Source organism: Lacerta agilis, chromosome 2, assembly GCF_009819535.1.
Source record: "Lacerta agilis isolate rLacAgi1 chromosome 2, rLacAgi1.pri, whole genome shotgun sequence".
Classification (NCBI taxonomy): domain Eukaryota; kingdom Metazoa; phylum Chordata; class Lepidosauria; order Squamata; family Lacertidae; genus Lacerta; species Lacerta agilis.
Window position 1 is genome coordinate 61981235 of NC_046313.1, and position 144179 is coordinate 62125413.

The 144179-nt window shown below is 42.0% G+C and overlaps 2 protein-coding genes across 4 annotated transcripts; one reads left to right on the top strand and one right to left on the bottom strand.

The window, feature by feature from the left end:
• Nucleotides 1-338: 338 nt before the first annotated feature.
• On the bottom strand, nucleotides 339-27860 carry GEMIN5 (gem nuclear organelle associated protein 5). 3 transcript variants are annotated; one of them, XM_033140354.1, is made up of 28 exons: nucleotides 27525-27860; nucleotides 25907-26061; nucleotides 25556-25737; nucleotides 23829-23980; nucleotides 23566-23676; nucleotides 22788-22920; nucleotides 22369-22531; nucleotides 21423-21635; nucleotides 20988-21073; nucleotides 20284-20366; nucleotides 19161-19297; nucleotides 14838-14911; nucleotides 14361-14542; nucleotides 13236-13375; nucleotides 12404-12575; nucleotides 11866-12093; nucleotides 11130-11237; nucleotides 10612-10740; nucleotides 10080-10175; nucleotides 9525-9662; nucleotides 9103-9250; nucleotides 8191-8310; nucleotides 6539-6749; nucleotides 5134-5391; nucleotides 3911-4073; nucleotides 2316-2829; nucleotides 1355-1451; nucleotides 339-654 (listed from the first exon to the last, which is right to left on the bottom strand). In XM_033140354.1, exons 1-28 carry the CDS (start codon nucleotides 27823-27825, stop codon nucleotides 448-450), a joined length of 4701 nt encoding a protein of 1566 aa, XP_032996245.1. In that variant the 5' UTR covers nucleotides 27826-27860; the 3' UTR covers nucleotides 339-447. The 3 variants fall into 3 exon arrangements, with proteins under 3 accessions (XP_032996245.1, XP_032996244.1, XP_032996246.1); XM_033140353.1 differs by having other exon boundaries at nucleotides 340-654; nucleotides 23566-23679; XM_033140355.1 differs by having other exon boundaries at nucleotides 342-654; nucleotides 23566-23679; nucleotides 25907-26083; nucleotides 27525-27604.
• Nucleotides 27861-27878: 18 nt separating this feature from the next.
• Nucleotides 27879-39092, top strand: MRPL22 (mitochondrial ribosomal protein L22). The gene is made up of 7 exons (XM_033140357.1): nucleotides 27879-27960; nucleotides 28098-28143; nucleotides 32236-32371; nucleotides 34815-34880; nucleotides 35852-35929; nucleotides 36602-36671; nucleotides 38816-39092. The coding sequence occupies exons 1-7, from the start codon at nucleotides 27936-27938 to the stop codon at nucleotides 39025-39027; spliced, it is 633 nt and encodes a 210-aa protein (XP_032996248.1). The 5' UTR covers nucleotides 27879-27935; the 3' UTR covers nucleotides 39028-39092.
• The last annotated feature ends 105087 nt before the right edge of the window (nucleotides 39093-144179 follow it).

Consider the following 144179-nt stretch of genomic DNA (forward strand, 5'->3'; position numbering starts at 1 on the left):
AAGGATATCACTACCATTATATGGTATCTTGCCTTACCTTACACTCAAGGTTAATTGATAAGCATACTAAAATTAACACCATCCATGCATGTTTCCTCCCCCCCCCTTTATTCCCCATCCCACTTTTGGTGTAAGATATCTTCACAAGGTTGCAATGATGAGTGGTCAGCTGTGCTTTGTATCATCCATACTAGCATTTTTTTTAAAGTGCCCTTGCAGGTCCCTTTGTACAGTGGGCAGAATCCATCCTACAAAATTTGCTTATAAAAGCAGTGATGAAAGAATAAAATTCATTTTTAGAACATATACTATTCTTTATTGGTCAATTGTTGTGCACAGAAAGTTCATAGAAACTGTACATTAGAGAATCCTTCCACAGAGCACTAGAAAAAAATGGATACTTCTGGTAGGTTGGGTTTTCTTTCTGCACATTATTTCAGAAAGCTCTCACGGACCGGCATGACTATGTAGAAGCATCTTGTTCATCCATTCTAGAATGAGACATATTTCATCCTTACAGATGTGAGTTCCTTTGTATTTTCTAAGTAGTTCTAATGACTTCTCCTGTAATTCTGGAACTACCTCCACATGGTGTTGGACACTCATGTGAAGCACAACAAGACAGCACTCAAGTACATCGGGGAAAGGAGAAACCTGTAAAAAAAGGGGGGAAATGTATTTTTACATACTGGAAACTCCTATGTACAACTCCAAGCTGAGGTGATACATCTTACCACATTTCCCAGCTGCATTATATGATCAATATTGTGCCAGATTTAGTGCTATTTGAAAGCACAATATTTTAAAGCTATCCTGTGCTGCTGCAATAAGCAGCTTTTCAGCTGCATGGGTATCTTCAGTGATGACAGTGCATATTTCAGGTGAACATAACTTGCTTGCTAATAGGTTATCACACCTGTATATTCTAGGGTCACATCTTTTAATTCATTCACTTGTCCAACTTGAAACGAGTCAGCTGTTTTGCCAACCAGTCATTGACATCTTCATTGAAAGGGTAGCTTGAAACGAGTGCTATGCAGATTTTTAAACCACATTGATATTGTAAAATACAGGATTTTGCCCTCCAGCTGTTGCTGGACTACAACTCCTCCCTGGCGAAACTGAATCTTAACACCTGTAGGGCCACAGGTTAGTCACCTACTGCTGCAACAAAACAAGCATCTTCAAACATCTTCAAGGAGACCCAAATCTCTTTATTTCCTTCTGTCAAGTTATAATAATAATGATGATGTATTATTTATAACTTGCCCATCTGGCTGGGTTTCTTACAAGCTTGTACTGTTAAGTAAAGCAGGGAAACAAGGATTTTGTTCCATGTTAAAGTCAGACTTACCTTTATACTATCTGGGAACTCTTCCAGTTTCTGATTTGCTTCTGTTAGTTGTTGTGTCAAATCTAGCAGAGAAACTGGTTCATTCACTTGTTCCTTACTGTAAAGAAGTTTTAAGACGCATCAGCAACCTTTTTCAGCCATGGGCCGGTCCACCATCCCTCAGACCATGTGGTGGGCCGGACTATTTTTTTTTTTTTGGGGGGGGGGGAAATGAATTAATTCCTATGCCCCACAAATAATCCAGAGATGCATTTTAAATAAAAGCACACATTCTACTCATGTAAAAACACCAGACAGGCCCCACAAATAACCCAGAGATGCATTTTAAATAAAAGGACACATTCTACTCCCGGACCATCTGTGGGCCGGATTGAGAAGGCGATTGGGCCGCATCCAGCCCATGGGCCTTAGGTTGCCTACCCCCGTTTTAAGAGATCACGTTTTCAAAAACACAAAAAAGTTTAATATTCCCAACCTGCCACTCACTTTAACTTGGAAATTAAAATGTGATTGTAAGGCTTGATAACTTGGTGTCATTAAGCATTATGAAACTGACTTCTGTGTAATAAATGCCACTATAGAAGCAATGCTGCAACTTGTCTGAAGCAAAAAAAATCAGATCAATTTTTTGTGAAGTGTGTCAAAGGTTTCTCTCAGGATTAGTGTATCAAATATTCACAGCCAAGGTCTCCCTGAAAAGCTCACTGAGTGGAGAGACTATTAACACCTATTCCATGTGCCATATACAACTAAATCTCCTCAAACATGGAACAACTTCTGCAAGTACAACAGAACTTCTCTCATCTGCTCCAGCCTGCTGTGACAGGTAATCCCAACCACACAGTCAGAAGGTCTGGGGGTTTGCTATCGCACAACAAGAATTTATGAATTGGGGCCTAGTTCAATGGGATTCTACAGCCAGCTTTGAGCACTACCGTTATCACTAAAATGCACCACTTACTTCTGACTCTGGCTTGCTGTGGATTCAGCTTCTAAATCCGGGCTGTTGGCACTTTGGTGGAGGTTGTTTTTCTGATGTTGGTTGATCATGTCTGCCAGAGTCTGCTGAATTCTGGAGATCTCTCTCTTTGTACTCTGGATTGCAGCATATTCTTCTGAAAGGAGCACTCTGCAGCCCCTCAGTTTTGCTTGTCTTTCCACTAATAGATTTGAGCTGGCTACTGAATCAGTTTCTGACTGTGTGCAGTTGTTATGCCCTCTTGAAAGCGGATCTTCAACTTCAGTTTCTTCAGGCAAAGAGACTCTTTCGATGTTACTCTGTCCAAGAGTGGACAGCTCAAAAGTACAACCCTCAGAAGGCAGCCCTGGTTGTTCCACGACAAGAAAATCCACAGGCTCCGGGTTCCACCAGAGATCGTAGAGTTGCCCATAAGCTACAAATGCCTCCAGGCTTTTGCAGGCTGCCATACTTTGCGAGTCTGTGCTGTCCAGGTTGTCTCTTAGATGAGCGCAACCTGTCAAAACAAAATATAAGCACAGTTGGAAAGGAACATTGGTTCACTTCTAGGCTGGCAGTGAGGAAGGCACCCATGTGATGGGCTGCATGCCCTGATTCACTCAGGAAGGGCTACATAACTGATGATTTAATGTAGCACTTCCTCCTCCTAGATACCCTCCAGTTTTTCATCCGTGACAAAGCTCCAACTTAGTAGTATCCAAAAGAAGTAGAACACAGACGACAACCATTTCACTAAGCAGAGGCCAGTTCCCTTTTGACTGGTGGAACTGAAGCACAAGAAGTGTCATTGGAAGTGGCCTTGTAGATGCCTCACTATGCCAGCCTAATCAGGATCAGATATAGAATGGAATGTTGGTTTATTTTTTAAAACAATGCCTTGGTTTACACAACAGAACTTCTCTAGAACACTGCGCTGATTATCCATAATCTGCATATAGAACAAGGAGGACGTAAGCAGTCCTCTCCCTTTCAACAGTTCAGTACAGCTGCTTTGTTAATATATTAATTATATTTGATTTGCTGCTAAGCTTACGGATTGTGGTGTACCAGGGCAAAAAGTAATGGGTTGTATCCAACTAAATCATTATGTGAGCATGATGAAAATTTCCTTCCCTCTCCTCCATATGCCCTCACAGGGGAAGTTCCGATGCTCCAACAGAAGGTGTTCTGTGTATGCAATGATTGAATTGGATACAAGCTCATGGTCCTAGCTTCTGACGCAACACAACTATCCCTTTCCTGGTTTGCTTATCAATGTGCTGGGGAGCATCAAAGCTGGAGGAACATGGTTGCATGCACAGTATGGTTTCTTAAGCCAAGAACCTTAGCTTCCCATTACATGCAAATGCAGCCTCTGCTCAATATTGCTTAAGTGACAAATTGAACTATGCCCTTTTAATGAATAAAATGAAGCCAGAGGTGCCAATGATGGGATCCAAGAAAGCAAAATTCTTATAGGAAAGTTACCAGAACACCATCCTTGGATAGGAACTTTGTAAGTTGGGAGGCTCAAACCCTTGATCTGTTCCAATGGATTTATATAAAAATTGACCTAAATGTGGGATGGGTATTTATACCTGTAGGAAGGAGGAGGTTGCAGATTTCTTGCATTAGTCTGAAGTTTCCAGCATCGTAGCTACGGGTCACAGCTGCAAGAGTGGCTTTCACTGTCTCCTCCCAAGAAGCAGTCTGATGGCTCAGAATTGCCAGTGTGAGATCGTGGGAAATATGGAACAAAACCTAGAGAGAAAGAAAGAAAGAAAGAGAAAGAGAAAGAGAAAGAGAAAGAGAGGAGGGACCGTGAAAACACAAAAGGTTTCTGAAGATCTGACATGGGGAACCTCTGGTCTATGGGCCAAATCAGGCCCACCAGAGATCTTAATCTGGTTCCCCAAGTTGGTTCCTCCCCCTGAGTGACACCCATCTGCCCCAGACCCAGTGTCATGTGATGCCAGGTGTGGAATGGGCTCCAAAAGAACAAGGAGCCTTAAAATATGACCACAGTTGTTGCTTAGCAAAGTGAAGTTTGCATCTGGTGGCAACCTGGGAACTCCATAGTGTGGACTTTGACACTTTGGTTGACTGTGGGTTCGTCAATGTGGATCAAAAAAGGGTAGCCACCCCTGCTGTAGAAGGTGGCTTGATGCTTTTAGCTGTGGTGATCACTGGGGCTGTTTTTAAAAGCACCGTTTTTACCAAAACAAATACGGCTTTGAAGCAGGAAATGAAGCTCTATCTGTCTAGCTGTCTCTCCACCCCATGAACTTCTATCACGCAAGCCTGTCCACAGGAGACAGTATGTGAAGGCTTGCATTATTAACTTAAGGGATTGGCAACGAAAGAACCAGCCTGATATTCAGCAAGATCCATGCCTGCCTACTCAGAAGCAAGTCCCACTTAATTCAACAGGATGTTGAATGTCCAGTGGGACACCTAGTCCTTGGGAGATGAGAGTCTCTTCACTTGGCTCACTCCTTCAAGACGCCCCTGCCTAGCAAACAACGCCAAATGGTGGAAAACACACAAGTCAAGAAAACTGATGCAAGCTCTCTCTCAAAGCACGCAATGCATACACCATGAAGCATAAAATCGGCCTACTAGCACTTTCCCTAAATACACCAGGAACAAAATGGATTGATTGAAATGGTGATTTACAGCAATAACTTCTTGACCCATTTTGCAAAGCATGGCTAAGAACTATGATTAATCCTGCACTGTACTCATGCCAGTGAGATCACCTTTTCTCACCCTTTTCTCCAATTCAGAGAGACTATACTGGCAGAGCCCACACACAAATTACCTGCCTGGGATGACTATGGCTAGTAGCGGGAGGATACTCAATAGTTCTCAGCTGTTCAAGCAGGTTCTTGGACTGCTCAGCAGTGTCGACACCAAATATGCTCTGCCACACATCGGCCACCATTTCTATGAAAGAGCAGTCTTGTTTCACTGTCCAGCTGTGGTAGCAAGGTATGGATGGGCTTCGGTTTTCCACCAGATTCTTTTTGGTAAGGTACTTTTGGAGCAATTCGTTGACACAGAACACCAGCCTTTGTCCCTATAGATTAAAATCATAGTCAGGGGGCACAAGAGACCCAGGGAGCGATTCATTTAAACAGAAAAGGAAAAGCAATCCAGAACGTTTCTCGTAAAACTTGATGCAATGTATTCACTGGGTTTATATGACTGAAAGGTAGATGTCACATCACAAACACAAATGTCTCTTGGGGGAGTTAGGAATGTTTTATCGGAAACTTGAATAATGAAGGTATTTCCTGCTCCGTCTATTAGCAGAAATTTCCTGAAATTCTGATTTTACAACGGTAAGAAAAAAAAAAAAGGTCTGAAATAATCTAAAATCAAATTTCCCATTTTCTAATATATTTACTAAACAAGCATACATACTAATTGGTTGTGACAAATAAAACAAAAATTGCAATTAAATATAGTTTTGATACTATTCAGGAATAAAATCTAAACCTTATATCAATGTAGCCCACGTGCCCTTTGTGCTAAAAGGACGCAATTGTGCATTAAAAGCATATACCTATGCACATGTACTCAAAAATAAGACCACTGTATTGAATGAAGAGTACTCCTTAGTAAGTATGTATTAGGATTGTAGCCTAAGGATTTATGTTTGGCTCTAGTTGTATATATACACATACAACAACCAAGCAAGAGAACTGCATGAAGAATAAGTGTCTAAACTAAAAAAAACATTTCAGAAGCAAGTGCTAATAGTTGTGAAAACAGTGTTTCTACTTGAAACATGGAGTAGATGTCCATGTTGAATGGTTGACTGTACTGTATAACTTGTTATCATATTTGAGATACTTCATCTCATAAGTTGTTTTATTGATAACTTCTGCATGAAGAAGCAGGCTTTAACTCGATTTGTAGTTATGGATTCTGTTTTCAAGCAATTCTGATGGCAGACTTTAATAAGTTCTTTGAATTACAAAGGGATACTATTTAAACCATTTTTTTAAAATGACACAATATACATTAAAAAGAGCACTTTTAAAATTCAGATTTTTTTAAAAAAAGAAATCACCCATTTTCACATTTACCCTGAGTATGATCACTTGGGCTTGCAAAGCTAACCAGTATCTCCCTCTGAACAAATATGCACAGGACTGAACAGGTGATACAACTCCAGAGTCATCCATGGTACAACAGTAAAATGAGTAACACACACTGACCAACAAACTCTCATGCTGCTGGAGGACATCTTGTGCCCCAACCCAGTTCTTGGAAGACAGAAGTTCTTGGGCGCATTTGAAGGAGAACATCGTTGACAGATCTTTCTCTCCGGCTATCAGAGCCAGCTCAGCAGCAGCTTTAAGCGAGGTGATATCGGCCTTTTTAGCCAGTACTTTGGCTGCATCATAGGGAGAGGCAGCTCCCAGGTAACTGAAAGGGAACCACCCAACAAAAGAAACTCTTATTTCACCAGCAGACACTTTGTTTCAAGACGTCTTAACCACCCAAGTCAAACGTTAAGTCTAATCTAGTGCAAAGGCGCTGTGGTTCAACTGCTGACTGGAGTAGAGTATCAATGCCATGTTAAAAGCTAAAAGAATTGGACTTGCTGCCAAGCTAAGTTCAACATGCTGGTTCTGGTGTGCAAAGTGCTACAGCAGCTTTAGGATGCGTAAATGAATGTTTCTCCGTCTAGACACCCAACCAATCTCTGCATGCTGCAGTGAACTGGACCCAGTGTGGCAGCACCCACCATTTGCAGCACCCAGCAGGTGCCCCCTCTTATTATCTTTACAGCACTTGATAAAGACCTTCCTTTTCCAGCAAGGCTTATAAATGGAGATTCTTATCCCAGTCTACATCTGTACCAAATCTGAAATTGTTTTTATTTTTAAAACATATGGTAAGCAATTCACAAATGAAAATAATAATAATTCATTTTCACTTTCTTGAAGTACCTGGTTTTATATCAAGGCAGGTTCAGGGGGTATTGAGATCACTAAATTCTGATGGTCGAAATCAGATTTAAGATACATATGCAAATCAAGCTGGTTGAACAAACAAATGATGCCCAGCCTCACCACTGAGACATCCTGCTAAGACCCAGGTTTGTTTATGGCATGAAAGGGGCAAATCTTTATCTCCCTTGACCTTGATGGGCCAACTATTGACAGGTGAGCCAGGACTACACACCTACCAAAAGTTGGCCCACCCAGGGTGGAAGGAGATACTCCTCAAGCCCATCACTGATACATGGGGAATTCATTCCTGTTTTATGCAGCATTTCCTGGTGGGAACTGGCTGGCACGACCCAACTGAGCAGGACTGAAATCCCTGCACAAAAGAAGCAATCAGAATATAGGTATGTGTTTCAGTGCTCTTTTCTGAAACTTTGGGGCAATCCACACATTCCTAGAGGGAATGGAGCAGGATTCAACTCCCCATACATCAGATCCACCCTGTTCTCTGCAGCTGGCATTTCTAACTTGCATATGAGGTCAGGTGCAGGTGGCTGTGGTTTTGGAAAAATGACCTTGTGGACCCAGTACGTCTGGTGACCTGGAGGTTCCTCACCCCTGCCTAAGCAGCAGCTGAAGGGAAGTGATTCAATATTCACCATGGCCATCACTGCACATCACATTGAGGATAGCAAAGATCAGGTTGAAGTGAACAGCACTGAGCTGGCTGTCACATCCCCAAATCTGTGGATCATAGTTCTACAGTACTCTGCACCAATTAACTGATCGTGCCCTCCATCATCTCATGTTGGAAGGAAGGCTCTCCAAAACAACCAAATTATTTAGGAGATCCTGGCTCTTAGGTTCAAAACAGCTCTCATTTAAAGAAAGAAAAGTGTTGCTTCCACCAATACCATTTGGCTGCCATGGAATAATGGCCATCCTTCTCCAGCACAGCTGCCCAGCTGGTGTACAAATCCTTCAGAACGGGATCTTCAGGACGCAACCTAGCCTTGGCAACTGCAGTGGCTTCCCTGGAGGAAATGAGAAAACCATTTAGATACACCACACTAATGCACAGGAAAAACGAACATGCTTCCGTTTACTACTTTACTTCAAAAGGAAGTTGGTCCTAACAATGATCATGAATCGATTCTACTTCATTAAGATGCCAAGGCATTCACTAAACCAGCAACAGTCTAACCTGAATGACTTGTAGCACTGTTGCATTATCTGTTAACTTTAGAGGCTCACATATACATACACAGCAGTAGAGAAATAGCCCCACGATCGCACAAAAGTTGGCAAGTCTTTCATGGATGTGTGAATTACTGTCACTGGAAGGATTGTATCTGCATAGTACCAGGCAGATATGACCTTTCTATGACGATTCACCTGCAATGGTTCATGTACAAGCGAGTAATCACTTGATGATCTTTTGGGGCTTGAACACACACGTGTGAATTGGGCCAGGTTCTTTACCGGGTGGGATAGAATACAGCGTCTGCTGTTATTGAAAATGAGAAAACTAACTACATCAGCTCCTTACGCAGCTCTAATACAACTGTTTATTACATCCTTGCGCTAGAATTGATATCCATCTTTGTCCACTGCCACTTAAAAGGCTGCTAGCTGTGGATTTATCTGGCAATACATTTTCCTTCATTACATATCCAGAAATGCAACTGAAGGGAAGGACCTGAGTGTTAACTATTTCCAGGACTTTTAATAACTAGGATTTAATGTATTTTAGTTTTTAAGCAGCCGGGGTGGGGTGGGGAGGGGTTCTACGTTGTAAACCATCAAAACAACAGGAGTATAGTAACCTGAAAAGGTTGTGTGATTTCAGCAGTTCCACAGCCTCATACACTTTATGGATGGAGAGGAGATGGGTCGCGGCTTTGACGTACTGCTCTTGAAAAGAGAGCTGCTTTGCAAAGGCTTCTACAGTCCATGCCCAGGTCTGATAGCCAGCTGAAACAGCGACAGCAAAATTATAATACAACAATGAATGAAGTGAACACATACAAGAAAGGACTTCCTACAAGAAGAACGGAAAAACATTCTTGTTTTGTAGTGTAAAGAAAACGCAGGATTCTTAGTTGTGGGGGAGGAAACCACTTTAGAATTTTTCTGTTCTCCGGAGTCCATCCACTAAGCCCCCAGAGTTTTGCTGTGTCTGGATTAAGCTTGCTTGGTTAGCAAAGTAGCAGGTTTTTCTTTCAGGATGGGGGATGTCAAAACATACCCATTGGCGAAATGGCCACCAGCTGGTCTGTCAGCTCTCCCCTTTCTGCAGCGGACAGAAGAGCACTTTTCAGATCTCCTTTCCACAGCATGAGCTGCTGAAATAATTCCGGGTGTCCATTCTCCAAGTGGCTTTTTCCTGTGGGAAACAAAACGTGTTCCCTGGTTAGCGTCACAGAAGGAGAACGGAACAATGCGTACAGCAAAACAACGACAAAATATTCAAGTCACCACTGGAACACAATGTCTATATCGGCTTTCTACTATGAGCTCCTGAGTTTAATGGTGAAATTTTGAGACCATGCTGCCACCTCAGCCCCTTAAACACCCACCCTACCCCCCACCCTCCTTAGTTTCTGTAGTTGGAATATTAGGTAATTTGTCATACAAGCCTACAAGAGAATGTAGAGGAGCCACTTATTTCGAGGTTAGAGCTTGATGGATTCACTAGGTACTAAACAGCCACACAAAATAGATACCCCACCATGCTTTTCATTCCTCCCCTCCCCCCTCCAAAAGAAGGTGGGAAAACCTGAGTTAGGATTCAAGGCCTAACCTTCTGCTTCCATCATTCTGTACAGGGCAGGTCTGTCTGTGAATAGCCCCAAATGGATAGGATCCTTTGAACAAGAGGATAAATCTTCATTCTGAACTGTAAGAAAGAAAACAAGATATGATCACCTTCTGTTTCACATATACGTTTACGTTCCTCATGACAGGGTAAAAATATTTTGAGCAGTTTTACAGTTCTTGTACTTATAAAGCACCATTAATATACAAAGAACTCAGAGAAGTTTGTGGCCTGAAACCATAATTACTTTAAGAACCTGCCCCCCCAAGAATAGATGACCACTCAGATTGAGGCTCTCCCATACACAATTTTTCTTATGTCCAGCTTGATGTCCTTTTGTTTGCAAGTCGATTTTCTGCTTAATCTCTGGAATGGCAATTTATTTTTCACATGCACTCACACATTAAAGACACCCTGGCCTACTTTGCATATTGTCAACCTGTGTTGTTTAACAGTACACGCATTTCAGCTGAGCACAGTCAAGCGTAGCCATCGTTACTGAATTTGCTGCCCATACCTTTGGAGTGCAAGAATGCTGCTAGTCTCAGACAGTCCTGGTGCAGGTCTTCTTTTGACCTATGGTCCATAGATGTGCTGAGAGGTAGGATGGAGCGAGGCTTTTTCCTCTTCACAGAAGAATCTGATCCTGAAAAGAAAGTTGCCATAATATCGTTCTAGGCTACAAGTGGGAATCTCTAGCTACAGGCTTCAAGAAATTCATTTCCAAAACACATTGGACAGGATATGGGCACAGCATGCTGACATATTCACTGAATGGGAATAACTAACCTCACAATTGCCTACCATAAAGTATCATTATTTGAGAGCTAAAGTAGCCTTCCCCAACCTGGTGCTTGTCAGGTATTTTGGACTCCTATAAGCCCCAAGCAGCATGGTTGACGGTCAGATGTACTAAACCACACTTAGTAATACAAGCAAATGTATTTCCTTTTTAAAGTAGAGAAGTCTTAACATGCCCCCATCCTATGTAGCCTCCCTAGATTTCTCCTACACGTACACAGGATGCATATCTACCTGGTTTAAACTGATCCTTCCTCACAAGCGGGGTCTTGTGGATCACAGGTGGTTTTGGAATATCGGTCAGACAGGCAAGCGGTGAACACACTGGAGAATCCTTATGAACTACAGTGAATAAAAAAAACTACATTTGCATAACGTCTAGCGTAAAACGGCCAACTTTATACATGCAAACTCAAATAAATAAATAAAAGCTGGACAAAATATAACTGATGTTCACATGCTTATTTCCTATGAAATATTTCATGGCCTCTGGCTTTCAATGCTGGTTGAAAAACAGGTAAAGTGTAAGAGAGCTGACAAGTGTAGGCCAACTTCCATGACTCAACCGTAGACTGTCTGGCTTCAGTATTTGGGGAGGAAAGAGTACATTACCATAGCGTTAAGTCATCTGGGTTCCTTCCCCCAATGCTGCACCACACACAGTTTAGTTTGCCTCAAAGATAACACAGTCTGATTTCAGAGCTACAGAAACTAAGAGCCCAGAGATTCTACTTGTGTCAAGGGTTCATCCTACTTTTGTTTTCAGCATTCGAATTTCTAATAAAATGAATAAAGATGACAGCCATTCTCATAACCACTTAAAAGTTAATCTCCGCTCTTTCAACTGGTATGAAAATGATTATATCCACAGTTCCATTTTCAGACCAGAGAGGGACCTTCTGTTCTTTAATCAAGATCTGGGGAATCTTTGGACAGGTGGTATAAGAAAACGTACAAACGAAGTAGATACCTTCCATGGAAATCCTCTCAATTGTATCCTGCTCCTGTTGCTCCTTTTCTCCCTCTTGGTCCGACAGGCCATTCTCCTCTAAGAAAGACTCTTTCGCGTTCTCACCACCATTCACCCAGTCACTTACATCCGGTATTGAAGGCACCTTTCCCAACGGCTTCTTCTTCTTCTTGGCTTTTGGTTTGAGCTGAGTGTTTCTCTTTTTCTCCAAATCAATGTTCTTCTTACCTACGAAGTAACAGAAATGTTCTGAAAATAAAAGCTGTGTGCGTTCAAAATGCACTTAGGAGAACAGCCACACCCCCTCACTCAAGGAGGGCACACCAGATGAATTGCATTCTTTGGAGCTCTGTCTATGCTGCCAGGTGAGCTCTCATCTTCATCACACTTCATGAGGCCTCAATTCCTGCTGACTTAGGAACACCCGCTAGGGCTACATTTGAGAAACACTCAACTAAATGCAGAAGCAAATGCACCTACTCCCTTCACCCCCCCCTTCCTAGTCCCTCTGGTGTCAACACATCAGCAATCTACTGACCTTGGGGAGGACGGCTGTGCTCTTGCTTTGTAGCTACCCATTTATGAACACAGAAGTCATCTGCTCCAGTATAAACGGAGTCCGCTTCCACAGGTGACCACTGCACACAAAGCAGACGGCCCCGGTGTCCCCTATAGTTGTGCAAAGGCTCTTCCTTCAGAACATTCCAAACCTGTAAACGTAACCTCTCATTAAGAAAAGCAGTCAAAACTTTTCCTGTTTTCAGTAAGAAGGCTAATGCATCTGGGTCACCTCAAAGGAGGAGTGTCTGAGTCTCCAGACCCCTCCACTTTGGAGTACAGCAAGCAGCATTTCAACAGTCTGTGCAAAGATTGCCTACTATCTGTATAGGCATCTTCACCCATATCCCATTTTTCTTAATTTGGCATTTTTTGCTCGTGACATATTTGTACAAGGTCAGTTTCCTGTGTGTGTACACACACCCACACACCTCAAAGTACAATTCCTGTATTCTACACACACACACCCAAAGTACACTTAGGAAGAAACTTACGTTGTTTTTTCTTATTATATTTTGCAAGAAAGCCAAGATACAAGAATGCACCCATCTATAAAATTGCTGATTTTACCAACAAAATATCTGAAAGCAGGACCCTTTCATGGCAGCTGCCTCCATTTATTTACACACATGCCTCCTTAACACCTGCGTACTCTGTACAACATGTAGCAAAAGAAGCCACTATTCAAAATACTAATCTCCCTGATTAAAAAGATGAGCAAAAAAGGCATTGCTAAATCCTTTAGCTATTTAATTAGTGGTGGCAGAGGGAAGAAAAACTGTATGAAAATCACAACCCTTTCACAATCATACCTGGGCAGTGCCATCATAGCAAGCAGATACGAGCCGTCCGTCATGATGTGGGCTCCAAGACAAGCTAGTGATCTTAGCTGTGTGTCCCACCAAAGTACGAAAGGGTTCAGTTATTGTCACAGGTCTCTCTGGAGAGTTTTCTAAAGACAAGATACATGGTGTTGGAAGCAGCCGGACAAATGTTCCTAAACGCATTTCAGATAATAAAAATTTCTTCAAAAGATGCCAATGTTATTTGGTCAGAGACCCTCGGCAGTGCAGGCACAAGAGAACAGTAGCCCATGTCCACACTCTTGAAATCTTCTGTCACAATGGCTAATGCCATACACACCAATGTGCTGTTAAGTAATGTGTTCCCAAGGACAGTTTTCTTGCACAGTTGTCTCAAGACAGCAACAATATTAATGCTTGAATTTCTGAAGTTTGACTTCAGTTGATTTAACATGACAATATTGGGGGGGGGGGAAATGCAACCATCACAACGTAAGGGAAACAAAGCATACTGTCAAAGCTAATGGTGACTCAATAACAATATACTCCTTGCATCCTATCAGCTTAGCAAATTTGAATCTACCAAGATTCATGTTTTCATCTGAGCAGGTATTACCAGACCAGGATCACGATTTTGGTTGGGCATAGTATAATTTCTGTCAAATCTAGGATTTCTGACTGCGCAATCAGCTCCTGAACATGCTAGTTCTGTGTTACTGTCATCATTTCAGTTCTCCGTTACCCCATTAGTTCCAGTGGCCCCCAAAACCAAAGACAACATGCTAACATTAAGGCTAATTTTATCATATAGTTTACGGTTTTTTCAGCAATCTCCCATGAATGCCAAACTTCACTGAGAAGTTAGTTTCACAGGAACACAGGTGTACCACACAAAAAACGAGGTTTCCAGACTTAGCTGCTGTTATTTCTTGACACTTCCATAAAAGAAGATCTGTGCAGTGACACACATACACACGGAGCATTGCTCAAACAAATGGAGAAGGAAGAATCCTTTCGTGTTTGAAGCCACAAAGGAGCCAACATGTCCAGGAAGTGGAGAATCAGCAGCACCGCCAGTTTGCTGTCTGAACAGAGTGACTGACGGCAGGTTCTAAAAGCATGAGCAAGAGTTACCTATGACACTCTTGATATTGTGTACATAAATGACAGCATTGTTTGAGCCAGAAGCTATCATGTAACTCAGTTCTGGCTGTGCCCCATGATCGTGATGCCAGCGAATAGCATTGATGAGCTTGTGGTGCTGCTGGATGGTGCACAAGAGTTTCAAGTCAGGAGCCCGAAGTATTTCAATAGAACTGCAATATTAAAAATAAAGGAGGGGGAGAAAGGAAGAGATGATCAATTAACAAGTTGAATAATGTGGCAAAGAAGAACATTTGCCCCCTGCCTTCCCAAAACAATATACGCAACTCCTTAGGCTAGCCAAAAAAAATAAACAGCTTAGTACATCCAAATAAGCCACTTCCATTTTTGTCACGTTTAAAATTAAGTTAGATTTGGAAGGTTGTTAAGTACACCCTGTGCTGACCTTAAACCCACAATGCCTACTGCATATATAAAGTTATCATGAACTTAAACGTCAGTACATACCCATCTTCATTACCAATAGCCAAGATGCTGCCATCTGGTTTCCAGCTGATCTCTGTGTGTGCTGGTAGTTTGTGCTAAAATAAAATAGACAAAGAAGTAGAGAGCCACCTCAATAGTCCTGACACCCTTTTTATATAACCAGCAAGAAATTAAATACATGAGAACTGATTATTATTATTTGAATTCATATATACCACCCTATACGCAGAAGTCTCAGGGTGGTTCAAAGAATAAAAGCAATGTATAAAACCACAAAATACACAATCAAAATGAAAACAACAACCCAATAACCCCCCCCCCAAAACAAAAACCACACCCCACATTTTGAAAGGGCATAGGATGTCAATCAAATCAACCAAAGGTCTGGTTAAAAAGGAACATTTTTGCCTGGCATCTAAAGGTGGATAATGAAGGCGCCAGGTGAACTTCCCTGGGGACAGCATTCCACAGACAGCGAGCCACAGGGACGTTGGCATTTTCACCCCTCCCACTGCAAGAATCTGGTGATCTTATGTTATGAGAAAGGAGGGGGCGGAAACTGCTCTTCTGTTCTTCCGTCCCTGACACAGAGAGGGTTTCGCTCTTATCTATGTAGAGATAAGATGGCTGCATGAGAGCTGTTTCGCTCATGTATGTCTGTGGTGTTTGTAGTAACCATTAGAAATAAATTAGGAATGCTTCAAAACCTCCACAGCTTGTTTCCGCGTTTATACTTTGCTAAATCTGGTGCTCACAATGAGCAGTTGTGAGTCCACTGCACCAGGACTTGTTCTCTGGGAGTGTTCCTGTGATCGGAAGGTCGGTAAAGGTGCTCCAATCACCTAGCCCATGCAAGCACCTAAGGCGTGGGCTGAACCAGGCGTACTGAGAGCGGAGGCCCGTTCTCATGTTGCCACCCTCCTGACCTCTCAAGGAGGAGCCAGACAAAGAAGTGGCCTCAGAAGATGATCTCAGGGACCAGGTAGGTTCATATGGAAAGAGGCAGTCCTTGAGGTACTGTGGTCCTGAGCCATTTAAGGCTTTATAGGTCAAGGTAGCACTTTGAATTGGGCCCGGAAACTAACCAGTGCAGCCGGACCAAGATCAGTGTAATATGCTCAAACCATCTGGCTCTGGTGAGCAACCTGGCGCTGAACTGAGGTTTCCAAACTGTCTTCAGAGGCAGCCCTACGTATAATGCATTGCAGTAATCTAACCTTGAAGTTACCAGAGCATAGACAACAGTAGTTAGGCTATCCCTGTCCAGATAGGGGCGTAGCTGGGTCACCAGCCAAAGATGATGGAAGGCACTCTGGGCCACTGAGGCCAGCTGAGCCTCGAGCGACAGCAAAGAATCCAGGAGGACCCCCAAGCTATGAACCTGCTCCTTCAGAGGAAGTGTAACCCCATCAAGAGCAGGCGATCTCCCACCTATCTGGTCTAGAGAACCACCACAGTGCCTCAGCTTTATCTGGATTGAGTGTCAGTTTGTTGGCTCTCATCCAGTCCATTACGGAGGCAAGACACTAGTCCAGCACTTCCACTGCCTCACCTGCAGACGTAAAGGAGAAATAGTGTCATCAGCATACTGCTAACGATGTACTCTAAACCTCCAAATAAATCCACCCAGTGGTTTCATGTAGATGTTAAACAATGCAGGGGATAGGATTGAGCCCTGTGGAACCCCACATTGGAGGTTCCATGGGGTTGAAACGCATTCCCCAAGCAACACCCTCTGGGAATGACCATCCAAGTAGGACTGGAACCACCACAAAGCAGTGCCACTCACTCCTAGTTCGGACAGTCACTCCAGAAGGATACCATAGTCAATGGTATTGAAAACTGCTAAGAGGTTGAAGAGAACAGGGACATGTTTCCCTCGTCTCTCTCTCGACAGAGGTTATCATACAGAGCGACTAAAGCAGTTTCTGTGCCGAAACCAGGCCTAAACCCCGATTGAAATGGATCCAGAAAACCAGTTGCTTCCAAAATTGCCTGGGTTAAGAGAGGGGGCACAGAGGAGATGGGGAATCCATGAAATTCCTGCACAAATTTTCACAAGTGAACAATTTCAGTCAGCCAACATGACCTGGCACAAGATACACCAGCGCGGAAAAGCCATTTGTGACCATATAACTACCACCTCCCTACAATCTCCTGAAACCATTTGATTATGTTTTTCCATTTGTAGTTGGATTTAACTGATCTGGACTGTTCTTCCCATAAGGGAACCACAAACAACCCCTCTGAGCAGTTATGGAGTTCTAAGCCATACATCTTGCCGCAAGCGTGTGAAACCTATAAAGAATGCTATGACAAAAGCAAACAGGAAAATTCAGGAGACACGCCATTGTCTGACAAGCCAAAAGGGGGGAAACTCAAAACCTCTCTGTTCTACCCCGTCCTGTGGCCTCTCATTCCTTGCCTTATTTCCTTAATTCAGCAGAATGGCGTTAAGGACATTTGCTCACGCTGAGAAGGAAGCACACGCTATACCTCTGAAACTAAATTATGCATGTTTATAGACGATGAAAAGCTTCAGGCCAGCACCAGCCAACACATGGCTGGCCCAGAAGCCAAAGTCATGTCAATTGTTCATTCAGGCTTTCCTGTGCAAATAAGTTACAGAAGAGCAAGAACAATGGATGGCAGCCTCACCACAAGAGACGATGCAATGCCCCGACATGCAGAAAGGGAGCCCCAACAAGGGACAGATGTGCTGAGGTTTGGGGAGGTCTTTAAAACATCTTCTCAAGTTCATAATTGAAGGTTTGGAATTTCAAGCGTGCTAAATCAACAACAGATTTGCTATTGTGGGATGGATGGAAATCAGAGTAGCAGCCTGCAGCTTAAGAACTGGAAGTGTGAAATTCAGCCCCTTCGCCAGCAGCCTCTTACTTTGCTCTTGCAGTAATCCTCTCAGGGTTACTAAGTCATAGCACTGTAGTGACAGCTGATGGCATTCTCCTGTCATTCACTCATCTGTCTATTTGTATGCAGCTTTCTCCCACAAGATTGTGCCCCCCAAATGGTCCACAATGTATCAAATAAATGGCAGAAACATTATTTTTTAAAAAACCCCTATATATAGTGAAAAACAACACATCAAGGTTTTTGTTTATCAGTCACACATCTTATTTGTATGCTGCTTTTCCACACACAAAAAAACCATGCTCAAAGCGACTTACAACCAAACAATCAATCCATGCAATGCTATATAAAATACAATTAAATTAATAATAAATTTAATAGCTGAAAGCTAGAAAGGAAAGAGAATAACAACACAAAAAGAGCCTGCTGGATCAGTCCAATAGCCCATCTAGTCCAGCATTATCTTCTCACAGTGGCCAAACAGATGCCTATGGGAAGCCCGCAAATAGGAACTGAGCTTAACAGAGCTCTCCTCTCCAGCTGTTTCCCAGCTACTGGTATTCAGAGACATACTGCCTCAGAGACATACATAGACACCATGGGCAGCAGCCATCAATAGCCATAAATTTGTTTAACCCTCTTTTAAAGCCATCCAAGTTCATGGTCATCACTAGCTCTTGTGGGAATAAATTCCATAGTTTAAAATTTAGAATAAAGCCTAACCCAGGAAAAAAAAGTAGTACAGAAGACCAAAAAGAGATCTAGTTCCAGAAAGTGTTCCCACAATTAACCTACAGAGCTTTCACTTCACTTGTGGCCACCTTCCTCCTGGCACCTCTTCTTTTGATTTCATTCTTCATTGCTCATCAAGGAAGGAAAAGATGGTTCTCTTTCCTCAGAGCCCCATACACACTCATGGCGATGACACTGTGTGCACGCTCTCTCCTCCATCAAACTCCCATTCCACATCTTGACTCTTAGGCCTAGCAATCCTTTGATCCTTTTACTCCATTTCCTTCCCATTGCCTTCCTCCTAGAAGTAAACAACTCCCATTACCCCTATGCTATTTCCCTGCTGTTCTACTTTAATCATGGTTTTGCTCTTCTTCACTTCTATGCTTCAAACTCCAATCCTTTCCTTAGGTCTTTGCTTTTCAGATCACTTTGTTCCACCTCCTGACCTTGAGCATGTTAGGTCTTCGGAGGCCCTGTCATTCCCTTGGCCTTCAGTCTCTTTGCCTCTGGACTCCCTCAGCTTCCCAACCCCCTGGAGGCTCTTCCTGGCCCACAGTTTTAATTCCAGCTGAACTGACAACTCGTGTTTTCCTTCAGAAACTGTACTACAACCTGTTCGGTTCCCTGAGCAGCAGAACACCTAACTCTGCCCATCAGTATCAAAGGCTGCACTGCCACGAGCACAACACAGAACAGATGGAGGTGAATTTCACCTACGACCTGTAAATTCTTACTCACTTTGACTGAATTTGTTTCTCTGATTAGTTTGTTGATGTCATGGGCTTCATCACTCAGTTTCCAAGGATTGTGCTGAAAGACAATCCCCTCTCCTGCACAACTATACAAAGTTGCTGAAGGTCTGTCACCATCCCCTCCTGCAAGAGAGAAACAAATAAAGCGGTTAGTCTTTTAAAAAGCAGACACCTTGAATACAACTGGCAGGAAGAAGGGTGCTAACTGGCTTAGCAAAACGTATCAGACAGAATTCAACTAACTAAATCCTGCTAGCAAAACCCCATGCAATGATTTACATTACAGTGGTACCTTGGGTTATAGATGCTTCAGGTTACAGACTCCACTAACCCAGAAATAGTACCTCAGGTTAAGAACTTTGCTTCAGGATCAGAACAGAAATCGCGTGGCGGCAGCGGGAAGCCCCATTAGCTAAAGTGGTACCTCAGGTTAAGAACAGTTTCAGGTTAAGAACGGACTTCTAGAACAAATTAAGTTCTTAACCTGAGGTACCACTGTAATGCAACAGGGCTCCTCTCCCCATGACAACAAAATCACTGAAGAATTAAGCCAGATGCACTGCTGCCTCACCTGATACTTAACGGTCAATGGCGATTTCTTTGACTCAAGATTCACACTGCGTGGCAACATTTTTAAAGAGGGCACAATGAATACAAATTTCTTAAACTCCAATTTTCTTTTGTTTTTCTTTGTACACAGTAATGCTGGAGAATGCAGAGACAGGCATAAAACATAGAACAAGGGACCCAAGGGTCATTTAGTCCAACCCCCTGCCATGCAGGAATCCCAGCTAAAGCATCCATGACAGATGACCATCCAACCTCTGCTTAAAAACCTCCAAGGAAGGAGAGTCCACCACCTCTCGTGGGAGTCTGTTCCACTGTCTAACAGTTTTTCCTGTCAAAAAGTCCCCCCGCCCCCGAATGTTTAGTCATAATCTCCTTTCTTGTAAACTGAATCCATTGCCTCAAGTCCTACCCTCCAGTGCAGGAGAAAACAAGTACTGTACTATGCTTTCTTAACACTGGAGACTATAGGCACCCCACTGTCAGCTAGTTAGCTTCTTAAAGGCTATTTCAGCGATTCTAGATGGATTTCCCAGACTCACCAAAGGACAACGGAAGAACGGGAGGTCCCCAGGCTAACGTGTACACTGTTTTCTTGTGGTAGGTGCTGGAGATCTGTGGGGGCCTAAAGGAGAATTTGGGTGTCATATTTAACAGAAAGCTCACTGAGCATGCATTATCTGGTGTAAAATGCAAAGCGTAATTGAAAAAGATTGCAAACCGAAATAAAAGTATGAAAATGGCCAAGCAAGTTAGGAAGCAAAAGTTAGAATGGCAGAACTTTTCAAGATCTTTTTGCATTCTTCCACTGCAAATTTTAGAAAAGACGGTTGGTGCTCTATTTTGCATATGCGATTTTTTATGCCGAGTCTCAATTCAGAGAATAGTAAATCACTGTAAGCTTCCCAACGTCAGTTTTGCTCAGATTGCAACCTTATGAACAAATTTAAATGAAGTAAATAAACGGCTTACATTTTATATTCAAAACAAATTCAAAGCTTTATTTGGAAAACTATGTTTACTGGAATATCTGTAAATATTTTCAGCATAACATTTCAGGAGTATACAGTTCCTTTTATTGCATTAGAATTTGAATTCCGTAGACTTCTATCATATCCACTTTCTATAATCTCCTTAAAAAATACTCCCCCCCCCCCCGCATTTATAACATTTCCTCAATTTTTTTTTTAGTTTGGTTATAATCTGCCGACTCACACAGACCAACAAAAACCAAGTCATTTCTTACTTGTTGGAATAGGTGTCATAGATGCCGACTTTCCCATCATCTGTTCCAAAAGCTAAACAGCCTTCTTTCTTTGGGTGCCAGGCCAACTGCAAACAAAAAGAGCCACAAGGCTTTCAACATTTTGTGGATGCCTGGGATTCATTTATACCCATACAAGTTGCTGCTTTCCACATTCATCAGGTTATCAAAAGGTGAAAATTTTAATTGGAAAGTAAACCATTTTAAATCAGATTTGCCATTTTAGAAAATGTACTTATTTTTACTATTGCAAATCTGCCAGGTATTGGACTCTGCTACTCTAGGTGCTTCCATACTTTCCTGGTACAGCAAGCATTAGTCATACCTCATTTAGGTTGCTACCAATATCAATCTGGGAATCAGAAGGACTTTTTTTTTAAAAAAAAAACCCATAGAAGTATCAAAGCACACACTTACAGCTGTGACCTTGGATTTAATACCCTGCCAAAAGGTTTTCACATCATAGTGATTGTTTATAGACGTGGTGTTCCACACCCGAAGCATGCCGTCCCCAACTCCTACAGCAAGGCAGCCTGTATCCACGGGGGAAAAGGCCAAACAGTACACAAAACCCCCAAGAGAAGGCAACGTCCAGCAGCAATTTAAAGTTGCCAGGTCCCAACACTTCACCTAAAGAGAGAGATGGGGGGGACAAGTTAAAGGTTTTGGGGGGAATTAAAACATTTCTACAGAAGCATGCTGTTGTCCAAAAGGGGAGCAGTGCTGATGAGCAGGTATCTGTTCCAAAGATGACTAGATGGCCCTATGTGGAATTTTAAGAACCTGCAGTCCAAAATCATTTCCCTGTCTCCACAAAATGCAAAATACAAAATAAAAAAGGCCAGGCTGGGTCTGATCATTTTCTGGCTGAAAACTTAAAAAAGATTACAGGACTTACGGTCACTTTTCGCTTCTATAAAATTGACATTATCAAGGAAACTAATTATCAGATGAAAAACAATCTCCAAAACCACAGGTAACACAAAAGACAGACATTCATTTGATAGCTGAGCTGTTAACAACTGAAGGCTGAAGAAGGCAAAGACCAGAGCAAATCATGGGAGGTCCAGAGACAATGATAACGACAACAATAAAGATGTAAAGTGAGTCAAGGTGAATTATGGGAACAGTTAACCTTCAAATGCCCTTGACAGACACCATATTAATTCATTCAGCACCCTCCCCTTCCGGAGTTATTTGCAATATGTGGATAATTATTTTGGAGAGATGTGTGTGTGCTTTTGCATAATGCTAGAAAAGGTGCTTGCTAGGAACAGATTCATGGCTACTGACAGCAACCTAGCAGGGGAACCCTGCAAAACAATAAAACTCTGGAGTATTTTAAAAGACTTGCGGTTCTTACATCCCTGTCCATTGAAATGGAGAGAAGTAGCTGCCTATCCTCTACTTGCAAGGAACACAAATTGAACGCTATTCTGGAGTGGTTTTGTCCTTCAGATGAAGCTCCCAGAAGTTCCCATTTTCGCTTCCCAGGTTGAGTCAAATCCCACTGCAGCAGCTCACCTCTGTGAAGAAAAGAACAGCAAGACATGCAAAAAACACTAGACATGGTAATGGTAATATACACGAAATCCTTCCATTAAGAATGGGAAAGACTGCATCACACCAAGTTTCATACATCACATTCTATATATGGCTCAGGCTGCCGAGAAAGGAGGAAGTATCCAGAAACGGGGAGGCTACAGAATGCCAAGGAATTATTCCCAAATCCCATGCTTGCATTGAGTTTTCCATTACTGTTGCCTTGCATTCAGAACTCACCCAAAGCAGCTGGATAAGATGTGTGTGGGCTGACTTGGGGGCCAGTGTAGCGTTAACCAGAGGCGTTCTTTCACAGCTGGTTCAACACCTCCACCTCTTCTTTTCAAAAAAGGCAATTTCAGAGTCATCACCACTGCAGAAACAGAAGGAATGGTTACAGCATGCTTACCCACAAGTGCTGGAGACTGCCAGGCTCCACTGATATCAGGACAAGGGAGAGGAACAGCTCGAAACAACTGTCTTCCAAAATGAAAAGTTGACTCTTCACATGTATTTGAAGTGCACTTATGAATAACCAGGATCTTTATAAAATATTCTTGCCTCGGTCCTTACAATCCAATCTAACTCCTAGCCCTTGATTATCTTGAGTACAGTCACCAAAACTTAGGATTGGCTAGGCCAGACTTCATAGGTTTCAATTTCTTGCACACTTAGAAGGAAGAGAATCCATAGAATGCTTATTTCTGACTGAACATGCAAAGGATTGCACTGTCGGTTTAAGAGTCTCCTTCACTTCAACCAAGGCACTGCTCTGTCTTCATGTTTCACTCAGTCTCGGATGACAACAGTGCCAGAAATTACATGACATCAGAAGAGGTTTTGTCATACTTGCTTAGGGAAGCAAAACCTTGCATTTCAGGGGTGCTAAATGCAGTTACAACATGTCAGTACTATGCTGTGAATAGTCAAAATGGTGATGCACGAAGCAAGCAAACTGAGAAACACACACAAGGCATGTGTTGCCAAAGAAAAACAAATCAAATTTTTATACACTTACCTCTGCTTCTAGTGCAGCTCCACACACGGATAGTCTGATCTTTGCTTCCTGATGCCAAGTAATAGCCTTTTGTTACAGCTGCCTCTTCCGTCACACCTCCAACAGCAGTGTCTTCTTCCAAGAGTACCATGAAATCAAGTTAAACAGTACTACTTTATTTTTGAATGAAAGATCTTCTACATAGTCTTCAGGCACCCTTAGAGCACCCAATACATACAGGGTGATGACCACAAGAACAAACACTATCCCTTTGCCCCATGTACCTTGGAAGTCATCTTGTCGACTGCATATACCTTCCTCCCCAAGCACAGGGCACCAAGCCAGAGAGTGTATTTCATCATCATGACCTCTCAGTCGATGAACAACCTCTCCCTTTCTGCTGATGTCGATCACAACCACTATTCCATCTTTATAGCTTAAAAGAAAGGGCATACGTTAGGGAACGGATGCCTGGATTCTCAAGCTATCAATAATGCTTTACTGAGTTAGGTAAGTACAAGATGCAGCCCATAAATATTTTGTGCAGTCTACTGTCCCTCCTCCACACACACATTCTGCCTCTCCCATTATACTTGGAAAGAAAGAGCAACATATGTCTAGAACAGGGATGGGGAACTGGATACAGCCAGTGGAATGAATACTTGATTTCCCCACTGTTCATGGACAAAATACCTGCCAACCACCCAACATAATGATGCCAGGCAACTGACAGCTGTCGACATTCAGAGGAGATCACTGTAACCAGCAAGTGCCTTCATAGGGGCTTGATGTACCCAAAGACCAGCTGATCAGCCATTACTCTTTGAAGTCCACTCAGAGGATACAGACACTCTGTTGGTGGTGACCTGTTTAGCCTGGCAAAGGGGCATCACCACCCAATCCAAACCTCCTCCCATGGACTGGTGAAAAGACTTTGGAACCATTGGTTCCCAATAAAGGATGTAAATATAAAAATTTCTAGAACATGAAGAACAGCTCATGAAGAGTTCATGAAGAACTACAAACACAAACTGCTGCCCAATTCATGAATGTTTACTTGCAAGTTAAGTCCCAGTGTGACTAACTGGATTTGCTACCAAGTGAAGTGTGAATGGGGTTGCTACCTTAAGTTTCCCTGGTCTGTCAGACTGCTAAATTAACCATTAATTTAACAAACTTTGTATACTGCTTGACTGTAGTAAAAACTCCAAGTGGTTTACAAGAAAATTACTTTGAGTTATTTAGAGCAATGCTTAACTATCCTGGCCCAGAAGAGTATGTTTGCTTTAAGATGAAGGAGTGAATAAAAATTTCTAGAAGTGTTATGTGACACAAAATCTGAACAAACCCTGGCATAATACAGATGACCAACTTGCAAAGTGGTATAGTTTTCTGCCATGTTTTTGCTTTTCATCTATATTGAGGAAAATGAGGTAAAAACTATATCACCCTGTAGTTACCACTTAGTAAACTGGCAGGATGTATTAACTCTGTAAAGTTTCATTGTAGTTTACAGATTCCAAAAGCAGATGCAAAATATATAAGGATATCTAGAATGTTACATGTGAAAATTATTTTCTCTCAAACATACCGTTTTTTCTTTCTCTACCAATGGCCCCCCCACATGTGTTATAGGCATCTTCTAAAAGCAATGAAGTGGTCATAGCAAAAAAAAAAAAAAAAAAAAGGCAACCACAGACTATTCATGAATTAGGGAATGCTGAGAACAGAGTTGAGTCCTTCTGTTCAGGCACTGATGATCAAACTAGTTTCATCTACGTTCCCCTGCTGAAAACCGAGTGAAACTCAGGTCAGTGAGAATTTAATTTATTCCGTATTCCTCTTTCTGCAGGACCAAGTACAGTTCTAAATAATCTAACAGCACAATTCTGTATGTCTACTAAGAAGTAAGTGCCAATGAGTTCAATCAGGCTTGCTCCCGGATAAAATAATGAGATTTCTGAATATAGAACTGCACAGTAAATCATGTATGCAGCCTTAGTATACTTACCCAATGGCTACCAAATTCTCATGGTGCAGAGAACAGGTGAGACAGAATATAGTTCTGGGTTCTGGGAAGAACTGCTGGCTGTCATTTCGATTATGCCAGTAGCAAATTACTATTCCCTTCTCGTCACCAGACACAACCAAGTCTTTCACTTTCGGCGACCAGTGCACTGCAGAAATTGTATTCTTGGGGAGGGGGGAGAGAATTGAGAAAGAAGATTAACATGGATGCTTTTTGGAAAGCTTTATTTTAAACACTGCTCTGTAGAGTAGACGTCAGCAGCAGTCTCCCTGGAAAATGCTGCCTGGTTCTCCATTTGCCAAATGACAGTGGCACCACAGTCAACTGCTTTACCTGATGCAGCATATGTTCAGTCATGACAGCCAATGTCTGCGTATCCCAGATTTTCACAGTTCCATCATCAGAGCTGCTGGCACAGAAGATGTTCTGACCAGGATAGGAACAAAACGAGAAACCTGAAACTCTTTCGGTGTGGCCAACTAGCTCCCCTGTGATGAGAAAACATTATGGCTGTTAAATAAAGCAAATTTTGGTTTCAAGCATTTGGGGGGGGGGACGACACAAAGCTTATTATTAACACAGGCCTATTGTCTACTCTACACACTTTTAGCATAACTTCCAAATTTAGCATAACTTCCAAATGTTTAAAGCTTCTGCACTCTCTCTTCTTTCTTAATTTCTATTTAAAAATTATTTGTGAAAAGTTACAACCTATGCAACCTATTGCACAATTATGCAATTGATCTAGTACAGTGATTCTTAACCTTTTTGTTATGGACTCCTATAGGGTTCATGGACCACAATTAAAAAACCCTTGCTCTAGTAGCTATTCAATGAGGCTTCTCATACAGTGCACCTTACCCTTTCCCACATTGGTTTGACTAATTCTATATACAGCTGAAGTCTCATGTTGGCTAAACATGAAGGGGGAAGACTGGTATCTGGAGTTGCCGCGGCTCAATCAGCTCAAGTGTCCACATAATCGAACAGCCAGCCTTGCAGGAAGCTCACAAATAATAGCGCCATCTAAGCATGTTTAAGCCACAGGTGTAACTATCACTGTGGAACTGCGGAACTCGCTCCCACAGGAGGCAGTAATGGCCACTAAGTGAGATGGCTTTAAAAGAGGATTAGACAGCTTCACAGATGGTAAGTTTATCAATGGCTACTAGCCATGATGGAGGCTGAATATGTTACTGAATACCAGTTGCAGGAAGCCACAGGAGGGGCAAGTGCTCTTGTGCTCAGGTCCTGCTTGGGGCATTAGCATCTGGTTGGCCAGCAAGACTAGATGTGCCATTGGCCTGATGCAGCAGAGCTCTTATGTTCACTGAACTCAGTGGCGACTTACTCCTTAGGAAGCTGCCTTTATACAGAGCCAGAGCATTTCTTCATCTACGCCCAGAATGGTCTCCACTCACTGGTGGAAGCTCTCTTTACAGCAGAGGTCCCCAGCCTTTTTTTTTGGGCCATGCCCCACCTAAGCATCTCTAAAATCCTGATGACCACCCCCACCCCCTGGTGACATATCATTCTTATTATTCAAAAAGTGAACTCCTATTCATGTGGAGGAAGCCTAAAAGGCCATTCACTGTTAATAACTTATTCTCGAATTGCCCCCCCTTAAAAAATCAAATTGCCCCCCCCCCGTTGGGAACCACGGCTTTAGAGCTTCAGGCAGGATCTTCCCACATGCATCTCTCCCCCCCAGGGGGGGGGGCTGAACCAGAGACCTTCCACACACGCAAAGGAAGGCGCATGCCCTCCTAAGTGTGCTTAGGGCTGCTGCACGCTTGAAATAAGAGACACCTGCTGGTGGGGGATCCCAAGTATCTGGTATACTGCCTCTGGACAAGGAGGCTCTACTTCAGCCGCTCCCCCAGAATTTAAAGCCCGAAGTTTGAAGGGAGCCCCACGCAGGATGCAGGCAGCGGAGGCGCCGGCTCCGTACCGTGGAAGGAGGGCGCGGAGGGGCGGATCTCCAGGAGGCACACGCTGTTGCGAGCCGCGAAGCCGAAGAGGCGCCCGTCCTCGGAGGTGTCGCTGCAGCGGCTGCAGTACCAGTTGGGCGAGGCCGTCAGCACCCGCTCGGTTGCCCCGGGGCGCCACGCCGACGCCGCCATCCTGTCTCCTTCTTCCGAGGCGGCTTCCCTCTCACGTTTTCTTTTTCGCTGCTCACAGCGGCCGTCGCCCCGCGCCGCCGCAAAGCGCCGCCCAGCTGGAGCTCCTTCCCCGCGTGTGCCGCAAAGCATTTCGCGCCGAGCTACGGCGGCTGTTTGAGGACATTCCGGAGGATTGGGGGGGAGGGGGAAGCGCCTTTCTCTGCTGTCGTAAAATCGGCAGACGGGTTGTGGCTGGGAAGATGGCGGCGCCCGCAATGCTCGGGGGTGAGTTTGGCGGTGGGGAGGGAGGGAGAGAAAAACGACGATGAAATGTGCCCAGGGGGCTGAGCATTTCTCCACCACCCCACAAAGCAAAACCATCTAGAGCTTCCCGCCCTTAATGGTTCATTTCTTGTTTTCAGGGGCCGCTCGATTGTGGAGCTTCTGCAACTCCGTCGGGTCCGGGAGGTGAGTCTGCCCTGCGAAAGGGTCTGGGGGCCGGTCGATGTTGTGGCTGCGGAGGAGACCGCAGTATCTCTCTCTCTTTCTCTCAGGGTGATGAAGAGGCCTCTGGCTCACGAAAACAGCTAATACAAAGCTGTCCAGTTTGTTTGTTTTTAAAGGCACTTTTTGTGCATCTGTTGTTGTAGAATTATGGCGCCCAATGCAGCGCCTTGGTCGTAGTCAGTATCCAGGAGTTCGAGCGCATGACCAGCAGCAGGAACCACTGAGACTTAACAAACAAATCTTCCAAAGGTTTCTGTACTCCCATGCTTAAGAGAGGTTGGTAGATTTAACAGCCCTGCATAGGGATTGTGGCTGTTGCCGTCAGCTGGAGAAGAAAGGGCTAGGCTGTTTGTGCCTCCGAGGCCCAAACCAGCCTCTAGAATCATGGAGTCAGAATCGTAGAGATGGAAGGAACCCTGAGGGTCAACTAGTTCAACCCCCAGCAATGCAGGTGTATCAACTAAATCATCCATGACAGGTGCCATCCAGCCTCTGTGTGTCTGCTTTCTTAAATCAGTGCGGGAACAGAAAACATCTTCCATAAACAGCTACTAGGCTGCCTGGCTGAGGAATTTGCAACCTTGAAGTGACAGTATATAAATGCAATCAATCAATCAATCAATCAATCGAGAGTATCCACCTGATGGTGAAATGAAACACCCTCAGATTGTGCTTGAGTACAGATAATATTTAAGTGAATGAAAGCATGTGTAGAATGTCTTCATACTCAGGTTATCATGCCTTGGATGTCGTGCCTTGGTAACCTCTAGAATGGACTGCTTTGCCAAATTACCAGAAAGGACCATGCACTATAAGTCAATTGCTCTGCTTCCTGATCAGTTTCTGGGCTTGGTTTAAATCCCTTCACAGTTTTGGATCAGAATATCTAAAGAATTGTGTCTCCCCACGTGTGGTTAAGATATGTATTAGAGCTGTTTCTTCAGGTTGACATGCAGCAGGTGGTTACTCTGGAAAGCCCCCATCATTGAACACAGGAGCCTTTGATGGGGTACAAAAATGTTTATGAAACTTCACTCCTTGTCCCTCAGCTGCAGAGTTACCGGTACTAGGAAAGAAAAGTAGAAGCCAGCATTTCATTAGTTGACCAGGAGGGAGCACACTTCTACCGCACAGAGAAGCCATTCTCATTCAGTAGGGTATTACAGAGGAACAATAGGGCTCTGATCTTTGTTAATGAAGAATGTCACAGGGGAAAGATTTTGGAAGAATAAAAACAGTGCAGTTTTTATTTTATTTTATTTCAGTGGGATTACACTTCTCTGCATGGTTAATGAATCACTCATTTATATAAGATGGCTTTAATGTGTGTAACCCAAAGCCAGTATTTTGCATCCTAATGGCAAATACAGTCGTACCTCGTGTTGCGTTTGCTGCAGGTTGCGAACGGCGCAGGTTACGAACGTGGCGAACCTGGAAGTCTTTACATTTAGGTTTCGCCGTGCGTGCGCAGAAGCGTTCTGCACAGGTTGTGCATGCGCAGAAGTGCGATATCGCCGCTCGGGTTGCAGACTTTTCGGGGTGCAAATGGCACCCCAGAACGGATCATGTTCGCAACCCGAGATACCACTGTATAAGCAATAGTTTCCATTTGTTTCCTTTGGAGAAGTTAATTCCAGAGCTGAAGTTCTTCTGGAATAATTATGCTACTGGTCCGACCAACAGGATAATCTAACCAACTTGGGCTGTGCTGGGAGGCAGCTTGTGTCTGCTTTTAATTTTACAGGCTGTCTCTTGGTATTTGAATACCGGTGTGAAGACACAAAATACAAATGTGCATGTGCATATTTTTACAGATGGAAAAACTGAACATTTCAGGAAACTTGATATATGTTTGAAATATATATATATTTCTTTTTATGGACATTAACATGATTTGATAGTACCAGCTGAGACCCAAGGTGTATAAATGCTTCTTTAATTATGAAAATGAGTTTAAAGATATGTATCTGTAAATACAAATAGCAGTAGGTATTTCCTGTGTTCTCTCTATAGGGGCACTAGAGGGTGCCATCACCTAACAGTTTCTTGCACATGGGAAATTTGTTCCTGCTGAAATGTGGCTAGATATGGAGACAGTGGACAGAAACTAAAGAAAAAAATAAATATTCCAGTGCCCAAGTTGTGTTTCTCAGACAGAAATACTCCTATGCTGTATGGCACCTTGCTTCTGAAATTGAGGAGGCTGTGAAAAGTATTTTGTAATATTACAGAAGCTTCTGTGCTTCAGAAACAAGTGGATTTGTTTTGCTTGTTTTAAATACCATTGATACTGCAGAAGCCTTAGTTATTACTATGGGTCACAGCTGTGTGAATGGATCACATGAAACTACTGGCTGCGTCTCACAGCCTGCGAATTGCATCTAACACTGCATGTGGGAAGTTCTGCTCACACAACAGGACTTCCTTTTCTGCTGCTCTCCCCGGGCACCCTTAAAATTGGCTTTGGGGGGTCTTCCAACCCTCTGGAGCAGATTTTGAGGGTGTGTGTGCAGGGGAAGGAGGGAAATGTTCAGTTGTGCAAGTGGAATTCTACCACACTAGTGGAGCAGCAGTGTTGGATATGGCCCCATGTGAGCATTTTATTCAGCCTAGGGACCTTTCTGCAAGTGGCAAGAACTGATTTAGCCCTGCAAAGAACAACTGGGCCTGAATTCTTGCATACTCATTTTTGGGCATCAGTAAGTTCTTGCAGTGTTCCAGAGGCAAATTTCAAGGGCCTTACTCTTAAGAAGATGCCATGCACACTTTGTATCACTAACAAATTCTAGGTCTGTGTCATTATCTGAATAAAATTATAAATAACTTGTACATATTCTACATGGCACCTGTACGTGCCAAATAAGGTAAACATAAAAGGCCACAATTGTGATTCACAAGACTGTAAGCGTAGAATTCTCAGTGGCAGCTCGGAAGGGGAAACTCCATATGCATTGGAAATTTGCCTTCTCATAATACCTTTCATGCTATGAATGCCTGACAGCTTTAGTGTCCCTTCCACAACTAACCAGTATGTAATCTTTTTCAAGGAAGTCAGCAAAGCTTAATTATAAAAACTGCTAATCACTGAAATTTTTTCTTTTCTCCCCAGAAAGACCTAGCTTTCTTATTTTGCTGTCTCCAATCCCAGTCCAGAAGTTAAATCACTTAAAACAAAATAAAAAATAAAAAAAATCCTTCCAGTAGCACCTTAAAGGTAAAGGGACCCCTGACCATCAGGTCCAGTCGTGTCCAACTCTGGGGTTGTGGCGCTCATCTCGCTCTAAAGGCTGAGGGAGCCGGCGTTTGTCTGCAGACAGCTTCCGGGTCATGTGGCCAGCATGACAAAGCCGCTTCTGGCGAACCAGAGCAGCGCACGGAAACGCCTTTTACCTTCCCGCCGGAGTGGTCCCTATTTATCTACTTGCACTTTGACGTGCTTTTGAACTGCTAGGTGGGCAGGAGCTGGGACCGAGCAACGGGAGCTCACCCCGTGGCAGGGATTCGAACCGCCGACCTTCTGACCAGCAAGCCCTAGACTCCTGGTTTAACCCACAGCGCCACCTGGGTCCCTTAACTTAAATCACTTAGTTGGAATAATAAGAGAAGTACTGGGAGACATATGCCCAAATTAAATCATTTAGTTTGTGGTTTCTGTTAGTTACTTCAAGCTCAGCTTTTCCCATATAGTGTATCTAACTGAATCAATACCACTTTATTTGGGGAAATCCAGCCAGATGGGCGGGGTACAAATAATAAATATTATTATTAGTAGTAGTAGTAATTGATATTGAATATATTATTAGGAGCATATGTCCATAATGTATAAATAGCATTATAGATGCTGCCTACTGGGCTGCCCCCTTTCCTTGCATTAGGCCTACTGCCCCTCAAACCAGCAGGGCAATTGAGCCATCTTGGAGTATGTTGCTCATTGATTAGGAGAGACAATGAAAGAACACATCCTGATAAGTTGGGATGAAAAGCATCTAGCAATCAACTTCTTAAGTGATTATTATAATCTTCTTGGTGGAATGACAAATTCTTGTCTCACAGGTTACTAGCACCTTGCAGTGCCCCTCTTCTGTCAAATATCCATACAAGTGCATCTCTTGGGGAGCTTGGAAGATGGGAAAAGAAGAATAGGATGGTCTATCCTCCACAGCAACCAGGAGAACCTCGAAGACCTGCAGTAAGACTTACATCTATTTATTACAGAATTGTAGCGCAATGAACGGGTGCATTTTGTCCTATTTTTGCAAGGTTGTAATTTTCGAGAACAAGGCTAGCACCGCATTTGTATCAAACACACAGGCTTAAATGTTGGAAGCAATGACCCCCATTTAAAAGAAACCAATTTGTTAATTTTTTTGGAAAAGGAATAAAAATTAATTCACAAAAACAGGAAGCAGTGGGTCCCAGACTTGCCACATCCCAGCAGCTCTTTGGCACAATTAATGACTGAATAAGGGGGATTTTGTTCAGGATCCTTACTCAGTTTTTATCCGCAAGCCTCTTTGAGTTCTGTCAGGGAAAAAGACAGGATATTATTACTATTATTATTATTATTATTATTATTATTATTATTATTATTATTATTATTAATTCCAGCCCTCCGATTTTGGTTTTGTCCTCTGTGGTAGCCAGTCAGCATTTTATTGCTATTTAAGCATGTCAGTTGTCACTGGCTGGTTTTTTAAAAAGAATTTTTAAAAAGAATTATTTTTTTAATGTAAGATCAAAAGTACAAACAATGTAACTTTGCTTAGTAACTGGTTATGTTTTTCTTGTTTGTTTGTACTTTAGAATTTATATTAATAAAAAGCTCAGTGGCCATTATGTGTGTGTGTGTTTTTGTTTTACTAAAGATATACTGTACTTCTGCAGACCTTGTGGTTTTCCTAAACTTGTTGAAATCTCCCTCTTGTATGTAGATTGTACCATTTTGGCTACATAAGGATCCAGGCTCAGGAAATTGAGTTTGCTGTTAGTATCTAGGATATGTGTGCTTGGCACATCATATTAAATTTTTTAAGTATCATTTATTCCCCCCCCCCCCGGTAAACAAAATAGATGCTAGATCTTGAATAGACATCATAGGGTAAGGAATATGTATCCCTAATTCTGTAGAAATTGAGTCTTGTTCTGTCTGATGTGTACAACTAATGGGTTTATTCTGGCCTGAATTTCACTGTGATCATATCCTTATTTCTACTGCTTTGGGCTGTACTTAGAAAACTGTAGCCGTATTGGTACCCTTGTCAGCTTCCATTGTGTGCGGAACTAGATAAACTAAAAATTAAAAGGCTGGTCACTGCAGGAAAGAGATGCTATTTTTAAAAAAGCTTGAAATCACTAGCTGGTAGTATGATATATGGGGCACTTGGGAGACTTGTATGAAAACTCTTTCAAGTTTTCCCATCAGGTATAGTAATCTTGGTCTGCATTTTTTACAGCTTTTCTTTACCTTTAAATAATGAATTTACTGTCAGATGGTTTGGCTTGCTGCTGAGCACAGCTAAAATGAAAAATGGTTTCACTGCAGACAAATACAGTATTTATTTTTAAGTTTCTCATTTTTGTCTTCTGTCCGCATTTATCGGCTCTGCGAGCAATATGATTTGAAGTACACACACTATATTTTTGAGCAACAAAGCGCACATGAAATTTCACTTCTCAAATGAGTAATGTATCTGGGTGAATTTTGTTTCTCTTTTACAAAGCCTTTTAAAAATATATATAAATAAATGCATTGCCATTCTGTAGCTGGTACTGGCCCTTATGTGTGTTAGCAAAATAATAGTTGTGAAGGGGTTTTTATAAGTAGCTTTTTAATCAGTTGTATATTGAGAACTTAACCTGCACTGACCTATTTTGTTAGGGCTGCCATGCAACAATAAATTGTTGAGCTTTTTTGGTGGGGGCGGGGTGGAAATTATTGAGCTTCTTGAGCATGGGTTGCCATACATCTGGATTTTCCTGGACATTTCAGCGATTACTGCCAGGACACTGTTTCCGACAGCCGAATCCCAGCAGTGTCCGGGAAATTCCAGACATATGCCAACCCTTTATTATGTGCATTAATTTCATGAAATTTATCTCACCTATAAATTGGTCCTTATCCAAAATGGTCGTAAACTAGGCTGTTCGCAAATCAAGGTACCACTGTACTAATGTGTGCCCACCTGAGAAGGGACTATAGCAAGCTCAGAAAATAGTTTTTCCTGAGAACATGGAGAGATGCTGCCAAGTAGGGTAGGTGGGACAGCAGTATGATGCACCATTTCTGATATCCTTTTAATCTGCACCAAGTCATTGCATAGCACTGTTTAAAGGTAGGAACAAGTTAGCCAGAGTACAGTTGGTGACCATAAAGCTGCCCACATGAAATGCTAATTTATCTATTATACCATTATCTATTATGTAGTAAAAGACAAATAACACAATATAGTTGGAATTACAGTTTTCGCTGCTTCCATTCTTGCCTGTTGCCATGTAAAGTCAGACATAAATAATTTTTGGGACGTGGAGGAGGAAATGTTTTTATATTTTCAAAGTAGTAGAGGAACTGTGGGTGGTGGGGAGAAAACAAAAGACATTGTTGTCCGCAGAACATAAACATCTCTTTTATATAGGAAATATACCACTGTCGAAGACACATTAAATACAGTAAGGACAAGATGTGGTACCTGGCAAAACTGGTAAGAGGATTGATTTTTGTAGGCTTAATCTTGTTAGGATTATGAGATTCTTTTTTCTTGGTGACTGCTGTATTTTAGTGCCCACTTTACATGTTGCATTTGCTTTTTTTTAAAAAAAAAACCTCATGCCTTGTAAAAGCCCTGGATAAAATGTTACATGAGTTTACTTAAAGAAGCAGAGGATCCTTTGCGCTACAGTGCAAGAAGATCCTGCTTTGCCATTGTGTCCCAGTTGGGGGTGGGCGGGGAATATACCAAGAGGAGATTTAGATAATATAAACTTTTGGTGAGATACAGGGAGTGTAGCAAATACTGAAGAATTGCTTACATTTCCTCTGGAAAAGCAAAAAGCATTCCAAGATCATTTGTAGAGGTCGTCAGGTCCCCTGTATCTGTTGACTATGGCTTTCCCATGGTACAGTTTCCATGTGGAAACCTTTTGAAACTCTCTCCATGCCCTAAACTGTTATTTATGTGTGGAAAGCATTCTTAGTGACAGCTTATGCCAGGTGAAGGCATGCCAAATTAGGGGGGCTGGTCATACAGCAGTTGCATAGCTTGCTGTGTCAAGCAGCTGCACATGAAAGTAGTTTTAAATAGCCTTTTGCTTTCTGCAAAACCCCAGCCAGCATGGCCAACAGTCAGGGATAATAGGAGTTGCAGTCCTTCAGCACCACGATAGATTTGAAAGCCTTGTTCATAGGAAGCTTTCTATTTATTTTGCAGTGCATTTGAGATGAGGAATTTTTCTTCTCTGTATCAATTTGGTAGTCCTTAATGCTCTTTGTTAGAGTTTTTGTTTGTTTTAGTTTTTTGTACCGAAGCACTTATATAAAACTGTGTAAAGCAACTCAGTGTTGCATAGTTCTTCTACACTGAAACTGATGCTTATAATGTGGTTTGTTTCACTATATATGAATTATATACTGTATTGAGAATTTCTCCCATCTCTGTGTTGCTTTTCATTTCAGATACGAGGCATGTCCATAGATCAGGCACTAGCACAGTTGGAATTCAATGACAAAAAGGGAGCTAAAGTGATAAAAGAGGTATGTTACAAGTTTCTTCAGAATTTAATTTACCATTCTCTATTAAATCTATATATTTCTAACTGGTTTTTTCTTTTATAAGCCTTGCATTGTATGCTGTATTTTTGAACATGTTGGTGAACTGCTTAGAGAACTGTATTAAATACCACACACACACACACACACACACACACACACAGAGGGATGTGTGTGGCTGAGAGCTTGCATAGTTTTATCTTGCAGAAGTCTCTCATCCTCACTCAGTGTTGTGCTAGTTGATGTGGGTATATCTAATTTTCCTGCCAGGATTTTTATGCCTGAAACGGCATTTCCACTTTAGTGCTGGCAAAAGTGTAATTATATTGTTTGGCACCTGTGGCAGGGAAGCCTCTGACTCTGGATGCAGTGGCACAGAAAGTAGAGAGATTTTGGGAACTAGACTGTTTGCAGTCCTACTTCTGTGTGGGAAAAGAAAGTTTTCAGTTTGGCTGGGGTTAAAATCTGCCGAAGGACATGTTGCCATGAGGTAGGGAAGCTAAGAAGCAAAGTACCCCAAGGCAAGGAAGTTGAAGAAATGCATTGTTTCCTTTTTTAATTTAAAGGTGAGTAGGTATTACTGTGCATATGAAAACTCCAGGATTAAAAATTTACATACAGTAATCTTAATTTGTAATTTTCCCTTCTTTCCAATAGGTCCTTCTAGAAGCCCAAGAAATGGCGGTGAGGAAGCATAATGTAGAATTTAGATCCAACTTACACATTGGTAAATAGTTTTTTTTTAATTCTAGAAGAAATCTTCTAAAGTGCCATCCCTTTCTCTGCCCTACAACCACCTTTGCCCCTAGAAAAGCCTCTTTGGAAGGTTGGCAGGCCATTTTGAACAATTAGGGATGGGTTACATAATGTTTGGAGGGTGATGATGGCTCAGAGTCCTAAAAGTGAACTTGATAAGGTAAGGAAAGCCCCCCTCCCCGGGCACTTCCTGTATCCATCTAACTTTGCTCAACAGGGCCCAACCAGAGCTTTGTGTATCCAATGTGTTTCATAGTTTGGCATCTCTGAGTAGCCTTGGCATGAGAAAATTTCTCTACTGGAAGGTCACATAAAATTTTTTCGAATTAAATGTTGGGTTTTTAAAAATGTAATCCCTCCTAAGGATGATTGATTGATTCCCACTCCAATCAAATATTTTGGTTCAAATATTATTGTTTATTGGAAAAACTTCCATTTATACAGCAAGTAAAATACACATGGCATACCCCCCCACCCTCAGTTTTGCTTACTTAACAGAACCTAACTGATCCCAGGTGATTAAGGGCATCAGAAAACTGATCCCAAGTGATTAAGGGCATTCACAAAGAAAAATCCCACAAAAATTCGATGAAAGCTTCAAAATGGAGGGTTTTGTATGTCTCTCGCAGTTTTTTGGTTTATTAAGTACTGAAGTGTTATGAGAACTATTACATAAAATCAGTGGGATATGTCTAAGATGAGGATGTCAGATTCATTGTGTGGATTTTGAGTATCTGTGTGCTTAGGGGAAATATTTAATCAACACAACATATAAAGCTTACTGATTACTTGTATACGTAAGACTTCACAAGTGATACTGAATACATACAACTTCAATGGGAGTTCTTGGCCTACTGGATTCCTTGGAGCAAATATGTTTCATTTCTCAAATTCTGGCAAGGAGTAGACTTGCCTGATGACATCTTCCAATAGATTAAAGATAGGCTTCTAAATTTCCTAGCACTGTTGGGGATAGCAACAATTTTACAACTAGCTGTAGAAATTGCAGCATACTTTACTGATAGCTGCATAAAAAGTAGGGTAGACCTTTGAAAAGTAATTCAACCTGCATGTGGATTAAGTATAACTTCAGTCCTTGCAGCTGTGGTTGTTTGACATTACTTGCCCTAGCGTTTGTATACATGAAAAGTGCATTATTCCATATAGGTCTTAAACACAATAATCCATTTTTCATCATCAGCCCATTTCTGTTGGTTTGTAATTCATTTTGCTGTGGCAGGTTAGCCAGCAGTTCACACTTCACTTCCCAGCAACTGGTCATCTGTCAACCTTTAATTGAGGTAAAAAGGTTCTAAATTAAGTGCATTTAGATCTGGCATTTAGGTATAGCCCTCTGAGTTCTCCATATCAAATGGACCCTTTTAACTTACCTTTATGATGCTGCTGTCATAGGAAGCTCATTTCTCTTTTAAACATATGATGACAAAAAGCAGTATAGAAATGGCTTCTAGCAAAGGGGGAAATAAAGTGTCACTTCGTCATGATTCATAACGCCTCGAGTGGACGTTCTAGGGGAAAGTGACTGACCAGCTTAGTGAATTATGCTTTCCTAGGGGAAGGCTTAAAAAGGGTGGGGTGGGTTTTGGCCGCACAAAAACCTTTGATAGATGAAACTCACAGTTATAGAAGAAATACTTAGTGAACTACTTAGTGAAAAATGAGTAACAGTAGTAGTTTTCATTAATTTGTTTAATATTTTTCCTGCTGGTTTACACAGGTCCTGTTTTTTTCAGCCATTTTTTAAAAAAATATATATTTTCTTGTGTACTAATTTCTTCTATGCCATGTTGTTACCACACTTCTTTAATAAAGTTAGTGGTCTGCCTAAATAGGGGTGGGAGGGTGGAATGGGACATTCTGAAGGTAAAGGATTTGCATATAGCTTTATTGTAGGCCCAGATAAATAAACAGGACCGGTACATTTTTCTGTGGTTTGGTTTGTAATTTTTGACGTGGCACATTAAAAAGAGAAATCCAGTTCTGTCAAAGCATTGAGTGAGCCCAACGTTCTGCTGAGTTTTTTTTTTAAAAAAAAGAATTTATGTTATGGTCTGCGTTCTCCCTTTCTTTTAACATCTACTTTATGTCTTCTAGCTGAATCCTTCTCTGGAAAAGGGCACTACCTGAAAAGGATCCGCTACCATGGCAAAGGCTTTTTTGGCATTATGGACAAAGTCAAGTGCCACTACTTTGTGAAATTAGTAGAAGGCCCACCTCCACCTCCAGAGAAGCCAAAGACTGCTTTTGATCATGCAAAGGAGTACGTGCAGCAGCTTCGTAGCCGAACCATTACTAACACATTGTAATATTCCCCACTGCGTTGCTCCCTTTTTTGTGATAACCATGTAAATAAAGTACATTTTAAAAATCAGTTTCAAATTAGGCTCAGGTGTCTCCTATAGACACAAAAACGTGTGCGGTGACTAGGAAAGAATACCAAGAGCTAGGCAAGTACAGTGCCTCAGATCTAGATGGTACTTGAGAAAAGTGGTAGGGAGTGGTCCCAAATGAGGAAGCTACAATCTGATTTTTCAGTTTGGTTCTTTCCCAGTAGTACTTTCACTGGGAGTATTGCCTTTCTTGATCTTTTAGTCTGCAAGTATGCTTTAGCACATGCTGAGAACGCAAAAAAAGATTTAATGGGATATCCAATCTAAAGGGGGCTTGCATTGACAGAAGTGCTTTTAGCTACTGGAATGATAGTAAATGGATTCTGTCCTAGTTCAATTAATGGTGTTTTGGGTTTGTAGCTATTTTAGATTTCCGCCCTGTAGTTGAAACACTGTTAAAGCATTATAGATCTACTTCATTAAAGTGTCCCAGCCTGAACATGGGGCATATGCTGACGGCTAGTTACAAATTTGTGAGGGGTGAATGTCTCACAGTATATTCTGAAGGAACATGATTCAGCTGCCACGCTGTAGTCAAGGAGCTTTGGTTATTGTTAGCACCTGGATGAGAGACTTGCCTAGGAACTGTATGTACACATGATTTGAATTCCATCAAGAAATGCAGGGAATTAAAAAAAAAAAAACACCAACGGTTGGTGTTCAACTAGCAGGCAAAGCTCTGTGAGTGCAACTGCCTTTTCTTCATTCTTTTCTTTTGCATAATAATTCATTAAAGAATATGGAATGGGCAGTCAGTTTTGTTCACTGACAAGAATTGGCAGGGAATATGCATTTGGTTTGATGATCGCTTTTGATATCTTCTCATGCATCGCAGAAGGGGGGTGGGGATGTTTCCGAGCAGCTGCACAGTAAACAAGTAATGAGAAATTTCAGTTTAGTACAAGTGTAACTGCAGATGGTGCTACTGTTTGTTTTCTGGGGGTAGTCAGAAACCTCTTGGCACTCAGTTGCACTAGGAGTCCCTGATATGTGCAGAAGCCAGTTAATCTCTAATGAAATGCTTAGCAGTAATAGAGCATGTGCACCCAGATTACAAAAGGAAATTGACACTGATTATAAACTTCTTTATTTTTGATGGGAAGCAACTTGCTCTGTATGCATTTTGTGCTCCTAGCTGCGTATTACAGAGCAGCCTTCTCTTCCAACTGCAAAGTAGGACCTGCATTTCATTTCAGGTCAGGGGTGAGGAGGCTTAGGGACCAAATGCAACCCACTAAGCCTGCCTATTGGGGCCCTGTGACTCTTCCTAGGCTACACTCCCTCAGCCACACCTGTCTCTCTAGATCCCACTTCCTACCAGCCCTACTTTTGAGTGTTTGCCTGGCTGGAATCTGTCCTGGAACTCTGACAATGCCTCTTGCTTATCTGGATGAAGGATAGAGCAGGGTGGGTGTAAAACTAACCTAATACACAAAGGTTGCTCTTCCTACTTTTGCCTCTGGCTTCACCCACCACTGCCATGGACTCCACCCATGCTGACGGGAATGTGGGTTTCCATCTGAAAAAGTTTCCCCACTCCTGTTTTAGATGGTGAGGTAATCTAATCTACTTTTAGCTTTTTGTTTAATTGTAACCAGCTGGCTTAAAGAAAACAAATATCTGTATGAACTGAAATTTGTGTGACCTATTTATTATTGAGTGACCTTTATTAGTCTAGAGCAAGTTTGAAATCCTCAAAAGTTGGCTCGGCTAACTTGATTTTTGAGGATTTAAAACTTCCTCAAACAGAGACAGTTCTAGGGGAGTCGCACCAGGTACAGAGCTTTTGGGGCACCGGAGCAGGTGCCACCGCTATTATTCCAATGGTGCAGAGGGGGGAGGCCACCGGATTTTGGCATTGCACCAGGTGCCCCTGAAATTTGAGGTGCCAAGGTCCACCAAAGGCAACATGTGGAAGGGGCTTCAGGGAGAGCAAGCAAAGATAGTTTCACTGTGTTCTCACAGAACCTTCTGGGCCTTTAGCTAGAATTGTTCCCTCCATAGAAAACCTTTATATCCAGTGCTAGAACCACACTCTTCTCCCCACCTCCTTGCTTCCAGCAACCATAAGCTCTAGATACTGGTTTCCAACAAAGTTGTAGATTGCTCCATGTTGCCTTCATTTTTTGTAAACAACCCAGCTTCTCAAAGTCTGAGGAGAAAGAAGTTTTTTCCATTTGCTAATTGTTGGTAGGCTGATTTCAGCTGATGCTTCCAAGGAACATGACAAGACAATGCAATAATTTTAAAATGGCTAAACACAAGCAATAAAACACAAATGGTGGAAGTAAAATTTATCCATGGAAAGGTAGGGACCTCTCTACACAGTGCCAGAAAGCAAAATCATTGCCAGCCAAGTGTTTCTCTGGAGAATAATCTACAATTGAGGTACCATCACTGAAAAGGTCCTGTCTCTGAAATAGGGCTTCTGATGTAGATCTTGACAAACTGGTGGGCTTATATGGGCTAGGTGATTATATGGATGTGTAGGGCTTTAAAAGTTAATACCAACATCTTGAATTGAATGTGGAAACAAATTTAGAATTTGTCAAGATTTTTTAATACTGGCAAGCTCTGTTCAAAATAGCCAGTGCCGGTTAGCAACCTGGCTGTTGTATTTTGAACCAACCTAAGTTTCTAAATAGCTTTTAAGGTCCACTCCTCTCTGCTCCAATACACTGAAGCAACCTAGTTCAGATGTTTACTAGATCATGCATACTTGATTCTAGGGAGAGCATACTTGATTCTAGGGAGAGTTCGTTGCTCAAGAGCAGATTGAAGACAATCTCTAAAGCCCATCATCAACGGTACCTTCATCTTGACAGGGCTGAGCTTACTAGCTCTCATCCAGTAAGTTACAGACTGCCGGGACCTGAACTACATTCCACTGACTCACCTGGTTCAACTGAGACCTGTTATCCTTGCAGAAAAATAGGTCAAAACAAACTCCGCCTCTTCAAAATATCCCCAGCAGCAGAAGGCAGTAAGCACACATAAGGCATCATGTTGCTTGCTTGCGTTGTTACTGGGAAAAGAAATACTTTTCAAAAACCTTCAAGACTACAGTGAGAGGAGAATTGTGCTGTCTGGTGCTGATTTTGCACTCTGCCAATACAACCAGCCACTAGGACTCTGCATTCTCTTACCTGTTTTCCTGCAAAAGGATCCTATACATGGGTGCGGGAGGGAGGCAAGCCTGCTGCCTTCTAGATGTTGAACTCCCAGTTCCCATCATCTGTAACCCTTGGCCATGCTGGCTGGGGCTGATGGGAGTTGGAGGCCAACAACCTCTGGAGGGCCGCAGATTAACCACTGCTGCTTTGGGAACAAGGGGACCTGCCCTTTTTCATACAAAAAGGATTGTGCCGGATTGAGGAGTTTGGTGTTTGAGGATTTGTGCCCTCTGATGCATATCCTTAAGAATCCAAAATCTCCCATCACCTCCACCGAAATATTACTTTGGTGTCAAAGAACCTTCCAAGCAGTAAAGTGAAGATGGGAATAATTGGCGGCCAAAATGCATCCTTAGAGCCCAAATCCTTTCTCTCCCCCCCCCCAAAGCAATTTCTCCTTTCCTGCCCAAGGCTAATCGTGGTGGAAAGTACCACCCATGGATTTTCACAAATCCCTTCCTTCCTGCATTCTTATTCTAATAATCACCCACAAACTAGGCTAGGTTTTATTTAAAGCAATTTTGCCAGAAAGCAAAGGCAATTTGTTCTTATTTTCTGTGCACGTGTGGCAAAAACTCCCTAATGAGTACAGCTCCGGCAAGGAATTGCTTGTCAGTCAATATCCTTAATTTTCTTTGATCATCCAGTTTTTCAAAGTCATTTTCAGAAGGTTCCGCTATTTTTATTTGATATTGACATACATTGAGCTTATCTTCTGTAGTGGTCAATATCTTTTATAATGTTCTTGCCACATGCATAGGTTCTATCTGGATGAAGCATGTATATTTCACTTTTTCATCGTCAGGGCTGCTGATTCCATCTGAGAGATGCTTAAGCATGCAATATCTTTCCTCCGAATGTGATTAGTTTATATTTAACAAGCACATCTCTGCCCAAAATTGTATTTTTACTTACATTTTAAAAAAATGTAAAAATGTGAAGTGCCAACCTTCCTCGTGTCATTTTGCATTGCCATACCTCAGAGAGATTTCAGCATGATGAGACTTCAGAGGAAGAGGATCACATTCCATCAAATTACCCAGCCCATTTAGCCTAAGGCGTTTATTAGCATCCTCTAGTCAAGGGAAGAAAGTTGTCTAAAGTGCTTCTTATGCAACTAAAAAGCACAGTTTTAGTCACTGGTCGGGCAGATAAGCTTTGATTAACCAGTAGTTTATTGCTCGTAGTTCAATTCAACATTGAAAAGCTGTTGATATCACACAATGTGATTATTTTCTAAATTATATGAGCTTGCCACATGAGTGTTTTTTTGGGGGGGGAGGGCAGGCTTTATGTTCGGGGGAGGGGGACAGAACCGAGTTATCTGTGACACAATTGTTCAGTTAGTTATTTTCATTTATTGATGGGGGGGGAGTAGCTGCCCCCTCCTCCCCATGGCTACACCCATGCCTTTCCAGAATATGTGTTTGCCTGCATATACATGGTGTGAAAAGGGTATTCGTAATGGTAATACGAAAAGCAACCTGCGAATGAGGATGATGTTCAGATAAATGGAATCCCACTTGGGTGGTAAAGTTTTCCAAAACCTTGCATGTGGTAGGATGAGAACCTCATAGCTTTTGAAGGCATCTCTTATTAGATATGTTTATTTTGCTTATCATTTCAGATTTTCCTATTTCTAAATAAAAGCATGTATAATGAGAGAGAGAGAGAGAGGCTTATACAAGTAAAATAAGGCAACAAAATTTAAAAACAAAAAAAGAGTGAATAAAAACTAGCAGGAATAAAACTATCACAGTTTTAACTATCAAAAGCCTCAGAAAAAAGATCTTTTCTGAAAAGATAGCAAAGTTGCTAGTAAGTGAGCCTTCCTGGGTAGAGTACAGTGGTGCCTCGCAAGACGAAATTAATTCGTTCCGCGAGTCGTTTCGTATTGCGAAAATTTCGTCTTGCGAAGCGTGGATTCCCATAGGAATGCATTGCGTGGGGGGGGGAATCGCAAAACGTTTTCGACTTGCGAAGCACGACCATAGAAAAATTCGTCTTGCGAGTCACCTAAAAAACCGCAAAACCCTTTCACCTAGCGAGTTTTTCATTGCACGAGGCATTCGTCTTGCGAGGTACCACTTTATTATGTATTCTATCACAAGAAAGTCCTTTCTATGACTGCCACCCTAACTTACTTCCAACAGCAGAAGCCTCAGTTTATTATCTCAGCGTATGAGCAGGCTGGTGTGGAGGCAGGGGTTCCTTCAGATACCCTGTTCCCAAGCCATGTGGGCACAAACTCCTCTAAATTGTTATAGAATCATGGAATCATAGAATTGTAGAGTTGGAAGGGACCCTGAGGACCATCTAGTTCAACGAAAGAATATGCAGCTGAACTATGGAGCATGGTTTTAACTATGGAAAGGCAGCATACAAAATGAAAAGACGAGGATGATAAATTGTTCACAAAAATGCACCAGTGGCTAAAGTTTAAGAACCTGTGAAATGTATTCCAGTCTCAAAGCCAATGCAAATAGATAGATCATGGATGGGATAAAAAGCTTAAAATAACCAAGAGGTATAAAAACAAGTTTGCCTTCTTGCCCTGAGTTGAAATGTTGAAAAATGCAAAGCTTGGGTTCTCAGTGATGCAAACATAAACACGATCACAAGGTTTTAAGATGGCACTCCAAGTGCATCTGTGAGATGTATTCCCACCTATTGGTCTTGGTCCAAAGCCTTGCAGTTGCATTTAGGGAAATCATGATCAACTTACTTGAGTCTTGTATACATGAGCGGTCTACCCTCCTGATGAATACGCTCCTATCATGTTCAAACCTGAACTACAGAACATATGGCTCTTAACCTACAATGGCAAAGTATAGCTTGTTCAGCAGGAGTGTCAGTGGGGAAGACTTTAAACTCACAAGGAAACAAGCTATCTTGACTCTTGTTCTAGATATTTTATTCCCTGAAGAATTTATTCCCTGAATGTATTTTATTCCCTGAAGTATCTGAAGAAGTGTGCATGCACACGGAAGCTCATACCAAGAACAAACTCAGTTGGTCTCTAAGGTGCTACTGGAAAGAATTTTCTATTTTGTTTCGACTATGGCAGACCAACACGGCTACCCACCTGTAACTGGAATTATTCCCTTGTGATATACTTTAGCTGATAACACAGAGATAGGTTTTTTGGTGTTCTAATTTCTCAGTCATTAACATGCCTGTATTTGAGTTGAGTATCTGTGTCCTGATTATGGAAGAAACTCCTCTGCTAAGAATGCTAGCAGACCTTTAGCAGAGGGTGATCATTAATAGTGTGACCTCCAATAAAGGAGTTATTTTAAGAAGGATCCTACTGGGGTCAGTGTTTTGGGTCTCTACTGCCTACTAATTGTATTAATCAGATGCAGAGAACAACGTAGATTCAGCATTATGTATATCTGCTGATCATACAAAAATTGAAGAGCAAGCATGCATGAAGGCAGACTAGGCTTTGAGAAGAGACAGATTAAAGCTGTAAACTGTGCTTGGTATAATGAAGTTTAATGGAAGGAAAAATGAAACTTCAATGTAACTTTCATTCGAGTCTGTTTCCAACTCTGACATTCTTAAGTGCTCCAGTAAAAAACCAGGGTCCTTTACAATGCAATGTTATGCAAGTCTGTTTAGAAGTCCCATTGATTTCAAAAGGATAATCCCAAGTAAACTGATACAGAATTGTAGTGTGCACAAGTATATGGAAGTTCCATTGAACTAAATAGTACTTACTTCTGCATAGCTATTACAAGATTACACTGTTAACCACTTAACCAACCAAAACGTAAATCCATCGATTTCAATGGGTCTACTCAGTGTACGACTTAGTTGGATCTCATCTCAATTTTAAATTCTTAACTGGTAATCATTGTTACTTATCACCTTAATATACATTTTATCCTCAAAACAGCCCAGTGAGGTAGCTTGAGCTTTTGGGTCAGTGGACACATTTGAAATTTTGAAAAAGTGCTGTGGGTGACAGTCGTAACCTGGTTACCACAGGGGCATAGCATATTACAAAATGGCTGCTGTGAGGCATGACAGAAAACAAATTGGCTGCCACAATGAGGTGGTGTTAGCAGACTTTACAGCTTGGGTAAATTGGATTGAAAAGATCACTTAGAGTTTCTGGGGTTCAAAGGCTTTACTCATGCAGAAGCTGTTTATAGGATGGGTAGAGACGACAGAGAGGAGCAGCAGACATCTTGTCTGGAGAGAATAACAAAATGGCTCAACATTTAGGGATGAAAAGCTACAAACGGGGTGACTAGATCACTAGACCAACAGTGCCCTCTTGTGGGTTAAAGTAACATATGCATAGACTACAAACTCAGGAGAAGGAAATGTATTTACTTTTCTCCAACAGGTGGCACATCTAAAATAGCAGAAAAAGAGGAAAATAAAATGGAGTGAGCATGTAGCCCATCAAGTAGGAAAAGGGCACTTGCATAAGCCACCACCATGCTCATACCCAAAGTGCTCTTTGCACCTTTCCTCTGTTCAGACTAGATGGGAAGGTAGGCATTGGGTCATGGCATCCAGTGAAATGTGGTCATGTTTATGGGGTGTATGAGTCTATGCAAACAGGAACCGAGAAGGAAGAACAAACAGTCTCTCTTGTACTGTGGATTTTTGAGGGCATATTAAGAACATAAGAATATAACAAGAGCCTGCTGGATCAGGCCAATGGCCCATCTAGTCCAGCTTCCTGTTCTCACACTGGCCTTCCATTGGTGACCTTCTGTGACCTTCCATGGGTGCCATAGAAGGTACTGATGGGCCACAACATATTGACATTTTAGTTTGCTTTCCTGGTGGTTCCATTGCTTCTCATCATTGCAACTCAAATGAGCTAAATATGAGTGGCATGCTGGGATTGACTCCTGTTCAAGTTTAGTGAGCCTGTCTAATTAAGGGCCAACGTGCAGAGTAGCTGAAAACTGGGCTTGGCTACAGAGAGAGCCTAATGCACATTATAGTACAACACATGGCCAGATTTATTTTCTGTTGCTAATGATACTGATTGTATTTCCCACACACTTCGTCATGGGCTGAAAATCAATTTGGCCCCACAAAAGAGCAATCAGATAACTACTTGGCTGTACAGCAAGCTCTAATGCACAGTGAATTCTCTCAGCAGCCAGGGCTGGGGTTTTTTTTTTTTTTTTGTTAAATGCACTGGCCTTAAGAGTTGTCTTTGGCTTCCTTGAATACAGCTCGTATCTGTGACTGACAGTAGTAAGATCCAAGGATATAAAGCATTAGTGTCTGGAAAGCAAAAGTTCAGCCATAGAGAGAGAAAGAGGTCATATCTCCACAACTACTCTAGTGGGTGGTTACCAGATGTTCAACCGTTTTAGCACTGATTATTGTAGATCAAGTGTAAATTCTTTTTTCCTAGGTATTAATACACAGCTGTTCACGTACATAGAATGTAATAATCACTGGCTTGTTGAGCACAACTTTGTGAAGGGCCAAATTGTGGTAGATCACATGCTCTGCATGCAGAAGGTCACTTGTTCCATCTGGCACCTCCAGGTAGGGTTGGGAAAGAACTTGATCCAAAACTCTGGAGAGGCACTGCCAGTCTGTGTGGATTCTACCAAGCTACAACCATCAATGGTCTGACATGATAGAAAGCAGCTCCCTGTGTTCCTAGCAATGGGAGCTAGTATGTCTACAGAAAAGAGGCCTTACGCAAATCGTGTGGTAGTGTGTTTATTGACACATGTACGCAAAGCCAGTTATTTAGGCTGTAATATTTTGGTCCCAAACCATTTAGGGCTTTAAACATCAAAATAAACACCTTGAATTGGTCCTGGAAAGCAATTGGCAACCAGCGTAGCTGGTTTGTTTATTTATTTATAAATACTACATATGCTTATTATAATTACTATAATACTTCTACTCTTCCAGTCCCTCACGGGCCCACAACATTTGCTTCTCTCCTCATATTAGAGAACTAAGGTTAATACAATTCAAATATCCATAATGAACAATAGAAATCAAGCATGGCAACTGTCACCACACACTCTCTGAGCCTCAGAAATATATCCTCCTGTAATGTTGGCTCGCTCAAGAACAAAATCCTGATGGCTGAGGCACATTAATCCAGCTGCACTTCAACCACATGTAATTTAAAATAATTACTAATGAAACAGAAATAAAAGTGAGCCTATAATAACAACAATAATCAGTGCAGCTTTTGGTCATTACCCAAGTCACTGCTTGGAGACTTTCCTGGGGAAAATAACTTAAAAGAAAGGGAACAACAACAACAACAAAAATGTAAATCTTTGGAGCTGGTGCCAGAGACTGATTTGTTGAACATTAACACTCAAATAAGAACCGGAATATCTCAAGGGCATGAGCTGCATCAACAGGACTGATTTTATATTCTGTGGACAACATCAACAATCTCTTCTTGTTTCAAGAATTCAAGCCCAGATACAAAGGGCAGGCTGCCATTGACTGGAGCAGGCACAGGACAGCTGTGCATTCTCTTCAATGGTCTGCCATTCACCTCAGAGGACTCTCACTGAGGAAAATAATCTCTGTCTAAGCACCTCTTTGCTGATTTACCCCAGACCTGATGTGTCAGTCAGTGGGACTGGAAATGATGCCGCCAGCTTGAGTTTCTGTTTGTTGCCACATTTGTACATCACACAAAAAGTCTGTGTTGGTTTATATTAATATTTCTAGCATGATTTTCAACCTGAGGGCCTGCCAAGTGGCATACAAAGTAAACAATTTAAAATCAACTTGAAACAAAACAGAATCCATGGCGGGTGGGCGGTGGGGGGCAGCGAGGAAGTAAAATTGAAGCAAACAAAACAAGATAGAATGTTAAAGAAGAAGAAGATAAAGAACGAGAGGACAAATAATTCCAAATCAAAAGCACCATGAATTAAAACGGTCTTTACAGACCATTGAAAGGCATGTAGTGTGGGAGAAATATGAATTTCTAAAGGGAGAGAGTTCCATAACTTGTACTGTAGCTGGCTTGGGAATGAATGCCATGTATGATGTGCCAGAAGCGGCTTAGTCATGCTGGCCACATGACCCGAAAAAACTGTCTGTGGACCAACGCTGGCTCCCTTGGCCTGTAAAGCGAGATGAGCGCCACAACCCCAGAGTCATCTGCGACTGGACTTAACTGTCAGGGGTCCTTTACGTTTACCTTTATGATAAGCAAGGGTCTATCTCAAATGGTCACCAGCCCAAGTAGGGCATACAATTCATGTAGTCTTCACCCCAAGGGATATGAGGGGTGGCCTGAAGGTTGGGGTGTGCGTGTAGTGCATCCTGTTGTCGTGCTCTGACCACCATCTGTTGAAGTTTGGATTGGCGGTGGCAATTCCCCTCTGCAAGAGCAGTAGACCTGTTCAGATGGGTTGCCCCCAGAGACTGGTGGATTGCTGAATGCTCTGGGAGATTTTCCAGAAAGCTGATGCTCCTGCTGAAGCCCTGGTCTCGTCTCACTATGGAATGGCAAGAAGAAATGGGCAGTGAGCACCTGCACCTTCAGTGGCAGCCAGTAGCAGATTGGGGGGGGGGTAGAGACCACAAGGTAGAGGAATGAGGTGGTACAGAGGTCAGTGCAAGCAGGAATGTTGCATTGTCGGGACTTCCGGTTTGGTGCCGGTTAATGGCGGCCGGGAGCTGAAGAGCTCCGTCCTCCGAGGGGTTATAGGGACTACTGTGTCTGCGCCACAGGTCCCTTAAAGCCACGGGAAGAGCGTCCCGTGGACCTTGGTCTTGTGGGTCCCAGACGTGCCGTCCTCGCCTCCGATTGACCCTCGTAAGGGGGAAAATCGGAGAGAGGCTCCGACACGGGACTGAAGAGACAGCTGCCCCCGGAGGACAAAGCAGCGATTCCGCCAGACTTGAGCGCCAAGCATTTCCTGTCAATTCAAAGAAGAAAGAAAAAACCCCCGGCTGCTGTAAGTACGGGACTAATTGGATTAGCAATTTAACAATTGGCAACCGGGAGGGATGTTAAAAGGAAGCCCGTCCCTCTCCTTTGTTGTGCAGAGAAGGCAACTCAGTTACAAGCGGCTGCAGCTGCACTGTTAGATACAACGTTGCTTTGAAGTACTTTGACAGATGAGATGGATTAAATCCCTGTGAGGGGTTGAAGATTTTGGAAATATCTCTTTTGTGGTTTTTTTTTGGACTGTTCTTGGCACCCTGCCTCAGGGGAAAATGGCGCTGGGAAACTAGCACTTAAAGATGGAAAATTACTGACACTTGACACCCTTTGTCCTCTTCAACCATGTTTGCTTTCGTTTTTAAACTGATCTTAGACCCAGACATTACCCAGGAACAAAGGACAACCCTTTTACAATTTGAACTGATGAATCAAAAAATGGACTGGATAAGGCGTAATCTCTAAGAAATCTTTTATGGATCAAGAAAAACCAGTCAGATTTGGGAGAACTTTGACAAATTGGAATTAAACTTTGCCAGGGAGCTGGAGGAAGTACTGGAGAAATGTAACAAAGAGATTGAGCAATTCCAAGGACATGAAAAACCCTGCTGGAGTGAGACACAGGGTTGTTGCTTCGGCTGAAAGAACAACATCCTGGAGTGGGAGTCCAGAGATGAAGGCGAGAAGAATTTTGAAGATACAAGTGGAAGATAATCCAAAATATGGAATGGAGATGCTGGAAGATGAGAGTTGGTGTTTCCAGAGGCTCCCATGGGGGAGGTTTATAAACTGTGAGCTGACATCGAACAAGGACGATAGAGGGAGATGCAAAGAGGAATGGTGGGTGAGCCTGGGAGAGGGTAGGAAAATGGTGAGAAGGGGGATAGGGTGAAAAAGATAGAAATTTAACTAGGACGGCTCTAAGGTACCCTGAAGACAGTGTGTTAAGATTATAGGATTCTGAGCTAGTAAAGAGATATGTGATTGACTATTAGCAGCAGTCTAAATAAGAAGAAGTATAAGATGGTTTTAAGAACTGTTATGTGATATTATAAGATGTTAAGTATTTATGATTTAGATTCAAAGATATTTGAAGGACTATTAAGGTAAAGAGATTTATTGGAATATTCCAATAAAAGTGGATTTGGATAATGAATTTTAAAGCTAAAATTGGATGTTACCAAAGTATATTAGTATTGAAGACAAAGGAGGGAAAGCGGGGGAAGTCATTTTTTTTTTTTGTAAGAAGATTCGGAACAAGAATTCCTTTTATATGTTAAAGTAAAGGGATGTAGGTGTTTTGTTATAAATGTATGGATGTTTAGATTTGTTGAAAAAAAAGATGTATGTTGTATTTGTGTATTGTATTGTTTTTGTGTTTTGTTTATATGGAAAACTAATAAAATCTTATAAAAAAAAAGGAATGTTGCATTGTCTCTACTTGTGTGTTCACACCACACCAACCTCATTCCCACCTTGCCCCTCCTAGCAAGCAGTAGTTATTCACCTGCTGGGAGGTCAGGTAAGCACCTCCACCCCCACCCCCCATCTGCTACTTTCCTTCATGGGAACCTTCATCCAGAGCCAGCCATTTACCCAATTTCTAGACTCAGGAACCACCTGTCTCTAGAAAGTCCACTCCTTCTCTTCCCTTGATCTTTATGGTAACCAGTTTAAAGCATTTTTATTTCGGGTTGTGTTTCAGCTGCTTATCTGTTAAATATCTGATGGCATTTTACATCTGTTTATTTTGTGCTTTCATTTTAGCTATTTCAGTGATTTGGATACAATCCTGTACATGGTTGCCTGAGACTGAACAGAGTGGTACTTACGTTTCAGTAAAAACTGCGCATCTTGTACCACATATCTTGTTTCATTCTATATATTCTATATATTTTTGAATATCTTGTTTCATTCTATATATTTTTGAATATTTTGAATATTTTTCATATCTTATCAATTTTGAATATTATTATTTTTAGAAAGCCAACTCATAAGTGGCTATGTGTGTAAATATACATGTGCACATATATTTCAACGACGCTGCTAAAAATGAGATAAAAAGCATTGAAAGTATTTCTGTACCTGCGTGATTAGTCCCCGAGTGTAACATTTTCTCATTAATTATTTGCTTCAGAAGTTGGCAAATGCAATCCCTTCTTTCAGTAAACTGCCTGCATAAATAAAGATCGAATTAAGTGAAAAATAGAATGGACTGCATGATCTACGACACTGGCTGTTAGAGGACTGCTCTTCATAATTTACTCGTTAAGGTGTCCGCACACCTTGTGCCTCTCTCTGCTTTTTCTTCTTCTCTACAGTAATTCCCAATAGGGCATTAAGATGAATGCTGTAGTTAGTAAATTCCCCCCTGTGCATTTTACAAGCTCAAGGTTATGGGTTAGGACAAGGGCTGTCACGCCATAAATCAAGCATAATAGAACAGCTTGAGAACATGAGCCATAGTGCTTCATGCTGTGCTAGATTTCTCAAAATGGAAGAGGCATTAACAAGCCCAACTCCAATGCTCAGATTTTTCTAATTGTAATGTATTGTCAAATGCAGCATTTGCAGCTGAACATCGTGTGAGGTCTAGAACCTTTCATCTTGGTTTGCCAATGGACAACTGGGGGTAGAAAATCAGTGCTGTTTTTATATCAGCACACCGCGATTCTCTGAACAGAAATGAGTACCTTTTGTCTTATGCCTATAATATTCCCTCCTTGCCCCTAGGTCCTAGGGGCAGAGTACTTATTCAAACATCCTTGCTACCTTGCCTTGTAACAGGTAAATCATCAACATACATCTAAAGCACCTGGCTTTCTAACTTTCCATCCTTATGGAAACCTTTTCCCATCAATTTGTATTCAAAGAAGGAACTCCTGAACATCTGACATGGAAGTCCTGTATGTTAGAGAGGATTTGGGAGCCAAATCATGAGGAGGCTTTTGGGCCTAGCAGCTGTGCATTGCATAGGAAGATGTTTAAGGCTGCTTGTTTACGATCACCAATATAAGACCTCTGACAAGCTCCAGAGGTTCCTAGGAACACAGTTTGAAAACTACTGCGATGGGAGACATCAATGACTTCTGTGATTTGCACATGCTAATTTCCACCATGTAGTTCCAGAGACAATAGTGAAAGGAGAAGGGCCTGGAGTATATACATCATGCCCAATCACATTTCTGTCATGTCCCTTTCCTCTCTGAGAAAGAAAACTGCCAACAGACCAAAATCTGGTGATCCCATTTGTTGTTGTTGTTGTTGTTCAGTCGTTCAGTCGTGTCCGACTCTTCGTGACCCCATGGACCAGAGCACGCCAGGCATGCCTATCCTTCAATGCCTCCCGCAGTTTGGCCAAACTCATGTTAGTAGCTTCGAGAACACTGTCCAACCATCTCATCCTCATCCATCTCATCCCCTTTACTTGTGCCTAAAGGATGACATGGCTTTTAACCTGGGTTTTCTCTGGCTATTGCAACCTTCTGCCTCCCTCCAATCTGCACCTTGAATGGATTTGTAGCCTCTCATCCATAGTTTTAAACTTGGCTGGTCATGTGGATCTAAATTATGGTCTAAGCACGGAGAGAGAAAAAAGAAAAGGAAAAGAAGAAATAAAGAAAAGGGAGCTTGACTTCACCAGTCTGGTTTACTTTTCAATGAATTACACTGAAAATTGGAAATTGCTGCCTGTTTCCAGCAGCAACGAGATGAGCTATTTTTTCTCTGTACCGTTTTTTGGAGCATATCAGTGTCACATCAGGTCCCATATTTCTTTATTCTGTGGGGGTAGTTGGATTTGAACAGATTACTTTGCTTGTCTCTCCCCATCTGTTCTTCTGCCAGATATTTGTGTCTTAGGGGCCTTCTGCATGTAGACTGGGGATATTTCCCCTCTCTTTTCAGTGTGGAGAGATTTATATTTTAATGAGTATTTGTTTTATCTATCACATGCTAGACTTATTCATTTGATAGCTGTAATCTCCCTGCAACTTAGCCAGCTTTTGCATCTTGTCTTGATGGAGAGCACAGGGATTTTCATCCTTCTTTCAGTGGAGGGTTTTGATCAGATTGTTAGCAGAGATCAGTGTGATGTGGCTCTGAGTGCCCTGCCAGCAGTGGTGGGTCACTGTGCAAATGCTTTCAAATTAGTTGCATAGCATTTGTAGGATCATCACTTCATCATTCTTTGAGGAGGTGTCTTAATAGATTGTGATGCTATCTGTTGCTTCTCTTTGCTATGGTTGGGGCTGTGAAGAACTAGCCCAATGCCAGGTAGGGGTTAAATTTTCTGACAGTTAGAACCCTCAGGGGCGGGCTTAGCCTGGGTATAAAACACCCCTCCCAGTGGTCAGTGAGGGAGAAGTGTGGGCAGGTGGAGTTGGAGTTGGAGGTTGAAGGGTGGAGAGTTAGTTGAGCAGTGTGAGTCCGGAGATAGAGCTGGGAGCTTAAGAGTCTGAGGTGGAAGTTAGCAGAGAGGATAAAGAGATTGTGAAACGTGTTGTTATTGCTATTTAGTTATCTGTTAGAGGTAATAGGCCGGTAACATTTAGAGGTATTAGGCCGGTATAGGACAACTGTTATAAGCTTATTGAACAACCTTTTATTTATCAGCAACCACAAGCTTTTGTACTCAATAAACAACTTTTTAGTTCACAATATCCTCGTCTGTGGTGAATGAAGTAAGCAGGATCCAGCTAGAAGTCTGGAGGGCTGCAGCTGGGGTCCGTGTGTCGTTGGTGCAGCACCCATAGACCGTAAAACGTCCGGGGGTGGGCTGTACAGGGCGAAGGGCCCGCGACATTAAAGTGGTGGCAGCGTCGGGACGAAAGATAGACATAAAGTGGTGGTCACATCAGTATCCAAGATAGATCTAAAGTGTTGGCAAGCAGTGCCAAGGTACAAGAAAGATTTAAGGGTGACGCATTGTGTGAAGTGTGAGGCTTAAAGAGGATTTAAGCAAACTTCTGTGAGACTCTACAATCTAGTCAGGAAGGGGGATCGCATACACCTGGAAAGGGAGAAGGGGAATTCAGAGAGGAATTACCTGGCCCTAGGGTGTGGTGTGATAGCGCCTAAGACTGTGAGATTGTGAGAGAATTACAAAGATACTTTGCGTTTAAAACTATTTCAGGCAGAAAGGTTTATAGTGAGAGGTCGGAAAAGTACGCTGGACAAAGTGCACTGAGGGTAACTTTAGGCGTGACTTTGGACCTAAACTGTGGAAACTAAGCTTGAGGAAATAGTTTAACTGAAACACCCTTGATTTAAGTACAAATATAATACCACCAAATAAATAGAAAATGCCACCTAGAAAGACCTAAAAACAGCTCTTAGGGACTCACAAGTAGAAAGCTCTGAAGAAGAAAATGGGGTTTCCCAGATTGAGGAAACCAGTACTGAAACAGTTAACAAAAATCCTGCTGAGGGGACGAGTTTTAAAGCCTCAGAGGAATTTGAGAAATGGAAACTTGAGAAGGAATATAATTTGAAAATCGAACTAGCGAAGTTACAAGCTGAGGCAAAAGAGAAAGAAATGACCTTAAATATTGAAAGAGAAAGAGAAAGAGAGGCAATAGCACTGAAAGAGAAAGAAATGACCTTAAAGTTACAAGCTGAGGCAAAAGAGAGAGAACTGAAAGAGAAAGAAATGACCTTAGCTATTGAGAGAGAAAGAGAAAGGGAGGAAAGAGAATATTTATTAGAAATGAAAAGACTTGAATTATCAGCTGTAGATAATAGAAACAACAACAATAGTTCCACACAAAATCCTAGCAGGGTGGATTTAAAAAGATTCCCTGACTTCAGAGATAAAGACGACCCTGAAGCATTTATCATTTCTTTTGAGAGGGCTTGCGAAGATTTTGAAGTAAAAGATGAGGAGAAAATGCAAATACTGAGAGCTCGTATTAGTGGAACATTAACAGAGATTTATTCTCAAATGCCATCTGATCAATCTAAAGATTTTGAAGCATTTAAACAGTTGGGTTTATGTCAGATTCGGAATTACTGCAGAGCAACTGAGACAAAAGTTTAGAACCATAAAAAAATTGCATGAGGAAACCTTTGCTCAATTAGGAGCTAAAACTACAAATTATTTAAACAAGTGGCTAGAACAGGAGGGTGCCGATTCTGTGGCGAAAATAAAAGAGGTGATTGCATTAGAACAATTTTATGACACGATTAATAGTCATCTGAAGTATTTAATTAAAGAAAGACGCCTAAAACCATCCTGGAAGCTGCTAATCTGGCAGATGAAATAAATGAAATCCGAGAACACGCTTATGATGCCCCAAAATATAAGGACAAACATTGGGAAACAAATAAGTTTAAGAAAACGCAACAGCCCACAAATTTTACCACAGAACTGCCAAGAAATTTTTCCCGCCAATGCAAATGCTCCCCATAACACGCCTATAACAACGGGGGTGACTGAGGGAAAAATAAATAAATATGGTGAGGGTAAAAGGCCAGACTTAACCTGCTGGCAATGTGGACGAAAAGGCCATAGACAAGTGGACTGTAGAATTGAACTCAGAACTAGGAGTGCAAATACTATCCTCAGAAGCAAACATATTGTGTCCAAACTGTGGAGACAGAGTCAACTGCCAACATGGTTGCCAAGGCAACCGAGGCCCAGTCTAGAGCAGAGCCTGACGAGTTACCAGAAGCCCAAGTTGTGAGGTGCTATATAATTCAACAAGATGACATGTTATTACACAAAACAGGAGAAGAAATTTGGGTGAATGGTAAACAATATAAAGGCTTAAAGACACAGGGTCTCAAATTAGTATTATACATCCTGATTTACTAAAGCCAGAAGACTTTATTAAAGGCAAAACTATCAGTTTAAAAGGAATATCAAAACAGCCGGAAACCTTGCCAGTAGCACTAGTTAATCTGACATACAAAACAATGGTCTGGAGAATGGCAAGTAGCAGTTTCACCAGAAATCCCAGCTCCAATGTTAATTGGGTGGGATCTACTTGACCATGTACAGAGTGCATTTGTGATTACTAGGGCACAAAAACTGCGACAGTTACCTCAGGAGGAAAGGCCTGATACAATTGTTGAACTGACACAAGATACAAGTATAGTACCAGTTACAAATAGTCAAGCAGCTAGTTTTGCAGCCAAGCAGAAACTAGATACAGATTTACAGAAATATTTTCAAGCCACAGCCTTGAATACAGTATTAACCCCGGAAAGCCCTGAGTGTTTATAGTCGATAATGGGTTGTTATACAGAGAGATTCTTTTAAAACCTAATAGAGGGGGTAATGAATCCACAGGCAACTAATAGTACCTACTGAATTTAGAAACAAAATAATCCAACATGCACATGGCAGTATATTTGGAGGTCACTTGGGAATCACCAGAACCAAACAAAGGGTGTCCCAAAATTTCTTTGGCCTGGGATGGGCAAGCAAATAAAGTTATTTTGTCGAACATGCCATACTTGCCAATTACAAGGACATGGGCAAGATAAAACGAAAGCACAATTATGCCCTTGCCCATAATTCCCAACCCTTCCAACGTTTAGCAATAGATATACTTGGACGACTGCCAAAAGCCAGCCGCAGGGGACATCATTATTTGTTGACTATTGTGGATTTTGCGACTAGGTATCCGGACGCGATACGTTACGAAACATAGAGACTGAAACAGTGGCTTCAGCTCTAATAAGTTATATGTGTCGGCTAGGGTTTGCAGAACAAATCGTGACAGACCTTGGAGGCCTCATTTACCTCTAAGCTTATGCAGCGTTTGTGGGAGAGGTGTGGGATAAAAACACATCACCAGTAGTCCTTATCACCCTCAGACGGAATGGCCTTGTAGAACGATTTCATGGAAGCCTGATAAGAATGCTGAGGGCATATGTAACGGACACATCCTCACGATTGGGATGACAATTATACAAGCCTTATTATATGCTTATAGATCCATACCCCAGGAAAGCACGGGTTTTAGTCCCTTTGAATTATTGTTTGGAAGAAAAATCAAGGGTTCCCCTAGAGTTATTAAGATTTAATTGGAAGGACGGCGGTTGGGGATTCTGAAAACGTAATTGACTACCTATTAAATTGCAAAACACTCTCAAACGATCACTGGAACTGGCAGGAGAACATTGCAAGGTTGCTCACACAAACAGAAAGTTTGGTATGACAAAAAAGCATGTGTGAGATCTTTGAGCCAGGACAGATATTTTATTAATCAGACCAGTAAACGGTGATACGTTACAACTGACATGGGAAGGTCCTTGTAAAATCATTTCAAAAATGAATGATATAAACGATATAATTCAGCATGGTGAAGGGAGGCGGGTCATGCAGGTGAATATGATAAACCCAATCAAGCCACTAAACCATGAACCCAATCTAGACTACAGTAGTCACGTTGTTGAAAAAGCCTGTGCTATTGGTAAAGGAGTGTCTACCGGCAATGTGTCCAGTGACCTATCTGTGAGATCAGTTAGAACAACTAGTCATATTTGATATAAACCATTCATCAGTTGGAAAGATAGAAAGAACGACGTACTGGAAAGTTATAGCTGGCATGGGGGTCCCATCGACTTTCTATGAAAGTGAAAGTGTTTTCCTACACTAGAGAATTGTGTGGTGGGAAGATGGGTACCCTGCTGCTCATGCAACACCAATAAATGTCCAAAATGAATGTGGTTACACAGCATTAACAGGGCTACCACGTCAAAGGCATAAAAAGTAGTCTTCAATTGCTCGAAGTGGGAACTGATAATCAATACAGACCAAAGATGAACTGACAACCCAAGGGCGATTGCTATGAGCAATAAGCAATCAGAGGCTTTTTAGCCTACTTTCATTAGTGATCACGCTTGTCTAGAAAGCTTCAGCAAGCTGACTAAAAAAGAAGATATACCACAAACTTCTGAAAATAGTTCCCAGTGCATTTAAAAGCCAAACAACCAGTTCTTATGCAGCTTATGAGACATGGAGATGTGTGTACAAGTCCGCGAGCTTGAACACTTAACAGAGATCCTGAAGGAGGGAGTAGGTTGATCTAAGAGAGCTTTTGACCCTGAGAAACAAGGACTCTACCCAGCTTGGAATCCACCATCGTTACAGACGCCTCAAGTGCAGGGATCGGAATGGGACGGTGTCATCTGGCAGAGGAAGACAGCTTACAGCCCATCACGTATGGCAAAGAAAAGACTGGTGCCCAGAGAAAGATACTTCCTTGCGACGGTTTAAGGTCGATAAGGAGCGTGAAAGGATCCTAAACATCATCGCAGACGCCTTATAATGAAGACCCAAAGACAAAGGTTAATGGACAGTTACGGCTTTTCTTGCAATAAAGGCCTAACGCTGCATGAACTATTGTAAGCTAATGTGAAAACCCAAATATTATACCAGTATGATATGTGGAGTAAGGTTAGTAAGCATAGAAAATGTTTGTTTATGTTAATGTTTTTAAACTGTTGTTTGTATCAGAGGGATACTTTGGCTAGTAATCCTCTGATACAAACCTAAAAAGGAGGGAGGTATGTGAAGAACTAGCCCAATGCCAGGTAGGGGTTAATTTTCTGACAGTTAGACCCTCAGGGGCGGGCTTAGCCTGGGTATAAAACACCCCTCCCAGTGGTCAGTGAGGGAGAAGTGTGGGCAGGTGGAGTTGGAGTTGGAGGTTGAAGGGTGGAGAGTTAGTTGAGCAGTGTGATACGGAGATAGAGCTGGGAGCTTAAGAGTCTGAGGTGGAAGTTAGCAGAGAGGATAAAGAGATTGTGAACGTGTTGTTATTGCTATTTAGTTATCTGTTAGAGGTAATAGGCCGGTAAATTAGAGGTATAGGCCGGTATAGGACAACTGTTATAAGCTTATTGAACAACCTTTTATTTATCAGCAACCACAAGCTTTTGTACTCAATAAAACAACTTTTAGTTCACAATATCCTCGTCTGTGGTGAATGAAATAAGCAGGATCCAGCTAGAAGTCTGGAGGGCTGCAGCTGGGGTCCGTGTGTCGTTGGTGCAGCACCCATAGACCGTAAAACGTCCCGGGGGTGGGCTGTACAGGGCGAAGGGCCCGCGACAGGGGGTTTTCACAAGTAGGACTTAAGTCCCCTGTGTAATACTGTACAAACACAAAGCACTGGCAACAACATACATTCCCATTTCCCTTTCCTACGTTCTATGCCAGCATTTCCCAATCTGTGGGCTACAACCTACAAGTGAATCTCAGAGCCTCTGCAAGTGGGCAGCCACTTTGTAAGTAAACCCAAAATAATGGCTTGTAATCTTTAACTGGTGTGACGAATCCCTTTTACAAACTGGCGTATTATAATTAACAGAACAATGAATAACTTTGTAAGTAACTATAACTATTTCAACAAATTTCATTTTTAATAGGGGTGCTTCCCCACTCAATAATTTTTATTAATTTTTCCAATATCTTAAACACAATACAGCTTAAGAATATTATCTTCTATAAATCGATACCTTTTCTGAATTAACTTCCCTCCACCCCTCTTCTGGCTTCTCTACATTACTCTTCTTAAGCATGTTTACTATATATACATTCTATAAATGTCTATAATTCCTTAATAAACTTTTGTATTATACTTTAAACATACATTCCTTATTATATTACAACATTACATCTTATGATCTAACAAATGTTTACAATAAATGTTATGAGTTTTATTTCAGTTCTGTGAGTGTCTTTATTTATGTATAGTTTTCTCTAAGTATACCATAAATTTGGACCATTAATAGGGGTGTTAAGGACATTATTTGCTTGGACGTCTCATGTAAAAGGTAAAGGTAAACGACCCCTGACAGTTAAGTCCAGTCGTGAACGACTCTGGGGTTACGGCGCTCATCTCGCTTACTGGCCGAGGGAGCCAACATTTGTCCGCAGACAGTTTTTCCGCCTCAAGTAGTGGCTATAAAATAGGCGATCTTGAAGTGAAATGCACAAAACCAATGGCTGCCGAAGACTTAAATCCAAATTTATGGGACAATAAAATGATGAGTCACCATACCAAGTGAATTTGGACTTCTGGGTCACCATACCAAAAAGACTGGGAACCGGTGTTCTTACAATCGCATGGCCCACAAGTAATGGGAAATAGATGGAATATCACTCCTATTTAATGTTTTCTGTGAAACATTCTTGGGGCTCTTTCAGGCAGCCTGTTTATTGAGCATTCACTCTGATTTATATGCAGGGACATTAGATGATGGTGGCTATTTCAGGAGGATTACTTCTGATTTGTTCACAGGGAGGCTAGACAACACTGCTTCAAGAGCAAGTCTTATCCAGCACTTTCCCCATCACTTTCCTTATTGCAAAAGTAAGAGGCTTTTGAGTAAGAGGCTTCAGTGTGTTGAGGGCCAGCAAGATTAATTCATCCTTAGAGACCTTTCTCTGGGTAGATGTAAATGACAGCAGCCTGTTGAGGAGTCTGTTTGAACGAGCTAATCTCGCCCATGGAAAGCAAATGGGAGAACTTTGCCACGGTTGCAGCTGTTTCCAGGGAGAAGTCTATTTACTTGGAGGCTGTGCATAACGAGAGTGAGGGCACCCCCTTGGACAATTGCTTGTGGATCGGCTTGCTCCTAGATGAGAAATGGGAGAAGTCGGGGTGGGTGAAGGCAAATTTGATTCAGTCTGATTTCTAAGTCAGTGCTAGAGGTGTTTTTGTGGGACAGCACAAATTCAGTTCACAAATAGGTGGGTAGCCGTGTTGGTCTGCCATAGTCAAAACAAATCGAAAATTCTTTCTAGTAGCACCTTAGAGACCAACTGAGTTTGTTCCTGGTATGAGCTTTCGTGTGCATGCACACTTAAGGTATCTGAAGAAGTGTGCATGCACACAAAAGCTCATACCAGGAACAAACTCAGTTGGTCTCTAAGGTGCTACTAGAAAGAATTTTCGATTTTGTTTTGACTATGGCAGACCAACACGGCTACCCACCTGTAACTGGAACTATGGAAGGCACCACATTGAGCCGCATGAAATGGAAGTCCATAAATCTCACAAAGAAACTGGCACAGAATTTTGGTATCTGAAGAAGTGTGCATGCACACGAAAGCTCATACCAGGAACAAACTCAGTTGGTCTCTAAGGTGCTACTAGAAAGAATTTTCGATTCAGTTCACAAATGTATGTGATTGATGGAGAATCTTTTTTTTTTTTTTGCTATGCCATATTTTTATTGATTTGTTGTATTTATTTACTGGACTTCTCTATTTGTAGTGGCTGTGTTTTTATTGCATTTTCTTTCGTATTAATCTGTTAGCCACTTGTGGGCCAAAAAGCAATATATATGAATGAATGAATGAATGAATGAATGAATGAATATATATCTGGAGGGCCGCAGGGAGAGGTTCCCCATCCATGCCCTGTTGGAACTGACAAGCACATAACTGAGAGGTCCTTGAGAACTGCCTAGCTCTGTTCCCGTTTGACTCGCATAATCCATCCTTCCTCAACCGGGAAAGGAAATGGCATTATCTTCCTAATTGAAGACTGTCCTCCAGCTCCTCAGTGCTGTCAGCAGCAAAACAGCCTGATGTACTACTTCCTTCCTGTGACAGAGATGAAGTGGTTATTAAACGCAATAGAAACCATTCAGGCCCCTTTTCACTTTTATGTTTAGGTCTCAACATTCCTTGGAACCAAACTAGGCAGAATTACATGAAGTCAAAAATCCTACAGAACTTGGTAACCTTTTTCTTTATATCAGCATACAGCTACCCTTTTATGCTGGGCCATGGAAATCTTTGCCTTTTCCACATTCTCACACCATCATCCTGGGAGGGAAGTCTTTATAATCTGTTGCTTTTAAGTTAGGATGAAAGCTATGGGGTACCTGAATGGGAGCTTCTCCTGCTTCCAGAAACCAGAGCTGGCACTGCATTGAGGATTATGTGGACAATCCCACATTAGTTCTGATACTGGTTCCCCCAACCCTGCAAACAGATGGAGGTGGGAGGACAACTGACAACATCATGGAGGACCATGATGACTTGGTACACTGCATAATTACACTCCAGTCCATGAAGCAGAGGACTCATAACTGCTCTATCCTGGACCTTTTACAGTGGTACCTCGGGTTACAGATGCTTCAGGTTACAGACTCTGCTAACCCAGAAATAATACCTCAGGTTAAGAACTTTGCTTCAGGATGAGTACAGAAATCACATGGCAGCGGTGCAGCAGCAGCGGGAGGCCCCATTAGCTAAAGTGGTACCTCAGGTTAAGAACGGACCTCCAGAAAGAATTCTTAATCCGAGGTACCACTGTATTTTAATAGCCAACTCCCTGGTTGTGGACATTGAATATTTTATAAACTGGGCTAGATGCATGCTCCAAAGGCGTTCTTTATAAGAAAAAGGATCTTTCACCTTGCCCTCCTTCCTCCCACTAAAATATGAAATGCTGCCAAAAGCATAGTTAACTACACCCCATTTGGGTTTACTACAGGGGTCAGCAACCTTTTTCAGCTGTGGGCCGGTCCATCATCTCTCAGACCATGTTGTGGGCCGGACTATACAGGTATTTTTTTTTTTTGGGGGGGGAGAACGAATTCCTATGCCCCACAAATAACTCAGATGCATTTTAAATAAAAGGACACATTCTACTCATGTAAAACATGCTGATTCCCGGACCGTCCACGGGCCGGATTGAGAAGGCTATTGGGCCGCATCCGGCCCCTGGGCCTTAGGCTGCCTACCCCTGGTTTACTAGTACAGTGGTACCTCGAAAGACGAACGGAATCCGTTCTGGAAGTCCATTCAACTTCTGAAATGTTCAGAAACCAAGCTCCTGCAGCCAATCGGAAGCCGCAGAAGTCATGTCAGATGTTTGGGTTCCAAGAATGTTCGCAAACTGGAACTCTCACTTCCGGGTTTGTGGAGTTCGGGATCCAAAACCTTCAACTCACAAGGTGTTCGGGATCCAAGGTACGACTATGTAAATTGTGTTGGGTCACACCATCAATCTCATATTCAGCTCTCGGCTTAGGTTTTGAGCATATTATTATTACTATTTACCACTTTTGTAAACTGCTAAGAAGTCATTTCAATCTACAGCTGAAATACAGAATAATATTAAAACCCATTAATTAAACTATACATTAAAACAAGCAGTTTAAAAACAGTGGAACGGACTCCCTCGAAAGGTGGTGGATTCTCCTTCATTTTAGTTTATAAAGCAGACATTGGGTGGCCATCTGCCATGGATGCTTTAGTTGGGATTCCTACATTGCAAGGGATTGGACTAGATGACTCTTGGGATCCCGCCCAGTTCTACAATTCTATGATAACAATTGGAACAGTTAAAATAATCAAATCACAATTTCAGTTGAGGGGAATGCTAGCCTAAACAGGTGTATCTTGTTCAAAACCCTTTATTGGTACTGATCAAAACACTGATACTCAGCGATACAAAGCACTGAGAACTGCTGAAATGGGGGAGAGGGAAATGTAAAACATTGTGATATCACCCCTATGTGATATCAAGGATGAGGAGGGGCATAGCTTGTTTGGTGGAGCATTAGCTTTGCATGCAGAAGGTCCCTGGTTCAATCCCTGGCAACTCCAGGGACAGCTGGGAAAGACCCTTGCTTGAATCCCTGGAGAGCAGCTGCTCATGAGACAATCCTGAGCTAGATGGACTGTATAAGGCAGCTTCCTATGCAAGGAAGGGTGGATTGGAAACAAGGCCATTTTTGATAACAGGTGTGGGTTGGATTTGGCCCTGAGTCCTTTAATAATTCAGTCATTCCCTGTGCTATCTAATGACTTTAAAATGGGTGTGTGTGTGCTTACTTTGCTAAGACAGCAGAAAACATCTTCCACCTTCCCTATTTTGATTTATTTCATACAGTGTACCTCAAGCCACTCTCCCATGGGAAATAGCAAAAGCAACGGCATTGCCCCCCTGGCCTCTAAATAAATTTTTAAAAAATGAAACACAAATCAGACCAGAGCAACTCTATTTCAGTAAAGGACCCTTAAGACATGGCCTGCAGTTAACCACAAAGCAGTTTCACTTTCTGCATTAGGGTTTTCTTTCAATGTATGTGAGGGATACAGGATGGGACTTAGTAATCAAAATGCTACCTCTCCAAGGGGTTTATTTAGATAAACAATGGACCCCTACAGAAGTAGAAAAAGTTGTCTCCTTTGCCAAACTCAAGCCAATTTGTTTAACCCTATCCTCCTTAATTTGGCAGTGCAGACTGGGCACAATAAGGTATGCACATTGAACTCTCCAGATTTAGAACCAATATCCTCTCTTATATTCCAGAAAGCTGAAATGTTTGCACAATCTTCTTCTCTTCTTCTTCTTTCTTCTTTCTTCTTCTTTCTTCTTCTTCTTCTTCTTCTTCTTCTTCTTCTTCTTCTTCTTCTTCTTCTTCTTCTTCCTCCTCCTCCTCCTCCTCCCCTCTTCCTCCTCCTCCTCCTCCTCTTCCTCCTCCTCCTCCTCCTCTTCATATCATCACCACATCATCACCTATTCATTATTAAGGATGCATCTCTAAAGTTGATTTCACGGTGCTTCTGGCTGATGCTGGCAAGACAGAAAATCAGAAGTCGATTCTGGGGAGATTTCCAGCTCAATTTTGCTGGCTACAGCACTTGGTATATTTAGGTCAGCCCTAGTCAGTAACAAATCACTTTTTTTTTTTAAGCCCTCACTATCCAAAATGATGACATAGTTGTAAATAGCACTCATTTCTTCCTCTAGCATGGCCCACACAATGGTAATGTGGGAAGCTGGCAACGAGCCAATCCATCTGTAATGCTACAGTTAGTGTGGTGTTGTGCGTAGAAAACAAAAACAAAGTGGTGCGTTGTTCGCATAAATGAATTTGCTCTCTGTCACCTCCATAGAGCATAGTTCATGGGAAGCTGTGCTGCAAGAAGATAAATAGGACACCTGTCAATATAGCGTGAATGAGACTTTATGATCCAATGGCACAATCAATCTGTTCCTTTTAAAAAGACTAAGGTCTAGTACCTTGAGATTAATTTTCTAAGACCCAACTTCAAGTGCACTCCACACATCAGAGACAGTGGATACAAAATTGTCTTTTTTAGAATAAAAAGGTGTTTAATAGTAATAATATTTTTTGCAGAAAAATGCTATGCTTCAAGTAAAAAATAGACCTTTTCAAAATTAGACTTCCAGGCAATTGGATTCAGGAGTGTGGCATGAAAGTTCCTTTTTGAAATGTATTTATTCCAGGTGAATGAACTTGCACTATCTAAGCTGATGCTGGGTTTTTACAGCTGATACTCCCCAGCCAACCTGTTTGGGGACCAGATTCCTTCCTGACCAAAATCTCACTACTCACATATATACTCTGATGATGCCTCAGGATAACAAACCTTTCCCATGCTAAATGAGAGGATGTCCCAGAGACCTCTGTGAGCGTATAGAAGCCCTTTTGGTGTCCTTTTCTAGCAAAATGCAGGAACCTACCTTATAATGTAGGGATGCGGGTGGCACTGTAGGTTAAACCACAGAGCCTAGGGCTTGCTGATCAGAAGGTCAGCGGTTCGAATCCCCGTGATGGGGTGAGCTCCCATTGCTCAGTCCCAGCTCCTGCCCACCTAGCAGTTTGAAAGCACGTCAAAAGTGCAAGTAGATAAATAGGTACTGCTCCGGTGGGAAGGTAAACAGCATTTCTGTGTGCTGCTCTGGTTTGCCAGAAGTGGCTTTGTCATGCTGGCCACATGACCCAGAAGCTGTATGCCAGCTCCCTCGGCCAGTAACGTGAGATGAGCGCCGCAACCTCAAAGTCGGACATGACTGGGCCTAATGGTCAGGGGTCCCTTTACTTTTACCTTATAATGTGTCTGACCTCTAGTTCATTTAGCTCAGTATAATCTACATTATCTGACAATGCCTTTCCAGGATCTATTCTGTCAACAAGGGAAGCTGTCATGCTGAGTCAGACAAACATTAGACCATCTCACTCACTATTGTCTGCACCAACTAGTAATGGCTCTCCTGGGTTTTACACTGGGGTCTTTCCTAGCTCTACCTGAGATGCCACAGACTGAACCTGATACCTTTTGCATGCAAATCTTAGCTATAGCCCCCCCCCATTTTGTGCTAGGAAGGCTGCCACCAGTTTGACTTGGCCAGCACTTCTTTTTGAACAAAGTTGTTGAAGAAGGTTGCACTGTTCAAGTCAGCCACTGCAAGAATCATGTTGTGCCCTGGTTGCAACTTCTGGGTTGCCAGTTGGCCATTGCTGGTCTAAGTTGCTGGTCACAGGGCTGGATCTAGAGGGACATCATTTGTTCGGAGGCAGGTGTTTCCTCCTCAAAAAATGAGGACTTCCTCTGGAGGAAGCTCATTTGGATTCAGCTGATCTAGGGCACCAAAGGGTTGGTTTCTGGGGTTCCATTCCTAGTCGTGGTATCCTGTCCTAAATGATGTCCTGTCCTAAGTGCTATCTGGTCAGGAGTTCAAGGCAACCTGCAGGACCTTGAAGAGCTCCCAGGGCACAAGTGTTATTTGTGTAAACATCTAGCTAGAACTGAAGCCTTGTTGACATTGTCTGGACTTGTAGTGCAGTAAGACCTGCCTCCCAAGGGTTGCTGGCTGGTTGGCTATTTCAGGGCTCTCAGTCTTTGATTCTGCAGGGTATGAAGGGAAACATCTTCTCTGAATCAGAGGAGGGCAACAAGCTCTATCCTCTGCTTGGGAGGGTCTGGCTCTTTCCCCAGAGATAAAGTTGTAGCTTCATCTTCCACTGAGTGCATGGTCTCTGGGTTGTGGGTCATGACATTCACTGAATGTGCCATTCAATGTGCCATTCATAATGGACATGCCATAGTGTGTATTTTGTATTCAAGTACGCAAGAAAATGCCAAGGACCAGAAGTAAAGGCTGTGCTGGTTCTTTGCCTCTGAGATTCCTCCATCTCTTCTGCTTCTCCAATTTCCCCAATGTGTTGAATAAGTTTGGCGTTTATATTGAACTGTTTTTCTTTTGTAAGAACAATTGCATTCTTGACTCTCTGTTTATTACTAAAGTGAACTTCAGGTGAATTTTGCAGAACGTCCCCTGGAAGGTTTGCCCAACTGGAGCTATTGAAGTGGCAGTTATTGTGGCCTTGCTGTATTGTAAATAAAATCTATTTCATGTAGCCTGTTGCAGTCTACTGGTGCAGAACGACTCTTCATTCAGGGATGAAATTAACTTGGGAACTGACATGGGTCTACTTTATGAATGATAGGTATGTGCAGCTGGTTTGGATGTTGTCATAGACGTCTACAGCAGGCCCTTGATCACCTCTGTGAGAACCTGCCTAGAGAAGCAATAAATCTATTTCCCAGTAAGTTGAATATAGCTTTTGGGACAATCTGCTCCTCTTTAGAAATTTTAAATAGATGCCAGATTGGAATGTTTTGCCATAGATTACAAGGCAGCTCGTACCCTTTTGTTCTTTAGGAAAACCTGGCACGGAAGGCATTAGCCAAACTGCACACATTCAGATAAAGCAAGTACAGTGTGAAAGCAGGAAATATTTTCATGCAAATTGGCCAAATTAAAAAGCAAAGGGAGTGTCTAATATATTCATGCATACTTTTGATGGTAATTACAGCAATTTCACAGCAAAGAACCCCTCAGCGCTTAGAGGAAATTATTGTGTATAAAGATATTGTTGATTAAACATACAGCTACTGGTTTAGAGTGTGTGGGTTTTTTGTTTTTTGTTTAATTTGCAAGAGGAGCTGTGTGTTCAGTTGGAGAACACACTGAACTATATAAATGAAAGGTGACAACCTGAGGAAGGCGGCAGTGCATGGCTTTGAGACAAAGAGAAGCCTGATGTATGCAACAAGCACAGGAGGGAGCTGCAGAATTTGAAAGATAGTATGATAGAATAAAATTTGTCTACCAATCTGGCCACTGGTAACCAGTAACATGGAGAGTACCGTATTGGCCTGAATATAAGCCACACTTCCCCCCCCCCCCAAATTCCGACTGTGAAAAGTTAAAGTGTGGCTTATATTTGCAACCTTACGGTATGCAGCCAGGAGCGTGGGGCAAACAGCGCCTGGAGCATGGTGAAATGGCGCCTGCCCCACACATAGTGTCTTTTCCTCTCCCCCCAAGTCTGGGAAGGGAAAGAACAAGGAAGGAGAAAGGCCGCCAGCAACACAGTGCAGCTGCCCCCCCCCAGTATGCAGCCAGGAGCAGCGAGGAATGGAGTGGCTTATATTTGGTTTCCCCCCCTTTTTTACTCCCCCCCCCAATTTTAAAGGGCCAATACGGTATCTCTAAAAATAGAGGCACACTCTCTCGTAGGGTGTCCTTGCACTGAAAGCAGGAAGGCAGTCACGCAGAGGGTTAAGAGCTATAGGTCAGTGGTAAAACAGGGGCAATAGGTCAGATACTTGGGGTGTATGAGACCAGAGGTCCCAGGTTCAATGCCTGGCTTCTCCACTTAAAAGCTTGGCAGTAACAAGACTGGGAAGGCATACCTGTTGTGTATTAAATAAGATATTCTGTCAGCCGGGTAGAGTAATGTCATTGGTCAATTTAAAGAGTACAATCACAATCCACAGCCTGATTGGGTCCCGCCGGAAAGTTTGAATATTATTGGTTCCCGCTAAAATGTATATTTTCCCTCTGTCCCAATGTGTCTATAAATAGAGCTTTCCCTACCCCCTATTCCCCAGTCTTGTCCTATCCTTACAATAAAGAGCTGTTCACTAAGAAGTGTTGCTGGACTTACTGCTACCAGAACCCACGACACAACAATACCCTCCAACACGTCCAGGCCCAAAACTGAGACACGCTACTGAGCGAGTCATGTGACCCTCTGAAATTAACCATAGAGTAGCAAGAGCTAACTGGAAAAAAAGTCAGGCCAAAATACAGAAGAGGCACGTGTGCAGTGCACCATCTACATGTGTTCTACTTATTATTATTATTATTATTATATTATTATTATTATTATTATTATATTATTATTATCATTATTACACCACCACCACCGGAGAGGTTCCTTCTGAGAATCCTTCTCCTCTGAACACCTAAACTGCTGTGAATTTCAGCCCACTGCCCAGTTTTTTAAAAAGTTTGTTGGAAATGATTGAGGGAAAGGTTCATGGAAAGAAGTTCATGAAAATGGGGGCGGGGATGGGGGTGACAATGACAACAGACTACACAAAGAATAGTACACAGTTCTCCCTCTTGATTACAGTCAATATGTAGAGTTGTTTCTGCAAAAATGGATGCTCGAACTGAGGGGAAGTGAAGTGTATGTGTGGAAAGGTCAGGAGAGGGACATCACACCAGCTGGACTGATAAAGGTTGTGTGCTGTTTGAATTACGAGACTTGTATCTGAAGCCTGGAGCGATGCAGCAGAAAAGGAGAGGAAGAGAGAATGAAGGAAGGCTAGGTTACAGAACAGGTGGCAGAACATAGCGATACTGACAGGGGAATAACAACCTCTCTGCACAGATGGGAAACCCAAATTAGGGAATATCTTAGCAGAAGAGTAGTAGATATTGAGAAGTGCGGAAAGAAGTATAAGGAGAGTCCTGCTGCACCAGGCCTTTAAAAACCCATCTAACCCACCAACATTTCTGACAGCGCCAACCAGATCCCGATGGGAAGTCTTCAGGCAGAGTGCCACAGCACTCTCCCCATTTGTGAACCCCAGCATCCCCCTTAAAAATCCTGCTATCTGTGTATCTAATAATCAAAATGTATGAGACGTATGAGCAGTATAGATAGGTCATAAGAAGAGCTTGGCTGGATCAGATCTCATCCAGAATCCTGCTTCCCAAACAGGCCAACTAATTTCCTCAGCAGCTAATATTCAGAGACATGTGCTACAGAACGTAAGGCATAGCCATTGTGACTAGTGCCCATTGGTAGCCTTATCCTACATGAATTACCGGTAATGTAATCTCTTTAAAAGATACCCAAGCTACATCTTGTGGAAGCAAATAGCAGAGTTTAACATGAAGTCCAGTTTCACTTCCATTTGAATGATGGCAACTCACTTAAAACATATTTACAACTTCCATAGTGATTTGTGCTACAGATGTTTACGACTTGTTCTTCAGCACTGTGATTTATTTGGGAGTCTTTTTTTAAAGAATATTAAAGAGGCAATAGGTAATGGCAATCTTATTTAATCGGGGTGGGGGGAGGGAAGAATACATTTCCCACATAAATAAGAAGATCTAAAAATAATATAATCAACGGCAACAAACCTCCGTAAACAATGCCCCCAAAATTTCAGTCCACATGCCATATCATAAAATGCTGTTATTTTGAGAGGTAGAAAATAAATGATAGGCTATTGACTTGTACTGACTGATACTGGCATATGATGACCATTTGTTTACTGTCCAAAACTAAAGGTTAGATCAAGTTTGACACACCACTATTATAAAGTGAATAAAAATACAGGAGATTTAGCAAGACTTTGTCATTTGGCACATGCGATTTCCTAATGGCGACCCCAGGCCAGGCAAAAGAGCTTTTTGTCCAAAGCCCTTGGTGGAAAAACACATTTTGGCATAGAAATGTCAGTCCATTATCATGACTGATTTCCTTTCCAAGCACCAGATTCTTAACATTTATAATTTAGAGCGCTTCAGAAGGAAATGACAATTTGTCTTTTCAAAAGCAAAGGAGAAAATGGGATTTCATTCATTATTCCTTCTTAGGTGATGCCATACAGATCTTGTGATGGCATAAAGCATTTTTTTTGTTTTTTAGCTTAGTGGACAAACAAAAGGCCATTATACTGAGATGCAGAATAACATGCCAGACACTTTTTGAAATTTTTTTTGAGACAAGGTTACTTTTGATTTACACCCACCCAAAAACACAATTGCCTGCCTTGAAACACAGAACACAATTGTTTCTAGTATCTAGTCTCTTTTGAAATATTTATTGACAAGTTTCTGCTTTACAGGATCCTAGGCATCTTCTTCCAAAAAGAAACCCGTGAGAAGGTGATCCAATTTCTTGAGGGGTGAGCAGCCATGAGCACCACTCCATACAAACAAATGTTATTTCTTGTCACGTCTGAAAAAAGATTATCAGCCCTAATACAGATAATATAAATTTTATATGTGCATATGCGAGGATGCACGCTGAAAGCTAACCAGCTAACTAAAACGTATTATCTTGCAACAAGCCTAATTGCATATGAAATACTTTAAACCAAAATACAGTCATGCCTCGGGTTACAGCCGCTTCAGGTTTGCATGTTTTCAGGTTGCGCACCATGCTGAACCCAGAAGTACTGGAATAGGTTACTTCCGGGTTTCGGTGCTCACGCATGCACAGAAGCACTAAATCTTGAAAGTTAATAATTTTTTCTGTATTTAGAGGCCTCTCATAAATTGAGGCCCTAAACTGGAGCCAGCATCAGGAATAGCTTGGCAAAGGTGGATCTAAGAGAGCATGCATAGAGCTTCTGGAGTGCTGCAGCAAACGCTGCAACTATGACAATCAAATGCGAGGCAAGAAGTGTTGTGTGTGGGGGCAGCGGTGCACCGAAATTTGAGATGCTAAGTTTTACCGCTGGGCCTGGCCAGGGGTGGAGGAAGGGGTGTGTGGTGAAGGCGGACTGCCCAGGGTGTCACCATTGAGGGGGGGGGGGGTTGTGACAAAATGCCGGTTGGCACTCACTGCGGAGCCTGCAGCGTGCCTGAACCACGCATCTCTCCTGGGAGTGATGCGGTGGCTTTGGCGGCCGGCAGGCTCTGCGCTGTCTCCAAACGGTCTGCCTGCCACCTCCCCCTCAGCTGTAGGGCGGCTGAGTAGGAGGAGGCAGGCAGACTCCTTGGAGGCCCCACGGAGTGTTCCCTGCCCAGCTGGCCCCGCCCCTGGGCACAGGGCGCACACGCCGCCCAGGCGCCCGATCAGTTTGCTCTTGCCACTGGGCCTGGCATGTGATCCCTTTGTTAGGTCAGGTTCAGACAGGATGGCTCAAGCTCCCACAGTGAACTATAGGTGGATTGGGGCTGTGAACCCAGATTCTCCCCAGCTTAAAACCCAACATGAAGGGGTGCATATGTGATGTATGTATGTATGTATGTATGTATGATGATAATCCCATGGACTGCAGCTGGGGAAGGGAGGTTAATGCTTGCCTTCCCACTGCATTCTCGAGGAAGATCACACCCTCCCTACAATAAGTTGCTATGTGTGTAGCAAATGCGTGTGGTGTGTGGTGTGTGTGTGTGTGTGTGTGTGTGTGTGTGTGGTGCCCATGACATTTTCTAAGCAGCTCCTGCACAGCTAACAATTAGCAATGTTAATAAAGCTGTGGCCCAAATTTGTCCATATTGTTTCCTTATTCTGAGCACATGGACATAAAGGTACTTTCACTAATGTGACATGTGGGAGCCATACGGTTCTGTCCTGGACCTGTTGTTGTTCAATGTCTTTAAAACTTTCTGATGGTAAGAGCTGTATAGCAGTGGAAGGAACTCCTTGAAATTCTCCTTCCTGGAGGTTTTTAAGTAGAGATTAAGTAGGATGCTTTAGCTGAAATTCCTGCATTGCAGGGGGTTGGACTGGATGACCCTCAGGGTCTCTTTCCAATTCTACGGTTCTATGTTGATGCAGATTGGTCTATTATATTGGTTTGCTCATAAAGATGAATTGGTCAGAATCAACTGACAAAGGAGTTCTGTTTTCCCTCCAGCATTTAGATTGCGAAAAAGAGAAGGGAAAAGAAAGAAAAGATGAACTACACAGTATAACCTATTTGTCTCCTTCATGGATCACTGCCTTGTCATGGCAAAGGGGCTTGAATAACTCAGGGAAGCTATGAGCTATGCCATGCAGGGCCACCGAAGATGGACAGGTCATAGCGGAGAGTTTAGACTAAATGTGATCCACCTGGAGAAGGAACTGGCAAGCCACTCCAGTATCCCTGCCAAGAAAACTTCGTGGACAAAGACAACAGGCATATAAAAGTTATGACGCTGGAAGATGAGCCCCTCAGGTCGGAAGGCGTCCAACATGCTACTGAGGAAGAGCGGAGGACAAGTACAAGTAGATTCAGAGCTGATGAAGCGGCTGGGCCAAAGCCGAAAGGTCGCTCAGTTGTGGATATGCATGAAGCGAAAGAAAAGTCCAATGCTGTAAAGAAAAATATTGCATAGGAACCTGGAATGTAAGAACCATGAACCTTGGTAAGCTGGATGTCTTCAAAAATGAGATAGCGAGAATAAACATTGACATCCTGGGCATCAGTGAACTAAATGATCCGGAAGTTGAGGCTCCAGTACTTTGGCCACCTCATGAGAAGAGAAGACTCCCTGGAAAAGACCCTGATGTTGGAAAGATGGAGGGCACAAGGAGAAGGGGACGACAGAGGATGAGAAGGTTGGACAGTGTTCTCGAAGCGACTGGCATGAGTTGGCCAAACTGCGGGAGGCAGTGGAGGATAGGGGTGACTGGCGTGCTCTGGTCCATGGGGTCACAAAGAGTCGGACACGACTGAATGACTGAACAACAACAACATAACCTATTTGTATTCCTGGAGAGATAGTTATTGTATAGAAGGGCTTTTCTTCATCACTGAAGAATCTGTTCCTCTCCATCTCATATCTTTCCCTTGTCAGATTCCCCCTGCAACTCAGGTTCTTTTCTCCTTTGCAACAGCAGTGCTGAACAACCTTGTTCCTAACTAAGTAAGAAGTAAGGATGTTTCATCCTTTCTGTTTTGTATCTGTTTTATTTGGTACATTAACCTTTAGCCGGTTGCACTTATTTACTTTGCTGCTGCTGCTGCTGTTTTAAAAAATAAGTAATAAGGTCACAATAAATTTTTGGTGTGTGTAGCATTTTGAATGCTTAAAGCAATAAATCATATACTGTCTCGTGCTTACCCAGGAGCTCAGGAACTGAAGAAATCCCATTTGGCCTATACCGCGAAGGCCAAATAACAATGGGTATCAGTGAGTGGAAGCTTTGATGTATGGCTCTGGAAGAAGAAGCTCCAGACTTCTTCTCTATAAATTAACAGCTATTTTGCAGTGCTGATGTTTGGAACAGATTCTGCCTCTGGCTTCATTCCCTTTCCAGACTCTTGATCTTTTATGAAAACCTAAAAGGTGGGGGCAGGGTGGGGAACCTTCAAATCACACCAGTCCCTAATATATTTAACACAGAGAAAGAACAGAGGATTATTAGCAGATCCTCTGAAGCCAGTGTACCATCTTCAGCCTAGGAAAAACCAGTGGTTTACCTCCAGCTGTGTCCTAGATATTAGAATTTAGGCTTCAACCCTACACTCACTGACCTGGCAGTAAATCCCACTGAGGGTCAATGAGGCTTACTTCCAAGTGGACACACAGTGTAAGGGTTTAAATGTGTGGATTATACAGGCAAGTGTATGTAACAGTGTCTGGATGGACCTTTTCCGGTTTGAACTGAGATGTGTCAGTGGAAGTGGAGAAGGTACCTGGTTGTGGACTTTGGTCCTCTGGTGACAGGTTGCAACTGAAGTTCAGGTTGGGAGACAGTATGAAATACAGATGTCACTGCTATAATTTATTTCTAATGCTAGGCCCGTTAGGGAGCACAGGAAACCCACACATCATGGAGAACTCTCCACATAATTATTTAGAAAACTAAATTACACCAAGTCTGACCATTGTCTACACTGACTGTCAACCACTCCCCAGAATTACACATGGGGGTCTCACCTAGACCTACCCATACCCCTCAACAGTCTGGATGGCCATGATGCTCCTAAAGTCACCACGGTTTCTGTCTTGCTGCCGGGGTGCTCTGATTTATTCTGGCCAGCAGACCACCCTTGAGAAAGAGGCAATGAGGTCCTTCCCAAACTTAGTTAGCAGCAGGAGAAATGCTGAGAACAGAGATGCTCACCTTCATATACTTGACAAAGCCATTTAACCTTGTCAGCTGAAAAGGACTATTCACTCTGCTCAGCAAGAGAGGATGCCAACCTAAGCTTCACAAGATGATCCTATCCTTTCATGACAACATACATGGTACCATCCCGTATGATGGTTTATCCTCGGATACCTTCCCTAAAAAGAGCAGTGTGAAACAGGCCTGTGTTCTACTCCAACTCTCTCTGACATATCCCTTCTCCCTGTTGCTCTCATATGCATTCAGCTTAACTGAATATGGTGTGCAGTTTCATTCAAGGAGTGACAGGGATTTGTTCAACCTGGCACATCTCCAAGCCAAGACAAAAGTGTGGCAGGTTCTTATCTGCAATAAGATGATGCAGCATTGACAGCGCATCCGAAGAAACTCTACAATGACTCAACAACTGTTTTGCCCAAGACTGCATGGAGTTTGGCTTCACCATCATCTGACAAAGACCAACATCTTGGGTCAGAACATCAGCATTGGTGACTGCACGCTTGAGACAATAACAATTTTATCTACATGGGCTCTACCATAACCAGCAACCTTTCCATTGACACTGAGCTGGACAAGCGTACTGGCAAGGCAGCTATGCCAATAGCTCATCTCTCTGAAAGGGGCATGGGAGAATGTGATGCTAACATCCAATACCAAGATGGTCTACAAGGCTTGTGTGTTGAGCATGCCGCGTTATGGAAGTGAGGCATGGGCAAGTTACACCCATCAGGAGTGACACCTCGGTGCCTTCCTTATGCAGTCTGTCAGGAAGATTTGGGGCAACGCATGGCAGGACAGGGTCTCAAACAACCATGGCCTCTCCCAAGCCCACATTCCCCGCAGGTTTGCATTCCTGTCTCAGCGATGTCTATGCTGACTTGGTCCAAGTCCACAGAATGGAAGAGGGTATGATCCCAAAGGATGTGCTTTACGGGAGCTGGCTTCAGGCACCAGGCCTGTTGGTATACCAACCCTGTGTTACCAAAGATGGCTGCAAATTGATATGAAGGCTGGCAACATTAACCCTGCATGTGGGAATTCCTTGTGGATGACCACAGTGCCTGAAGACGGCTGCACAACCACAGCTGTGACCAGAAATGACATCTGGGAGGAGCACAGAGAGAAGAAATGTCATGGTGCACCTGTAACAGCAAAATAGATGCCTTCAACTGCCCCAGCTGCAATAAAACATGCCTCTCCTGTATCAGTCTATACAGACACAGCAGGCACTATAACACTCCAATGTTTTGACTTTATCCTGGATGCCATACTCTCTTCCATTGTCTCTCAAGACAGACGAATGGCAGCATTAATATATGAGCAGTGCACTGACCCTCTTTGCATGGATGAATTTCATAACCCAAGTGTTTTGACTTAAGTGATGTTTTTGAGAGATGTACATACTGGCAGGAAACTACAGTGCTAAGCTGTCCTGCATGGTGATTCCTCTCTGTCTGGTAATACAAGAAGAGGTGAGATTGATTACCCCCTTTTTTGCTGACTGACCATATCCCTAATTTCATATCTCCTCTGTTTAAACTCTACTTCAGCCAGTTTAGTGAAAGGTGCATTTTTTGAAACAGAAGTAGAAACACTCCATATTTTAAGGAGGCACATATTGATTTGCTTGAGGGCAAAACTAGTTGTGATGTTAAGTGCTTATTTGCCTTCAACAGAACTTTTAAAAAATGCAAATAGATTCTGTGGGGTGAAAAGTGGGAAGCTGATAAGGATGAGGATCTCTGCAGGTGGGGCAGGGGAATCTAACCCTTTCCTTCCTGCTATAGCGTTATTATCTGGAAATTGCTCTTCGGAAGCAATTTGGCATTGAGAGGAATTCCCCCCATGAAACAGCCCTGGCTACCCCTCAAAATTCCTGGAAGGTTAGTTTGTAAAAGTGTTGAGGGTTGCTAGGAGATTTTCTTCACAGAGCTACAGTTCTCTGAGTTCCCTGGAAAGAGAAATTGTTTTGTTAAACCACTCTGGCACTCATCACGGTGTCCCATTGTGCCAGAAGCGGTTTAGTCATGCTGACCACATGACCTGTAAAGCTGTCTGTGGACAAACACCAGCTCCCTTGGCCTGAAGTGAGATGAGCGCTGCACCCCATAGTTAAGTTTGGACTGGACTTAACCGCCACAGGTCCTTTACCTTTACCTTAACAGCTTTTGGAAAGTTTGGAGGCAGGCTACCACAGTGTTAACTACTGTCAGATTTATTCCCACTTCTCTGCCAGATGGAACTATTTCCTCAAGGGAAGTGTAGCCCTTCCACTTGAACATGATGGAGGGCTCAAGCCACTGAGCAATCTTTAAGTGACATGGTGGGGTGTGGCAGAAGTGCCCCCACAACATTTCAACATTTCCCCTGTCTTTTCTTGTATTATAAGGCTTGCTCTTCAATGACCAATTTCCCATACTTTCACCACCACTGTGGCAGCTCTTGTTAGCGTATGATCCATGGCACCTACACAAAATTAATGATTTCTATGGTAGTCTGCCTCATTGAAAAGGTTTCTTTATTAAGTGCAATTGTACATATAAAATTATGGCAGTGTGTGGACCCAAGCTCTTAATTAATATTGGTTGGGCACACTGCGTAGTCATCCTAGCAGAATTGTTCATCTCTGTTTGGCCATACACACCCACTCCATAGGAAGTATGGGAGATGCATTTCCCAAAGTGTATTGTGCCTCTTGCAACAATTTGAAACCTTGTTTTCTTTGGTTTTATTATATCTTAAGAGCAATGGTCATGGCTTAGCATTGTGAGAGCCCATTTACTATAGATAACTTGCAGTCATTAGACCTAGTTACATCATGTTACCGACATGCCCTCAACCTCAAAATTGGCTCGGGGAGTCTGGAGAATCCCCAGAACAGTACACAAAGTGAAGAGAGGGGAGATTCATTCTGTTGAGCAAGCTGAAATGTTTGTGCTCGAACGACCACAAGTGTGTCATGTTGATTGTGTTAGATGGGCAAACAGTCCAACCTGGCATAAGGCAGCTTCCTATTTTCCATGGAAAAAAGGATCGTATAATGTAATAGTATGCTAAATAAAATAAAGACATCTGCAATGCTTCAATTACTCTTCTTGTTATCCTTCCATGCAACTGAGTCTTGAAAGGAGCTCTGTCTTTCTCTAGTAGTGCAGCACTTGCAAAGCTGCTCTTCTCTACGCTGTTAATAGTAATGCTAAGCATCATCTGGCCAAAGGTAAGCGATTCTAAGCCCCATTGATTTCTACTGAAAAGATTTAAGCACAGGCTTTTCTCCCATTGAAACCAACAAGGCTTAGTAGTACTAAACTGAGATTGGATCAGGTCCCAAAATCAAAAACCTCAACGAAGGTAGGTAACTAGAGGCAGAGGCAGCTTTGCACGTTCATATAGATCTGCCTCTTACAATAGCAATTTATTTCCCAAAGTGATGTTGCACCCAGTGAATTGGTTTTGTCTCTTGAATGAGAAGGTGTTGATGGGACTTTTAAATGGGGGAAACTGGATGCATGCTGTGATTGAGGGGCAATAAATCTTCAGTGGAGAGATGTGGTGCTTTTCCTACTTCTTTGGCACCATTTCTCCACATTAAGAGACAGCATTGAAATGAACATCATTGAGTGTTTCACTGTATTAGAAATGCAATTGCTGTATCAAATGTAAGGAATTCAGAATTCTAGTGAACTGTAAATCACTAGAAGCTCTTAAAAACCAAAGGCAGGTTCCTTCTCAAGGTGACTTTGTTAATCTGAGCTTTACCGCCTAGTCAGTCACAGGAAAAGACAAAGAGAAGTCAATAATGGCTGCATGTGGTCCCTGTTAGGAAGTCCAGCAGGCAGCAATAGTATGTGAAACTGAATACTTTCCATCTAAAATTAATTAAATTAGTCCAGTTCCATAAATAATATACTTGGATCCCAGTGCATCTCCCAGGAGAAACAAGTTCTGAGTGGAGTGTACCAGGAGACCATTTGTGGAAATTAGGCAATTATTAGTTTAACATAGTCATCAAATTAATTTTGCAGAAGCAGAAAAATGCCAAGCATTAGAGGAAGATAGCACTGACATGGTGTATGGCCTGTGAAATGCTTTAAATTAATTGGACTGGAGCTCAGTGGAGATTGCCAAGGCAGACCACGGCATACTTTGTTTGCCTTTAGGGTCCAGCAGAAGGTTCTATTCCTGCTTTTTTTAAAGCAAGCAAACAAAAAATAGTCCATGTCATGTATTCATTCATACCTTATGGTATGAATGGTACACACTTTCCCTAACTAATTATATGAAAAGGGTCATATGAAGCAGTTCTTAGACCAAAAGCTACTAACAGATATATTTTGAGCTTTCATTTCCCATGTTTTATCATCCTCCAGGATAGTCAGTGATAAAAATCTGCTTCAGGCTAGATCAACGGAATGCTCAGTAGTACCCAGCATGAGGTTATACCACAATAACAGAAGCATATTCTGACATTCTTCCAGAGCAGGGATGTCAGGTGCCTTATGTTCTTCTGAAGGCGACACTCTGGGAACTGACTCTACCTATCAGAGCTCATGATGGATAGAAGATATGAAGACTAACTATTATTATGACTCTTTCCATGCTAGCCTAAAGAATTGTTCAGCTTTTCACAACTAACCAGAGATGGGTTTTTTCTGTAATGAATATCCTAACCAAATCGGCTATTTGTTGTTGTTCAGTCGTTCAGTCGTGTCCGACTCTTCGTGACCCCATGGACCAGAGCACGCCAGCTATAAGATCGGCTATAAGATGGGGAATTGTTTGGGTTTTTTTAGGTTAGTATATCAGAACACAGGAAGAGCCTGCTGGATAAGTCCAATGGGCTATCTAATCCCACCACCTTATAGTGGCCAACCAGGTCCCTGTGAGGAACCTCAAGCAGGACCTGAGCACAAGAGCACTCTCCCCTCTTGTGGTTCCCAGCAACTGGTATTCAGAAGCATTCCTGCCTCCAACTGTGGAGGCAGGGCATAGCCATCATGGCTAGCAGCCATTGATAGTCTTGTCCTCCATGAATTTGTCTAATCCTTTTTTTAAAGCCATCCACATTGGTGGCCATCACTGCCTCCAGTGGGAGCAAGTTCCAAAGTTTACCTATGCATTGCATGAATAAGTACTTTCTTCTATCTGCCCTGCATCTCCCAACATTCAGCTTGATTGGATGTCCATGAGTTCTAACATTATTGGAGATAGAGAAAAACTTTTCTGCATGCACTTTCTCTATGCCACTTTTTCTTCTATTGGATCATATCATGTCATATCGTAGTCACCTTTTCTCTGAATGAAAAAGCCCTGAATACTGCATCCATTCTTCCTAGGAGAGTTGCTTCACCCCCTTGATGTTGCTTGGTTGCTCTTTTCTCTATTTTGCTTGCTATCACCATAGTTAAAATCCTTTCCCACAAGGCATTACAGAGGCTTAAGCTCGTGAACTTACCTAATGGATGGGAGTCTGCTTTATTCAGGGATTCTATTGTGTTATTGACATCTTCTGGAGACCTACTGTGACCTACACCTAAAAATGGAGGAACAGCAGAAACCTGACTGTAATCCACAGGACAAACAAAGCTTATAGGCACTTTTTCCATTGTAAAAACCAAGCAATGAACAAGCATTATCTATATTCCCTGCATTAGTTAGCTGACACACATATGATTAGGTCACAGTATTTGCTTCAAGTACACCTTGAACAGGTAACTTTTTATGACTGCCACCTCCACCCATGCTTGAAGCCAAATGAGACACAAAGGAGTGCTTAGAAGACAAATATTCTGTATGGTGTGAGGTGTCATTAGCTGCCCAACCTGAACGCTTTTATTACTAATGACAGTGGGTTAGTTGTCTCCTTGTGCACCAAGCTGTAAAAAGATCCTCTTGGGGCAGCAAGGGGTGCCTCTGAGACTCCATCTCAGCTCTTCTGACATTGTAGTGATCATTTGCCTCACTACAGAATATGCTTTGCTGCTCTTTCGTATCAAGTCGTCATTATCATGCAGCATCCAGTGAATGTCTAGATTTAGTTTGAAAGCGTGTGAATCGTCACGTCATTCCCCTCGTCACTATAACCAGATGGGCAAATTGGAATGGTTATTGCATTCTAAGTGAACTTGAGAAATACATAAATGTTCCTACACTGCCCGAGTTACAAAAATCCCTGAAGCAAAAGCAAGGAAGGAGGTTTTTCAGCCAAGCCACCCTACTGAAATACGACCTCTGCATAATTGTCTTGTGAGTGGGGTCTCACAGGGTAGGAAGGAAATAGGACCGGGCACAAAATTCAGTTTAGTCTTTGCTAAATCTGAGAGATTTACCCATGCTTAGCAGTAAAAGTACATGGACAATGAGGATGCACACAAGTGTTGTATTTCTACTTTACATGCTATTCAGTTTCACTGAAAGTACCTCATTTTTAGTAGAGAGGTTTCTGAAGTTGTTTGATCACAGGCTCAAGATGGTTTGAGGACCACACTATATGAAAGCTATGAGATTCATGATTGAATCTCTCTATATTTACTTTAAAAAATAAATAAAACCAGAGCAGTTGTAGAGTGGGGGTAACTGGATTATGACCACTGAACAGGAGTGGGGAATTAACACTTCCCCTTACCCCATTTTTCATATGTCCACTCCAAAGCTGCTGTTTGCTCTGCTAGAGGAAACAAATTGGTACTTCTCTATATCTCTCTACTTATTACTAATGCATGAACATTTTGGGAAGAGAGTCGGTAGGCTTCCAGAGGCAGTTATTTACCAGTTTATGGATCATGGCCTTTGTGTTTTGCTGTCATACACATTGTGGTCCAAATTATTTTTGGCATGATAACTACTAAATTTAGCCTTATTTCATGATGGATTAATTTGGCCCCCAGAGTGATTTTCTTGCCCAGTTAAGCATGTTTGCTTACTTTTGTTAAAAAACAACAACACAATACGATGCATGAAAATTGCTTTATTACAAGAAAGAGAAGTTTGCAATAAAACCTGTCTCCTTGGGTGTGCTAATTCCATTTTACAAAGGAATAACATATTGTTTTAATTAATCATATGAAAGCAAAATTAGCATGATTACGTGAAAGGTGTTGTAAATCATTCTGATCCACTTCACTAAACAAAGAGCATCTAGTTATTCCAGAGTTGTTAAAGATTTTATCTATCCAAGTGAAAATTCAATTAGCACTATCCCGTCTCATATTAAAAAAAATGACAACCATAGGATTCCAACAGCAGGGAGGAACAGACATTCTATGCTTGTGAATCCTACCTTGTGCCAGTATGATAAATTACTTTAATTAACAGTATCCCAAGCAAACTAAACAATGTTTACAGAATGGCTGTTCCAAGAATATCCTGCCCCTATTGCAGGGGCAGACTTTGGTATTTCAAATTTCAGTGGTGCTCTTTGTGAGCCCCAAATTTGGGACCCCCCACCTCTTGCCTTCCATTCACTACATCATAGTCACAACACCCTTGATACCCACTAGGCTTGGCACCCATTGAAGTTGAACCAGTTGTGATGCCTTAAACATGCCTCTGCCCATTGTTCTAAAGACTACTACATAACGACTCTAACTGTTCTCAAAATCTCCTTATGGGTGTTGTTTTTAAAGCAAGGAAGCAAGCAAATGTATAGAAGTCCATTTCCATCTATGCCCATAATTCCCTGTGTGCCACAAGAGAAGATGCAGTGCCTCAGGAAATTAAGTGACTGTGTTTGTTTATTACCATTATATCCCCCCTTTTGTCCATGATAGGATTCAAGGTAGGACACCCAAAGTTCCCAGGCTGTCGGACTTCCGGCGGCGACGCAATCGCCGGGTGGTCGAGGGCTGCTTCAGGTCCGAAGCGCCCTGTCCATCCCGGGGGTCAGGAGCCCCGCTACCGCAAAGCGGGGCTCCGGTTGGGGTGCGGGAAGAGCGTCCCGCACCCTGGGCTCCCCGGCAGCGCCCGCGGAGGCTCCGAACCCTTCCCTCGCTCCCCCTGTAAAGGGGGAGTGGGGGTGAAGGGACAACCGGAGCCGGGCTTCGGGGACATGCCCCAACCGGGATGCAAATGCGGCGACAGAGCCCGCGGTGAGCGTCTAAGTTCTACCTGTGAAGAATGGAGCTAAAGGAACCCGGTGGTCGTGAGTAAAGAATTTGAGTAGAAATCGTGCTTTTGGGACGATCCGGGGGGAAGGAGAAGGGCAGCCTGCCTCCCTCCCTTCGAGCTCAAGAATCTAACCAATTTGAGTGATTACTGCTACAGAACTGGTTACAATGTATTTAAAATCGACACATGAGACTGGCAAACTTTTCTTTCGGGAAGTTAACTAGAGGAAAATATCTCCATTTAAAGTTGCGGTATTTGCGCTCCAGCTCAGGAAAATGGCGACGAACAAAGAGGGGAGTAGAAATATGACACCCACTTCCTCCTCCTCTGCCAGTATGTTGGGTTTCGTCCTTGAACTGGTATTGAACTCTGGACTAACGGATGAACAGAGACTCACTGCCTTGAAGGTGGAACTGCTTTGTAGAAAAGTCAAAGTCTTGTGTGGGGGTCTGAAATGGAACCAATTGCCCACAGAGGAGGCTTTTAAAACTTTTGACATTTTGGAAGAATGCCTTGCCAAGGAGCTGAGAGGGTTGATGCAAAGTTGGAGAGAAATGAGTGAGCTACTTCGGAGAAGAAATTCGCTTTCTGGGGGTGGCAGCCCCAAGGCGACGTCAAGATTTCTTATATCCAGTCCCCGAGGTGTGAGCTCGGGGGCCAGGGACAGAGAATTAAGGTATTTACAAGAAGAAAGGAAATGTTACAAAGAACCGAAGAAGCTGAGAGATGATGAGATGGATACCTCTGATCTCGTGGCAAGGAGAGATTTGGACTGTGCCTGGATCTGTGGACGTTTGGAGAGGGAAGCTACATGGAAGTTTAGTGCTGAAGCCACCCGGAGAAGAATAATGGACAGAGGGGGTGTGGGGTGAAGCATTAAGTAAAATTTAAGGTAGCCTGATATGGTAAACTGAAATCGGAGGGTGAATACTGTCAACAATTTTCTGTTATATTTTTTATTTGAACATGAAAGGAGATATTTCAAGTTATCATGTTATTAGCAGCAATCTTAAGGATAGAAGAGATAGACTTGATCGAATGAGTTGTGAAGATCTGTGAGGGGGAGTATAAGCAAAGTGAATTTAAGTGGATTAAGTTTATGGATTAAGAGGATTGAGATCAAGATGTAGATTAAGATAAGAAATCGATAAGAATAAATGAAGAAGAATTATGACGAGGTATTATTATGATGATGTATTTTTAGTAAAATGTTGAAGATATAATTGATTGTAATTATACAACTGAATTTAATTTCTTTTTCTTTTTAGGAGAAATGGTTATAAAATAGATTAAGGATATAAACTCGAAGGTGAAAAGGCAGGGGAAGTCAATAGTCAAGATATGGAAATAGAAATTTTTTTTTTTCTAGAAAGATGCAATAAGAAAACTTGACATTGTTTGTATTTGTTTTATTTGTTTTGCATTTGTTTAATTGTAGGTGTGGGTGTGGGTATATGTTGTTATAGAAAAATGCCAATAAATTCTTATAAAAAAAAAAAACAAAGTTCCCAGGCTGTCTTTTATCTAAGCACTGACCAAACCCCGTGTATCATGTGCCTTCTGGACCAGGCCCTCTTCTGTGCCCTTCAGAGTGCCAAGTCCCTGAGCAGCAATGATTCCGGCCTTGCCCACACATCAAACCACATCAGGGGAAGTAAGTAAGAATGTACAGAGATTCCTAGGCATGGCCTGCAGTCTACACTTGAAAGCTGTAGGGAAATCTCAGAGGCATCATTTTTGCCCCAGGGAGTATGAACCCAACCCCTGAGCCCTGGCCTAATCAGGGTGCTGGGAGGCAATATTAATGGGGCTATCCCATAGTTGTAAGGAGGATATATTTCCTTTGTTCTGGGATCTGATTAAGAAAATATGGTAAGAGTGAAGTGTGCTTCTAGTCTGATTCCTCAAAAACACTGTACCCAATCTTTCAAAAGGTTTGGAAATGCCAGTTTTATGGAACAGAACCAGGCACAACTTGTACAGTAGAACAGTTTGGTAAAGTGACTCACAATGAACTAGGCAACTGAGGGCAGAATAAGATGTCACGAGAGGCACAGAGCTGTTGCTGCTCATTATCTTTCTACTATATACCTGGTAACATTTACTTGGTGTGAGCGATATTCTCTTTCTTGGCTTCAATTTCCATTCTGCCCGGTATTGGTCACATGCAGCCTGTTTCTGTTCCACTGCAATTCAGCTTCCAAAAAACCCTATGCTATTCAACTCACAGTCTGCTATAGGTGAAATCTGACATAATTAATTTCATTGTCATTACATTATTCCACGCCATTAATTTGAGTGCCAGGGAAAAACAGTGCAAATTACCTATGTATCATTTGCATACTGAAAACAAGAGTGATTACCAATTGCATTTGCTGGATTGATTTCCATTCCAGACACAGGACAAATAAGTGAACAAAGGCAATTTCCACTTCCATTTCCATTTTTGACATCCCTACTTGTGGATGAATTCATTAATGACGTTTTAATATTACATTTGGGCTAGTCCCTTTTATTTCTTGTTGCTTACAATTTTAGGCATGGGAGTGACTTGAAACTTAAATGGCACTGCACAAAATAGGCTATTAGAATAGTTTAAACCCATCCCTGTGAACTAAGGACCAGTTAATAATAACAACTCATATGGGTTTGATTTGCTGTTTATTTTATATAAAGGCTGAAAGCTCAGATTCAAGTGTGCGAAGGAGTTAGAAGCTGAATCCCAAGTTGCCGTTGAAGGACTCATACTGCAGTCGCAAATACCTTTGCTGCAGCTGAGGTAGGCATCTGCTCATAGAAAGTGGGGAGTAGTGTTTTTTATTGATTTATGGTTATAATGAGGTTGTCTGGCTTGTTTTAATTTTGTCTGTTTTGCTATGCATGTTGCCTAGAGAATAGTTTTATTAGATGAACATAAATTGAAACAAATAAAAGGTTTTTGTAGATTCCCCTCTGTGTCGGGGACTGGCTGGATGACCAAGAATGGTGGGGGGGGGGCGCCAGATGAGGAACCCCCCAGGGAAGCCACAGAGGAAGAAGACTCAGACCCAGGGCAGTGGTGGTGGGACACAGAAGACAGGTCAGATGAGGAAGCTGGGGGGTGGAAGACACAAGAGGCTTGAGTGAACAAGAAGGGCCAGAGGCAGGATGCTCTGCAAGGACAGGATGCAGGAGGGAAACACTTTGAGCTCAGAATCTGAAGGAGAGGACAGTGGGGGGAGGCACTGCAGCAGCTTCACAGCAGCTGCCTGATCCTTCTGCCTTGAGCTCCCTTTGACTCTGAGGTCTCGCAGAGTGTTACATGTAGGTGAACAGAAAGCTAGAAAAGCCCATGGGAGGGAGCCCTCCTATTTGCTGGAGCTGGTGTCTGCTTGGAAGATGTCCAGAAGAGGAGGGGTAGCAGGAAGAGGAGGTGCCAAGAGGTAGCAGGAAGAGGAGGTGCCAAGGTGGCAACGTCTTCACGGAGGCAGCTGTGTTTGTGTGATCTCTGTTGTATACTAATTTTCCAAATAAAACCGTTAACTTTACTTCGAGTCTCCCTTCAGACCTGTTGAGGAACCTGCTCCTCCTGACAGCCGCCTGACACTCTGCAGCCTCCTGTGCTCCCCCCCCATCCCAATCCTGTCCAGGCAGTCAGAACTCCATGGGAGGTGGCACAGAGCCTTGAAGGAGGAGAAATCATCAACAACATACCGTAAATGATTTTCATCCTCCTGTTAAAATGTGCCAACCAGCGACACTCTTTATGTGAATGGAACTTTGCCCACGGAGAATTTGGACCCAACCCACTGTCCCGCAAGTGCAAACGATAATTCCACATGCCCTTGCTCAACCAACTTTATAATTGATTGTAGTGGTGCACCGTAACACAGTTTTTGTTGTGTCACAGTGCTTGTACAACCTCTTTGCAAGGGCACCACAGAATCCTGCTTTGACAGGAAAGAGGGTCCCTGCATGCAAAGGGTTTTGCGAATAAGAGTTAAGAGGTTTTTTTTTTTTTTTTTTTTACTGGACCAGTTCCATATGAATCATTCTGGACACAAAGTCTTGCACACCATTTTGTCTTAGTGCTAAGCTGAGAATTCATCTGTCTCATCGCCAATTCAGAGGGAAGAGCACCAGCGAAAGCATCACTTAGGTAATTTCTGGCAAACTCCCAAACTTGTAATGACCTGGCCATGATCATTTGATTGTAGCCCAAGAACAAAATGTCCACATATCCATTCGGTGTAATTTTCAGTGCTTGCACCAGCTGTGAGGATCTGGGCCCCAGTTTAGAAAGTAAAGATGTAAGCCAATTATTATTATTTTTTATGTTGGTAACGGACAACAAAAGGTACAGTTGGCAGCAGAGTCAGCCAATGTGAATATAAATTTGACATGCTGTATGAAGAAGGAAGGGGATGCTACAGAACATTTGCAGCAGCTGTCACTGTAATTTAGATTATTTAACTGGAAAACATTTACCCAAAAGAAAAGTAAAAGCCTTGGCCAGGTAGCTGATTGGTGCATTTTGAGAAACTTATATGGGATGGAGGAATTTTTTCCTGCATATTTCTTTTTTAAATAAAATGGTTTGCTATGTTATCATTTATAACCTGATTGCTGCTTGAGGCTGTACAGTTCCCTCCTGACTCATGGCTAGAGATGGGGGAGAAATGCAATTTGGCTTGTACCAAATTTGTGTGAGTTATCTTTCGAAATTTTCACTTCTCCAAATTTTGCAGTGCTGTTCTCCAGCCAAGTTAGGTGCAGAAATATGTGTATACTAAAAATTCAAGTATTAGTGAAAATAGCATGCAGAAATACATTATAGTAGGGGAAATTGCTTTTAAAAATGTGTATTTTAGGCAAAAGTGCATGCAAAAGTGTATATTAGGAGAAATATGCATTACATTAGGAGAAATACATGTTTTTCCTGATCCAGAATAGCCCCTAAGAAAGCATGTTTAGGACCATAGACTTCATTATTTATTTTATTTTTGCATTTATATATTGCCTATTATACAAAAAGCTCAAGGTGATATGTATAGCTCTCTACCTCTTCATTTTATCCTCACAAGAACACTGTGAGGCAAGTTAGGCTGAGAGATGGTGACCAAGGTCACCCAATGACTTTTGTGACTTTTGTGGGGATTTGAACTAGGAGTATGTAGGTACAAGATTTGCCTGGATTCAGTGCTTTGGAGAATAGCTCACCTCAGCCCAAAGCACTTTGTAGACTGACAAATTTGGCTCAGGATCCATTTGAATCTGCCCTAGGTCCAAGGGTTTTAGTGCTAGGCCCTAAGGTTGTACTAAAGTTTGAAGTTGTTGGGTTTTTTAAAAAGTATTTTAAAGTATTTTATTTAAAAAAACATATTTAAATTTTTTTTATTTACTGGAAATATTTAGTGAGGAAATAAAGTGAAAGTAAAGGGGGAAAGAAAAGAAATACAGTGTTACCTTGGTTTTCGAACGTAATCTGTTCCGGAAGACTGTTTGCGTTCTGAAATGTTTGAAAACTGAAAACCCAATACGGTAGCCTCAATACAATACAGAAAACTGAAAACGGAGGCCACATGGCATGTTCGGCTTCCGAAAAGTGTTCAAAAACCAAAGCATTCATGTCCAGGTTTACGGCGTCTGAGTTCCGAAATGGAGACGTTAAAAAACCGAGGGACCACTGTACTTGAAATTGTGATACAATATGTGGGTATCTAAATAATACAATTATTCCAACAAGTGTAAAATTATTAACAAGCCATTATACTTTTTATAAATGGATTCCGGTTTGCTTTTGGGGTGGGAAGAATTACGGTAAATGGATTTGCTTTCCCTGTAAAATAATTCCCTGTGATTATATGCTAGGCCTGTCAGTCACATACAGAGCCATTGATCCTCCAGTGTTTGCTCTGTATTCCCTCATCAGCCCATCTGGGTGCTATGGCAAACTTAGACACCCCCCTCCCTTTACCTCACCACATCTCAAAAATTATGCATTGCTGAGGCATGACGAAACACTTCAGGGATTTCCCCTTTGACTTGTGCTCCTTTGTAAAGACTCCACTTTGCTTCTGACAAGCAAAAAAAGAAAACAAAATAAAATAAAAAAACCCAACAACTCTCTGAGGCGCACCCCCTAGCCTGGTCAGAAAAGTTTCTGTTAGAAGTTCTTAAAATTAGCTGGACTGTTTGCTAAGCCATTTGGTCTAGTTATGCCTGAGTCCTCTGGGCAAGAAAGATGCAAAGAACTGAAATTCTGAGGACAAATACTACTATAATAGACACTTTAATAAATAGCTCAGAGCATTCCACCACAGAATGACTCATAAAGAGCAGTGTGTGTAGAGGGTGTGGGGAACTCTTGTCATTCGTTGAAATGGAATAGTGCCAAGGACAAGAATGATGAAGGGGATACTGCAAGGAAGTACAGCATGTATCATGTTGTGAAAAATGTAACTCTGAGCCACATAAGGCTCTTGCGTTATAGAGGACACTATACACCTTTTTAGTTTCTTTCATATTTTTTACGTTCTGCATAAAAAAGTCCTTCTGGATAGTGCTAATCTAAATTCCATTGTAGTCCATAACGGTCTCCTCACTGACTACTGTGAGGCAGATTTTAAGACCCTTTTCTGTGTTGGTTCCGATCCAATTCCTGCACAAATGTTAGTTATGTTATGAGGCATTCCTTCAACCCTACCCCTGTCTGAATGCTTCCTTGATCAACACTGCTGAACAATCTTTCAACTCCTAACTTTATTTCACTAGGTTTGCTCAGTGGTAAAGGAGTTACTGAGTATGTAATGGAAAAGGATCTGGACCACAGCCAAACTGCAGCCTCATCAAGAATGAAATGCTTCCTTTCTCTCCCTGAAAGAAGGGGGGGGGGACAACACGACGGCAACCCACATTTTTTGTGGCTCAGTTGAGCTAGACAGAAGGTGAGCTATAGCACTAGCGCAGCAGAACTGATGGTTGTGCCTAGTGTTGGGAAATGAAATGGATCCCAGCATGAGCAAGATGTGTTAAATATTCTGTTCACACACGTATCACTTCCCTAAGCCTTCCAGGGGCAGCTGTGCAGGGTTTAATTTCCTTCAGTTGAGAGCACTCCTGGAATTGATGGAGCTCTCCATAATGATATTTGCATCATTTACAAATATTCAAGTGGAACTTTCCTATATTGGAAGCAGATCTCCCAGACTCCTTCATGGGAAGACAGATTCTGTACCCTGAGTTGTTTTAGTTTCAGCCTTAACACATCTCTCTCCCCTTCTGCTCAGCCCTTGTAGCAGTCCCCCAGCCAACCTGCTGCTATGTTTCACATACATTGTCCATTAAAAAACAATAACATTTCCAATCATTAAAGAGCATAAAGATCCTTTTTGGGTCACATCCCTAACTCCCATTGTAGGTCACTTTAGGCAAAAACAATTGAAAGCCAGTGCCATTTCCACAATCAATTTTAACAAAATTTAAAAGAGATTTTCTAGCTGCTGCAGAAAAGTGTTGATGGCACAGGGACTCTTTTAGGTCACTTCACCTAGAATGCCTCACTCTGATTGAGGCGGAAAGGAAAAAGAGGCGGAGTCAGACTAACAGGGTGCTGCCATATTAATGGCAGCAAAACCTTTCAAATGATGGGAGGGAGAGGAAGAAGAGGAAAGTGTGGGCTTACACTTGCTTTGATGCAATGTCATATAACCTCTCCACAGACAAACCAGGGACTCAGCTAGATTGGTAAAGAGAAAGTGTTTTATATGCGATGTATATGCATTATAGCACTGTGACACCAGGTGGTGCTGTGGAGTTACGTTTTTGCCAACCCGATTTCTCACACAAAGTTTACAATGTGTTTAATAGCTAATGCCATCTAACGTCCCCGTAAACAAATCAGGATGAATGCTCAATAGACAGGTCATCTGGAAGTAGTCCTGCAGAGATAACAATAACTATTGCAGGTATTTATATGGTCAGTGTCCACAGACACTGGTGGCCCACAGTTCGCTCTCCTTGGCAAATGCCAGGCTTACCCATGCCATGAACATGGAATTGCACTGTAGCATCAACCCTATGGTTTGCAGTTCCATAGTTTTTATTGCTTATTCTCCCTTTCAATGTCATGGGGCAAGCCAGTTGATAAAGAAAATAAATCCAGGGGAAGGGGAGAATGGCATAGTGTTTTTATAAAATATTTTTAATTGAATTTTATCTTAATAATAGGTATTACAACAAACCAAAACTATTTACAGAACAGAAGAGAGTACATCATGAAAACAAAGAATCCATCATTTTGCCACAAATGAGCATCTATGGATTAAAAATAGGAGAATCAGTTTGATATTAAACCTAACCATAGTTGTCCATGTTTACAATGAGGTTTCTTTAAAAAAAGGAAAATGAAGCCAGCTGTATTTATATGTGGGATATTGTTTTTACTATGCCAACAAAAGACAAACTCCAGAATGTACAACTATATTTAATTAAGGAAGGCTGCTAGAACCCTTATGGATTACAGAGCATAGGTAAGTGAGATTTACAGTGTGAACTATTTTGGAGTGCATGCAGGCATATTCAACAATGAGAGATTAACATGTAACAGATCCATGTCAGCATCTGAAAAAGTGTCGTTTATGTATTCTGACTTAGGAGGCATTCCATTGCATTTATCAGTTGTGGCATCTAGCAGAGAGATTATCTTCCATGTCCGTATGACATTTCATTCTACAAAGGCTCCTTTAGTACATATCTGGAACTAAAGGAAGTACTTTCCAAAGTGCATCTGGACATGGATATTTCATATCAGATGTAGACCAGACTTTAGTTTGTGAGTGTCTGCATTTGGCAAGCTGAAGTCTTGGTGTTCACTATTATAGGCAGGGGTACCATATGGTGTAGGTGGTAGCAATTAGTCAGCTGGAAGGGCCTGTGGGACAGCTATGCAGCCTTTTTGATACGAGTAAACAACAGAGTGTACATCCAGGTTTCTCAAACATCTTACAATAAAGGGCAGCTTCACTGAGAAGAGGAATAAGCTTCACACCTTCGGTATCCAGGCTCTGAACCTGAAAGCAGTGCAAAAGGGTACACTATGTTTGAAACTTTGGAAACTACAGATACGCCAAGGTGACCTCCTTCAGAAAGGCACATTTGTGACTGGATTTGAAATTAAAGGCATTTCCCAGGCCCTTTAAGTTTCTATCAAACACAAGGACTAGAAGGCATGAACTAAATGTAAGACATTGTTTTGCCTTGCAGGGTTCATGGCAGAATTTCTTCACCTTGGGAGTGCTCAATACAATGCAAGAGGGAGATTAACAGCAAATAGACTCATGGAAGACATGCCTACAAGGGTACAACACTGGAAAGCCCTGGAATATGGGAAGCCAAGTATTTCAGTGCTGGCAATTTAATTCAAGACAAGAAATCAATGAGGGATGCTCCGGGGCAGTTCTCCACTTGATGCGGCATACATGATTGCTGTGGGTATTATGCTGGTATATTCTGCAGCAAATACATACAGAGTGGATGATATATCTTTTTCAACAGCCATGCTGTTGAACCCTAACCCTAACCCCACCAGTGCTGTCTTGTATATGTAAATAGGTGTTTAAAGACACACACGTATCATCTATATGTTACTTCCTTTCTGCAGGAAACATCTACAGCGATTGTGAGCCACCACCAGCTTTTTCTGTACTGCAACATTTCTAGAGTCAATTTTATGCAGTTTGAATGTGCATCAGTCATGGCCTATTTGCCTTTCATAGTCTGCTGCTTGCTGTATTTTGTGTGCATTCCATTTAAAAAAATTGTTTGTTTGAATATTATTGGCTTATGGTGGGTATCACCTAGAATGCAATTGGTTCCTTTTGTTTCCTCTCCAATGTGTGTTGAAAACAGTTCAATGGAGGGACAGCACTATCACAACAACCTTCAAACGTCTACAGTAAGTCATATGGTCATACTATCATGAAACAAACTATAGCAAGAGTGGAAAGTTCCATTAATCAAATGCAAAGTGGGCTCACAAAGGTGTGAATATCACTCTTTGTACCAAGGAAATGGTGACAGGAGCATTGCAGGGAGGAAGCACTGAGACATGCCATATCATCTCGCAAAGGTGAATAGCACATTTGGTTTCACCATAGCATTTACTTCCTCCTCAATCCACAACAGTTGTTGATGTGTATTTTGCAGATACTGCAGATTAGAGGCATCTTAATTACATCTTTAATTGTTATTAATGCACAATGTGCTTTCTGTGCAGTCTTAGTGGATTACAGGTTGAAGAAAGAAAGAAAGAAAGAAAGATGCAGAATCTGGAATTGCCCAGCATATTCAGAGTCAGAACATAGGAAGATGTCTTATACCAAGACACTGGCTGTCCAGGGTTGAACCTAGGACTTTATGCATACAAAGGATGTGCTCTTCCACTGAGCTATGATCCCAACCCTCACAATACTGAGCTTCTACTGAGATCTTGGGCCAATGGAATGTGATTGGAAGCTATTTCCTTGTCACCATTTCCCTGAAAGATGGAATGGGGTGAGAAATTTTCAGGAAGTCCACACTAGTTTTTGTAAACATGGAAGCAAGTGGATTTGCATTAGATGCTTACAATATATCTCTGCCCAGTTATTGGCTTGAGCGGTAGTTGCAAGGCAACTTAGGGTAAAACTTTAGAGCTGAAAAAGAGTAAGCATGTAAATTTTAGGGAAAGGAGTGGTTTGGTTTAAGTTGGTCAGTTCTCATTTTCTTAGCCTTTGGTAAACTTTCATTTGCACCTTTTTTTGGTCCAACCCCACTGTTCTCTCTGCTCTTCCTGCCCAAGGAACTGCTGACAAAAAAATAAATTTTACTAAATGGCTGTCACTCCTAGTGACTGACAAAAGAAAGGGCATTTGTCCTTCTGCGTCAAAGCATGATGAGCAAATGGCGGATCCACAACCACTCATTTGCATTCAAAGTGGACCATTTCATTAAGAATTTCATTAAGATGGTAATGTTTAATGTTTCCTGGAAAAAAATAGTTTTTTGAGGGGGGGAGTTGTTCAATTATATAATTAAAGTTGGGGAATTAAGGGAAGATTGCAAAGTGCTTACATAATGTTTAATGGTAAAACTTGTAAATAAGTTTAAAAGGAAATTAGGGTTTGAAAGTTCTTTTGTGTGTGTGTGTGTCTATTACTTGACTTGAATTAAGTTTTCCACAAGTCGGGGAACACAAGAGATATAGGGTGCAGCAGAGAAGTTGATAATGTAGGACACTAGAAACCATTTGTAGGCAGGACTGATTTATATCCGTAATCTGGAGCTAAGAGACATGCTGACTTGTTACACTTAGAACATAATGTGAATCTATAGACTCAGGAATGGAATGCAACCCAATCCCTAGTCTGGAAGAGCAGGACACAGACCCACCCTAGGCACCAGCTTCCAAAAGATGGACATCTCTTTCATATGCATCCCAAGGGAAAGGAATTGTCATGAGAAGACATGTGGACTTCTAGTCACCACATTCTGAAGCAGCTGAAATTGCTTTTCAGAGGCAACCCAATACAAAGCACGTTAAAGTCTTCTACCTTGAATGATATCTGGGCATGAATTATTGTAGCAAAATTACTCTTTTTCACCCAGGAGATGATGCCACCATTGCTACCAGCCAGACTAGATAAAAGGCACCTTTGGTTATGGTATCACTTGGGAACAGCTGGGTCTAATAGCATCTCTCGACAGTAAAACCTGAAACTTAAGGTAAAGTACAGACCTATTAAAATAATGCTTGAACACCATCACCACCTCCATCTTCCCTGCACTGAGTTTCAGATTTTTAGCCTACAATCAGTCCATACTGACTCCAAGACACCTTCTACAACACCTGAATCAGCATCCTGATAGCACCATGACCTCACATCAGATCACTGAATACAGAACCCCACATGGAGCTCTCCTCTTATGGGGCTTTTTCAGATCAGGAATCAAGGGCTGAAATCTAAACGGAGGCCAATTATACAATGGCATCCCTGTCATGTGACAAAGACACATGAGAGCAGGAACAGCTGTTGATGTCTAACTGCTATAACTGTCATTCTAAGATGTAACTGCCATTCTAGTCTGTAACTGTCTTTCAGTGCTATATGAGTTACTTACCTTGACTGTGGTGACTAGTTTCTCTCAGAGTGTGTGCCAGTATACAGAAGAGCCTGTATTCTGACTATATGTGATCTATTTTTAAGAAGAGCCTGTATTCTGACTATATGTGATCTATTTTTAAGAAGACGTTTATTTTAAGCTTAATAAAAGTTTTTATTTGTTTCAATGAAAACTTTGCTTAAATAATTCCCACTGCGTGTAAATCCCTGCCACACTTGGATAATCCTGTTGACTTCTTTTTCCTTTTGAGTTTCAAGGTTCATTTCTTACCGATAAATGGAAGGGAATTTTTTGGCAGTTGTGATTTTTCTCATCGTATTACTATACTGTTGGAAGAAACTGTACCTGGTGGAAATTTCCTTTCTTGTGCAACTCTTCAAGGTAGGAGGTGGTCTCTCATAGCCTTGACCCGCCAACTGTATCTTCTGATAGAGATTACAGCTCCATTACATGGATTTTCCAAACTCTGTTATCATAAATTCGCTTTGTGCTAGGATTGAAAAAGGAACATAAAACTGAATTTATTGGGAAGGATTCCCAGCAGAAGCTTTAGCAATGTAACACCTAAAAAAGAGATGTTGACCTACACATGCAGCACTAATAAATCATGTGTTATATATGCTTGTAGAATTTAATGCCCACTACATCTGCTTTCAGTGGATAGTTGTGTTAGGTGCACCACTATTCTTTATGTCCAGTAAAGATATAAACCTTGTAATCTTACTGTTGAGTTGTGTAAAATGAACACAACCATTTTCGAAAGGTCTTTAACACCTTTTTTCTTTATGCAGTTTAGCATCTCATCATATATATGTTAAGTAACCTAATAAATCATGAGAATATAAGAATTGCTTTGCTGGGTGATACCAATAGCCGGCCAGTCAAATCCAGTATTCTGTTTCCAATAGTGAACAGCTGGGTGCCTCTGGGGAGGTTATGAGGAGGTCATTGAAGTAACATCTACCCTCCATTATTTGTCCCCAGGACCTAGTATTCAGATCCTTTGAACTAGTGCTATGCCAAAACCTGTCTTCCAGAGTCTGAATAGCTTTCTTTCTTGGCGTGGGAGGCTTCCATTTCTTGGCTGCCCATGCTTCCTTATCTGAAAAAAACCCATAGGAGGAATTACCTCATGAAGTCTTTTCCAGGGCTTTCATTGAAGTGTGAGCACCCAGGAAGACTGCAAAGTACAGCCCATTCATAAGATTATTTGTAGAAATGAAATATCCATTATCCACTTCAGATGTAAGGTAAGCGTGTAAAAAAATCCTACACCCCAACAATGCAAATTTCACAGAATTTTCTCTCCCTCTTTAAAATTTTGAAATGCAATTTCAAAGCTGCTTTTCAGTTAAAAGTCAGATAACTTTATCATGGGGATCATCATTTTTCAGCCTTAAGTGTTGCTTGTGAAATGCCCAAAGCCCAAACTCTGGTGTTATTTTTGTGTGTGCATATTTTGTGTTGTTATATTTGTTTACAGTGTTGCTTTTCTTTATTTGTTTGTATAGGTTTGTATATCTTAATATATTGTTATGTACCATCCCCAGAGCCTTAGCACTGAAGGGCGGAATGCAAATTCAGTTAACCCCCCTCTGGAAATTCTTTCCTTCACTTTGGACTCTTCTGCGACGTAATGGTTTTGTGCATGCTTGGTAATTTCCTTCCTTTTTAAAACTTGAGACTTTTTCTTTGAATTCTGGGGTTATTCCTAACTTTAACCTGGAACTTAAAGCTGCAATAGGTTTATATTTAATATAATTAAGGGCTGAGATATTTGTGCGGGAGCAAAAGGCTAATATTCAGGTATTTTGACAATGGTTAAATACTACCAGCATAAGTTGTGTACCAGTACTCAGTAAACTAGTTTCAAACATATTTAGCAGTAAGAAGAGCGTTTACTTGGAGTCTAATTTCTCATTCTGACAGGTTTCCCTATCAGATCTAGCTTGGGAGTTATGAAGGGCCAGTATAGCATCTTAGCTCCTAAGCATGTCACTTTAGATGAATAGCTCTTCAAAAATGGTAACACCTTCCAGATCCTTCTTCCCAGGTTCAGAGTTATGCAATAGTTACTGTTCTGAGCCCCCTTTCAACCTGGTCAGAAGAGGAATGTCCTTTAACATGTTAACAAATGGGAGCTTAGTCTGCCACAGAGGCAACAAAGTTCTTCCAAAGTCATGAAGTGCAGTAAGACACTTCCCTCCACATCTTATTATTCCAATGTATGAAGAGGCACTTTTTTCTAGCTGAAATTTATGGAGAAGACCTACAGTCATTTTAATTATGCACAACATACTGGTGCCTGCTTCACTGATCATAATTGCAACTTTGACCTGTTTTATTTTGTGATTTAGGTGTCTCCTCTTAAGCATTGCTCTGGGGTGTGATTTACAGGAGGAAGATGAGAGAAATAAGGAGGCAGCCATTCACAGTGGAGCCTTGGCCACCAGAGAGGAAAATGTGGCCACCATGCTTCGTGCTGTAAAATGAGTGCAGGTGGCCTGAGTGCATTAGAATCTTTATCCTGATTCTAATTTTAATCAAAGACATTTCTTAATTGCTTAATATTTTAATAAGGACTACGTGTTGTATAAAAATGCATTTATTTTTTACATGTCACTCTCTGTGCCACAAACAACATTTTCAATGAGCATAAGAGTTTTTCTCCTTGCAAAAGGGCATCCAAGCCATGGGTAACGATGATGATAGATGATGATAGAGCGGTGAAAATATTAACAACAACTTTGACTGAAAGTTGTTCTAGGAGAAGCTCCTCTTCATAATACGTATAGAAGGACAACAGGGGAGAAGCAGCAATTCACAGGGAAAACTCCATCATCATCATCAATCATCATCATCATCATCATCATCTAGTAGATTAATATCTTCATCTCAAGATCTCAGGGCGGTTCACAGGGTAAAAATACAAGGTAAAAACGAAGGGAATAGTTAAAAAACAACAAAACAATACTCCCCTCCCTCTTGTCTTTACTCCATTACCCCTGGTAATGTGATCTCCGGTGTTGTGTGTTTCTTGGAGAGCAAAGGTTTCAGGAGAAAGTGCTAACAGCATTTTTGCTACATTAAAGATGCAACAGCCACAGATACCTGCTTCTTGTCAAACAAGGTAATACGGACACACTATGGCTTCGGCAGCGGTTTTGCTTGTCCCGGCCATGATTTAATTCTCTAAGTGACTTGCCAGGTTGCTGTGTCACTCTCATTTATTGGCAGAAGTGTCAGCTGAACAAGTCTTATGTGGGCTGTTAGTGCCACATTGTTGTCACTTGATGACATGCCAGTAGGTGATTATCAGGGGCAAAGGTGGGGGGCGGGTGTGTGTGTGCGTGTGTGCCATTTTTTTTGTCCTAAGAGCCATTTCACATATTGTGTTTTTCGACTGTTACTCCTGTATCTATAATCTTATTTAAACATGATGTCGGAAGATCAATGCATGCATTTATCTGCAAGGAAGGCACGTAGGCCAAAAAAGAAGCACAGGTCTTTATCTACCCATTCCCAGGGTGAGGTACTTGGATGGATTACAACAATTTAAAAATGCAATATTAAAACAAATTGCAGTCAAGAGAATGAGGTGGGTCTTAAAATAGGGGTGGGCAGTCTAGTGGGGCTGTGCCACTAATATAACTTTCCAGTTGAGTTACTGATACATACTGGGAGGGAGAGGTGCAAGGCGGCGGTGAGGTAAGCATGCTGCAAATGCATTGGCAGAGCCAATCCAGACCTCTTGCCCATGCATTTTCACTGCCCTGGCCTCAACACCTCACTCCTCTGGCTCTCCATCCCAGTGTGTAGCAGGTGCTGGTCAGAAGTGACTGGCATAGGTCCACCATGCCATTCACTACTTTCCTAAAAATAAATATCTCATGTGTCAAAAGCCAGGGTAAAGATAAAGGGTATAATCCAGGCCCCCTCAAATGCAGCTATTTCCATTGTTGTGTGTGTGTGAGAGAAAATGTAGCATACCGGTATGTGCACAGGTATTCCCCTTTGCATGTGTTGGCCCCTGAACTGGATTCAATAGGCAAGAAAGGAATGGATTGTAGCAGTGGATACAATGGCCTAAGAGCTGACTCCATTGCCAGCAGGTCTAGCTATTTATTTATTACGAAATCCATATGCCACCCTGTATCCAAGTATATCAGGGCAGTTTACAGTATAAAAACACAAAAATACGTAAGATAAAGAAACCAAACCAATGCTCCCCAGCTGTTGTCAGTTCTACCACTGAATGCATACAGCCAAAGGTCTGAACAGAGCCTCTGCATGAGCATAAGTCCTACACACCTAACCAGAGACTCTCCCCTTTGAGAGATAACGTGTACAATATGCACACACACAGGCTCTGTTCAGACCTTTTACTGACTTTGTAGAGCTTCACAGTTCCGCACCCTCCTTCCCATTGCAGTGAGCATAGGGCAACCATATTTTTCAGTAGACTTCAGTTTCACGAAATGCTCATGCAGTATGTGTGTTCTTCCTTGTTGTGGAAATCAATGTTTATCTACATGAGAACAAGGAGCAGCTGTGCCTCTGTATCATTTTCTTTCCAGAATAACTAGAAATAGGAAGCAACAATATTAAATTAAAAAAAAACATTGCTAATTAGTGTCACATGGAAGCACTTTCCCCTTCCTCCTTCCTGAATCTCTTTTGCAGAACGGCCTCTGCTGCTTACTTCTACTATATAGGAATAAGATCACTGTTTCTGTCACACCAAGCTGGAAGCAAAAGCCTTGCTCGCTTCACCCAGAATCAAATGATGGTGAAAATGGCAGGTTCTCAAAGTGAATGTGACACTTACAAGAGGGCACATCAACCAGATGGTGCCACTAGAGCCAAACGTGACAGTTACAAGGCATTCTCTCAGTCCTGCCCTCAAGCATTAGAGCTCCTGAGAACATCTCAAGTGCAAAGTAGGCTATGAATCATTGACTAATAAGTGGGTTTCTGCTGTAGAGATTACTACAAGCCTGGTTTACCAAGTTCAGTTGTCTCCCGACTTGCTCTGCATCACAGAATACACACAAGGGCAGTAGTCATTAGTTATTAGGCAGAATGCATCTTGGCAGGATTCTATTTGAGCAATCTATTTCTCCTTAATATGGCTATCACTACATTCACGGGCAGTGGCTTCATAATATGCTTTCTAGCAGGGCTTTGTACCAGATTCTGCTGAGTAGTAAACCAAATGAGGCCTCTTGGGAGGGATCTGAGCATCAGTCAAGTCAGGTTGAGACACCAGTTTTCTACAGGTCAGGTTGGGTGGCCCAGAGTGCACTGGAGCTGCAAGTGGGCAGGATGTCAGACAGGAAGGAGAGATAGGCATAGGCAGGAAGAAGGAGAAACTGTAAAAAAGATGGACCTACTGGTCAGCTGCATCCTCATGGGAGAAGGTAAGGATTAGTATGTTTCCTTACTTGACCTCTCCTTATGCCCCCTGAAGCAGGATCGTACAGGATCTAATCCTCTCATAAGTGGGGATATTTGATCCTCTATAGTGCTGGTTGCTGCTCCAACCCAAGTGGCTTCCCCTGCAGCATTTTGCAGGATTGAATCCTCCCATTTACCAGTGCAGCAATCCTTTGTGAGTTGCTTCTGAGGAGAACTTGTCTGTTCCTCTTCCTTCCTACACGTTAAAGAAAAAGCTGTAGCCCTGCTCCCATATTTCTACTTTCCCATTAATGCTCAGTCTGTTGCTAAAAACCAACACTGGGAATTCTGGGAATACTGAGAACACTTCTCAGTATTCCCAGAATTCCAACAAAATAAAAAAATTCCTTACAGTAGCACCTTAAAGACCAACTAAGTTTGTTATTGATATGAGCTTTCGTGTGCATGCACACTTCTTCAGATACCTGCATGCACACGAAAGCTCATACCAATAATAAACTTAGTTGGTCTCTAAGGTGCTACTGGAAGGAATTTTTTTATTTTGTTTTGACTATGGCAGACCAACACGGCTACCTACCTGTACCCAGAATTCCATTCCTTCTTATATCACCATAGTGTAATTTACTTTGCCATTGTGCACGGTCTTGACCTTTGTGGCTGCCTGCTTTTTGGCCCCTGTTTCACCACGCTTTCTTTACTTCTTAACACTGCTTAATTTTTACCATTTGTCAGACTAATTGCATTATTTCTCTTTTATGCTCTTTCTCTCCTGACTTCTTTTATCTTCTTCAAGAAACCCGAATTTCTCCATTCACTTTGCTTCTTTCCCCCTTGTTCTTTAAGTACCTTTCAATCCACTGGTACCAATTTCATTGTGAAATCCAGAATTATTTTTGCCATCTCTCACCTCTGTCCCTTTTCTCTAGCTACTCGCTGTCATTATAATTCTCTGTCACCAGATCTCTGCTCTGCCTCTTCTTAAGAATCCTTTTTCTCCTGCTCCAACTTTTTTGAAATAACAATCCTCATTGCTTTCCCTTCTTTCTTTCTTTCCTTCCTCCCTCCCTCTCCTTTTCTTCCTTTACAATGCAGGGAACTGTCTTAACTTTTTAAATCATGTAGACCCCCAAGCTAATTCTTAGGTGTTCTGTACATAATAATAATTTTATTGCACGTTGGCAGTGAACAAAGAACTGCTATAATATTTCTGACTGAAACCTGGTGGGAAATCAAGATATCTTGACTCCCTTAGGCCACATGGAAAAACTGCATGGCTTACCTTGCGAGTGGAAAGTTTCTTTTTCACAGGAGACACCAGAAGTGTAGGCAAAAATGCACTAACCACTAGTATATCCTCTGCTACTGCTTTTGTGGTGCAAACTATTGAAGGTCAGAAACCTTAAAAGTAATTATTCTAGCAGAGTTACAATACAGAGCACCTGGGGCTGCTATCACCCAACCTGTTTTGAGCCAATCACTTCCTTTGCCCACAGCATGGAGTTTTAAAAACCCATCCAATTTTCTGAATATCTTGATACTGGCTCAAACAGATATGACTTTCACCTCTTTGACTTTTGCTTATTTGAGCTTTCTAAGATGGTTTGGGAGTGTGCTCTCTCCTGACTTACAGTGTTCAAGTTTTGCAGGATCCATTTGGCTTACACATTGGCTTACTCATGGACAGCCTGACTTAACGCAACCCACATCTGGGTGTGCAGGGAGATATGCTTGAATTTCCCTTCACTCAGGCTGAATGGTCAGTTTAACAATAGCCAGTTTAAATAGGTCACAGTTGGTGCACAACATACTGCCTCTACAACTTGCACAGACGCAATGGAGAACACCCAGTGACAAATGCATTGCTCAAAGCTCACAGCAGAGTTATTGCACATGGTGATTAAGCAATTCCTAATGCAGCTTATGACAAAGCATCTGTTTGGTTTGGAAGCCTTGGCTCATGAGCACATCCAGCCAACAGTCCTGATGCATTATTGATACTGTTTTAGAGAAGTTGGAAAGCTCAACTTGGCTAGCTAATAAGATGGAGGGTTGTGAATTTGGAGCATCTCACTTGGACCAGGTTTTAAGTCATATGGAGACACCAAAGACAGCTGCTCCTTTTACTCTGAATGCACAGCCATTAGGACACATCAGCCTTGTTCCATACAGTAGTAGAACCTTATGATGGGTTTGTAATTGTATTTTGTGAAGAAGGAAGGGACTATCAGCAGGAAAGGAAGTGATAGATATTGCTATGCCTCTCTTTTCCTCTCAGTGTTGAACTTCCTCTTGATTCCATTTTCAGCACTAACCTTAGGACTCTTTACACATTATCTTGAACACACACAGGGAGTAGGAAAAACAGGATGGTACCAAGGGGTTCCCTCACATATGCACATTCAGCATGATCTGTGAAAGAGCCTATTGTAAGGCACTAGGAGTCTCAAATGGAGGACCCTGAATTCTTTACTCCTTGCCTTACTCTTTGTGTCATCTAGGTAGCTCTAGACAGAACTTTCCAACCTCACTTCAGTGTCTCTCCTCTAATGGCCAGAGACAGTACCATGGTTTTGTCAGCCCAGCCATATTCTAAATAAACATTTTGCTGTTCCTGTATAACTATTTCACCTGACGTGATTCCTCAGTCTGAGAAATATGTTGATGAGATAATGTGCTAAACAGATTTGCCATGCCATAACTTGCCGGACCTTTGTTGGCAAGGTGATGTCTTTGCTTTTTAAGATGCTGTCTAGGTTTGTCATTGGGAGAAAAGCAATGACAAACCTAGACAGCATCTTAAAAAGCAAAGACATCACCTTGCCAACAAAGGTCCGTATAGTTAAAGCTATGGTTTTCCCAGTAGTAATGTACGGAAGTGAGAGCTGGACCATCAAGAAGGCTGATCGCCGAAGAATTGATGCTTTTGAACTATGGTGCTGGAGGAGACTCTTGAGAGTCCCATGGACTGCAAGAAGATCAAACCTATCCATTCTCAAGGAAATCGGCCCTGAGTGCTCACTAGAAGGACAGATCCTGAAGTTGAGGCTCCAGTACTTTGGCCACCTCATGAGAAGAGAAGACTCCCTGGAAAAGACACTGATGTTGGGAAAGATGGAGGGCACAAGGAGAAGGGGACGACAAAGGATGAGATGGTTGGACAGTATTCTCGAAGCTACTAACATGAGTTTGGCCAAACTGCGGGAGGCGGTGAAGGATAGGCGTGCCTGGCGTGCTCTGGTCCATGGGGTCACGAAGAGTCGGACACGACTGAACGACTGAACAACAACAACAACAACAACTTGCCTGGCCTGCTGTGGCACTAGACCCACAATCCTTCTTAGGCAACACCATCTGCCTCTGGTCCTCTGGATCTTTGCTTGTCTGTTCCAGAACCTGATCAGAACCTGATTACACCATTTGCCTCTGAATTTGCTGGGCCCCAACATCTATGCACATGCATCAATGCACATTTCTGTACAACATTGTGTATGCATAGGTATGTGTGTGAGGAGGAGTAGGCACAAAACCTAATTTCATGCAATGTGTGTTTTATTGCTTAGCATCACACCCACACTGAGAGTTACAGGTAGGTAGCCGTGTTAGTCTGCCATAGTCAAAACAAAATAAAAAATAAAAAATTCCTTCCAGTAGCACCTTAGAGACCAACTAAGTTTGTTCTTGGTATGAGCTTTCGTGTGCATGCACACTTCTTCAGATACACTGAGAGTTAGCTTTAAAAAACCATTTCAAACCATAGCTTCAAACCATAGTTTGAAATGGCTTTCAAATGGTGCTTTAAAGTTCATTCTTGTAAGCATTCAAACTGGCACAGATACACTGCTAATCATAGTTAGCTCATGCAGAAAACAAGGCAAAGTCTTTTCTAACCAGCTTCTTGTCATGAGACTCCAGCTCTAAGTTACCTTCCTGGACAGCTCCTCAGCTGTTTCCTGCAGCCTGGCTCTGACACCAGCTCCTTGTTGTGCTGGACAGCTCCCCTGCCAAGCTGGAAGATAGGGAATCAAAGACCATTTTAATGTTTTAAGTGTGGTTTAAAAATGATTTTAGATGTTGTGAACTCCTTCGCTCATATGGTAAGGCAGCATGACAACGGAACATGTACTCATGTATTTTAGCTCCCATTTCTGGCCCCATATAAATGCTGCAATCAAACCCTGCAACCATCCATAACGTTGCAAAATATTACCAAAACCTCTCCAGCCCATTTCTGTACCTCAACCCTTCTCATCAGACATCTTCCTCCCTCCAGGCTTATACCTATCCCTTCACTGTGGGGAAAGCCAGCTCATAGCCCACCTGCTCTCTTCTACCCTAACATGTCTTCTCCAAATGCCTCCAACACAGTAGGCAATGTTAAAACAGCTGCAGCTCAAATCTTTGTGTACCACAGCTGATGGTATGCATATGTTTACTTCTGTTATTGTCTATGGCAGGGATGCCCAACCTGCGGCCCTCCAGATGTTTTGGCCTACAACTCCCATGATCCCTAGCTAACATGACCAGTGGTAAGGGATGATGGGAATTGTAGTCCAAAACATCTGGAGGGCCGCAGGTTGGGCATGCCTGGTCTATGGGATATTACCAAGCATCGTGTGTGTGTGTGTGTGTGTGTGTGTGTGTATGTATAAACCCCCCACTCCACCACCATCATCTGCTATCATTTGTGCATTTGATTTTATTAATCAATTATTTTACTGTCCAGGGCGTGGGTGTGCTCTATTTATTCTTGCTGCAAGCATTTGAAGACACAACCCCTTGAGCAAAACAAAAAGCTTGCACCTCTGTCACTGCACACCCTATAGCTCCAGTCCTCTTACCCTATCTCAGGTGTGAGGAGCCTGTGGCCCTGAGATGTTGTTGGACTAAAACTACCATCACCCCTGACCATTGGCTACATTGGCTGGGGCTGATGGGAACTGGAGTCTAGAAAATATCTGGAGGGCACATTCCTGCCCTATCTGCAACATCTTTCCTGTTGAGATCCACCAGGATTCCTCTCCGGTCTCCCCCATCCTTGCTTGTTGTCATTGCTTCAAGCTGAAAATGTTTCCTTTGTGACTAGCTTTTGAAGCTGCTGATGGTTGTACTATAGTTGCCTTTTTTGTTTACTCATGGTAGTGTTTTAAATACATATTTTGCCTTTTAGTTTCTGTTTTGAATGTCTTATGCTGCAAAGCCACTCAAACAGCGTGCCCTATAGGCAAACTATAGGCACACTGCCTTCCTCCCCAAGAACTGGCATTTCCTCTTCACTTATTTTCCCCCCATATATATTCAGAATGGAAATGTGTGGATATAAAAGTTAAATTATGTGGAGCCAATCTGCTTGGGATTGCTATGATTGGTGCAATAATCTAGCTCATAGCTTTCCAAACTGTGCGTCACGACACAGTGTGTAGGTAGGTGTGTCTTGAGAACACTCCCCGTGCTCCTCCTGGGGCTGGAAAGAGGTTAGTTTAACCTCTGGTTTGCTACTAAAGCCAAATTACTGTGTCACGAAATGATGCATGTCTGAAAAGTGCGTCGCCAACATGAAAGGTTTGGGAAACTGATCTAGCTCCTTCTTTGCTTTTGTGGGTCTGTAAACAGTACAGTGCTGTGCTATGTGCCACATGCAACTGCAGTAATAGACTTAGTTGATTGTGATAGTTCAGTTGATTGTAGTAGAGCAATGTGTTTTCTGCGCAAAATAACCTTTGCATGAGAGCTGCCACTCTTTCTCCCCCCTCGAGTCTTAAAACATTTCCTTTTGCAATGCCGCTTGAGCAAACAGAGCCAATGGTGGACCATGACCTGGGAGACCAGGGTTCAAATCTCGACTAAGGCACAAAGCTCACAGTGGATTACCTTAGGCCAGTCACTGCCTCTCAGTCCAACCTACCTCACAGGGAATTAAATGAGGAGGGGTACATCATATTGAGCTCCTTGGAGAAAAAGATGGGCTATAAACGCTATATGCTACAACTCCCCCTGTTCCCATTAGAGCCAACTTACAATCTCCAAACATCCATCAAACACCACCACAACTTTTAGGACATGTGGGTTTTTTATGTATCTTATGGTAGAAGGACTATACCACCTACCTCACTCAGGTCTCTTCAGGAGCTTGCACTTCATTATCTCTGCCTTCTCAAGTGCTCACAGTAGCTACCCTATCCTAAAATGCTATGGTGCGTGGCTGATGAGCTACATGTAGACCAGGGGAAGTGGTTAGCTCCTAGGGGAAAGCAGGGAGGGGCAGGAACATCTATCTAGCTTGCCTCAACATTTGTTTTATCATGGAAGGATAAATGGTTTGTGCTTACCTGGCAATGCCTTCGCATTGTCAGCTTGCTGGCTGTGATGTGCCTTCTGAAATGCTAGTTTGATTATTCCAAGTGGCACTTGAGTTACAACAGCAGCTTTCGTGGTAGGAGAGAGAAAGTGAGCAAGCATACACACAATGGCCACCCAGGGACAGGTTGAAATTGTCACTTCACTCTTTAATGGAGACAGGGAATGTAATTAACAGCCCGCATTGTGTACAAATTTGTATTTCATGGGGAAGATGACTCATTTTGGCTTCGAGCAGAAACAAGAAGGAAATTAAACCAACGTCTGCTGTCATGCCAGGTAGTCTGGGTGCAATAAAAATGCCTTCTCTACTTGTACCTGCTGCAGAAGTGAGTGACTTCTTTGAATAGAAGCATTCTTCCTCCCTCTGAAGTTAGAGCAGAAAACTGAAGGTGCAACTGGCAGGGCTGATTTGCACACTTAAACAACAACAACAATAACAACAACAACAACAGACAAGTGTGCTAAAGAAGTGGCCTTTCATGCCACACACTGTAGTTTCCAGGTATTAATTATTTCTGCCTGTATAAAACAGTAAATACAGGGATTATTTTTATATTTAAAAGCATTTCTAAACCACTTAATATTTTAAAAATCTGTAGACAGGAGTACATGAAGAAGAAACACCATGGTACACCTGCATCAGCACAATGGACACCTTCAGCTGCCACACCTGCAACAAAGCATGTCTCTTCCATATTGGTCTTTACAGCCACAGCAAGCGCTGTAACCCTCTAATGGTTTGACTTCACCCCCGAAGGTGCACTCTCCCATTGCCTCTCAAGACAGACGGGTGCCAACCATGAATTACAGGTAATCTTGTCCTAACTTGTTCGGGGCATTCAATGCTAGTAACAAGACCTTGGACATGGCCTGGCAACACATCAGATTTATAGAAAATGCCACCATTTATATTCAGTATCATCAGCTCTACATAGGATGACAACCTTCAGGTTTTACATGGGAAATACTTTTGTCTTGAGGAACGAAGAAACAGTATGGGCAACTCCTGGAATCTTGCTACCACTTGTCAGGGATTGGAATTTGACCCATACTTACTGTAGATTTTCAACAATGCCCTGTACTTTCCAGGAAGGTTTATAAGTGTTGTGTAACAGTTAAAAGTCAGCAAAATGTGATTTAGATTAGTAAGACAGCAAACATTACTGGCAAAAGGAATTTGACAGTTGTGTGAGCACAATGATGTTATCTTTCCTTGTGTGAGCACAGTGATGTTATCTCAAGCGTACACATTAACTAGTCTTGAAATGATCCAGATTGCTGCTAATAAAATTCCTTCCATGTAGAGCTGGATCTTGAATATCCTTCCTTGTTGCCCAAGTTGCTGCTCCGTGTCGCGCTTGGTGACAAAGGGTCACGTCAAACTACAGAATGTGCCTGAATGCACTTGGAATTAACAAACAGCCTTTTGCCAAGGTAAAGACCTTTACAAAGCACTCACCTTAGAAACTGTTTAATAGAAGGGGTGGAGGGAGAAGAGGGGGAAACGCATTTTCTGTCACTCACTCCACAGAATAGAAGGCAGCATAGCGCATAGGCTGTTTGGATGATCTGAATAATCTGTATTCATTTCTCACGGAAAACATCAATCGGAGTGTGAGCGATAAAGAAGTCAGAAGGGTTTTTGTTGTTGAAGACAGGCAAAGAACCCAAAGAGCATGGCTCTTCATGTTAGACACATACACACAGTGCCATGACCTACTTCAGTTCAACTTGCATAGAGTTGCTGCTCACATTGCTCTCACTGTTTAGGAAGTGGTGAGCTATTTGTATCCTGTCCCTTAACATTTGGAATGACTTCCAATACAGATAGTTGACACCATTATACAGTAAGTTTCTGTGTCTTCCCACTTTGACAGCTTCAGGGTGGGGGGAAGCATGAAAATTGACCATGTCATGGCAGTGACTTGTGTGGTATGTAATTGATACTGGTTAATTTGACCAATGGGTTAGCAATCCTGGACAGTTTTGACGCTTTTGTGGCGCTTCTCTTCCCATGCCTTAAAAGTATTTCCCACAAATTTTCCCTTATCACAACAGCAGAACCAATAACTATAGGGGAACGTTCTGCACAATAAATAACTATCCACTTTTAGAAACTAGATATTCCCTCCTTTATTTATAGTCACATTATAATTGGGGTGAAATCAGTGTTGTGAGAGTGAACTTCTGCTTGCTCAGCAGTACATCAACTTCCTCTCCTTCCCCCATTCCCAAATCTGCTCTGGAGGATCCTTCAACCCTATGGAGCAAATTTGGGGATAATGTGAGGGGCTAGCAATGGGAGAAGAGGCAGTTGATGTTCTGCTGTGTGAGTGGAATTTTGTTCTGCTTGTGCACAATTACCATTAGATATCACCCATAATACTCATACATTGTAACCCACCCCAACTATTTTCAAAATGACTCTAGGACTTCAGTATCGCACCTATCATATTGCCTCTCATTCTCGATTTCTCAGAAATCTTATAACTACATAAAGGCCACTTCTGATCCTTTTGAAATCCAACTTTTGTTTAACATAGCAATTAATATTAAAGGTTTGAAAAAATAAAAATTCCCAGTGCCATCCAGAAAGGTTCCATTGGTTGGATGCTTAAAAACCCAGTTGCTGCCATTTCAAAACCATAGCCCTGAGCAGTCAATCATTCCATCATTGGTTCTTCCCCTAGTCTACACATGTTCAAGGTGCCATTTACAAAGGGACCTATGCATATATACCCAAATTCATGTAAAACTTCCTATGCATTATTTTTTTTATCATGCAACAGATAATGGGTGGGAAGCCACCCCTATCTCTTTTCTTTCCAGCATATAATAAAAAATGAACAACTGCACAGGACTTATATTTTCGGTACATCTTCTATTTGTTTTAATGTAAACCACTTTAAGATATTTCTCCCCTTAAAAATATAAAGCGATATAGAAATGAAATGACTAATAATAAATAAATAAATAAATAAATAACCTCACCATCTTTGATAATGGGTTTTCTAAGCCTTGAAGACACAAGTTCCATTTCATACCGTTAACTTAGATGAAGATGCCACAAGGAATGGAGATGATGACAAACAAAGTGAAATGATTTAGAGCAACATATTCATCATTTAGTGGCATAAATGCGCTCCACCATTTATTATCCTTGATGAGAAATGGCAGCTGACAAAATTCTCCTATTAGAATGGCTTTGTCCTAAAGTCAGAGCTGCTCAGGGTCTTATTCATTCTGCATACACTTTTCTTTCTTTCCCCCTGAACAATACATTGAATACAGTGGTACCTCAGGTTACATACGCTTCAGGTTACAGACGCTTCAGGTTACAGACTCCGCTAATCCAGAAATAATGCTTCAGGTTACGAACTTTGCTACAGGATAAGAACAGAAATTGTGCTCTGGCAGTGCAGGGGCAGCAGGAGGCCCCATTAGCTAAAGTGGTGCTTCAGGTTAAGAAGAGTTTCAGGTTAAGAACGGACCTCCGGAATGAATTAAGTTCTTAACCTGAGGTACCACTGTATCTGATCAGCTCCCCTTCCTATGTTTATATTTGTCAACTGGCCATCCAACCCTAGAGAGATGCAGGCAACTAGTAGAGCATCTATCCAACCACTGATCTTGATAACTATAAATGTTCCAATAAATCACTATGGCCAAGAACTGAGCTGGGGCTCTAGTGCTCTTTCAGCTTCAACAGTGTGACTAAACAAACAAACAAATAAATAATAACCATGTTTTGACTTATGCTCCAAGAAACATGTTGAAAAATGAGTTTAGCCTGAGAATCTTACCTTCTCATCAACTGATGTGCTTCCCAAGCTCCTATGGACATATTATGGTGTGTTTAGAGATGAAGCATATAGCATACTGGGGGCGAGGGCTAGGCAATGCCTTTTTGGTGTTGGCCCTGTGCCTATAGAATTCCATTCCCTCTGACATGTATCTGCCACCTTCATTACTTTCTTTCAATAAGCAGGTTGGGGTGAATCATTTTTGGCAGGCTTTTGAAGGAAGGATAAGATGAAGGATTGTTTCTTGATTGCCAACAGTTAGATTCATATGGAAGTGATAGATTAGTGTAATGCTACCTTTTCCTATTGTATCTTTGAGTTATGGAACTGTTTATATCATATTAATATTTTTATTGATATACATCACCTTTTCTTACAGGAGGTTTGTTAGATTGATAAATAAATTGTTGAGATTTAATTCCAAAGAGATAAAAAAAATTGATAACATAGTCTTAGCTCAATAACAGCAGTTGAATTTCTATGTCACCTCCATTCAGTTAGATTTGGTAACAGCTCATATTTCATTTAAAAAATGGTGTAAGAATGGGTGAACCTTTCACCATTTTCTCTGTTTAGTCATCTCTTGGACTAAAAAGGTGCCTTATTTTAAGTTACTATCCAATTTACCATGACATTATTCTGGGTGAAAACAGGCAATGAAAGTAATTCCAGACATGCAACTTTCCAGAAGAGCCAGAAATCAAGAGTCAATTCTCATCACTCTTTTAGACTGATAACGTTGTCCCATCAAGTGCTGCCATTACTGGTTCTCGAGCACTGAACTTACTAATTAAATTTGCTGGATTTTTGCAGTTCTCAACCATCTGGCACGACTGTCTCTCACTGTCATGAGAATTTATTTAGAGGCTAGGTCCACCAGTGTAATGATTCTGCACTCATATAAATAACTGGAGAGTTTTCAGCTAGCTGAGGCAGTGGGGAAAAGGGATTAAGCTAAAAGTGTGCCTTCAGAAACAAAATGCAGGAGATTTGTCTGTGGAGGGTTTCCAGAGAAGTGGTCTGATCACAGATGCTTTAGGAGGTACTGTTGCTCTGCTCAGAATATAGTGTTTGTCACACATGCATTCCCTCCCTAGTCTGTTACACATAGTGATATGCAGGCCTGTCCTTACTGAAGTCAGTAAGAAATACAAACAGCAAGGGCACTGGGAATGTGAAATCTTTCAGTGCCTTGTTTCCCCCCGCAGTAGGAATGGTTTCACATGAGAAAGCTGTGATGTAGAGTGTCAGCCTGGGAAGACCAAGGTTCAAATCCCCACTCAGCCATGAAGCTCACTTGGACCAGTTACCAACTCTAGGTTCACCTACCTCACAGAGTAGTTGTGAGTATAAAATGGGTACAGTGTGGGATAATCAGCCTCATATAACCAACATGCTTAAGCCTAAGTAATGCATGAAGGGGTTGAGCCCATAGAGGAAGCTATCCTGCCAAACTTAGCTAGGTCACTCACCCTCACCTTGGGAGGAAAGGTTACCACATTTTGTTCTTCCATTCCACCTTGCGACCTCTACCAGTAAAGAGGTCTGAACTGGTTGCTCCAAGCTCAGACCAAATAATTCTATACAAATAATTTAGAAACATTCACCACTTTGGAACATAAGTTTTATTGCCTGTGTTTCTCTGACTGCTGTGTGGAAAAAGCACATGAACATGAGCTTTGAAGAGTTTGTAAGGAAACCATTTTTAACTTAAGAAATGTGTGGTCTCTTTCTATGCTGAAGGAAGGGGAGGACTTTGGAAGCGACTTAGAAGGGGATATTGTAAAGGTCTAACGGCTTATACTTTTTATGCTTTGCTTTGCTGCATATTTTGTGATTTTAAAATCTTTGCTTGGGTTCCCTCCCCAAAGAGTACTTGCCCCAAACTTGGACCTAGGCACCCAGGAATTCTCTTTTTATATACTGTACCTATTTTTCTTTCCCAAACAACATAAAGCACTTTGAGCTTCTTGAAGAAATAAAATGTAACATGGCAGGATAAAATGTAACAAGCAAACAATGGCAGTCCTCTTATTTTCTCACCTTTCAGGCCTCACAGGAGAGTTTTAAAGAAAAGAAGAGACACTTGTGAGTGATAGGAGCACCACAGCAATGAGTGCTATAAAACACTATGGACAGAGAAGATGTGGTCTTAAAGGATACAATGGTTGTTTCAAGATCTTAGAAATGTAGCCTATGAGCATCGGCTGGACAAGAGCTCAAAATAAAGAAGGATAAAAGTGTGTCTCTAGTTAGCCTGTGAGTTCTTTGCAGAGGGCAGGCTGCCATTTAAGGCTTGAGGGAAACCAATTTGATAAAAAGGAAGGGACACTTTTAAATAACGTTTCTCTGACTGGATGAAGGATAAACCAGTGCATAGTTTTATTGTAGCGAGAACAAAATTAGGCTGACAGCGGCAGGAGACCAGAAGGGAGAGGTTACAGTGCAAAGCAAATGGAGCTAAAAACAGAAAAGGAAGCTCTAACAGGTGGCCACAGACAATGAAGGATGGAGATTTTCGAAAGGCACTGAATAGAAATGTGATTTCATTTGTTAGGAAGGGGTTTTTCATATAATGGGGAAAAGATGTTGGGAGTAATATAAACCTTATAAAGACCTGTTTAAAGAGTATTGTTCCCAGGAAACTGTAATCAATCTAACTGACATGCAGAAAGGTCTGTTTAAATTACAGGTTTTACCCCTTCCATCCAAACAAACTGGAGAATAAATGCTGAGCTTGTCACCCACCCCCCACAAACAATATGAAGTTGCATTTTAAATCTTAATTGCACATTGTGCTTTCATTTACTACCACACATTGCGGGTCCATTTTTTGAGTAAAGAATCCTCTGGGGAATACTAACTCTGAAAACCAAATGTCTTCCTTCCTTGTCTCTGAGGTAAATTCCCACCCACCAGTGCCATTTCTCTGAATGGAAAGAACAGAGGATATGTTGCTAATGTAATAAAAGCATAATTAGAGGTTAATCATATAGGGATTAATCAATTAATGAAAGAATAGGCCACATTGTACTATGTTTAACAGCCAACTCTCACTTTTTGCTGAAACTTTCATAGAACTGTTTACTCAAGAGCCCCTCTGAGCTTGAGGATAGAATACCAGGCTTAGGAGGCTGGTGTTCAAAAACCTTGATTTGATTCATTTATTATTTGTATTTATAACCTGTCTTTTACTAAATGTTTGAATCAAAACAAGTACAATTTACATCAACATAATAAAATAACAAGTAGGTAGCCGTGTTGGTCTGCCATAGTCGAAACAAAATAAAAAAAATTCCTTCCAGTAGCACCTTAGAGACCAACTAAGTTTGTTATTGGTATGAGCTTTTGTGTGCATGCACACTTCTTAAAATAAAATAAAACAGCAAAATTGCAAAACAGTAGCACAGAACAGAAACGCAGGAGGAAATAATAAAATGTTGATTGGCTTGGGTTCCCCAGATATAATATGACGATATAGTGAATTAAGATGAGGCTGCAGAAAATTATGATCGGGTCTATTACAATTTTAAAAATGGCAGATACAGTTGCACAGATGTGTGTGATTCAGATCAGAACCATGACTCTGTGGTGTATCTTAAAAAAAACAACACAAAACCCTTTCCTACCCTTGTTTTCCTGGTTGAAAACCTTCCCCCAAACTGCTATTTGCTCTGTGGGGCAAAATAATTTTGCAGGGTCTCTATTCGTTGTACGATTTTTAGATTCCATCCCCAAATTTCAACCCCATATAGTAAAATCGGAAGTACTTTGCTAATGTAAGCCTTTCTAATTGGCGGAACCAACTGGCCACCTTTTGCATAAAATAATTTCTCCAGGGCTCTGATGGTTCTGCACTGCCCACCCAACAGCATCTCCATGTTATACATATTCAGTGTCTGTTCATTGGCCCCGAAATGCTGGACTAGATAGGCTTTTGGTCTGATCCAAGAGGGCTCTTCTTATGTGAATGATCTCTACATATGGCTAGCTTGACACAGGAGTTAGATAGAGGAAATTCAATGAAGTCTGACCTCTTTCTACACCGCTTTTGGTTTTTTAGGGTAACAACCAGGTTGCCACCTTCAGAAAATGGTGGATGGTAAAAAATACCTAAAATAAATTTTGGCAAATGAGTATTTGAGTACTAATATGCAATTACAAAAATTCTGTCAGATTCACATTCAAGATTCTAATGAAAGCAGAATCTTATTTTGACTGGTGATGTATGTAATTCTGAGAAACAGACCACATTAAGCTTGCTCTTAACTGATACCAAATAAATCCACTGCAATCTTTAGATTCTTAACAATGTGCTTTAATCAAAGGTTTCAGATGTAACCCTCACTGATCTAAACTTAGTTTCGAAGACAATCTTTTCTTTACCTTGCTTTTTAACAAGGAAAAGTTTTAGGAATCTGTTCCATTACAGACGTTTCCTTATTTTTGATTGAAGTTGTTGCTCTTTCCTCAAGATATTGATTTAAAAAGAAACTGTTGTGTTAAGACAATAATTAGGCTATTTTTTTTCTTCTTTAGCTCAGGGACATGACAGTGTCTGTTATCTTCTCAGTCAAGCAGATCAGATATTCGGCTCTTCTATTTGGTGGAAACACATTCATTTTGGACTTCTCTATTTTAGAGAATGGTTCCTATCTGAGCAAGCTTTCTTTCTAATTTTGGCTACTGACTTTGATTGATGCCATTTATTTGTTTTGGGTGCTAACTAATTACACCTATTCTAACAGATCTGTTGGCTTTGGCTGTGTGTGTGTGTGTGTGTGTGTGACAGAGAGAGAGAGAGAGAGAGAGAGAGAGAGAGAGAGAGAGAAAATGTTATCTTGAGTCTGAAATGGTGCCTATCATTAAACGGTTCCTTTTTCTTTCTTTCTTTCTTTCTTTTTTTAAAGAAGGCATAGCCTTGATCAACATACATTCAAGTGAAAACCACTGTTCTGGGTTTTTTTGTAATATTTTGCCTTGTATTTAAGGCGCACAAGTTTTCAGGAAAGTATTTCCTTAAGTGAACTCTGATCTGCACCCTCAGAAAAAAAGTATGTGAAACAAACATATTTGGACTGTACCAATTCAGAATGCAGAACAAAAGGCTAGATTATAATTATTCCAGCATACTAGGCAGTGGGTAGGGATTTTTTTTGAAGTTTGTAAGCATTCAGTCATGTGATCCTCCACATTTGTTCTGGTGGTAGATTCCTAAATGAACTATAACAAGTGTTTCTATCTGAACATGCACGATACATTATCACTGAGTAGAGGAGAAGTACAGTAAGTGCCTTAAATAACAAAGGGAAAGTTTTTCCAGGCATGGAGAACACCATGGCAGAAGAGATGGAAATGAAAATGGGGGAAGGAAGAAAGTAGATATGTACATATCGTCTAGAGAGCACACAAATGGATGGCATAGCTATTATGAGAAAACATATGAAGAACAGTGAACCATAAATAAATAAATAAATAAATAAATAAATAAATAAATAAATAAATAAAGTTCTAGATGTGTAGAGAATGATAAGCAGCTAATGGACAAATAAAAGAGATTTGTACATGCAGGTTTCCGATGGTTGAATTTTTAACACACAAAGGATTTTTTTTCAAAGGGTGTAGTGTAGTATCACTAGCAAAATTAAATGCTGGTTGTGTTTATGAGGTTTTAGACATAACATGGTTCAGTTCCCTCCCTTCAAAATAGGTGTTTAAAAGATTGCCTCTCACCTTGTGGGGATACTGTGAAGAAAATTAACTAAGGGAAACCCTTCATTACCTAAGAAAGATGAATGTCCAGTCATTGAGTACTGATACATATCTTAGAGCAAGCCTTCAGTCAGACAAAGCATGCTGTACTTCCTACCTCTCTCTTTCATTCTTTGTTATGTACCCTTTCAGAAGAACCTTTCAGGTGGTGGGTTGAATTCTGGATTTATTCTGGATCAACAATGAAGGTAAAAACACTGATGTCTAACCTTGCTCCTGGAAACTAAGGAGAAGTTCAATCATAGTTTATTTCAAATCGTCTCAGAGTTCAATATGCCTGTTCTTTCATGAATGTTTCCCTTTCCTTGTCTATCTGTTATGTCAAGTTTTGTTAGTGTGTAGCTTCTTTGATGCTGTTTAAACAGTAAAATGGGGATGAAAAACCTGCAACTGGGAATGAAGCGCACATTGTCTGCTCATAAACAGCTGTCTCCATATCCTGAAGTGAAGGCACTTAGAAAACAGAGCAGATGTTGCTTGTGTTTATTCTTCCAAATCAGCCAGTCAGTCATTCAGTGAGGTGGCAAGGCGGCCATCAGGGAAGCGGATGTGCAGAAAAATTCAAGCAGCATTTCTTTCCTTTGCCATTACTGTGGGGAGAGAAAAATTGTAGCATGGGGTTGGATTGTATGACACACAGTAAATATTGTATGTTTAAAGTGAATCCTCCAATCCCACATGACTACTGTTAGCCCTATCCTCTGTCCTGGTCAAAAGCCTGATGAGGACTTAGTTGAGTAGGGTAACTAAGTGTTTGTTCAGTTGGGTTAGAGAGATTCTGTGAGGTTTTCCTTATGGATTAAGTTACAGCTCCTGTAAGCCTTAAAAAACAGCTCTTTAAGGCTCACTGTTCAGGTACGTGTGAGCAGTACTTCATGTTCTGGATTTGTATTGATACAGCCCAAGCAGCAAAACAGACACACACACAATAAAACTTTAAAAAAAACCCAACCAAATGGGCTATATCAACTATATACAGGGTGAGTCCTTTAAAAAAGGCCCTGTGGATACAGAGTACACATGTTCCACAGGGCCTCTTTTAAAGGACTTACCCTGTATATAACCAATAGAGTATGTAAATTATTTTGAGATCTCCACATACGAGATCTAACTGTCTAAACAGTCTTTCTCCTCCGTTTTATCATGCATACTTTCTTGGCATATCAAAAAGCCTTTTTACAGTTGGGATGGCAGGATTGTAAGCATTTGTTGAGAGAGACTATAGACAAATCCCCAAGTGCAAACATGTAGTTGTGTGACCTCTCTGGATTATGATCAAAGACCACACAAAACCTATCCCTGTTTAAAGGAGAGCAGCATAATCTTAACAAAAGGCAGGGGCACTTCTGCTGCAGAGACATATACCTATACTCTAATTAGCCCCTTTTAGAATTTGAGAATTATGCAGCTAGTACTGGAGGATTGGGTGGGTGAAGAATTCCTTGTATTCCAAGAGCTAAGTAAAAGTCATAATTTTAAAAATAAATAAGACGATGCAGAATTAATATAAAGGGAAAACCTTCATCTTTTTAAAAGAGCTATGTGAGTAATCCCAAATATGACTCCTAGTATAAAACTTAATTTTCACAAAATAGTATAGGTACAAGGAGAAGATTTATGACATACTACCATACCCTGCAAGTGTCCCAGAAAAAAACAGGGCATCTTGTTTTCTTCTGCAAGAGCACAGCAGCCATTTGGGGCATTGTGATCACACATAGAATCATAAAATCATAGCCTAGAGTTGGACGAGACCACAAGGGCCATCCAGTCCAACCCCCTGCCAAGCATGGGGTTTCTGGGTTGCGATCTTGTGCGGGTCACATGAATCACGTGGGAGCATGGATGCGAAGACACTCATCCTGGTTTTGGGACTCAACATGTTGGAGGGTATGTACTACTACAGTGATGATGTCACGGATGCTGTCCAATAGCAGCCTTTGACCCTTGCAAAACCACATTCCACATCAGTCTCCAGAGCCTCGGTGGCAGAGCAACAAATACGTAGGAGGGGAGAGTGTATTTCCCCAAACACAAAATATTGCTCTGGGATCTGGGGGAAAAGTAATATTCCCACATCAGAAACTCTAGAATGTGCTTTGAGGAAAGACAACTGAATCCCCTGGAAATGATAGTAGAGCACCAAATATACATTCATTACAGATATGGGGGAGGGGGGGAATTCCACCTTGCCCTGAACACAGAAAGAAAAATTGCTCCTGCTGGGGAAAAATGGGAGCGTAACTCGAAACTAGAGAAGTGTTAGATCTAAACACAATCCATTTGGAGTGCAATGATTAGCTTAATGAAATGTTGCTTGAAGCAATGCAGTTAATGAAATGTATGCAAACAAGCTTTCCCAAGTGCCCTTCCTCTCAGGACAGGGTTTTTTCTTTTTTGCGTGTTTAGACCTTTAACCTTTCCCAAAATAAATTCACACATGACTCAGATATTTGGTTTGGTTTTTGGCAGAATTTAGGCCACAACTTTATTGATTACAATCAAGTGATTGGTTGCATAGGTTCTGGTTCGACTATCTCCCTGCACCCTTGCAGGCAGCCCTGCCCCAGAGCCATGTTCGTAGGACAGACAAGGATGAACACCAGGGACAGCTGATGGAAGGTTCATCAATCAGCCGTGCTGATGTCCCCAGGACTCGGCCACTGGCCGGACTCCTTTCGGGGACCGACTAACCATTGAGTCCCTGGATTCCTGTACCGGAATATCCTGCATTTTCATAGGCATGGCCACATCACGTGCCAAACCTATCACCTGAACCACAGCATATCCGCAACTTACAAGTTGTGACTAGTCGCTACATGGCAGGCAAAACCAAATGGCACCAGCCAATCAGCCAAGTGGGAAAAATTCCTACCGTGCCCCTGTCCCAACGACAGACGACACACAACGGATGCCCAGCAGAATCAGTCATGGTGTTTCTCAGTAATTGGTCTTTGCCAGGTAAGAATTAAATAAAAGATGCCCAGCAAGAACTGCCCCATTGCGTAGATTTTCACAAACAGAAAGTATATTAGCTCCTGACAGCTCCATTTCTCCATGGACAAAAAAAACCAACAAAAAAAGAAAAGAAAAAAAAGAGGAAAAACCTATGTTCCTAGAAGCAAAGTACTTCACTGGTATACCTGAATTTGAACAGTAAAGAAAACCCCTCCCACATGCTTACTGTCATCCAAACCTGGGCAAAGAGGCACAAAAGGTTACCCCTCTGACTTGAATCCTGATGTGCATAGGTGGACAGGAAGCAGCCTGCAAATTGCTGCTTCTAGGAGACAAATCTTTGAAGGGAATATGTGCTTGCACCTTGCAAAAAAAGAAAAGAAGAAGTAAAGTTGGTTGGTTGGTTTCTCCTTCTTTAATATTTGTTTGTTCTGCTTGTTTAATATTTAAAGATCTGATTGACTATTTGTGCAAAGCAGTTCATGGATCAGCAGCGACAACCTCTCTGCTCAGTAGAGAATTACTGGCGATCCTTTGCTGTTCCGCCTTTTCCATGACCCACAGCAGATATGTGGGAGGCACAGAAATCACAGACTGCATCCAGACTTAGTCATGCCTAGTTTAGACCCACCTAATGGAGGAGACTCTTGAGAGTCCCATGGACTGCAAGAAGATCAAACCTATCCATTCTTAAGGGAATCAGGCCTGAGTGCTCACTGGAAGGACAGATCCTGAAGCTGAGGCTCCAACACTTTGGCCACCTCATGAGAAGAGAAGACTCCCTGGAAAAGACCCTGGTGTTGGGAAAGATGGAGGGCACAAGGAGAAGGAGACGACAGAGGACGAGATGGGTGGACAGCGTTCTCAAAGCTACCAACATGAGTTTGACCAAACTGCGGGAGGCAGTGGAAGTGCCTGGCATGCTCTGGTCCATGCGGTCACAAAGAGTCAGACATGACTAAACGACTAAACAACAACAAATGCCTAGATACTTGGTCATACCTAGGCTTCTGGGTACACTCTTCTGATGCGAAGGGCTCCTTTACACAGGGGCATAGCAAGGGGGGGCGTAGGGGGCGCACCGCCCCACGTTCCATAATGGAGGGGGTGACAAATTATCAAGGAACAATTACTGCCCTACTAGGGCGGTTCATAAAAACCCTTTTTAAAAAATGCCTGCTCCAATGGTCTTATCTTAGTATACTAGGGATTATATAGCTATATATGAAATTTCATGCATATCGGTTAATATCTTGACCCTCCTCCACCAAAATAGCTGTTTACTTGGCTCTTTTCCTATGTCGTGAAGGCTGAAATTTCAGTTCAGAGAACATTTACTGTTCCCAACCCTAACCCTGTGGAAAGCCATCTAATTAGACTTTAATTTGATTTTGAGATGTTTTTAGGAGGTAATTTAATTATTGTTTGATTTTATACCAATGTTATGTATCTGATGATAGCCACCCTGAGCCTGACTTTGGCCAGGGAGGGCGGGATATAAATAAAAGTTTATTATTATTACCACTACTTGTTATTATTCCTTTGTAAGAAAGTAGGAAATAACGCAAAACCATTTTTGCAGGGGGGGGGGAATAAGAAATTTTCCGCTGGGTACCACCTGACCTTCCTACGCCTCTGCCTTAATACTCTCAAGCCCAAGCATGCCTGCTGGCAGAAACCATCAGTTTTTAGGAATATGTTTGTGGCAGCTTGAAGAGTGAGTCATGCATGGACTTCAAAGCTTGACTTTGATTGCAGATTCAAGATTCTCCCCACCTACTCTCTCACATACACTGTCCTATCTCCCACCTATGAAGTTCTGTCCAAGTACTTTCTTAGGCTTAAGAGTTCAGTGTTCTTTCTCCATCCCATTGCACCAGTAATGGCAACTACCAGTGTACACTCACAAACTGGTGGTACTGTCTGGCTATGATATATGATTGTTCCATTTTTCAACCTTTTAAGCATTTATCTTTCTTCTACAGCCCAAGGAAGTATCCAAACATTCCATCTCCATTGTTCTCTTGCTTTCTTTGACTAAATTAAGTATTGTAAATAGAACAAATTGGCTTAGTCATGTATTCATCTGCATATTGCCCTTCATTGGAAATTCCAGAGTGATTTGTGACAACCTCCATAAAAATCAGTACAATAAAAACAGAATATGTGCACAGTAGATTGTTGAATGCATAGTCTGAATGGCCTTAGTTACACATCTAATCTACCGATTGCTTATACTGAAATGAACCTGGCAACTCCTTGATTCAATGGAAAAGTCCATTTAAATGGATGCCTTTTATGAAAGACAATGACTACAATCAGCAACAGACATGGTTGATTTAAATGGACTGCAATCATAGTGAGTTTATCCCTGTGCTTTTTGAAGGAGAAAGAATGCACTGTATTTGCATCCCCAATCGTGTTTATTAAAACTCTTAGGTTATTTAGGTTCTGTCACTGTACTATTACTAATACAAGAGTGTTGTCAGGTGGACATTGGCTTGAATTCCTTTAGCACTTTTTACCATTTTTTTTTCAGAAGAAGAGGAATAAACTTTATTGCAGTCATAGACCAGCATAAGAGAAACAAATGAATAAAATAGCAGTTAGGATTTAAACAGGTAATTGTTAAGTCAAATAAGAACAAAGAAACAAGCATAGGATAAAACATGATTAGAGTACGAGATTTAAGACAGATAATTGATGAATAAGAACTGAAAATTAAAACAGATAAGAACTAGAAAACACGCAGTTAAAACAACGATAAGGGGTGGAGCTTAGGGGAATAACAGTCTTGCAATATGGGCCTTCTGTTTAGGACTGTTTAGTAGCACAAACCATCCTTTGGCGAATGTCCATCATGGCAGCGCAAAATCTAGCAACTGAGTTTGTAACATCTAGGTTTTCATTCTGTAGTAGTAGGGAGATGTTGAGTTGTTCTGTACGTCCTGGGAATTTGTGCAGGATAGGCAGGATAAACCTGGCTCGTATGTCTACATAGTACTGGCAATGAAAAAAAGGCATGTTCTGTTGTTTCCTGCTGCCCAGAACCACATGGGCATTTCCTCTCCTTGTATGGTGTCTTCCTATAACGGCCTTCCTGAATGGCTGAGGGGAGGGCCTGACAACTGGCTAGGGTGATTTTACCAATCTATACTCACCATGAAAGCTAAACATTTTGCATGCCTGAAATCTGTCATCAGTTTTCAGTTACCTCTGAAGCCTGTTAGATTTAAATAACAGAGTTCTAGTTTTTGTTGCTTGCTAACCATCTACATGAGAAGCATACAGCAAGAAAGGCAATGCCTATATTTCACAGAATCATAGGATCATAATTTGGAAGGGACCCCAATGGTCATCTACTCCAAGCACCTGCAATGCAGGAATCTCAGCTAAAGCATCCAAGACAGATGACCATCCAACCTCTGATTAAGAACCACCAATGAAAGAGAGTGCACAACCTCCCGAAGGAGTCCATTCCACTGTCAAATAGCTCTTACTGCCAGAAAGTCCTTCCTGGTGTTATTTGGAGTCTTCTTTCTTGCACCTTGAAGCCATTGGTTCAACTCCTATCCCCCAGAGCAGGAGGAAACAAACTTGCTCAAACTTCCATGTGACAGCCCTTAATATATTTGAAGATGGTTTTCATATTTCCTCTTTTCCAGGCTAAACATACCCAGCTCCTTCAACCATTCCTTATAAAGCTTGGTTTCCAGACCCTTTAGTATCTTGGTTGCCCTCCACACATGTTTCAGCTTGTCAATACCCTCCTAACCCAGAACTGGACATATTATTCCTGGTGTGGTCTGCCCAATGCAGAACAGAGTGACACTATTAATTCCCTTGATCGGGACACTATACTTCTGTTGATGCTGCTATGTCATACTGTTGACTCATGTTAAGCTTGTGGTCCACCAAGAACCCTAGGTCCTTTTCATGTGTACTACTAGTACATTCATTTTGTTAGCTTGGACTCAGTTCTCCAGTCTGTTAAGGTCATCTTGAATCCTGATTCTGTCTTCAGCGGCATTAGCTACCCCTCCCAGTCATCTGCTCAAAGCAGTTTACAAATAAAATACAAACACAAAAGCATCTATAATCCAACCACTAAAACACCAAATTAACAAACAAGCAGAAACAAATAATTAAAAAGCATTGGAGTCATACAGTGGGGAAAGGTGTGTGTGTGGGGAGGTATTTTTTGGGACTATCTATGAGAGCCAGTGTAGTAGACAGTCAGATTATGATTGCAAGGATTATTAACTACAAAAACAAGAGACCAATATTTCTGTTTTAGAAAAGCTCAAATAATTTTTGTTGTACATTTCAGGCATGTATTTTGTCACTTTTCAGTTCACCCATAGTGACAAATTCAAGTGCAGTGACTGTTGCAGTAAAAATAAAGGCTCTCTCTTGTTTTTTTCTCAGCCACAGGAGCATAGAGTCCCTTGAGCCATTATAAAGCTCTGAGGACCCAAACACACTAGCAATGCAATCTCTGGAGAGCAAAAAAGACCAGAAGAAAACAAAGAGCTAGGGAAGAGCAGCCTGCTAGATTCATGTATACCTATTGGAAAAGATGTTCCTGGTTTGATTTTTCATAATACCATAAATACCCGTGTGGGCCTTGGAGCCAGTGCCAATGCATTTGGCCACAGATCTCTTGGACATAGACTCAATCTGGTGTGCATACTTGGATAACAGATGGGAAGAGGAGATTTACAATTGGAATTCTGATTAGGGTGACCTGTCCCTGTCCCTATGAACAGTCAGGATAGAGTAAAGGGAAAAGCAGTAATTGGTGCAAAGTGGTTTTGAATATATACCCAAGATTTCATACACACTTGACCTGGCTACCAATTTGGCAGGTGCATTCTGTACATGTTACTCAGGAGCAAGCCCCTTTGAATTCAGGTACTGGTAATTGAGTATAGGATGGTAGCCACAGTTATTTGTTATGACAGATTCACTACAATGAATACTGTACTAGGTAAAGAAGTGTTCAGACCTGTTCTCCAATTGGGCACTCTAGGTTTTGCACAGCTTGATACTTGATAGTGAATGATAAGGTGATGATAAGTAACACATTTTGATGGGAGGTAATTTATTCCAGCTCCTTGAATTTACCATATACACCCTGCCACCAATCTAGTTTGGTGAAGAGGACTGAAAAGGAGCAATTAGTGCAGTTTGAACTTGCAGAAATGAAAATGGATGAAGGTTCTTTATTTCTCTTTAATGGAAAACATTAGCAAGCATTCAATGCAAAATAATATGTAATGCAAATTCTCAGCAAACATTTTCTGAAAGCACCAAAAAGGTTGGAAGGCAGCACATTCTCCTTGCAGCAAGTTTAAAATCCCCCAGACAGCCTGCCTGCAATATGCAAGATGTTTGCTAGCATTTGCGTTAAATGTTTTTCCATAACACTTTTGAGACATTCTTTAATTTAGCCAGGAAAAAAAGAAAATTTGGGGGCTTCAGGCTTCAGCTGCTGCTTATATGACACTGCCTCCCCTTGTTTGCCACTTGCTCGGTCTTGTACATTGGTAAATATTGAGATGTTGCAAAACATCAATTAAATTTCCATAACTCTTCATACTGTGGCCACAAACTGACCCAAAGCTGGGCTGAAATTGTAGGGCACAAAGGAAATTGACACACATTTCTGCACGTATACTAAGACAGGCGTGCCTGGCGTGCTCTGGTCCATGGGGTCACGAAAAGTCGGACACGACTGAATGACTGAACAACAACTAACACATTTATTGCATCTAGATCCAGAGTGAGAAAGAGGGACTGAAAGCAAAAGAGATTCCTCAGGCAGGTATTGGTATGCCTCCCCTCCCAACGATGGCTCACACCACAAATCCTTCTTAATTAGAAGTTGCTCATTGGCTTGTACCTTTTGATCATTTCCATCCCTGTTAATTCACTGTGCAAGAAGAAATGCTATTAAAACTTGCTGTTTACGGTGTCGCATGTTTAATGTCCCTCTTAATGGAATGGAATAGAGATGAATTATAGGTCTGGACTGGTAAGTGCAATTTGCCGTACTAAATAAGGAAAATGGAAGCAGATCACACAATAAAACATTAATTTTACTTTTTTTATTTTATAATAGTAATATACAGTCTGACTGTCCTAGATGTATTGGTAACAATACCATTTACAGTGCCACAGCTCAACTGAATGAATATTCAGTTGGCATTTGAGATGTAGAATTGATAGGCTGAAGCTGGTACTGGGAACCTGTGGCCCTCCAGATATTCTTGGACTGCAACTACCAGAATCCCTGACAATTGGCCATGCTGACTGGGAGTTTTAGTCCAACAACATCTGGAAGGTCACAAGTTCACTACCTGTACACTGCTGACAATCTTGCTTTTTCTCATTTGTGGGTTATATCGAACTAAGGCACACTCAGGGTAGGCCCATTGAACTCAACCTAAGTCCATTTTTTTGCTTGATACCTAAGTCCATTTTTTCAACTGCCAACTGTGAGTCTGACTTAGTTCAATGCAACCTGAAGTTTTTGCATATTCTTCTTCGTCTTATTATTCTTATTATTACTACCAAAATTAATTGAAAGATAAAAGTATGTAGAGTTTACTTGCTTAAAGAGCACCTGTGCTTTTGACAGGTCTCTATTTTCAACATTTAGGTTAGCTACATTCAGGACACGACTTTTGCAGAGAATATCCATTTTTTAAACATCTGCATTTTATTCCTAGGAAATCCTATAAAACCTAAGCAGCTAGCAATAGGATTTGTAGGCCTCTTGTCCCAGTGAAGGAGTCATGCTCAACTGACTTAAATTGCCCCCTTTAAACCATTAATTCCACACTAGAATGGCTCTAGAGGTCTATTATATCAGAACTTTCCTGGTGGTAACATTAAGACGGTATTTTAAATATTTTAGGCAATATTTTACCAGAATAACATTGCAAGGAGACTATCTTGCAGCTATAACAGCATAGTTCCCTGTGCCTGAAATGCATTTTCACAATATGTGCTGAATGATAAACAATTTATTTATTTATATTGGAGAACACTGCCTTTTCTGGTATTCTCTGGGCTTTTGTGGCTTAGGTAATGTACTTCTTTCTGATTATTTCAGTCAGTATGATGATCTTTTGGCACTTGTGTATGATAGTGCTGCTGGAAAACAGATTTGATAAGCACACTTGCACTTGTATGTGATTGTGTTCCTGGAGAACAGATTTGATAATCACACTTCTCAGGTGATTAGGTGAGGAGAAGATAGAATGCCTATTCACAACAGAAACTTCTCTCCTTCTCTTCCCTCTTCTGAAACTTCATCTATCAGAGAAGCCTGAATTATAGTCCCATTGCTATTGACCTTTTGACTGCTGGAATTTTAGCAGATCACTCAGCTGCAGCTGACAAAGATATGAAGAGATGGGGTGGGTAATTTGAGCAGCACTGTGTTGATAAATGGGTGAAGAAAGACTGTTCAATCAATGGCTGTTCTTTGGAAAATATCATGGCTTCTGCTGCTTTGCAGTCTTAATAACAGAATCCATTCTGGAAATACAGGTACAAATATTGGGAGGCAGAAGGTATGGAAAACTTCCAGATGCCCCAGGTAATGATGGAGGACATCTCTACATTCTGCTTCAAAATTCTTTTGAGAGATTGGACTGGAAACTTAGCATTAGGGGGTGAGGCATGAACACAAGGGAACGTTATCAGTATTGGCTTCTGTAGTGGAGCAACAGTTCCACCAGTGACAATGGATGTCACTACCACTTAACAAGAGGGAGGCACAGTGTAGGTGCAGTACCAGGGCATCAGATTAGCTTTGCCGCTGTGCCTGCACCACACCTCACTCCCTGCACTTTCCCCCTCTCCTCTCAGTAAATGGCAGTGACACTTGCTTTCCAGAAGCCAGGAAAGCAATGCCATTCTGCCTTCCCTGACCCACTGACTGCTAGTGGGTGACATTTCCTTTCATTGCAGAAGAGAAGAAGGAGCTGTTGGCCAAAAATAGGAGCAGCAGCAAAAAGACATAGGATGAAAGAAGAGGTACCTGCTGAGCCATCTGCTTCTTCCCGAAGGAAGACAAGTACGGGGTGTGTGTGTCGATGCTTTTAGGTGCACTTGGATGCAAGGTGCTCCATTGCTAATATTTTTCCTACTCTCCTCACCACCCAATGCCTACTTCTCCTTTCTGGCCAATGCCCACCCCCTGAAGCAGCACCCCTCAGGATCAAACAGGGTCAACAGCTGTTGAGTGGATGATTTGATCCTGCGGGGTGCAGGGTGCTCCTTTGCAAGCTCTTTCCCCACAGCTCCTCAATACAATGCTTAGCTTCAACAAGATGGTGGCGTTATGCGCCTTCATTTCACACCCTGGGACCCTCTGCTCTCCTGGAAAGTGGTAAAACTTAGCAATCTACCTGTACTTTCTATTTTGACACTGTGAACCAATGGACAATACTGCTCAGCTTTCTATGTGGTACCTATCTTTGACGAGGAAGAAATGGCAGGTGGTCATCCTGCACAGTTCTATACTCAAGTTGACTCTTTGCTGCACATGAGTGTGTCTAAGTGGCAACTTGATCTGATATCTTTTACATTGCACTTGGGAAACAAAGAACAAGAAAAATCCATCCAAGGAAACAAATCCCACGACTGCAATTTAAATGGAGAGTAATTGCATGGAGGCCCTATAGCTCTGAGAGAATGTTTAACTCACTTGGCTTTTGAGAATGGGCTGGATTCTCTCATGAGACTCCAGATGACTGAGTCAAAAGCACATTCTCTTTGTCATGGGTCCCCCACCCCATGCATTATTGATTCATGCAGGCTCTCTTCATAGATGATACTTCAGGCAAGAGCCCTCTGTGAGTTCAGACCATTAAGTAGCTAGATCAGGGTGGTTCACTAGGTTTTGAGTCAGAACAATTGGTGGTGCCATCTCTCCACTTCCCCTGGTACAAGGAAGGTTCTGAGCAGCACAAGAAACAATCAGCAAGTATCATGGGTTGACAGCAACCCTCCCAGTTGTCCACAGTACTAAAATTTAACTGTGCTCTTAATAAAAGAGCTTGGAGAATTTGAAACCCAGAGCAAAAGAGAGAAAAAAGTGATACCGATTCTAAAACCATAAATGTCTTTTTGGATTATACATCTCTTTTCTGGTGGTTTGCACAGGCACATAGTTTGTGTCTGATATGCCATTAAACCCATAGGCTAGCCCAGTGTTTTTCAACCTTTTTTGGGCAAAGGCACACTTGTTTCATGAAAAAAATCACGAGGCACACCACCATTAGAAAATGTTAAAAAAAATTAACTCTGTGCCTATATTGACTATATATAAAGTAATTCTCTTGAATTTTTCAATTTTTCCCACGGCACACCAGGCAACATCTCGCGGCACACTAGTGTGCCGCGGAACAGTGGTTGAAAAACACTGGGCTAGCCCAACCATATGAATTAACTTCAATAGAATGGGAGGTGCTGCTTTTAGGGTACTGCTTCACAGCAGAATCAAAGGTTTTCCAGACTTATTGGCAAAAACATTAAAAATGCAAGCAATCGAAGATAGCACTTGCTTATTGAGAAAGAAGGTTCCGTATTCCTAAATCTCCATTTTGTATTTTAGGAGGCATGAAGTCGTATGCCCCTTTTGGAGAATATTCTTCTTCTAGTTTAATATTTTGCCAAAGAGAGGAAGGATTGCACAGAATTCAGAGCATGGTTTATTTTCTTTCAAGCACAGATGCTGGCTTGCTTGAGAGACAAATTCACCAGAGAATGAAATAATTTACAGCATCAACTAAAAGGTCAGCAGTCCAGTTAATTCTATGGGGCCTGCAGTTCTTCATTGGCAGTCCTCAAACTGGGATGGCTGTAGGTCTAGCTGGCCTTTTCATCTTTCAAGACAAACTTGGCAATCTTTCTCCTTTCCTTTTTGGATGGAGGACGGGGGCGGGGGACATGAGATGCAGGAAATCCTTATTGCTCTAGCTGGCTGGGCAGGAAATGGGCTGGTGCTACTGTGACCTTTGAAAAAGAAATTATATCTATTACTGTAGCTCCAGAGTTAAAGTTGCCATTCCTTACTGATGCCGGTGGCAAGAGGCCAAGGGGATAGCAATCCATAAAAATCTCTGTGTGAAGAGAGGTGATTTCTACAAGAGTCTCTCCATAAAAGCAGGAAGACATGATACATGAAATACACTATATATTTAATGTGTGCCTTGGGCAGCCACAGTTGGGACCTTAGCCTTGGGGCTTCCTGCACTATATTCCCAATGAAAATTGCTTCTCTGAAGCTGCTATTTGCTGCCAGCAGAAGGACGAGAAGCTGCTATTAAAAAGCAAGATGAATATTTAATAAATATATTTTAAAACATACTTTTTCCTTATAGCTTTTTTTAAAAAAACAACAACAGCCAATGCCTTAAGACCTCAATAAATGTGCAACATCAGTACAGTGGAAGTCAAAATAATGAATAAAACCAGTGCTTTTTTTTTTTTTTAAAGGAAAAATGGTGCTTGTACTTACCAGGAAGTTGTTACAGTGTCACATGTTTAACATGGGGGGGGGCAGGCTGCTGGTATAGTGTTGTAGCCTTGAATACCCCCAGAAAAAAACACTGAATAAAACACATGGGTGCCTAATGTCCTAACAAAAAATAAGGGGTGCTTGTCAAATATTAGATTTTTACCTGTTTGTTGTCTCAACAACCCTACATCATATCTCTTCAGAAGCCCAAGATGATCATTTTATGTGAAGTCTGTGCATAGGTTAATTGTGCCTATGCATAAGATAATATACATTAGAGAACAAATAAATATTTTGAAGGGGACCAGCTGCCGCTGCATCATTTTTTAAAGGAATGCTGGAGCATTCCTTATTTTTAAAGTAAGCTGCCATTACTGAACCACTTTTGTTAGGAAGAACCAATAATCCAGTTCGGTCAGTTCACCTACTGGTTCTGACAGGATAAAAGAGGACCCATCATAGCTGTTCATTCAGTATAATGTATTCTTTCTTTCTTTAAAAAATAGAAAGAAATTGGGTTGTGTGTGGTTTTTTTTTTTGGCATTGACTCTTTCCTGGTACTCACTGCTCTATGTTTCAGAGGAGCAAGACATCTTGGGCATATAAATTACCACTTAGTACCATCTGGTGGGTGCTGTGTTCTGATAGCTTAATGCCCACAACAGCACACACAGTCCTCATCCAGTTCGCTGCCACATTTCTGACCCTTTATGGTTCATTTTCCATCTGGATGACTAAACTGTGATATACTTAGAAGCTCCATTGACTGTGCATAAAGGATGGGTGATTATTGTGACTCACACCTGTGGCTCTGAGTGCTGCACATGCTAAGCCCAGGAATCTGCTGCCTTTTCACCTCCCCGAGTCCACTTCTTTGGAATTTGTAGCCTAGATTCAAATGAGATCACAAGTTTGAGGGGGTGCATTTGCTTCTTCCAGTTATCATGGTCAAATATAGGGTTACAACTGTTGCCCGCCACCTCTGCCTAGTGGTAGCATGATTCCTGGGGGTTCCAGGGACTCACCAAAGGTCATGCTTCTGTTGCAAAAATCAAGCCACAGCAGAGACTAGTGTCTTTAAGAAATATGCAAAACAAAATAAAAAATAAAAAAATTCCTTCCAGTAGCACGTTAGAGACCAACTAAGTTTGTTCTTGGTATGAGCTTTCGTGTGCATGCACACTTCTTCAGATACACTGAAACAGAAGTCACCAGACCCTTATATATAGTGAGGGAGTGGGGAGAGGTATTACTCAGAAGGGTGGTGGGAATGGGTGATTGACTGATAGGTGTGGAAAACCTGTTGACGACTGTTAATGACTGCAATTGGTCTTACAGGAAAAAGCAATGGGTGAGATGGCTAAAAATAGCTTTGTCATGTATAATGAGATAAGAATGCAATGTCTTTGTTCAGACCAGGTCTCTCCATGGTTTTAAATTTGGTTGTTGTTGTTGTTTAGTCGTTTAGTCGTGTCCGACTCTTTGTGACCCCATGGACCAGAGCACGCCAGGCACTCCTGTCTTCCACTGCCTCCCGTAGTTTGGTCAGACTCATGTTGGTAGCTTCGAGAACACTGTCCAGCCACCTCGTCCTCTGTTGTCCCCTTCTCCTTGTGCCCTCCATCTTTCCCAACACCTGGGTCTTTTCCAGGGAGTCTTCTCTTCTCATGAGGTGGCCAAAGTATTGGAGCCTCAGCTTCAGGATCTGTCCTTGCAGTGAGCACTCAGGCCTGATTTCCTTAAGAATGGATAGGTTTGATCTTCTTGCAGTCCATGGGACTCTCAAGAGTCTCCTCCAGCACCATAATTCAAAATTTAAGTTTGGTAATGATTTGCAATTCAGCAACTTCTCTTTCCAGTCTATTTCTGAAATTCCTTTGTAATAAGACAGCTACTTTGAGATCTTGTATAGAATGTCCTGGGAGACTGAAGTGTTCTCCTACTGGTTTCTCTGTCTTGTGATTCCTGATATCAGATTTAAGTCCACTTATCCTTTGGCGTAGGGTTTGGCCTGTTTGTCCAATATAGAGAGCTGAAGGGCACTGTTGGCATTTGATGGCATACACAAAATGTTAGAAGATGAGCAATTAAATAGTCCTGAGATGGTATGTTTGATGTTGTTGGGGCCAGTAATGGTGTTGTCCGGGTGTATGTGGCAGCAGAGTTGGCATCTGGGTTTATTGCAGGGTCTGGTACCAGTGTCCATGTTGAGTCCTGTTGTTGTATTATTGTGGGTGAGGAGCTGTTTGAGATTGGGTGGCTGTCTGTAGGCGATGAAGGGTCTTCCTCCCAGAGCTTGAGAAAGAGAACTGTCATTGTCTAGGAGAGGTTGTAGATCTCTGATGATGTGTTGTACTGTTTTAACTTGGGAGCTGTATGTGATTACTAGTGGTGTCCTGTTATTTTCTTTTTTAGGTCTGTCTTGCAGCCAGTTCTCTCTGGGTATCAGTCTGGCTCTGTTGATCTGTTGTTTAACTTCATCAGGCGGATATTTTAGTTCTAAAAAGGTTTGCTGTAGATCTCTTAGGTGAGAGTGTCTGTCAGTAGAGTTGGAACAAATGCGGCTGTAACGTAGGGCCTGGCTATATACAATGGATTGTTTGGTATGTTTGGGATGGTAGCTAGAAGCATGTAGATATGTTTGTCGGTCAGTTGGTTTACGGTATAAGGTGGTGTCTATGTATCCATCCTGTATTTTTATAGTAGTGTCCAAAAAATGTATTTCTTGCATAGATTGGTTCATTGTTGGGTTGATGGTGGGGTGAAAGTCATTGAATGTCTGGTGGAAGGTGTCCAGGGTCTGTTGACCATGTGTCCATATAATAAAAATATCATCAATGTATCGCAGGTACAAGAGAGGTTTGAGGGGGTAGGAGTTTAGGAAACGTTGTTCTAAATCTGCCATGAAGATGTTGGCATACTGTGGGGCCATGCGGGAGCCCATTGCTGTGCCGCTGATCTGGAGGAACAGATCATCACCAAATTTGAAGTTGTTGTGGGTAAGGACAAAATGACAGAGTTTGGTAGCAAAGTCCGCTGTGGTTTTATCTGAAATGATGTTCCTTATAGCTTGTAAACCATCGGTGTGGGATGTTGGTATACAGAGATTCCACATCCATAGTGACTAGAATAGTAGTGTTAGGAAGATTATTCAAAGAATGTATTTTCCTCAGAAAATCTGTGGTGTCACGTACGTACCTGGGAGCACTGATGGCATATGGTTTCAGAACAGAGTCCATATAACTGGAAATACCCACTGTAATAGCGCCAATACCTGAGATGATGGGGCGTCCTGGATTTCCTGGTTTGTGTATTTTAGGTAGAAGATAGAAAGTTCCTGGTCGAGGTTCCGCTCATGTGTCTTTATACCATCCTTCTGTTGAGGTACGTCTTGCCCAGCAGTTCTAAGTTCCTTTGTTGTTCACTTGAATCTCCTCTGGCATCATTTCACAAATATAGGGCAAGTGGGATTTCCCATTTGAAAAATGACATTTAAGAGAAGCAGAAATGGTTTGAGGAGAACACACCAGAATCACCAACCAATCTTGTAATTCCATGGCATAGAGGGGTAACGGAAAGGAGCAAATGAGCACAAATTCATAGGAAGATTAGCGGCGACCTTTTTTTAATCGCTGCATTATAATGTTCTGCATAATGTTTTCTGTTGTTTTAGGCAGCAGTTGTTGCACCATGTTTGGCAAAAGGTCAAGCAGCCCTAGCATTTGCAGCATTGCTTAGAGTGGCTGGTATTTACACTTGGGTAAACTGCATCTTTGACCTTTTTATTTTATTTTATTTTATTTTGAGGGGGGGAAGCTTAGAAGGCTTTTGCCTGTCTTGCATTCAAACCTCTCTAGTATTAACAGTCCAGGGTTTTATTTCAGCTGAAAGGGAAGCCATTTCTGTTTATGCTTCAGCTTGGGGGCTGTGCTGAGTTTTGTTTTCTTGCTGTATTTGTGTTGCTTTTCATTACGGTTTTATGTTTTAACTTGCATTGAACTTGTTTGTTTTAAGCCACCCAGACAACTTTGTGTTGTGAGACATTATACAAGTACAATTAAGAGGACAGTCCTACACACAAGGAACTGGCACACAGCAAGCTCATGTAAATGAGGCCTACACCAGATCCATACCCTGCAACATCCCTCAGAAAATAGGGACTTCCTATTCTACATCTCTAGAATGTCCCTATCATGAGCCCCAAGGACCGGAAAATGCCAGCTGAGTCAGCTCTAGCTTGGTGGAGCAGGAGTTAACACTCCAGGAAACCAAAATAAGAGAGGCCACTCAGCAGGTATCAGCATGGGAACAGCAGCCAACTGTTGACATGCATAGGAGTGTGTTCTCAAATCCCTAATCAGGTGTATATGCACTGGAATGCCATTTAGAAATAGCACAAGCGACACAGTAGGAAAACACCAGCACAGGAATATAAGCACATGGAGTGACGTGTGTGGCGTCCCCAGCAACATGTGTCAGCCAAGCATGCCATGGACAACAGCCACACCCACCACACACTCCACCAATCACACAGCCACATGCAACACAGCACAGCCATGTAAATAATTGCACACGGAGACCACCTGGATCCTGAAACACATGCACAGGCTTCTTTCAGGCACCTCTCTCCCTCAGCAGCGGGATTGGTGGCATGAGCGTGAGCTACCTGCCCCCATCACAATGACCAGCACCACTTGGATCATGTAACAGAGACGGGGGATGGGAAGCCAGTGTTGTAAGGAAAAAAACTCCTTTTCCATTATGGTGTACCCAAGAGCCCGCATAGAGTTCTTATGTAGGTTCTCTTTCGGTAGGAGAAAATAAGAGAAGCCACGCCAACCAGAGAATACTGAGAAGCAAAGCAGCTTGTAAGCCTGATCTTTCTTAAACTGTTGCAACAGGGTGCTCACCCCCCCCCCCACGCAGGAGGGAGGAGGAACCCAGAACATTGGTGTGCAAGCTCTTATATAGACTTTTGAAATTGCCTACCCTGTAGCTCAAGACCACCACCCCCCAAAACATCATACATACATCACAGGAAGAGGTGGTCCCCAGCAGAAATTTGAGTGTGTTGCTTCTCTCCTGTCTGCCAGGATACCTGATAATGCCTTATCTGATTGCCTCTTCTGGGTAGCCTTTGAGATGGTAAATACTTAGTTCCTGAATCTCTTACACATATTGATAGTGTGCTCAGTTTAACGGATACTTGCCAGACTGTATTTACAGGGAGGTGTAAGCCCCTACAGCAGGCATCCCCAAACAACCCCCCCCCCAATGTTTTGGGACTACAACTCCCATATTCCCTAGCTAACAGGACCAGTGGTCAGGGGTGATGGGAATTGTAGTCCCAAAGCATCTGGAGGGCCGAGTTTGGGGATGCCTGCCCTACAGTCCAAAGACAATTGGAAAAGCTTTTCCCATTCCTTTTCCCCTCGCAGAGAAATATTTGAGGTCAATTTGGGAGAGTCAAAATGGCTTCAGGATTCTTCCCCTGTACTATTTCAGACATGTGGTTTATATACTTATGTATGTGTTTGCCTTGTACATTTATGGACATTTATTTTATATATATAAGACCTTAGAATTCCCATAACACCAGCAAGGAGGAGCCACCTCCATGGCCAGCACCCTATTTAGGTCTCCACCCATGATCACAGAACCAGGGAATTATTTGGGCCAGGTGTGTCCTCTGTCCACCAGGGGGAGTTCCTGGACATCTTCCACCTCCTCCCTGGCTGGGCTGGCAGCTAATTCCCCCACTCCTGACCCTCACCTGTTGCCTCTGTGAGCTGCTGTGTCCATGCTAGCACCAATCCATCCAGCCGCTCCCTCCCCATGGATCCTAGGGTGCATTGTAGTGTTGGGGTTTCATCTCCCTCCCCCTGGCTGTTGTTGTTTGCAACCCCAGATACAAGAAATCATACATGGAGGCTCCTGGCCAGGATTTAATCTCATGGAAAGACATAGATGTTTTGCAAAAGGGGCTTCAGATCTGAACTGCCTCCGGCTTGGAAGCTGTTTGGAATTGCCTTGGGAACTATGCAAGACAATCTCATATATAAAACAACAATTTCACAATAACTCTGGACAGAAATATTTTCATATTTGCATCTCAACTGTTTATCTCCTTGGCTTCTCTAGGATCAACTTAATAATAACTGATAACGATACTGCATTTTTGAGGTATACTCAAATGGCATGTATTATGGTAATTTAAAGGAATTTTACAATTGCTGAAGGCCTGGATAATCTTGTTACTGACATAGACACAGTGTTCACTCTTCAGTCACACTGGAAGTTTGTGTGTGTGTGTGTGTGTAATATGCACGTTCGTTTCACACAATTCATGCATCTTTTCTCCAAGTAGCACTTTTCTTGCAGGGGTCATCACAATTTCCACTGCACTTCTGAGTGTTTGGGAAATCTGATATCCCTGTAACAATAGTGCTTATCTGAAAAGCACTTATCTTAGATTGACATCATAAGTAATTTTCTAAAGTATAGTACAAAATAACACATTGGTTACTTATCACAATGTAAGATAAGGACTTTTAAGCCTCTTTGGCTGAAGTTGGGGTTATTTACAGTCCAATGGAGTTCTATCAGACTTACTCCTGGGTAAGACATGCTGTGTTTAGTATTTTAGTATTTTACTTTACTATTCCACTGAGGTCAATGGGACTTAAAAGTGCTCAACTTTGATTGGACTGTGAACATGTGATTTCTCTGTGCAATGTGGTTACAAGTAGGACAATCCTTGTGACATATTCAGGTTTAGCTTCAGTTAGGCAGCTCCGAACTTCTCACCCTTAAGCATGTGTCACTTTGTGAAACTTGGCTGGGGGTGTGTGTGGAATGAGCTGTGGGGTTTGGGTGAGGTGTAAGGGGTTGGGGTTTGGCAAAGGGATGAGAGCAGGCAGGGTTGGTGAACAATGCAAGCAGGGGTGACAGCTCCTAGTATATGTTTTTGTGCATGTGTGTAAACACACACACAAACACACAAACCCAAGAGAGATCATGTTGTTGTTCAGTCGTTCAGTCGTGTCCGACTCTTCGTGACCCCATGGACCAGAGCACGCCAGGCACGCCTATCCTTCACTGCCTCTCGCAGTTTGGCCAAACTCATGTTAGTAGCTTCAAGAACACTGTCCAACCATCTCATCCTCTGTCGTCCCCTTCTCCTTGTGCCCTCCATCTTTCCCAGCATCAGGGTCTTTTCTAGGGATTCTTCTCTTCTCATGAGATGGCCAAAGTACTGGAGCCTCAACTTCAGGATCTGTCCTTCTAGTGAGTACTCAGGGCTGATTTCTTTGAGAATGGATAGGTTTGATCTTCTTGCAGTCCATGGGACTCTCAAGAGTCTCCTCCAGCACCATAATTCAAAAGCATCAATTCTACGACGATCAGCCTTCTTTATGGTCCAGCTCTCACTTCCGTACATTACTACTGGGAAAACCATAGCTTTAACTATACGGACCTTTGTCGGCAAGGTGATGTCTTTGCTTTTTAAGATGCTGTCTAGGTTTGTCATTGCTTTTCTCCCAAGAAGCAGGCGTCTTCTAATTTCGTGACTGCTGTCACCATCTGCAGTGATCATGGAACCTAAGAAAGTGAAATCTCTCACTGCCTCCATTTCTTCCCCTTCTATTTGCCAGGAGGTGATGGGACCAGTGGCCATGATCTTAGTTTTTTTGATGTTGAGCTTCAGACCATATTTTGCGCTCTCCTCTTTCACCCTCATTAAAAGGTTCTTTAATTCTTCTTGACTCCCTACTTTAGCATTCCAATCCCCTATAATGAGAAGAACATCCTTCTTTGGTGTCATTTCTATAAGGTGTTGTAAGTCTTCATAGAATTGATCAATTTCAGTTTCTTCAGCACTGGTAGTTGGTGCATAAACTTGGATTACTGTGATGTTAAAAGGTCTGCCTTGGATTCGTATCGAGATCATTCTATCATTTTTGAAATTGCATCCCAGTACAGCTTTCGCCACTCTTTTGTTGACTATGAGGGCTACTCCATTTCTTTTACGGGATTCCTGCCCACAGTAGTAGATATGATAGTCATCCGAACTGAATTCGCCCATTCCTGTCCATTTTAGTTCACTGATGCCTAGGATGTCAATGTTTATTCTTGCCATCTCACTTTTTACCACATCCAGCTTTCCAAGGTTCATGGTTCTTACATTCCAGGTTCCTATGCAATACTTTTCTTTACAGCATTGGACTTTCCTTTCGCTTCCAGGCATATCCGCAACCGAGCGTCCTTTCGGCTTTGGCCCAGTCGCTTCATCAGCTCTGGATCTACTTGTACTTGTCCTCCGCTCTTCCCCAGTAGCATGTTGGACGCCTTCCGCCTGAGGGGCTCATCTTCCAGCGTCATATCTTTTATATGCCTGTTGTCTTTGTCCATGGAGTTTTCTTGGCAGGGATACTGGAGTGGGTTGCCAGTTCCTACTCCAGGTGGATCACGTTTGGTCCAAACTCTCTACTATGACCTGTCCATCTTGACCTGTCCATAGCTTCCCTGAGTAATTCAAGCCCCTTCGCCACGACAAGGCAGTGATCCATGAAGGGGTTCAGACTTGTAGAGCACTGTAAACTGAAGAAAAGTGAAGTGCTGGAGGGGAACAGGGACACCTCGGCCCCTCATGTTTGCTTGCATATGAGTAAAGCTAATGTCCCGATAGGGCTAGTGTGAATGTGCATTCCGTGAATGTACTTCTCATTTTTATTTATTCGTTTATTTATTAAATTTGTATACTACCCATCTGTAGATTTCAGAATGGTTCTAAACATAAAAGACATTCTTGTGTTGCCACTCTCTGGAATTCTCATGGGAGAGTCACATGAAGAAGGGCCTCAAACGGTGATCTTAGGGTCCAGATAGGTTCATATGGAGAGAGGCAGTCCTTAAGATTTCTAGGCAAGACACTGGTCCAGCACCTCCACTGCCACACCTGCAGATGTAAAGGAGAAGTAGAGCTGTGTGTCATCAGCATATTGCTGACAACACACTCCAAATCTCTGGATAACCCCACTCGCTCTGGACCTTGTTTTCTCAGCTGGGCAGGAAGAGGGTGATCTGAAAGTGGGGATATTGACATCAGTCCCTTGTCATGGACAGATCACTTCCTGTTGAGATTTAGTCTTTCAGCACCTTCCCCCCTCTGCAGAGACAGAGGACTTGTCAGGGTGGTCCACCTTCAGAGGATGATGGATCCAATGGGTTTCCAAACAGCTTTGGGGGGATTTTCCAGCTGATATGACTGATGCTCCTATCAAAGCCCTGGCAGACCTCTACAACAGTCAAATGACTCAGGCCATTGACACAATCACCCTTGAGTGCCCTCTCCCACTTTGTGGAGCCCACTTGACTCCCTGGTATACCCCAGAGCTTAGGGCAAAGAAACAAGCTGGGAGATGGCTCAAACATGACTAGAAGAAAGATCCTCGGAAAGACATTATTATTATTATTATTATTATTATTATTATTATTATTATTATTATTATTATTATTCTCCCAGGGGTTTAATGGGTTTTGAGGTTTGGGCTTTTTAAAGTTTGAAAAACCCATTTGTATTTAATTGTATTGCTTCATCTTTGCTGTGCTATGTTTTATATTGCAACTGCATCTTATTGTTCTTGTTGTCTTTTACACTGTGATTTTTTTAATTGTTATTTTTTTCTATAAGAAAGAATGTACACATTCCAAAGAGCTGCAGTTATGAGGCAGCAGAGAAATGCTGAAAATAAATAAATGATTGGTTTTAAGAATAATAATGCTTGGTCTTATGTTTGGAACAGCTCTAATGATGAAGGCAAGGATCCAACCCAGCACATTTTGTAGACTCAGGGGTGAAGTTCAGCATTTTTATTTTTTGTGCATCTGCGGACAGATCCCAGGGCCATACTTTCATTTAAAATATACATGGCTGAGAAGGAAAAAAGGCTTTTCCCCTTACATGGCCAATCTACAACCATTGTTTTCCACCGGATTTTGCCTCCTTTTTCCAAGATGGTGGAAGCTGAACTTTTATATCCACAAAAATGCTTAGGAACAGACTTCAGAGAGCCAATGTATTTCTTTCATATTTATTCAGCTAAATCTCCACCTAAATGGAATCTTGTGTACATTTGTGTCAAATAGGTGCTTTGGCCTTGTTAAAGAAGGTAAATGTTGTTTTGTTTACTTATTTATGGAAAACTTTGCATAATTTAAAGATATGAGTAAGTTGTCCATTTACTTCCCACAAGATCCTCATATGCTTAAAATGTTAATGCCCGAAGCAGTGGGAGAGAGGGTGACATTAATTCATGTATATGTATTTTATACCCAGACATCTCTCAGAAACCAAGAAAATTCTTCAGTACAAAGTTCTAGGGAAACAACAGCTGCATAAAACATTTAGCATTCTCTAAGCACCCAGAAAGCCTTGTCATTTGCTGACTTACGGAACCTTAAGTAATGGAGCCTAGTAGTGTTATTGGGCATTATTTTCGTAAAGAGCTGCTATGGCAAGCTAGAAAGAGAGGGTAAGTATTGACTAAATAGGTACCGTATATACCCGAGTATAAGCCGACCCGAATATAAACCGAGGCACCTAATTTTCCTACAAAAACCTGAGAAAGCTTATTGACTCGAGTATAAGCCGGTTCACCTTTGCTGCTGTGGAGGAGGAGGAGGAACGAGCAGCCCGAAAGCAACCCTTTGGGCTGCTTCTTCCTCTTCTTCCTTTGCCAAGTTTGCATTTATGCGAGCAGTTCAGGAATGGAACAAGCTGCCTGGGGATAGTAAAGAACCGCCGTTCTTGTACACTTCTTAAGGAATGGTTGACTGGGGAGAGCGGGTGGCGGCTAGAGTGGAGAGAAAGGGCTTCTTTCTCGCCACCCCCACCCCACCACGCCACGCCTCACTCGAGTATAAGCCGAGGGCAGCTTTTTCAGCACAAAAAATGTGCTGAAAAACTAGGCTTATACTCAAGTATATAGGTAAATATGATCTACTTCATTCTGATGTTTACCTTTCAGGTGTATAACTTTTGCAGTCACTGCTTCCAAATCCAGGAGTCCAAACCAACATAGGAATATAGTAGGCTGCCTTAAATTGGCTCACAAGGAGAAGATGACAGCCATTTTGCTCCTCCCCATGCTTTTTTTGCTTAGTGTGGAACGCCAGCTAAGTGGAGGTTTGGCTTAGTGTGCCATCTAAACCCAAGACCATGGTAAAGGTCTCCTCCTTAACCAGCACTTGTAACCATAGGAAAAGACTGTAGTTTATGGTTAAGAAGGGAAGACCTCCTTGGTTAATTATTTTTAAATATTTTCATTCGTAACTGATTCCTGAATATATATTAAAGTCCCAACATTGAAAAGGTTGGTCGACATGTGCAGTAGTAGAGTCAAATGCTCTCTATGCCATGGACAGCTGATGTGGTGCCCTCCAGATTGTGATTGGCTGCAACTCCCATCAGTCTCAGCCAGCAAGGCCAATGGGCAGCATTGCACCATGAGGGCACCACAAGGGTTACTCTTACTCTACACAAGCGTATTCCAGCTCTGTTGTGCCTGTAAATATGTGGAGATAATCCCATGATACACATATAGACTACTCGGAAAAGGCCTCCTTCTTGTAAGCTTGGCAGGTGCAGCTCCAGAAAGTGTGTCAAGCCTTATTCATTGAAGGATTTACTTGTCAATGGATGATTTAAGGTTACTGACAGTTTTATCAAAGCCTTGCCTGCAGGCTAAAGGAATAACACATCTTTAAATTCTTCTAAACGCATGAAGGTCATCAAGATTTATGGTTTACCCATGTGTAAATACCATTATTTATAGCTGATCCCCTTGAGGATGCTCAGTAACCTTTCTGCTGTGGATGCAAGTGAAGTAATCAGCCACGTTAAGAAACCTCACACATTAATCGCTGAGAGCTGTGCCCAGAAATTGACAGCCACAATACCTCCCCCCCCATCTCTCCCATTATCCACGAGCTTGTTGTAATGAAGGTGCTTCATTCTCACAGCAGTCACTGAACTCTAAATGAACTTGAAAGGGATTTTTGTCAGCCAAGTACCACACCGAGCTGGTCTTGAGCACACAGCAGGGAAAGCAGTGTTTGTACATTGGGCTCTGTGGAATCTTCACCAGAGAAGCTCTCTCAATGACGACCTATGGTAAGTAATAAATGTTACTTCTAAAATGGGGTTGTGCTGGGGAAGGGGAGAGAAGATGCAAATCATGGTTTTGCTCTGTTTTTGCAGCGCAAGTAGTGATAGAATTGGTTCATTTCAAATTGGAGAAGCTGCTCACCCTCAGTCCCTTGAGGTTACATTTAAAAAAAAAATGGACTGGTCCACACTATTCATTTAAACCACGCCCAATGCACATTTAAAGCACCCGACTCCCCGAAAGAAGCCCGGGAACTATAGTTTCCCTGCCACAGTGCTAACATTTCCAGCACAGTGTTTATGGTTTTGTTTTGTTTTATAAAAAAAATGTTGTTCTTTTCTTTTCGAGGAATATGTTTGCATCATTTTTACCAATAGAAATAAATAAAGCTTGTCAGAAGAGAATGATCTTTAAAAAAAAAACTATTATCAAATTCGTGGTGAACCTTATTAAGGCATGGCTACAGACAAATGTTTATGCCTGATGGCTAAAGATACATAATGGAATGCACAGGATCATATAGACAGCCAGGAGGTCCCTGCACAATCTGGGGTCCCATCTATGCATGTGTATATTTGTATGTAAAGGTAAAGGTAAAGGGACCCCTGACGACTCTGGGGTTGTGGTGCTCATCTCGCTTTATTGACCGAGGGAGCCAGCATACAACTTCATGTGGCCAGCATGACTAAGCCGCTTCTGGCGAACCAGAGCAGCACATGGAAACGCTGTTTACCTTCCCACCAGAGTGGTACCTATTTATCTACTTGCACTTTGATGGCCTTTTGAACTGCTAGGTGGGCAGGAGCAGGGACCGAGCAA

Coding starts and splice junctions, on each gene's coding strand:
- GEMIN5 (XM_033140353.1), bottom strand. CDS start 27,825: ATGCTTTGCGGCACACGCGGGGAAGGAGCTCCAGCTGGGCGGCGCTTT. Junction 20,367..20,987: donor TATGACACCTATTCCAACAA/GTAAGAAATGAC, acceptor ATTCTCCTTTAG/GCCCCCACAGATCTCCAGCA. Junction 12,094..12,403: donor GCACAGCCGTCCTCCCCAAG/GTCAGTAGATTG, acceptor GTTACTTCGTAG/GTAAGAAGAACATTGATTTG.
- MRPL22 (XM_033140357.1), top strand. CDS start 27,936: ATGGCGGCGCCCGCAATGCTCGGGG. Junction 28,144..32,235: donor AACTCCGTCGGGTCCGGGAG/GTGAGTCTGCCC, acceptor CTTGTCTCACAG/GTTACTAGCACCTTGCAGTG. Junction 35,930..36,601: donor GAGCTAAAGTGATAAAAGAG/GTATGTTACAAG, acceptor TCTTTCCAATAG/GTCCTTCTAGAAGCCCAAGA.